General features: G+C 41.6%; 4 protein-coding genes across 7 annotated transcripts in view; 3 read left to right on the forward strand and 1 right to left on the reverse strand.

Moving 5' to 3' along the window:
* Positions 1-30,977: 30,977 nt before the first annotated feature.
* Positions 30,978-85,934, forward strand: atp10a (ATPase phospholipid transporting 10A). The gene is made up of 21 exons (XM_083767739.1): positions 30,978-31,582; positions 36,258-36,462; positions 38,883-38,968; positions 43,025-43,131; positions 43,901-44,032; positions 44,249-44,379; positions 45,330-45,582; positions 49,333-49,550; positions 50,118-50,312; positions 54,171-54,738; positions 59,923-60,026; positions 60,740-60,866; positions 61,392-61,576; positions 64,251-64,620; positions 71,833-71,909; positions 75,484-75,609; positions 76,851-77,051; positions 78,792-78,872; positions 79,050-79,154; positions 83,482-83,669; positions 84,228-85,934. Exons 1-21 carry the CDS (start codon positions 31,155-31,157, stop codon positions 84,865-84,867), a joined length of 4,527 nt encoding a protein of 1,508 aa, XP_083623865.1. The 5' UTR covers positions 30,978-31,154; the 3' UTR covers positions 84,868-85,934.
* Positions 85,935-99,016: 13,082 nt separating this feature from the next.
* Positions 99,017-108,970, forward strand: ube3a (ubiquitin protein ligase E3A). Of its 3 annotated transcripts, none has more exons than XM_083767309.1 (11): positions 99,017-99,261; positions 100,501-100,545; positions 100,845-101,152; positions 101,241-102,394; positions 102,756-102,900; positions 102,998-103,203; positions 104,307-104,471; positions 106,710-106,865; positions 106,970-107,043; positions 107,174-107,317; positions 107,892-108,970. In XM_083767309.1, coding segments are annotated over exons 2-11 (2,475 nt in total). In that variant the 5' UTR covers positions 99,017-99,261; positions 100,501-100,543; the 3' UTR covers positions 108,013-108,970. The 3 variants fall into 3 exon arrangements, with proteins under 3 accessions (XP_083623435.1, XP_083623437.1, XP_083623436.1); XM_083767311.1 differs by having other exon boundaries at positions 100,891-101,152; XM_083767310.1 differs by having other exon boundaries at positions 101,041-101,152.
* A 1,120-nt stretch (positions 108,971-110,090) lies between these two features.
* cnga3a (cyclic nucleotide gated channel subunit alpha 3a) lies at positions 110,091-116,984 on the reverse strand (the record flags this gene model as incomplete). The annotated part of the gene is made up of 5 exons (XM_083766334.1): positions 116,950-116,984; positions 116,647-116,820; positions 115,168-115,269; positions 114,973-115,079; positions 110,091-111,487 (listed from the first exon to the last, which is right to left on the reverse strand). The coding sequence occupies exons 1-5, from the start codon at positions 116,955-116,957 to the stop codon at positions 110,091-110,093; spliced, it is 1,788 nt and encodes a 595-aa protein (XP_083622460.1). The 5' UTR covers positions 116,958-116,984.
* Positions 116,985-129,845: 12,861 nt separating this feature from the next.
* tmem131 (transmembrane protein 131) overlaps positions 129,846-135,463 on the forward strand; it is a 33,237-nt gene continuing 27,619 nt past the window's right edge. For both annotated transcript variants that reach the window (XM_083766318.1, XM_083766317.1), the window contains exons 1-3: positions 129,846-130,165; positions 133,853-133,914; positions 134,212-134,252. In XM_083766318.1, the coding sequence (XP_083622444.1) occupies positions 129,976-130,165; positions 133,853-133,914; positions 134,212-134,252 (293 nt within the window). In that variant the 5' untranslated portion in view covers positions 129,846-129,975. The remainder of the gene's footprint in view (positions 130,166-133,852; positions 133,915-134,211; positions 134,253-135,463) is intronic.

Genomic DNA, 135,463 nt, shown 5'->3' on the forward strand with positions numbered 1-135,463 from the left:
AAGAGCGCCCCTCACTTCTCAGCAGATCTACAAGCTCATAGCGCGCCACCGAGTGGCACGCTACAAGCTTGTAGGTCTGCTATCTGCTAACGACTGACATAGAAACATAGCTTTTTCAGAAAACTGTCAGGATGTAGAAGACATTTTTAGAATCTGATCTCAGGTCAAAATGGAAGGAGACCTGTGTCTTCATTAGCTCATCTGACCAGTGTGTTAGCTGACATGTATCCACCACTGAATCATTGATTAAAGGGTTATATAATGGCTCTAGATTCCTGTGTGGTGTAATTAACAGTGACTTTCCCTCTGGCAGAACGTGTCAATTGTTTATGCGAGATTTTTATCCAAATGACTCCCTTGAGTAACCCACGGCTGCATATGCTTCTGCAGATTGAGCAAAAACCGCTCCATTTAGGGAGAAACTGTATCAAATCAATTATTGAGTTAATTACGATGATTTATTTGGGCTGATCTGCACAGAGAACTTTAAATGCATAATACATTCAGGATGCAGTCAGCTGAATCCTTTGATAAGCAGCAGATCATGCACAGCTGAGAGAATGATTGTTGTTTATCAAGTGCTATACGGACGGATCAACAGTAATAACAAAACACAAGCATTGTGAATAAATAACCAGAAATGGGTTTAATCACAACTAGACTGCATGGGTCCAGTAACTACATGGGTACATGGTGATCTTGGACTTAATGTGGCCAGTCGTCTGTTGCCAGACATCTGATGTATCTTTTGATTGATTGATTGATTGAATACTTTATTAACAAGCGTGTTAACAGTTCATGTAGTACAGTCAAAGGTTATGCTAAAGAGATAGCACAACAAACTCTTAATTGTGAAAAACAGCTCTGTCCTTCAATTGGGTCCTACCTCTCTGACATGAATGTGCTCTTGCATAGATTCTGTTTTTACCTATATGAACAAATTTCCCCAAATAAGACAACTTTGATGGATGTTAGAATCTTCAAATATCTTGATTTAAATTTGAACTGTATAGAATGCACATGCATGGACTGATATGGTACAGGGACATCAGAACAAAGGGATATTAAAAGATGTACCATGTATTAATAGTAGTTATGTTTGATGTTTTTTATGATTTATTGTGTCCGCTGGCTTGAGTTCTTGATATACTGTATATCATAAAGAAAATGTAAAATTGAATACACATACAACACAGACATGAAAGACAGAAGCATAAACAGTTGGAGTTGAGACACGTTTACTTACTTTCTTAATGTTACTTAACATCAAGACAATAATATGCTGCAATTGAGTGCAATCAAATAGGCTCATCTAAGGTCAGATTCTCACCTAATACTTCGGTAGACTCGGATGCGTATGGGCGGGGAAATTGAGGTTCTTGCATATTTAATTGGCTGCGGTTTGCCTTCACACTGTCATTCGCAGCAATTGGAAACGCAGCAGGGGGACCTTTATCATTCATGTGTTCCATTCATAAACTAGCCTACACAGTGAAATCTATGGTGATAAAATTACATGTGTCGTGCCGTCTGGGACCCCCCCCCCCCCCTCTCTCTCTCTCTACGCACGCAGCCGCCACACACTGTTCTTTTGGGCATGGAGGCACAGCGCTGCATGAGCGCACTGATATAACTCCCCAGTCCCCACACAGTGACAGCACTCCATAGCACTCCATGTTTACGGCACGCACAGACAGACAGACAGAATATTCTGTAGGCTATAATAGGCTACACTGCAGTGTTTTTATGTGTTTTCTTAAGCAATTGATTAATGTACACGTCCTCATTTCGATCAGGGCTTCAGTCTCCTTATTCGACCACGTCTATCCACAGTAATGGGACATCTTTGCGCTGCGTAAAATATGCCTTCTCCGTCTCCAACTGTGTTCAGCTCCTCACCCGCCACATTATGTTTGCTTCATTTCCTTGATTTACTGCGGATTGCATTCACACCTGCACCGAATCGTAGTCAAGTGTGATTGGAAGCGAAGCGAAACCCCCGTTTTTGGGCGGAGTAAAATGCGGTTCTTTGCTGCGCATTAGGATTCGAATGAGCCTTCACACCTGCCAAACGAAGCGCACTTTCTGAAAATGCGCAGCAGGATTCGTTTTAATCGCAGCAAAGCTCTCTGGTGAGAATGTGACCTAAGATTGCATCAAAGGATTTACAAGCAACCCTCTTGTATCATGGTCATGGATCACCCCTATTGTGTACAGGCACATTCAAATTGAGGTTGATCACTTTTGCAAACAGTATATACTTAGAATATTTATCTTGGAATGCCTGGTACACACACACACACACACACACACACACACACACACACACTTTTTGTTGTTATCCAACTGCTAGCTAGATCCTAGAATCATCCCTGCACAAGTCCTATGAGAGATATTAATTTTAAACACATCTTATCTAAAAGGCTGGATGGTTCTGTAATTAAGCAGAGCAGTATCCACTTCATAAACTCCCGTGAGAAATGCTCACTTGGTGCAGGGCTTTCTCATTAATATGTACCAGTCACAGTGCCATTATACTGGCTTCTGTGCACAGGTGGAAGGTAACTATAAGTACATTTACCCGAGTTAAAAGTAAAACTTTTAGGTACTTCTCCTGTACTTCTAGTTACAAACGTTTCTGCTAACCAGCCTTTATCAGTGTGTGAAGTCTGGATATCTGAAACGTTTGTCCCCTGTTCAAAATGAAATAAATGTTTTGAACTGCAGTCTTGGTGTGTGTGACCTATACCGTTATTTATTTGATCACTAATACAAAACATAATACAAATTTTGTATGGGCTTACTTCAGCTCTTCGAAAATAGCCAATCTTCAAGCTCACAACACATCATGTTGTGAAGAGTTGTGAGCTTGTAGATCTGCTATTTTTTAAAGATTTATTTTGAATGGAGAAAAAAAAGTTAAATGGGACCTTCTGCATAATGAGTAGGCTACTTTTACTTTTGGTACTATAGGCCTACCTGTATATATTTTGACGACAGAACTTTTACACTTTCACTCAAGTACATTTCTGAATACAGGCCTTTCACTTATAACAGTTCAGAGTACATTGTAGTATTGTACTGCTTACTTAAAACTGTACTTCTTCCGCTGGCTTCTGTTTAGGGATGAACACTTTATAAATGATTTGCCAAGCAGGCCACCTGACCCCTCAGAAGTACCCTTCAGTTTCCTCCGGGTTCATGCCAGGCTATTAATCAAGAACCTCTCTGCTGCCATTTCCAATAAATCATTGGGTCTTCTTGGTTGCGTTCCCATGATGTGCTGTCTGTGGCTCATGTTTCAATCGGCCTGTGGCTTTGGAATAACCTGTTTGAGCAGGTAGCAAAACGAACATTTTGTTTGAAATAATTATTTTTAGCCCATTAAGACCCGATTCTATAATTGTCTTCTACATCAGTTTTCGATGTTGCTATATCAGTGGTGCTCAAACGTGGTACTCATGTCAAAGACCTCCAAATTTCTATTTATTTGCAGACCCCCATATAAAAATATAATGCTACAATTTTTTATTACAAATGTTCGGTTTAAAATAATTTAATTAATTAAAGATATTTCAAAAATAGATCTAAAAACTTGAAAAGAAAAGAAATTAGCAAAAGGCGAGATTTTGCTCATGTTCAGTTTTTCGTAATGCTGATCCTATATCCCTGGTTTTAGTTGTGTAACTTGTGTTAAACCCATTAAAACCTGAGGCCGATTCTACAAATACCTTAATCAGTAGTTTTCGTACCAAGGATCCCAAAATTATATGTATTAGCTGGCCATGGACCCCCATCTAAAAATGTTCAGGGACTCCCAGAAAAGAAGATTTGTGTTTAAAAAAAGAATATTCAAAAGCTTTCAAACACTTTCAAGATTTAGTTTAATAACAGCGGGTACAACAAGCTTGCAGCACTGCACAGTGATGCGCTGTGAGCTTGTAGATCTGCTATTTTTTAAAGGCCAAAGCTAAAATCTAAAATGACACAGATGCTATTTTAATGAGCTATGGAACAGCTTTCCCCATAACAATGTAACATCAAATCTACATTTTGCCCTGGTATAGTGCCAAATCCTGCAAGTCTTTGATGAAGATGCTGTGTCAGACCGTGGCATTTATTTTCATAGCTTGATGGATGGTTTCATTCAAATGTATTATTTGTGGACCAACGTGGTACCCATAGGCCTAGAGGAGGCTGGCCCCATTTCTCTGGTGTGTCCAACAGGCATCTGTGTCCTAATTTGATTGTCACTATTTCCCTTGGGACTGGCATCTCTAATATGGTTTCATAACTATAATGCAGAGGCTAGAATTCAATCAACCCAAGAAAATAATTGTATCTAGGTTAAAAATAATCACACTTCTCACCTGTATGGCTTACAATAAAGTATCTGACCTGATACAGTTAAATCAAATTAAATGTGTAAATGTGTTCATTTACACTATACGAGTCAGTGGACGACACCCTTTCTAATTAGAATGTGGCGACACCTGGTTTGCATATCTCCACCATGCAGGGTGGCCTACACAGGGCTGTGTAAGCTATAGGGTTAAGTTTAGAGTTTCTATATGACATATCGTTCAACTTGTTGCATTTGTAGTGCCTCATATGATAAAAGGTGAAGAGTCGTATCATGATGCAAGGAATCTAAGGAATCTTGATAGAATCCTTGATTATATGACCAATGGTTGAACACCTGTTAAAGATTTGTTTATTTTGTCATTGTATTAGGCCATTAACCTCAACCTTATAAAATATTACTTCTGTCTGTGTTTCTTGAAATTCCAAGGTTACATAATGCATATGTTACATATGCACTGGATATTTTACATTCCAGGTATGTTATTGAACTGCATGATTTCCCCTGCTGGAGAAGACCCATCCCTGTGCTTTGCACGAGGGATCATCTTTGCATCAGTGAAGCTCACCCACTGCAGCACCTGAGCTGCAGCTTGCTTGGGGAGTGGCCCTGCACAGAAGCAATGCTGTTATACAGTGGTGGAAGTAGTCAGATGTTTTACTAAAAGTAGCAATATCACAGTAAATAAGTCCTGTATTCAAAATATAAAAAGTACAAAGGTTTTGGCAAAGTACCTAAAGTGAAAGTACTGTCCTCATCATGCAGAATGTCCCATTTGACAATTTTCCGACAAGCACAATGTGTAGAGCTTGTAGTATAAAATAGGGCTTAATTGGTTAATGTATGTTTTGTAAAAACTGTCAGTTATATATATATATATATATATACCTGTGTGTGTGTGTGTGTGTGTGTGTGTGTGTGTGTGTGTGTGTGTGTGTGTGTGTGTGTGTGTGTGTGTGTGTGTGTGTGTGTGTGTGTGTGTGTGTGTGTGTGTGTGTGTGTGTGTGTGTGTGTGTGTGTGTGTGCGTGCGTGTGTGTGGTTTTTATATTTGACTCTGAGATATATAGTAGAAATACTGTATAAAGTATTTAAAATGTAAATACTCAAGTAAAGTATATTTAATTTTGTGATTGGCTGCCTTTCACAGCCCATGGCATATACCTTATGGGATTATTCAGACATAATTTACAATGCATTATATTTCCTGTGCCAACACGTTGACATCAAAACACAATAAATAAATAAATATCACACAACGTGTACATGACTCTGATCGAGAGTGTATACACACAAGTAGTCTAATTATAAGATTAGAGACTATAGGGAGTGGGGGGGAAATAAGGAGCCATAAATAAAAGATCTCTACCAACGAAATCAAAAGCTTTTTGGAAATCAATAAAACATAAAAAGGTTGATCTATTTTCCTGGATTCTATTTCTAATTATAGACAGTACATACTGTATACCTCAAAGTTGTTCTTACGTGCAGTCACCACCACTGCTCTCAAACAGGCAGAAACTGTCATATCCCTGCTAAGTAAGAGACCTTGCCCAGGGGGAAGTTGTTCAGGAAGGCAGGGGTATGGTTCATCTGCCCGAGGGGGGAGGGGGGGAGGGGGCACGCACCGATATACTCGTCTGATCTAAGCTGTGTGTGTGTGTGTGTGTCTGTGTGTGTGTGTGTGTGTGTGTGTGTGTGTGTGTGTGTGTGTGTGTGTGTGTGTGTCTGTGCGTGTGTGTGTGTGTGTGTATCTGTGTGTCTGTCTGTGTCTGTGTCTATGTCTGTGTGTGTGTGTGTGTGTGTGTGTGTGTGTGTGTGTGTGTGTGTGTGTGTGTGTGTGTGTGTGTGTGTGTGTGTGTGTGTGTGTGTGTGTGTGTGTGTGTGTGTGTGTGTGCCGCGCGCGCCCCCCTTAGATACTATCTACTATGCTATGAAAACTTCATGCCCGGGGCACCCCAGTGGCATAGAGTCATCACTGCAGCTGGCCCGGGTTTGAATCTGACCTGAGACTCTATTCTGCATCCCCCTTCTCTCTCCCACCTTTCCTGTCTTTCAGAAATAAAGCAGCAATGCAGTATTATAATAGGCCTACTATACATTATTTACTAAATGTAATATATTTAATGGACCAACTTTCTTACAGAACAGAATCTTACTCCCTTTTCCTTTCTGGTGTTGTTGTTGATGAGAAAACACTGTCAGAGCTCACCTTTTAATGCAACAATAATTAAACGAAAGCCCCCCCCCTTTTCATGAATTTTACAAAAAGATTGTTGGCATGCATCTATATTGAGAACGAGTAGTGAATAGTGAATAGCACAATTGTGTGAGCTATAGCTGTATGCACAGGCTAACATAGAACAATAATAACACCTCAATCTAAAGGGTGTTTCCGGCAGAATGTGACCATAGATTTCCTCTCAGGGTCAGTGTGTGACAAACGCGGTCCATAAATCAGAATGCAATCCATCTAGATTACTGTGACACCTAGTGGAACGCACTCAATACCACTGATAACACAGATAACCTGTCATGCTTATTTCTGTATTAAGAAAGGTCAGGAGACTCAGGATATCGTGAATCTCGAAGGCTTCACGTCTCACTGAGAGGCGTGCACTGCTAAGGGAGAGCGAGGTAATATGGTCTCCAGAATGCTCTCTATCAGATAATCAGAGAGTGAGAAAGCAGACACGTTTCACTGTCTACTTTGCAATGAATTCTGGAGTATTGATTTCCTCCTTTTGACCATATAGCTTTACTATATGGCCTTGATTTAATCTTGCCTTTATCCTTTAGGGGATGTGCCTGATAATGCTTCTACCTTTTAGGCTTTGATAAGCTGATGTCTGGATCATTCTGCAGTCAGGTTTTGCCCTCAGTTTAGAACATAGTCAAGTATTTGTACACCAGCCTTTCCGAAAATGCTGAGGAAATGTAACTCCCCAGTGAAGTGGGGCTGAGATGCATTTCTATTTCAATGGTGTTTTAGCCACTTTGTCCAAAGAATGGAATTGCTTGTATGGCATTAAATAGACTGGTGAGGTTTGCATTATGTCTCAGGGGTGTGCAGACATCAGGGCAGAAGTATGAGCCTGCAACCTGTCATGCACACACATCTGTCCTCATTATTGTATAATTATAATTGTATATTCACTGAGGGGGGCATGGGGTCACAAATCAGTAGGGTTGATCTGCCACCTGCCTATTCTTCACAGAGAAGATTGTGTGCACATCTCAATGCCTATATTTAGACCAGGTGCTGGATGTCAGGCATCAAGGCAAACATCAAGGAAGAGAAAGAACATCCGCACACTACTTTATTTAGAGGCAACAAATTCCAATTTGTTGCCTCTAAATAAAGTAAGTCTCGGAGCTCTAGAAACTAGAATGCGGATGTTCTTTAATTCTCTTCCTTGATACCTGCCTATTCGTCCATCGTTTTTAGAGCCTGACATCTGATCCAAGCAATGGATTATGTATTTCCCATTACCTCAGTCCAATGCTAAAACAATGAACCTAGGTATAGGAACAATAAGAGGAATCTAATTTGGATGTGCTCTGAGGAGGGTCGCTATCTGTGCTACTGGAGTGAGTCAATGACCCAGATCTGCCGCTTGTCTTAAACTCTATTTCCCCCTCCTTTGTTCCATCACTAACTTCTGGTTAATTACTCTTTCTTGCTAGAAATCAGTCTACGTTTCAGGTGCCCTGATTAACTTAAGCCCCAAAAGTGTCCCACACAGTTAATCAGGTTGGGTTGTCCACCCCTTTTTTCCTCTCTCTCCCGATGTCTGGCTCTTTCCCTAAAACATCTTCATGTTCCAGTTGCTGCCTGGTATTTTATTTATTTATTCTTTTTATTTTTATCCCACGATTTTGTAACCCAGTTTTTCTTTTCACCCAGTGCCAATTATCTAATGTAATCCTGGGCGCTACACTTCCTCTGCCAACCTGGGGGGGCAGCGGACTGACCTCATGCCTCCTTCTATGCATGAGTCCAAGCTGCTTCTTTTCACCTGACAGAGGGGAATTTCCCCGGCCGGACGTAGCGCGTGGAAGGGACACGTTATTCCAACCAGTTCCTTTCCCCTCCATCAGGCGCCCTGGCTGGCCAGGGGGAGGTAGTTTTAGAGACCAGGATTACGGCATGTTTTTGTGAGGGTATCTACCCTAGGGGACACGGGGAGAACATGCAAACTCCACACAGAAAGGCCCTATCGCCAACCCCCGCCTCGGGTATGGTCACTGATGACGCGGAGGAGGGAACACGCCGCCAGTGCCCACAGCGTCCCCAGCGGGAATCGAACCCAGGACCTTCTAGCTGTGAGGCGACAGCACTACCAACTGTGCCACCGTGCCCCTGGTATTTTTTCTTATGCCTCTGTGACTCATATTTTGAACTGAAAGAAGAAAAAAAGAAAGAACAAACAACTTGTTCTTTCAGTTGAAAATATAGGTTCTTTTGTACACCTACTAGTCTGTATCTGTGCCCATGTTGGAGATTCTGACTGTTCTATTTTTTACCTTATTTGTTGTGAGCTGGGCGCTTGTCTGCTGTTGCTCCATGTTTCTGCTGTATTGATTGTTCCTTCTATTGTTGGGTTATCTATGTCCTACACAGTATTACTGGCTGCTTTAACAACCCAATTCCCCGCCTCCAGTCATAAATCTAATTTTGTCACAATGTCTAGGGCACAAACATTTTCATGCGAAAATGGGACCCCCAGATTGGGACCCCCAGATTCATGAAGTATTTGACCACGGACCCTCAACTGAAAATATTTTGTGTCAGGGACCCTCATAAGAGAACATTTTGTTTTGGTTAAACAATTTTTAAGTTATTACATTCTTTCTAGATTTTTTCAAAATAGCAGATGTACAAGCTCACAATGCATCAATGCATCACATTGTGGTGCGTTGTGGGATTGTGGATCGGCTATTTTACAATTCCAATAAATAAAACGTGGCTTAAGTTAACCTGTGGTGGTCCCCGGACTAGGGAATGTTTTAGGCCCATCAGTTGGCCTACAGAATATGCAGACTAAACATGAACAAATGTAATTATGTCTAGAGAAAGCGAGAAATGAGAAAGCGAGAAATGAGAAATGGAAAAGCGAGAAATGGGAAAGCGAGAAAGCGAGAAATGAGAAAGCGAGAAATGAGAAATGAGAAAGCGAGAAATTAGAAATGAGAAAGCGAGGAATGAGAAAGCGAGAAAGCGAGAAATGAGAAATGGAAAAGCGAGAAAGCGAGAAATGAGAAAACGAGAAATGAAAAAGCGAGAAATGAGAAAGCGAGAAATGAGAAATGGAAAAGCGAGAAAGCGAGAAATGGGAAAGCGAGAAATGAGAAAGCGAGAAATGAGAAAGCGAGAAATGAGAAATGGAAAAGCGAGAAATGAGAAATGGAAAAGCGAGAAAGCGAGAGATGAGAAAGCGAGAAATGAGAAAGCGAGAAATGAGAAAGCGAGAAAGCGAGAAATGAGAAAGCGAGAAATGAGAAAGCGAGAAATGAGAAAGCGAGAAATGAGAAATGGAAACGCGAGAAAGCGAGAAATGGAAAAGCGAGAAATGAGAAAGCGAGAAATGAGAAATGGAAAAGCGAGAAAGCGAGAAATGAGAAAGCGAGAAATGAGAAAGCGAGAAATGAGAAATGGAAAAGCGAGAAAGCGAGAAATGAGAAAGCGAGAAATGAGAAAGCGAGAAAGCGAGAAATGAGAAATGGAAAAGCGAGAAATGAGAAAGCGAGAAATGAGAAAGCGAGAAATGAGAAATGGAAAAGCGAAAAATGAGAAAGCGAGAAATGAGAAAGCGAGAAATGAGAAAGCGAGAAATGAGAAAGCGAGAAAGCGAGAAAGCGAGAAATGAGAAAGCGAGAAATGAGAAAGCGAGAAATGAGAACGCGAGAAATGAGAAATGGAAAAGCGAGGAAGCGAGAAATGGAAAAGCGAGAAATGAGAAATAAGAAAGCGAGAAATGAGAAAGCGAGAAATGAGAAAGCGAGAAATGAGAAATGGAAAAGCGAGAAAGCGAGAAAGCGAGAAATGGAAAAGCGAGAAAGCGAGAAATGAGAAAGCGAGAAATGAGAAAGCGAGAAATGAGAAATGAGAAATGAGAAATGAGAAATGAGAAAGCGAGAAATGAGAAAGCGAGAAATGGAAAAGCGAGAAAGCGAGAAATGAGAAAGCGAGAAATGAGAAAGCGAGAAATGAGAAAGTGAGAAATGAGAAAGCGAGAAATGGAAAAGCGAGAAATGAGAAAGCGAGAAATGAGAAAGCGAGAAATGAGAAATGGAAAAGCGAGAAAGCGAGAAATGGAAAAGCGAGAAATGAGAAATGAGAAAGCGAGAAATGAGAAAGCGAGAAATGAGAAAGCGAGAAATGAGAAATGGAAAAGCGAGAAAGCGAGAAATGGAAAAGCGAGAAAGCGAGAAATGAGAAAGCGAGAAATGAGAAATGAGAAAGCGAGAAATGAGAAATGAGAAATGAGAAATGAGAACACGAGAAATGAGAAAGCGAGAAATGAGAAATGGAAAAGCGAGAAAGCGAGAAAGTGAGAAAGTGAGAAATGAGAAAGTGAGAAATGAGAAAGCGAGAAATGAGAAATGGAAAAGCGAGAAAGCGAGAAATGAGAAAGCGAGAAATGAGAAAGCGAGAAAGCGAGGAATGAGAAAGCGAGAAATGAGAAATGGAAAAGCGAGAAAGCGAGAAATGGAAAAGCGAGAAATGAGAAAGCCAGAAATGAGAAATGGAAAAGCTAGAAAGCGAGAAATGAGAAAGCGAGAAATGAGAAAGCGAGAAATGAGAAATGGAAAAGCGAGAAAGCGAGAAATGAGAAAGCGAGAAATGAGAAATGGAAAAGCGAGAAATGAGAAAGCGAGAAATGAGAAAGCGAGAAATGAGAAAGCGAGAAATGAGAAATGGAAAAGTGAGAAAGCGAGAAATGAGAAAGCGAGAAATGAGAAATGGAAAAGCGAGAAATGAGAAATGGAAAAGCGAGAAAGTGAGAAATGAGAAAGCGAGAAATGAGAAAGAGAGAAAGCGAGAAATGAGAAAGCGAGAAATGAGAAATGGAAAAGCGAGAAATGGAAAAGCGAGAAATGAGAAAGCGAGAAATGAGAAATGGAAAAGCGAGAAAGCGAGAAATGGAAAAGCGAGAAATGAGAAATGAGAAAGCGAGAAATGAGAAAGCGAGAAATGAGAAAGCGAGAAATGAGAAAGCGAGAAATGAGAAAGCGAGAAATGAGAAATGGAAAAGCGAGAAATGGAAAAGCGAGAAAGCGAGAAATGAGAAAGCGAGAAATGAGAAATGAGAAAGCGAGAAATGAGAAATGAGAAATGAGAAATGAGAACGCGAGAAATGAGAAAGCGAGAAATGAGAAATGGAAAAGCGAGAAAGCGAGAAAGTGAGAAAGTGAGAAATGAGAAAGTGAGAAATGAGAAAGCGAGAAATGAGAAATGGAAAAGCGAGAAAGCGAGAAATGAGAAAGCGAGGAATGAGAAAGCGAGAAATGAGAAATGGAAAAGCGAGAAAGCGAGAAATGGAAAAGCGAGAAATGAGAAAGCGAGAAATGAGAAATGGAAAAGCTAGAAAGCGAGAAATGAGAAAGCGAGAAATGAGAAAGCGAGAAATGAGAAATGGAAAAGCGAGAAAGCGAGAAATGAGAAAGCGAGAAATGAGAAATGGAAAAGCGAGAAATGAGAAAGCGAGAAATGAGAAAGCGAGAAATGAGAAATGGAAAAGCGAGAAAGCGAGAAATGAGAAAGCGAGAAATGAGAAATGGAAAAGCGAGAAATGAGAAATGGAAAAGCGAGAAAGTGAGAAATGAGAAAGCGAGAAATGAGAAAGAGAGAAAGCGAGAAATGAGAAATGGAAAAGCGAGAAAGCGAGAAATGGAAAAGCGAGAAATGAGAAAGCGAGAAATGAGAAATGGAAAAGCGAGAAATGGAAAAGCGAGAAAGCGAGAAATGAGAAAGCGAGAAATGAGAAATGAGAAAGCGAGAAATGAGAAATGAGAAATGAGAAATGAGAACGCGAGAAATGAGAAAGCGAGAAATGAGAAATGGAAAAGCGAGAAAGCGAGAAAGTGAGAAAGTGAGAAATGAGAAAGTGAGAAATGAGAAAGCGAGAAATGAGAAATGGAAAAGCGAGAAAGCGAGAAATGAGAAAGCGAGGAATGAGAAAGCGAGAAATGAGAAATGGAAAAGCGAGAAAGCGAGAAATGGAAAAGCGAGAAATGAGAAAGCGAGAAATGAGAAATGGAAAAGCTAGAAAGCGAGAAATGAGAAAGCGAGAAATGAGAAAGCGAGAAATGAGAAATGGAAAAGCGAGAAAGCGAGAAATGAGAAAGCGAGAAATGAGAAATGGAAAAGCGAGAAATGAGAAAGCGAGAAATGAGAAAGCGAGAAATGAGAAATGGAAAAGCGAGAAAGCGAGAAATGAGAAAGCGAGAAATGAGAAATGGAAAAGCGAGAAATGAGAAATGGAAAAGCGAGAAAGTGAGAAATGAGAAAGCGAGAAATGAGAAAGAGAGAAAGCGAGAAATGAGAAATGGAAAAGCGAGAAAGCGAGAAATGGAAAAGCGAGAAATGAGAAAGCGAGAAATGAGAAATGGAAAAGCGAGAAAGTGAGAAATGAGAAAGCGAGAAATGGAAAAGCGAGAAATGAGAAATGAGAAAGCGAGAAATGAGAAAGCGAGAAATGAGAAAGCGAGAAATGAGAAAGCGAGAAATGAGAAAGCGAGAAATGAGAAATGGAAAAGCGAGAAAGCGAGAAATGGAAAAGCGAGAAAGCGAGAAATGAGAAAGTGAGAAATGAGAAAGCGAGAAAGCGAGGAATGAGAAAGCGAGAAATGAGAAATGGAAAAGCGAGAAAGCGAGAAATGGAAAAGCGAGAAATGAGAAAGCGAGAAATGAGAAATGGAAAAGCTAGAAAGCGAGAAATGAGAAAGCGAGAAATGAGAAAGCGAGAAATGAGAAATGGAAAAGCGAGAAAGCGAGAAATGAGAAAGCGAGAAATGAGAAATGGAAAAGCGAGAAATGAGAAAGCGAGAAATGAGAAAGCGAGAAATGAGAAAGCGAGAAATGAGAAATGGAAAAGCGAGAAAGCGAGAAATGAGAAAGCGAGAAATGAGAAATGGAAAAGCGAGAAATGAGAAATGGAAAAGCGAGAAAGTGAGAAATGAGAAAGCGAGAAATGAGAAAGAGAGAAAGCGAGAAATGAGAAATGGAAAAGCGAGAAAGCGAGAAATGGAAAAGCGAGAAATGAGAAAGCGAGAAATGAGAAATGGAAAAGCGAGAAAGCGAGAAATGAGAAAGCGAGAAATGAGAAAGCGAGAAATGAGAAATGGAAAAGCGAGAAAGCGAGAAATGAGAAATGGAAAAGCGAGAAATGAGAAATGGAAAAGCGAGAAATGAGAAATAGAAAAGCGAGAAATGAGAAAGCGAGAAATGAGAAAGCGAGAAATGAGAAATGGAAAAGCGAGAAATGAGAAAGCGAGAAATGAGAAATGAGAAAGCGAGAAATGAGAAAGCGAGAAATGAGAAAGCGAGAAAGCGAGAAAGCGAGAAATGAGAAAGCGAGAAATGAGAAATGGAAAAGCGAGAAAGCGAGAAATGGAAAAGCGAGAAATGAGAAATGAGAAAGCGAGAAATGAGAAAGCGAGAAATGGAAAAGCGAGAAAGCGAGAAATGGAAAAGCGAGAAAGCGAGAAATGGAAAAGCGAGAAAGCGAGAAAGCGAGAAATGAGAAAGCGAGAAATGAGAAATGGAAAAGCGAGAAAGCGAGAAATGAGAAAGCGAGAAATGAGAAATGGAAATTCTCCTTTAACTTGTCTTTCACAGGTTTTCTTACAGTAATTATAAATACAAAGTCACAATCCACATATTCCCCAGCCTGTTTGAGAAATGCACACCTCTGTGTATCTGTTTCATTCCTCTACAGCTCTTTCCTCATGCACCAACCTAATAATACTTCTCAATTTGCTTTTACATGTGGGAGTATCACACCTATAGAGTTCCATCTGTGCCGTAAAGTGAGATTAACTACTGTATTATAGGCTAGGAGTCAACCATGGTACTGTATATTACAACCATCTGCCTCTACCATAAGGTACCAACATGATATGGTTGCACATTTCTGGGGTACTAAAGTTCTTGACATAATTTCTCTCATTTATGGGCCTTGTTTCCATAAAGTACACTCCATGTTTTATTGTAGTGGAGCTTTCCGGGTTAAGATTTTTAAATACTGTATGTACCCAGCGTAGTGACAAATGAACTGAATCTAAATCACTACAGTGCCACGCCTTGATTATAAAAGGATGCATGGGAAGTATATTCAAAACCGTAAAACACTGGTTCTCAATGTCGAGTGGGTGGACCACCAGGGGTCCAAATGGACCCTTACTGCATGGTTTGTAATTCAGAGTGTGCACATTTTGTACCCTCTCAGGGCCCTATAATGTGCATCTAACATTCAGGTGTTATGCCATAATTATAGGTCATAACGCCACCATCGTATGCATTATCCATCGTATGCAAGTCGCTCTGAGCGCACATATGGCTTACGACTCGCAAGCTTATTTTAAGCAATGTGGGAGTGTTCATGTTAATTAAAGGGAAACTTCACCCCTTTTGCAAACAGATCTTATTTTAAATGATGTTTGAGTCGGCCATAGATCAGTCATTTCTGAACCTTATTTTCTTTAATTAAAATTTCTCCATATTCCTTGGGAAGGCTGCACCAACATCGCACCATGGGTGAGTGCACAAACGAATCCATAATTTGGAGTCAAGACCACTGGCATTTAAGCCATAGATCGCTCATTTCTTAACACTTTTGTTTTGTAAGATTAAAAATGCTTAAATATGCAATATCAGACATGATTCTATTGTCACCCAGTCAAACGATATCAAGCGAAAATGTATGTTCAGGTTGGACGATGTTGGCAACAATTACGTACGGATAGACAGCCTAAATGCATGCATTTCCATCCCAATCTGAAAGAATTGGTGCCTTTTCAAATGCTTAGTTATTATGAATCCAATGAAATAAAATAAAGGTTTTCACAGTTTTCCCATGCTTAGAACAGAAACAAATGAAGTGTGTCTGCTCTGCTCATCTGATCATCCGTCAAAGTTAATTTAGTAGCCTATACATGTCGGCTCCGGTGCTGTACAGTAATGAACAATTTTACAGTGTAGTTTTGGGTGGGTCCCAGACAAAGCAAATGGTATCAAAGGTAAGACGTGATTTTTATTAGGCCACAGACCCCCAGTCTGTGTCCTAATAAAAATCAGGTCATTTTTAAATGAATGGTTGAGAATCACTGCCTTCAAACAAAAGCATTACTGTCATCATGCATTTGCCCGTACAACACAGTCTTGAACGTGGAAATGGAGGACTCGTCGCATCAGCATCACACACTGTCTGAACGTGTTTAACACCCGAGAGCTCTTTATAACACTGCAGTGCTTTGCCGGGGTCCTGAATGCCATCTGCAGTAACTGATTAGATGTCTGTCGCTTTGTTACGATGGTCTTGAGATGCCGTTCATCATTCCAGCAGATTGATCTGCGACTTCAACAGAATCAGCAGGTTTACTCCCGGCCCGCCGGAGAGATCCGTGGAGTCGGCAGTCATCCCTTATCTGTCTGACAAAGATAATATCCATCCCTCGGATTCATTATGAGCAGGGTGGGAATAAGGTGCCGAGCAGTCATTGAGAGGGATGCTAATTCATCCACTTTTGGCCCATGTGTTTTTTTTAACAATCCTTACATTTGGTTTAGCTGGTAAAAGTATTTTTATGTTTTTAGAATCGGCTGCACACTAAAATAACAAAGCAGCACCGGACACTGAATTACTGCCGATTACCTTTGAGAAATTGAAGGTATGTGTGCTACACGCTTGCTCCTGTCCCTGCCTGACCTGGTCTACATAGTTACAGGTCAAGGTCCAACAAGGATGTTGGTCTGAGGCTATTGATAAAACAGGGGTCTATTTATTCTAGACCTACTTTGACTACATACAGCCTCTAGCCTATTCCTTTGAAAGGACAGTGAGAAGCACACTCTCAAGATTTAGACAGCAGAGACGCAAACGTAGGCCGGGAAAGCAGAAAAGGAAGATACTGCATGGTAGATCCGGGATGGACCCTACAGTCAAAACATTGTCTGAATTTGTCTCACAATACACACGTACACACACACACACACACGTGCACAGTGCACACACACACACACACACACACACATGCAGCCACGCACGCACACAGCCACGCATGCACACACACAGCCACGCACACACACACACACACACACACACACACACACACATACACACACACACACATACACACACACACCACACACACTGATTCAGTAAAAGGAAGCAGAGACAATTGTGGAAATTAGTTTTGCAAAAAGAACAGGGCCGGAACAGGGCCTCTCTTCTTCCCCTATATCTCGACACATTTTGACATCCCAAACTAAATGAAGTGTCGACTGCATATGCACGAGTTCTATCTTTCGCCTTCAGATTTATGGATTTCCTTTTTCAGCGTTTCTTAGCACCTTCAGAGGTGCCAAACACATCTTACACAGTCTCCAGGCAACACAGGAACATTCTCGGCTTAATAGACTGATTTCCAGTCTTGGCAGTTGGATACCTCAGTTCTGAATCTCTTAATTTGTCAAAGCCAAACGTTCTGTGAATGAAAAACTGCGAATGACCTCTGAGGTAAGACGGCGGTGGTAGGTGGGTGGGAGGAAATGCCGACGTGTGAAAGCCTGTTGTGGCCTGAATTCCCCAATGCAAACATCTTCCCATTCACTGCTCAACTCAGACAAACATAATATGCTCCGGGAGTGAAGAAATCTCATAATAACACAGAGCATAGAAGAAGTTGTCAGTGATGGAGGAGGTTATGCCTGCAATCCAAACGATTAGTGCTCACACCTAAAGCCTGGGTTATAACTTATATTTAGTTGAGCACACCGAAAATATCTGATTTGCAAGCAAAGCATTGTGAACTTGTAGATCTGATATTTTCAGTGTGCGACACCGGCACACCTACATTATATGAGTGTTAAAAGACATTCTTGTGATATACTGTACCCTCTGCACCCAAACACACATCCACACAATTGTATACGAAATGTACAGTCAGACATACACACACGCACACACACACACACACACACAGAACCTTGGGGTGAATTGAGCTTTACAGATAGTTTTGACCAGTGGTTCCTAAACTTTTTAGCCCGTGACCCAAAAGAGAAATGTAATGTCTCCCCATGCAGGGCCCAAGGATCACCCCTAGATCTCCATATATGAAGCTGGCCTGTTCACAATTATGTTCTGACATCTGCATAGACTCCATATTTGGGCATTCCTGATAAAGAACTCCATAATTACGGGCATTAAAGGGCATATGCATTTCCAAGTAGGCCAGTGCCCAACTGCCACCGCTATAGTAATAATTAAAAACGGAATTTAGGAGCCAAAACATAAAGCGACCCATAAATGTTCCCAGTTTTTGGGAAACAGTGGTTTAGACATTGCTAGTGGATTGGAGATGTCTCATGAGAGTCTCATGCCCTCTTCTGGCAGTTTGCATGCTGTCTATGAAAAGAACCAAAGTGCATCTGTCTTCATGTCAACACCTCAAATGTGGCAAAATGTAGTTTGCATATAGATCTACATTTTCTGCAATGGCATTCAATCATGGGCCTATGTTTATACTACAATAACATTTTAACTCCTAGAGAGAGAAATTCAAACTTTATGCAACAATTATCCAAATAAGGTGATGCGCCATCCTGTGAGAGGGTTATCTAATAGTCCAATAAACAGGCTGTACACTTAAAATTATGGATTCACAAGATCTGGCATTTATTGATTGCCCACAATTATCCCAAATTGAATGGTCATGTGATATACATATGAACAGCAAAGACATATATGAAAGCAAATACGACCTGTTACATCACAAATTCAGATTCGATCATATCAGTCCACAGATTTGGGGGCCCCGCGAAGCGCAGGCCAGAGGGTTAGTCTGTCCTGGAGAATTCTGACGCGTCACTCTTTTCTCAGACGCTATATAGGAATCTCTCTCTCACTGAGTGACCTTGCATGCGCACAGCTCGGCTGCACACTCTTAAAAGTAATGGTAACTGCTTAAAGGGTCTACTTTCCCCCATCAAAGGCATGTAAAATAAAAATAAAACAGTTTAGCATTGTTGGTTACGGGGCGTGCTGTTTCTGTATGTACTGTAGTGAGATTACAACCAGGCACGTTTCGAAATTATGAAGCAAAATCTTTGCTACAGAAAAGTAAAGCTCATATCTGGAATGTTTGCTTGAAACACAGAGTGTGCTTTCCACATGAGACATTTTGGTTCTGTGCTCTGCAACTGCTTTGCGCACCTCTGTATTGGAGCACAGCACGGGTTACCTCACCTGTATGGTGTGCAACCTTGTCCTGTAAACCAGGGACACGTATGGCTCTGAGGCTTAGAAGCTGAAGGACATGCAGCAACAGCTGCTGCTGCATCACGTAAGTGTTGTTGATCATGGGCACTCACTGGACCCAGTGGTGTGTAGGCTTTAGAGCAAACTGTGGTGCGTGTATCCCCTATGGTGCACAAGCGCTTTCTAGGGGGTGCGTGACATGAAAAGGCTAATGGTGGTTTTATTATTTAAAATATATGAACATATTACATATTAATTTGTATTTGTATTTTTTTTTACAGATTTAGTTTGTCCAATTTCGAATAATATGACATATGTCTGTGCGTGCGTTCGTGCGTGCGTGTGCATGTTGGTCTTTCTGTGGACAGCTAAGCTTTTTGCTAAATGCATTTTTTATTTTTCAGATCCCATTCCAAGAGGCTATGACCAACGTTTGAGTGTGGTGAAGTGTTTCTAGACAATTTCTAGACAATTATTTTGTTGTTGAGTGTCGATATTATAACGGGTCTCTTTTTAAGTGAGATATATACCATTGTCTATCTAACTCCAATATTGGTACACATTAAGTCTTGTCTTGGTCATCTTGCCAGTGGTCTGGCATGTTTAGTCCACTGGCTGAAACTCTGACTATGATGCAGTAGACGCTGCTACACATCTCCAGGGCCTAATGTGGTTTGGTTTTCGAAGAAGCCACTGATTTCCATTCATTTCAGTACAGTATGAGATGGTATACTCCAACACATTAGAGAAATGATTAATTTCACAAACAAATTTAAAATGGCCATGACTCAGCTATTCCAAATAAGTTCTGTAATCTTTTAATAACTTTGAAGAAAAAGACAAGAAAGTGATAAAGTGATAAACAAGAAAAAGCCTTATTTTTATGTATGATATGGCATTGAATAGGCAATCAGATCTTGACTCTAACACTGGTAGAATGTGCTGTCAGAAGGGACAGAGCATACAGACTGTTCTCCCTGAGGGGGCTCAGCTCAGGTCCTTTGATGTCAGCAGCAGCAGGCTACCAGTCTGTTCTTTGCTGTGGAAGGTTGGTGAGCTGCACAAGCTCAACAACGGAGGCAAGCCAGTGCTGTTGTTGGTCTAGCACTCTAGCTGGACAGTCTGGTTCCCAAACTTTTTAGCCTGTGACCCAAAAGGGAGATTAGATGTTTGCCTGGCCGGGACCCAAACTGGTGAAAATAGCAGATCTACAAGAACACAACGTGTCGCTTTGCACCATGTTGTGAACTTGTAGATCAGCTATTTTCACTACTTCTTAAAACTTTGATTTCTAATTTATGGATTTTATTTGTTGTTGTTTTTTATGAAATTACTTCATGAAAGTTATTGTTTTTTAGGAAATGTTTTTTGAAAATGTTTTGAATTAATAATAATTAAGAACAAAATGTGGCAAACAAAAAATAAAGGCGACCCATAAAAATATGTCTGCGACCCATAAATGAGTGCCGACCCAGTGTTTGGGAACCAGTGGTCTGGACTCTGGAGGACGACACCCCCTTCCTTCCACCCCTGTCTATGATGAGCTGTATAGCAGATAGAGGGGGAGTAGTAGTACCTCCAGCCTGGGGCTCATTCTCCCCAGGTGAAAAACAGCAGCTGAGGCGTTCCTTTGTGCCAAGCAATAGCCATGCGAATTCACAATGGTCCCTGAGGCATTTCTTTAATCCCACCTCTTCCAAATTCATGGGTTGTTGTTTTGCAAACAAACACACACACACACACACACACACACACACACACACACACACACATGCATGTGTGTATGTTTGTTTGGGGGTGATGTTCTACCTTTATTGGTAATGGAGAGAGACAGGAAACAGTGTGAGAGAGAACAAACACTCCGGTCGGCCTGAGAATCGAACCGGGGACTCGCCACCAGGCATCAGAGCCCAGGTGGTGCACCCCAACCAATCGGTTGCCGGGCACCCCCTGAGTGTAGTTTATTGTTGTATTGTTATTGTGTTTGCGAGCGAGTAGTGTGTGTGTCTTTGTGAATGAGTGTACTTTATTGCTCTACCTATTGTATGGTTTATTGCTGTATTTATTGTTCGGTTTTGTGTGCACGTTTTTGATCCTCGCTGCCGTTACACCCTGAATTTCCCCCCTGGGGGATTAATAAAGTGTTATCGCATCCTATCCTAGACAATGCAATGTTCCACACATTCCACAACATTTCTTATTTGCCTCCCGACCATCCTGGGTTATACCAGGTCAGTGACGTTGTTGTTAGAGTGTCCTGAGACTAGGGGGTTGGGGGTTCCAATCACCAGCCAGGTTATACCAAAGAAGACTATAGAAATGGTATCCAATGCCTCCCTTTGGCACTCATCATCAAGGCCTGGATTGGAGGAGTAACGTAAGCCCTTGCAACATGCTACCATCATGTCCAGCTGCCTCACACTACAGAAATAAGTCCATATGACCTATGGACCTCATGGCTCAGGAACCATTGGTTCCCAAGGATACTTAATTATCCTGTGCTGTCACTCAGCTCTCCATTTGAACAGGGACGTATCTGTTTCATACAGTGTGACAACCATGGGAAGATCTCCTGTGTACATGTGGGATGCGGTAAGAACCTCGAGGATGCTCAAAAGTCACTAGAAAGCAAACTGAACCGAACTCGCTGTGTGATGTAACTGCCTGTTACGGCCAGCCATAATTAGGTTATTTTGTATTTGGTATTATCTGTTGTTTCCTTTGTTCTGAGGTGGAGAGTTGATGAGAAGTGGAGGAGACCTGCGTCATCATGAGACTGATTACTGGAGAGTGCTGTGGGGAACTAGTCCTCTCCATGGATTGGCCGGCTCTGATGAGCCCTATGACACCAGCAGTGGATTGGGTGGTGGCCACACCCGAACTATAAAGCTCAGTGACAAACAACTCTGTTCAGAGGACTCAGGACTCTCAGCTTCAGGGCAGCAGGGAATCAGTCCCCCTGTGACCCCTGTCCTCTCACCACAACCTGTGACCATCCTGTCCTGTCCAGTTTATTTGGGATAAGTTTTGAGTTCTGTTTTTGATTTGTGTTTGAAGTTGTGTTTTGTTAGTTTAGGTTTATTTGGGTTATTGTATATTGTTGTAAATATCCATGATTTTGGGGCTGTAAATAAATGCTCATTCTGTTTTATTGCACTTGTCTTTCTGCATTTATGTTGCTTCCCCTAACCCTAGACTAGGGGGTGTAACATGTGGGGGCTCATGTCCGGGCCAAAAGTTTAAACTTAAACTTTTGGGTCATTTTGATCATGCCAGTTGGGTTGGGTCTGGTTCTGTTTTGTTTTAGGTTGGCAGATTTGTATTGTTGGTATCGGTGATAATTTTGTGCAGATACCCACTGTTACTATTAGCTATGTGTTTCATTCAAGTGCCTTTGTTGCTGTTTGCTAATGTCTCAATCTCTGCACTGCAGGCAGAGAGAAGAATGGTGTATTCTGGTGGCCAATACCCACCCATCCCTGCAGGTGCCAACCGTGCCATTGTGCACACTCTTTCTCTATTCCTGGTAATAGGCTAGCTTGTGAAAATAAATGTGGCAACAACATTTCACCCGACCGCATTGTGGATTGTAAGATAACAGTGCAGAAAAGGCCACTATAGTAAAGGCTGGCCTGCTTGTAACTGCACAGAAGTGCAGCACTTGCCGTGACGCTGACGGTGACGGTGAAAGTGCTTTTCTGACAGCTGAACAGATCACTGGAGCCCACAGCTTTTGCAGAATGGAAATTATGCTCCTACCCAATGGTGTATTAACAGTAATAAAATATGTCATAGCACAGAACAATGTCTGCTGATTGTATTGACCTGCATGGAATCATCTTCGATCTGTGAGAATAGCAGATCTTTGGATTGCGGGGTTCCATCTTAAAATAAAGCTTGGCATTGGGGAGGCATTACTGGCCTGTATCATTCTAGGACTATAGGTCATATATATGTAGAAGGTATTGTTGATATAAATTCTTTACCATAGAATATGGATAACATTTATTGTTAACACTGCCTCTGGTGGTCAGGAAAAATAAACTACAATCTTCATTATAATGTAGAGAAAGGGCTATGTATGCAAGCAATTTAATTAGTTAGAAATTATAATATATTTACACAGGCTCTCTGGTTACTTGTTGGGAACAGCGGACCTGCTGATTACTTTATTTTATTATTACAATGTCAATGTTGGAACATGGCTAACGTCCTGATACTACTAGGGATAGGCTAACAAAAACAACATACAGATATATGTATAATAATAATAATAATAATAATGAATTTTATTTATATTGCACTTTTCATTCACAAGGAATCTCAGAGTGCTAGATGTATGTATTTCTACTGTTCATTTGTGTAAACTCAAGCAAATAGGCAGAGATGATTGAAGCATACATGATACATTGTAGTGCTACACTGGGCCCTCCCCTACTTACTGTATGACAGAATGGCGAAAACTAAATCAAACTAGGATAGAAGAGGGCAGCATCATAGCCAGCATGTCTGAAATGTTGTTTCAATCAGTGCCAAGTGTTACAGTATGTCTTCACAAAGAAGATGATGATGGTAAATTCTACCTCTGATCATGATAATGATCATGATCGTTTTTACAGGACAGATGATTCGAGGTCAAGCTAGGTCACAATCAGGGTCAATGTCTGAAATACATAACTGGTCTCATTAAATCAAGTGATCATTTGCTGTCAGTAACATCACACTAACGTCATAAAGGACAGATTCTTTCTGTGAAAAAAATAGATCAAGACTCAGACTGGATGGGCTGATCTTCATGACTAAGTCCCCTGCTTTGAAGAGTTTATTCACTTTTGGGCTGACAAGGTCAAAGGCCAAGGTCACAATCAAGGTCTCCGGAATGTAGAGACAGAACAAGGGTTTGCATCTCTAGGTGCATTTAATTTTTTTATAATACCGGTATGGAATTATTACTTATCCCTTTAACAATGTTATCTTTTTGGTACAAAGACACAATATTACAATCAAGAATGAATCATTAGTCATCGTGAGGGATAATGAGCTAACAACAAGGACCAGAGAGTGATGGGTGGTCAACAGGAGAGGAACAGAATCATCAAATGATCTGTCTGAAGGGCACTTTTTTATATCCACATTTAAGTACCACATGAACCCTAGCGTCCATATGCTGGGCATGTCATAATAGCTTTTGACAAAAACAGCAGATCTACATGCTGACAATGCATCACAATACAAAGTTTTGAGCTTGCAGATTGGCTATTTTGTTGGCTTATTGGCCCGATTTTCTAGGGATAAGGGGTAAGCCACTTGTGAAAATAGGGCCTTTGAAAATAGGGCCTTTGAAAACACAGCGCCCCCTGGAGGAGGAAAACGCACAGAGCGTGAAGTCACAGCGCCCCCTGGTGGAGAAAGAATCTCAGAGCATGAAGTCACAGCGTCCCCTGGTGGAGAAAAGATCACAGAGCATGAAGCCACAGCGTCCCCTGGTGGAGAAGAAATCTCAGAGCATGAAGTCACAGCGTCCCCTGGTGGAGAAAAAACCACAGAGCATGAAGCCACAGCGTCCCCTGGTGGAGAAGAAATCTCAGAGCATGAAGTCACAGCGTCCCCTGGTGGAGAAAAAACCACAGAGCATGAAGCCACAGCGTCCCCTGGTGGAGAAGAAATCACAGAGCATGAAGTCACAGCGTCCCCTGGTGGAGAAGATACTGAGGCCGCCGAGAGCATGAAGTCACAGCGTCCCCTGGTGGAGAAAAGATCACAGAGCATGAAGCCACAGCGTCCCCGGGTGGAGAAGAAATCTCAGAGCATGAAGTCACAGCGTCCCCTGGTGGAGAAAAAACCACAAGATACTGAGGCCGCCGAGAGGTCCCTCAATGACAGTCGATTGGAAGAAGTTACTGAGGCCGCCGAGAGGTCCCTCAATGACAGTCGATTGGAAGAATTTCGACAGTCGATTGAAAGATTGTCCTTTAATGACGATGATGAAGACGATGATGAAGACGTTGATGAAGAATTTCTAACTCCCTCACCAATACATCTCCTCTCTTTCACCCCGGGCATGGTGGACCTGATAAACATTGGAATAAAGTCGACCCCCCCTTACCAGACGATGTCACCAACTGACGGCGTCCCATATGTCAAGCCCAGCTCCAGATAGCCTAGAAAATACATTTGATAACTGATATGAACAGGGTCCATTATGCGCAGCAACAAACATGTATGGACCCCATGCTTCTAGAAAGCCTGGTGTTTCAATCACTGCACAGGTTGAGGTCACCCTCCGTCTCCCCCCCACTCACGAGGGTGCCTCCACAGCACAACTCCTCGATAAACTTCCCGGCCTGCTCGCCTCACTCCCCTCCACCATCAAGAACATCATCCTCCACTCCGGCACAAACGACCGCCAGTCAGAACAAGCAAAAATCAATTTTGAACAAATCTTCAATCTCCTCCGTCAGTCTGGAAAATCAATATACATGTCCGGCCCATTGCCCACGATCGGTCGCGGTGACGTCTCCTTCAGCAGACTGTCCGCTCTTCACTATTGGCTCCAGTTCGCCTGCTTCAAATACAGCATAAACTATATATCCAACTTCTTTCTCTTCTGCAACCGCCCCCACTTCTACGCCCGTGACGGCCTCCATCCTAGCCGCTTTGGAATCGAAATGCTGGCTCACAACCTCCGTAAATCGCTAGCTGCTCAATCATTACCTCACACAAATCAACACGCAAATTGACTAGTAGTTTCAGCTGATCACCACCCTGGGCCGTTAACAACAACAACATCCAACCCCCAAAACTCCCCCATCGCCCCCTCTAGCGACACCTACTGCCTGCCTATTAGAACACACCCCAGACAGCAGCAAATCAATTCATATTCACACGCTCATTCTATCCCTGTAAGAATTACAGTACCAGCGTCCAGCTCAATTAGTTTTGCCTCAAACCGCGGCACTGTCCTTTCCAACCTCCGCAAACTGAAACGTGTCAACTCACCTCCAGATGTCACTGCACCTCTCATTATGTGCCTGTTAAATGTTAGATCTCTCACAAATAAATTGTTCATTTGCAGAGACCTTATTATGTCTTCGAATACAGATACATTCATGATTACCGAGTCATGGCTGGGTCCAGGTGACTTACCAACTCTCAAGGAGACCTGCCCACCTGATTACTCTTATTTTAATCACCCTAGATTGGGCCATGCCGGTGGTTTGGCAATAGTGTATAGAAACCTCATTAAATGCTCCCCCGTTGATTTTGGCAGCTACTCTACCTTTGAACTGTTCTGTTTCGTTATTAATGGTAAGACTCCTATTCTATGTGCATTAATTTACAGGCCCCCAAAACGACTGGCCGGATTCCTAGAGGAATTTTCTGAGTTCCTCTCAATTATTATGGCCAAGCATGATAGAGTAATCCTGACGGGGGACTACAACACCCACGTATGCTGCCCTTCCTCCACTTTTGTAACTGATTTTATTGACCTTTATGAAACTTTTAACCTAATACAGCATGTTAATGGTCCCACCCATAAATTAGGTCACACACTTGATTTAGTGCTCACTCATGGTGTTTCCCTGGTCAACTTAGATATTGTAGAATTCCTGGTCAAGCCTCTATGCCAATGATTAGCATTTATCGCCCGCCAAAATGCAGTAAAGCAATATTTCTAACAGAAATATCAGAACTTTTATCTATCTGCTCCACTAACTATGACAGAACTCTTATCTCAGGTGATCTTAATCTTCACCTGGATGATGCTACAGATGCTATGGCTATGGGTTTCTTAGAGTTATTGCACTCCTTTGAATTTATCCAACATGTTGTTGGGCCTACACATAAACATGTGCACACTCTGGACCTGGTGATTTCTAGAGGGCTGAACATCACTGTGGAAAGGACTATTGAAAGGCCTGAGCTATCAGACCACTATCTGCTGTGTTTTAATATGACTGTCTCTGATCTAGAGAAAAACATCACTGAATATACCATAAAAAAGAGTCCTATTCTCTACCATTGAACGACTTTTAACCCCCCCCCCCCCCCAGTCCTACAAGGTCATTCCCGGCCTCTAAAGCTAAGTGTAATGAGTTTGCATGCTTTTTTGACAACAACATTTTTAACATTAGAGCTGATATTATGAATGGTGCTGCTGCTAGCGCAAACCTTCAAACAGCAGCTAATGGTCCCAGGGTAGATCTCTCCAGGGGGAGCCTATTATCGTTCTGCGCAATTGATGAAGACGAACTCCGCAAAACCATATCACAGATGACATCATCCTCCTGTTCATTGGATACAATTCCCACCACCTTTCTCAAAGAGGTCTTAGACAGTGTGATTGGAGATATCCTAAAAATTGTAAACAGCTCGCTACAATCAGGCGTCTTCCCAGACTCACTGAAGACTGCTGTAGTTAAGCCCCTTCTCAAGAAACACAATCTTGATCCCTCTGTTTTGGGTAACTATCGACCCATTTAAAATCGACCCTTTCTGGGCAAGGTTTTAGAAATATTTCATCAATTGGATGTGTTTCTACAGAACAATAATGTGCACAACAAATTCCAATCTGGCTTTAGGAAAGGTCACAGTACAGAAACAGCAATTGTAAAAGTAATGAATGATCTTAGGGTGTCTGCTGACAAGAAACATGTATCCGTTCTCTTACTTCTAGATCTAACGGCTGCATTTGACACGATTGATCATTCAATTTTAATACAGCGTCTGGAGCACTGGATAGGCCTGTCTGGTATGGCCCTGTCCTGGTTTTCCTCCTACCTATCAAATAGAAGTTACTTTGTCAATCTAGCCGAGTTTGACTCAGACAAACACGACCACGATCAGTTCTGGTATTCCACAGGGCTCGATTCTTGGCCCTCTGCTTTTCTCCTTGTACATACTGCCATTGGGCGAACTCATTGCCAATCACGGAGTCAATTTTCATTTCTATGCTGATGATACCCAACTATATCTTTCTGTGGCTCCAGATGATCCCTGTGCTTTAGACCCGCTGGTTACCTGTCTGTCTAGCATCAAATGTTGGATGAGTGCATGAGAACTTTCTCAAGCTAAATGAGGATAAGTTCTCATAATCGGTTCTAGTGAACAGAAAGAATCAATATTAAGCAGACTTGGCAACCTGACTGTAGAAAGTAACAGTACAGTAAAGAACCTGGGGGTTATTATTGATTCTGAATTGAATTTTAATTCACACATTAATCATGTTACCAAGATTGCCTTTTTTCACCTTAGAAATATTGCACGAATCAGAGCCTATGTGTCCTTGGACGATGCAAAAACGCTAATCCACGCCTTTGTTTTTTCTCGGCTTGATTACTGCAATGCACTTTTTTCAGGACTGCCTAAGAAAACAACTGACAGATTACAACTTGTCCAAAATGCAGCAGCCAGAGTTTTAACTAGAACTAAGATGAGAGAACATATTACTCCAGTTTTGGCATCACTGCACTGGCTTCCGGTTGTTTTTAGGATTGATTTTAAAATTATTTTACTTGTCTATAAAGCTTTCAATGGTCTCGCACCTTCCTACCTACATGACTGCCTGCCTAAATATGTCCCAAACCGCCCCCTAAGGTCTTCCACTGCTGGCCTGCTCGCTTTGCCTAAAAAAATGGCAACTAAAAAATACGGGGAAGCAGCTTTTTGCTTCTACGGGCCGTCGGCATGGAACAAGCTCCCACTGTACCTTCATCAGGCAGCCTCTGTAGACATTTTTAAAGCTCAGCTCAAGACCCACTTCTACAACATTGCTTTTAATTGATCTTTTATTTATTTTAATTTTTTGTTATTCATGTCCTCACTGTATTGCATTACTGCTTGTTTTTTGTCGTTGCCTTGCTTTTCTTTTATTCTCCATTGTTCTGTAAAGCACTTTGAGCTGCATTTCATGTCATGAAAGGTGCTATACAAATAAAGTTTTATTATTATTATTATTATTAGTGTAGAAGGGAAAAAATGAGGGGACCAAGCACAGACCCCTGGGGGACACTTATAAAGTATAGGGCTAGAAGGGGCATGAAACTCTTGGTTAGCTTATTTTCTTTGTTTTCCAGTTCAGGTTAAAAACGACAGCAGATTAAAAACATGGCAGACTAGTAAAGAAATGCAGCTACAGCAGCTAATGACGCAATGAGATTAATCATACTGTTTTTTTGATTGATTGAAATATTTATTAACAGTTTGTAGAATTTACAGTACATTTTAAGCACAAACTCAATACAAAGACTGTCAACTGTGAGTGGACGACCCAATTAAGCATTACACTTGTTTACAACAGGGTCCACATTGTTCAATTCATCAAATAGGTAGTAGGTGTGCCCAGAGCCATGGGTGTACCACTTGTCAATGCCTCTAATCTAGTACAATCAACATACACCTGCTTATATCTAATTATTCATCTCTTTAGCTATAGCTGTGTTGCTTACATGAAGGGTTCTCAAACTTTTAAAGGGCGCAACCCCCCAAAATAATCATATTTCAATGGGGGACCCCCCACCCTGACAAGCACTTGGAATTGTAGGCACTGCAAGCCGTTGTGGGCTTGTAGATCGGCTATTTTCACAATGTTTGCCTCTTTCTTACATAATATTTGACAATTTGGTATAAAAATGTCTTAAAAGTAATTAAATTGTAACTCTAGAAATGTACAGATATACCTATATACACTTATACTGTATGTTGGTTTGTTTACTGTTTAATGTTGCACATTAAGCTAATCATCTGGGGAGTCTGGGACCCATTGGCTTATCACTATAGTGTACATAGCATAGCCCAAAGTGCAGTAGGCTAACTTTTAACCTGAACTGGAAAACAAAACTCAAAATAAGCCCCAAGTTTCATCTTTCTTTAAGCAGTAAAACTTCAAGCCTTGAGCAGTAGAAAGGCACATCACTTCCTCTCTGACTTTCATGAGCTAGTCTATAGTATCCTGGACATGAACACAGGACTTGCAATTCTGACATTTCAGCACTTCCAGGGACAGACCGGCCACTTAGCCAACAGAGGCCCCCAAGAAGATAAATCAAAGACCTATCCCATGGTCCACAGCAATTTGCTACAGGACTGTCCAGCTGTTGGGCTAAAAAATAATGGTTGATTGTACTCTGTGTGGCATCTTGGCATAGGGAACAATTAAATGTATCCGTGATGAATTGTCAAAGTGAGCTGGGTGTGAGGCAAGAGGCTGAATGAGCCTATATTATGCCCTCAAAAAGCCAGCAACAACACAGAGTAGGCTAAAAACAATAAGGCAAAACACATAGCACAGACATTAATTCTTAATAGCTTCTGCCTCTGCAGACAAATACAGTATTTGATCACTACACACTTTTTTAAACACATTTTTGGTGCTCTGCTGGCTCCTGCACAGCAAAGTTGTTTTGTGATTAAGCTCATGTCTTTTCAAATGGCTAACATTTCATATTTCATATATATGACAGTCATATTACAGTCTTCTCCACCGGGGTTAAGTTAACACTGTTTGTTATCACCTAAATAGGCTACTAAATTGTATAATGAACTTAATATACACCATACTACAATACAGTGTAATAGTGTTGTGTGCTGTCCTGTCCTGACCAAACCAGTTAGCAGCAAATAAATGTCCATGACATTTTGGAAAGAATCAAGATACTGTACGGGAGAATACAGAAGATAAAAGGACAAAGTTCATGTTTGTATTAGATAAACAAAACAAGTAATATGTAAGTGTTGTGGTACAATGTATCTTCTTCGAAGTCAACATGTTTATATAAATACATCAGCTGTGTCATCATAAACGCTGCACTTATCATAAGGCATGATAAGGGACAGCGTGAACTCCAATGATAGTACCGCGTGGCACTTGGAGACACAAAAAACACACAGGTTGGATAGAGGAGGGGCCCCAGTGGGTCAGATTCCTCCCCCACGTTGACGAACCTCCCCATTGTGCTGAAACTGCGCAGAATCGCAGCTTTACACGAGAAAAAGTTTACACGGAAACAGAGACGGGTCAATCCACATGTTGTACAAGTCTTCGATCGAGCTGTTGAAAGTTATGCTGGCCCTTAATATTTCAGCATCTTCCCAGCAGCAGTAGGAAAAAGGCGAAACGGCAAAAGTTTTCCTCTTGGCTGAAGAAAGAGGAGACGATATGGACGAAAACGAGAAACTCGATTGAAAAGAAAGAATGATCAGATCATTCTATCCACGTTAAAACCATGATTACATAGCACTTTCTTTTTTCCTTTGTTTTGTTTTTTTGCGAAACGGGGACGAAAGCAAAAACTTTGGGAAAGCTTGAGGCATGGCGCGACAGACCGAAGAAGAAGCCGGGATGGCCAAGGATTCTAAAGTAAAAAAACAAAGAAAGAAGAGAAACAAGGAGAACAAAACGAGGATTATCCACGCAAATATACTGTATGATCATGCAAAAGGAGAGGACAACCCGAACCGACACTATGCAAACAATAAGATAAAAACGACCAAATACACATTCCTGTCTTTTCTACCAAAGAATCTCTTCGAACAGTTCCACAGATTTGCCAATGTCTATTTTGTTTTCATCGCTTTGTTGAATTTCGTTCCGGTTGTCAATGCATTTCAACCTGAACTTGCACTGGCTCCTGTAGTGTTCATCTTATCTGTCACTGCAATCAAAGATCTCTGGGAGGATTATAGAAGACACAGATCTGATAAAGAAATAAATCATATGGACTGTCTGGTCTACAGCAGGTATGCTAAACAATTTCAACACTGTTACTTTGTATAGCAACAGGTTTGCTACATTGTTACTAGTTGTGTGGCCTGTGTGAGTGATGTTCATTGTAGCATGGACACAAGAAAGATGAATGATTTTTGTTTTGTACTGTTGTTTGTCTATGCACCGCCACCCTGATAGATCTCTTCAGCCAGCTCACCACAGTCAGATTGCTTTGATCAAAACACTTTATTACAGGACTATTTAGATTCCTCCAAAAGCACTACAGTACAAGCAGATGATCAATATTGCAACAAGTCCCATGTAGCCAGCTGTTCCATGATGGTAGAAAAAGTATAAGGCCCGTTGGTTGTGGTTGGAGACAGGGATAGCGATACCAGACTCTCAGTCTAGGAGGTGATAAAGAAGTCTAGGCTACTTACAGTATTCCTCTTCACATTATTAATCCCTTTTAATATGGAAATGCGGTCAGTTAGATGGAAGCTGTAGCCTACTGTGTATTGCCTATTTTTGTGGTACATGACCAGCCTGATCAAAGGATATTCCCTAAAAAGTACTGTACTTTTCTATCAGATATGCTCTCTCTTAGCCCCTGCCCCCTGCAATACTGAGTTGACTAAAAAGGTAGGCCTACCTATTTTCTGAGCTAGGAAGAGTGTATGACCCTAATGAAAAGCAGCACTGTCAGCCACGTACAGAGCATATTTCATGGTAATCAAAAGGCTCACTGTTTCGTGACTTCACTATTAGGTCTTGGCCAAAGCTGTTCTCAAAGTTGGTCATAATTGAATTTTCTTGTGCTGTGGTCAATATTGAGCAAAAACAATCTTCTTTCGCAACTAGGCAACGCTCCACTGTTTACTACAACCTATAAACAGACTAAATTGAAAATTACATGATCCCCTTACTTTTTTCCTCCTAGTGTAAGTAAATCAAGATCTCAGCATTGACAGGAAAAGTAACCCAGTTGGATGTTGGTTCATCTGTAGATGAACCAACATTTACTTTTCCTGGGCTGTTTTTTTTCTTCCTTCTTTTTGGTTGGGAGTTATTGTTTATGATAGAAGGAATTACACTTTTTATCAAAAATGCAAATATTTATCTATTCATGAAGAATAGTCTGTGTACTTCTAACTGGTTAGTTTGTTATGACTGATTTACTGTACCTCCTTTCTACAGGGGTATAATAACTGGTCAAATGAAAATCTTGCTTGCAGGCATGGAATTATTGAGTTCCTCAGGTGCTTTATGTAAACATGTTAGTTGTCCATCGGCACATTCTGCGGCCCAAGAGCAGGTATAAGACTACAAGGTGGCAAGGCGCTCTTATGTAACTGGCTAACTAAACTGATTATCATCTTCACAATTCAACAGTTAATTAGTCAACATGCTCCTTATGGTTGTGATAAGTTATACAGTAGAGTAGCAGTTTTTATGTGCCTTTCAAGAAACATGATTAAGTTCTCTCAATTAAAGCAGCACTATGTATCCTCTTCTACCCCGTATTTGAACCTGGTTTCCTGCTTAAGTGCTGACATTTTTTAATAGAGCCGGTCTTGCTTGCTCAGGGGGTAAATCTTGTCAGATCCTGTGTCTAAGGTGAGACATGACATTTGAGTTGATCAAAATGTCCCAATAGAAGATGTGGGAGACAAAATACAGCCAGCCCAATTGTATAAGTTATATTGTATTTACATTTACATAGTGAGGCTTAGTCTTTCCGAGCTGTATTTGACAGATCATTTATAAACCACATTGTGAGAGCATATGAGTGGTGCAACAACAAAAGTTTATTCAAATTAAAAAAAAAGTTCAGCTAGGTTTGTAGTTTTTTTTTAATTCACTGTCTGAAATCATCCAGTCCATGGCAAGAGTTTAGGAATTTCTAATGCCACAAGAACAAGAATGACTGTTGTATTTCCAATTTAGAACCATTGCACTGTTCACAGTAGAGGATTTAGGCTTATAGTCAACTGAGGGCATCAGTTTTTCATAGAATAGTCAACACAGGATGAATAATGATGGCACAGACAGCAATCTTATTAATTGGTAGATTGTGGGTCTTGTTAGTCTCAATGTTGAATTAAATAGGCTGACAGGCAAAGATATCAGCTAACTAGAGACCTGCTTATCTGCATTCTTCTGGCTGCTGTATTATAATTCTTAACAAGAATCCATGTGCGTTCTTGGAAGTCACATGCTTCCAAGAACGCACATGGATTCAGGAAAACTGCATGTCAGTACTCAGTTCACATGGCTTTGTTTATGTTAGCTGTGCACATTTGTTTTAAACATACATTTGATTCTTTGCAAGGATTGTTCTTGTGTTAGTACCGGTAAGTCAGTTTTCCATGTGGTAATAGAATTAATGAGCTACTGCTGTCTTCAAATGTTCCTCCTATCCAACCTAGACCAAGACCATGCTTGTCAGGCTTAGAAATAGGTTCTGTGCTGTAGTAGCAGAAATGTACGTATACTGTACATCCTATTCAGAATGAATGTCAAATTGAAGGGAACGTGAAGGTAAAGGTACCCCTCCTTTTTTAATGAAGTGAGAGAAAGTATTCAGAATGAAAGTCAAATTGAACCAAAAGTACAGATAACAGTAACCCTTTGTTTGAACACTAGCATCCTTATTCTGGGAATGTTTATAATAAATAGAAAATTTGACCAAGGTAGCAAAGCTACAAGCTCACAACGTTTTGCATTGTGGCACGTTGTGAGCTTGCAGATCAGTTATTTCCCCCATCTGACAAATACAAAAGGTTATAGGGTTTAAGTGGCCGATGAAGCAAAAATAAGACACATTTGAGTAAGGCCTTCAGGCATTTATGTTCTCCTGAACATCAATACTGCAGGGTCTTTGATGGCAGACCGGTTAGTGTCTTTTCTGCCTGGAGATGTTCATCTTGTCATAATATTTGGCCTCGCTAACTTTGTTTACAGACCCCCGGGGCATTGAAGCTTAGTTCTATGTAATCAAAAGATTTGCTATCCGTTTTTGAATATATTGTCTTATATAGAAGTAGTGTAAGCTTTGCAATAGAACATGTTTAGCTATAGGCTTGATAATTTGTGTTGTGTGTGTGTGCGTGCCAACATCATGCCACACGCATCCCGGGCCGGGGAACGGATGTACCCCCAGCTCCCCCTGCTTTGATACTAAATAGCTAAATACTAAATAGCTCCCACAATCACATTACCTGAAATGTTTTGCTCCAATAACCAATATAATAATAATAATGCCTCTGAAAACATTACTGCTCCTGTCTGAATGTTGAACAACCGTCCCTTTAGCCTATGCTATGATAGAGAATCGTTTCTATCATTGTATTGTGAGCTCCAATTGTCATTGTAATTACAAAGTATATGAATAAAATATTCACTACTGTAATAATATATATAGTTATTATATAATGCATACATTGGATATTTCACAGACACACTGTGATTCAGACAGAATTAAAGAAACAAATGTGGTTTTCTACATTGGGATATGAGTCATTAGTGTGTGGAGGGGGTTGGTTATTAATAAATAATGGAGTGGGTTCTATAAGCCTTGCAAAGCTCATGTGACGGTTCTGAACAGTTGCCTTCGCAGCAGATCGAGCCATGCATTATTTAGAAAACCTGGAAAACTGAATTGTTGAGAAAATTAAAGTGAAACACCTAAAGGAAACGTGTGTGCTCTTGTTGTGACGCACAGTATCCTGTCAGCACCAGTGTTGTTTTCTCTGAGAAGAAAAACAACGTATTAGCAGCACTGCATAAAAATAGACACAGTCTGCCTCAGTGAGACTTTCCTCAAACCATGTCCTCCGTGTGACATGAAGACAATGTCACGTGAGCGGGATTCTTTTGTGTCTGCAGGCACGGGGGAATCCTGTCTGTTGAACCACACGGAATGGAAGGGCAGTCTGTCCTCAGGAACCACTGTCCAACTGTCGTCCCTATTTCGGTCGTGTTTATTATACTGTAGTACTGTAGACGGACATTTCCAAAATGTTTCAAAAGTTATTTTAATTGCAAAATGAATTAGCAGATCTTGTAGATCAGCTATTTTCACAAAACACTGTCTTATGACGAAGTATAAAATAGTGCTTAAGTTGGTTTTAATCAGTTATTTCTATGCATAATTTATTCATTGACTCTTGTTCTTGAGTGTTTTGCCTGTTTTCTGTATAATATGAGAGAGAATCTCCATGCATGCACATGCATGTTATCACACCCTGATCAGGTAATGGAACAGAGCTTTTTTCCACTCCCAGGCTACACTACTTTCTCTTAGAGCTTTTTCCAACAGGGAATGTTTTATATTTCTTCTTTCACCGCTGAGCAATGGCGGTGTTCTTGCTCATTGACTGAACAACTTTGCATTAGACATGCAATGCAACCCTACTGTATTTATTGCTAGTGCTAAGATGCATCGCAGGTTGAAGTCGTTGAGGGAGCCGTGTGCCACAAAGCACCACTTTAGAATTGCAGGCCGGTTCCTTTTTTACACAGCAGAGTTTGTTTTTACTGGGGTTTCTTTTGCCTTCCAAAAATAATTGGCAGAAGCTGAGCTGTGGTTTCCGTTTACGCCACATCTCAATTATGAGAACAATACAGCTGTGGCACATTTTTTGCCAACCGCAATTTAAGTTTAAGCTTGCTTTTTTTTGCCCCTGTCATTCTTCCTCTGGACAGGCTGGAACGACGCTATGTGGAGAAATACTGGAAGGAGATCCGGGTGGGAGACTTCATCAGGCTGCGCTGCAACGAGATCCTCCCAGCGGACGTCCTGCTACTGAGCACCAGCGACCCGGACCGCCTGTGCCACATCGAGACGGCTACCCTGGATGGAGAGACCAACCTGAAGCAGAGGCAGGTGGTCCGCAGCTTCTATGACCTGGTGAGACTGAGACCTGTGGCCCACCTTACGCAATTCCCATTTCCCATGTCATCTAGAATTGATCTGTGTTGTTCTAGCTCTGTGGTTTTCATTTGCAGGTGTGTATTCAAGGTTAATTTGTGATTGGGTTATGACTTAATTTTGTCTTTCAACTCTTCTCATTTACCCTGCACAGTAGCAACATCTGACATAGTCTATTGTAGAAAACAAAAACTAACTGCACGTTAAAGTCTAATTAAACTGTACAGACTTAATTCCGCTTGAGTGAGTGAGGCCAATGCTTAGTTTGCACAGTTGATTAAAGACTACGGCTTTGGCAAAACAAAAATATTAAAAAAAGAAAAGCAGTTTGAACAGCATATTGATAAATCTATGGTGTTTAATTTGAAAGCACAAGAAGGATGAATTGCTTCCTCTTTGAATTTCAGATAACTTCAGATAAATATATAAAGAATGAAATAAAAAAGGAGCAATTCAGCCTTCTTTGTGTGTGGTGCATTCTGTGTTTAATAGGATTCAGGGGTGTTTGTCTGTGTGCTGGTTTGTTCAGCTGTGTGCTCTTTGCCCAGCTAAAGTGGACAACCCAATGACTAACAAACACCCACGTGTGAATAAGCCCCTCTTATAATGACTAGGGTTCTCTCATGCTTTAGACTGTTTTTGACCATTATGCCTGAGTGCTACCTTTTTTACTTGTACCAGTGTAGGCCATTAACCTAAACATCCTATAAATGAAGGCTATAGTGTAGAAATTACTTTTTAATATTGATATTGTAACACTAGCATAACATTTTTGCCTTCACCAATCTGTTTTGTGAAATGCATACCTGCCAATATTAAGCTGTGAAAAAGAGGGAGATCTCTTGATCTATCTGCAATTGACTATAGCAGATATTGGGGATGCACTGAAAGGGAAATTCTTGGCCGAAACCGAATACAGCATATCCGAATATGATTAATATTATCTATCTTTTTTCCTACAATTGCTGTCATGGCCGTACCTTAAAGCTACCTGATTTATGGCAAAATAAATGGTTATGACAACTTACTATTATGGGTCCATAAAACATTTATTCAGCTCTTTTGAATGCATTAATTGCATACACTATTCAGTGATATATTTTCTGCCTATTCGGTCCGAAACCGAATAGGCAGAAAATGATGCCTATTTCTGCCGAATATTTACTGTGGCAGAATATTCGGCGCATCACTAGCAGATATACACACTCATAGCGTGCATTTCTGAGGGGCGCTAGCACCGCCCCCTCCTATATTCAGCTATAGTGTACATTTTTGTCCTCACACAAACATTAAATGCCATTGACAATGAATGGAGAATTTACATCATATGTAGAAGAGCAAATCGGTATTTTTGTTAAATTCCCACGATGAATGGAGAATTTATGTCATAGTGTCTGAGCAAATCGACATCTTTCATGATTTTTTACTCAAAGCATTGCTTCTGGGTGTCCCTTGAACAAAATATTTTTAGATGGGGCTCCGCAGCCAAATGCATATAATTTGGGGTCCTTGACATGAAAACGTTTGAGCACTACTGATATATGCAACATACATTTTTCAGAAACAACATCTGATATTTACATGCAAACTGTGTGTGCGTGTGCGCACGTGCGTCACAGTATGTGTGTGGAGGAGGAGTGTGGGAAGACCTAAGAAGATGGAAGCATAATGTGATGGAGCACCACAGTCTGCATCATCATGCTAGATTGCTTCATTTACTGTAAATGAGATGGGAGATAGTGCAGGGCGACCAGTTAATTAGCTACACAATAACATGCTTGTTATTACTCCAAATGTATGGTTATTAATAAAGGCAAATAGTCTTTGTTTTGTATCCAAGTAGCAGTTGACATTGCTGAAGTGCTTCAGCTTACTTCAGTTACCATAATTCAACACACATAGTCCAAACATCTATCTATCTATAAATGCGTCTCTGTGTGTACGTACATACGTACGTGTGTATGTACGTCTGTAATCCACGTAACTCGAAAACCCATCGACTTCAAATTGACACACAGGATAATGTTGGCAGGTATGGAAATGTGCAAATGGAAAGCGTCATGTAAGAATTTGGGCACTATCCCAAAACATTGGGAGAGTGACATAATGGTCGAAAATATCAAAAGTTACAGTTCTAGAGAAATTCTTATTCAGCTGTCCAATTTAGTGGCAATAATATTTTCAATGACCGAATAACCAATTCTGAAGAAGACCTTGCGTCGAAATGTTAATCTACAAATAATGCCTTGACTGGGAGCTTCTTGAAAAGTTTGTGTGCAGACTAAGACTATTATATAGAAGTATTATTCTTTATCTTTTTCCACTGTTGGTCCTACACCTGTGCTGGATGTGCCAGTTGTATCTTTCTATGAATAACCATTGTACCTTTATGTTTGCAGGATTGTGACTTTGACCCCTCCAAGTACAACAGTATAATTGAATGTGAAAAGCCCAACAATGACCTGAACCGTTTCCGAGGCTACATGTGAGTATACCTGTAATTGGTGCTGTATTGTATTGGCTTGCTTCAGCAAGAAGTGTGTTGAGTTTGATGGATGGAACTACTTCTGGGAAATGGGGGACAAGCACACTGGTAGTTATTGGTCCTAAAAGTGAAACGTCAAGCAGTCTTTGTGTCTAACTTTAGCGCTTCATGATGTGCTGTCACTCGCACAAATGCAGCAATTTGTTTACCTGTTTTTGTTAAATGGTACTGTCATGTTTTTTGTATTCTTTATTGTTTGTGTGTTTTCTGTTTTGGACGCACCACCAAATAATCGAATACATTTTGATATTAGGAAATGACACGCAAAGCTGCAGGGATTTGGAGTAGAATGCCTGTATGAGACACCGATGATTTATCCTCTATTTTACCACAAACATGCCATTATGAGCACATTAGCATAATGTCCTTGCCAACACCTTCTCCGTATGCATAACTGATCATCTCCACAAGCTACCCTAGTAGATGCAAACATGAATAATTGAGAAGTGAATCTTGGTAATTGAATGACTTAATTTGCCTTGTCCTCCTTCTCACCCACCACCAACACAAATATAATGTACGGCAGAAACTCGAGGCGGCTTTGCCTGTCTTTGTTCTCAATGACATTCAGGTGTGAGTCATCTAAAGGCCTGTATACACATCAGCTTAGTTTTTCCTTTAAGACTGTAGTATTACTGGATGAATGAGAGAGTCTGACACACACGCTGTAACAAAGTAGTTTACATTTCATGTACGCTAGCATTATTCAAATGACCTGCCTGCCATAATTATCTTGCTAAGACTTATTCAGCAGCCCGGTAGCGGAGCCTCCCAGCATCTCGGGTTTCCCCCCTGACTTAACAATAGACATTACATGCTGGAGCTGCAGGAAATGGTTGTCTCTCAAGAAGATATACCTACCTATGTGATTGTTTTCTGGTTAAGGCAGTCAAATCCTCAGTGTTAATTTAAGTTGGCCTGGAAACCAGAGCTGAAAAAGAAATAGCCCTACAGTGATATTAGTCGCCAGACTATTTATTTTGCCAGGATAGGTGTAAGTGATACATTTCTTTCTGTTTACATTTCAACTTATTTTGTTACAAGGTTAAAAGCTTTTTTCTTTTTATTGTTGTAGAGTGTTTGTTCAGTAACACTCCCTGTCTCCCTGTCTCTCCGGCTTTTTAGTAAACAAAAAATAAATCTTAAAATAAAGATTAATACATTTTAATCGGGAGAGATCAGGTTACATTTTATTGTATTCCAATGTTGTCTACTCATCTTTCTTTGTTTAATCACTTCCAATTGTATCTAAATTAATTTATGTTTGCTAGAGAGATGGGGAGATCCGTTAGGGATCATTCTATGCAGCAATGATCACAAAATATAGAGCTAGTTAACAATTCTAACAAAATATTCTAACAAAAGACCCATTTTTTACTTTTTCATATGATGGTGTCGCGAGGCGAAAATAGCCGTTCTGCAAGCTCACAAACTTGTTGCATTACGACACATTGTGAGCTTGTAGATCAGCTGTTTCGGCAATCTTTCCAAACTAGCTACACCGGGGTGAACGTTCTTGGCTCTTTGAGTTAAATGAACTCTGAGGATCTGGCTGTGTAGGAGGTGTTGAAAGAGGTGGTGAGTCGGAGCTGAGTGTGTGTACATCCGCTGGCTGGAGGAACAGAGGTCAGCTTCTCGGCCTAATGAGAAAATGACAGAGGGTCGGTTCAGTTTGCACTGTCTGGCTGCTCAGAGCACAACCAACCGTTCGCGGCTGTGTTATCTCTAAACAGCGGGCCGGTCATGACCGGAAATTGGGTCACGCTCACACTACCACAGGGTCGCGGACCGAGAGCAACTTGGGACGAGGCGAACGTTGTGTTACGGTGATTTCATAAAGGAGATCAAACTCCTCTCCTGAGTTGAACTGAGGCAACAACCGCTGGTTGACCTGAACGATGATGTGAGATGATTCTCAATCAAGTACTACACAAGCCAAACATGCTTACTGTCCGGTTGTCCCTCTGCCGTGGGGAGGCCATCGGGTGAGCTCTTACTAGAGACCAAACAATGACAGATTTCTGGGTCCAATTCTTGTTAGTGCTGACTTCCAATCATAGGTTATTTTTTATAGAACCTTTTGATAGATAAAAAATACACGTTGTGAGCTGGTAGATAGTCTACTTTTGCTGTAATTTGTCTATGTTTGCGTATAATAACTGTTCATCTTTCATTAATTACATACATATGCTGATACCAAGGTCATTGAAAAAGTCAAATAATGTCTAGTATATCGTCCAGAGCGATATTTAGTTCAGGATCTACTCTTAACTGCCGAACAGACATTAATGGAAGTGCTTTGAGCTCAACAGAATGGGAGAGAGGGTGGGGGCGGGGGTACTGTCAGCTGATACCGTAGGCCCACATGATTCTGACATTTATTCTGGGCGCTGATAGAGACCAGATGCAGCCAGCATTCTGTTGCCAAGTTACAGTGGAGTGCCGGGGATGGGGGGGGGGTCGAGGTAAGGGGGACGACGCTCGTCTCAACCATGTTTTATTACATTACGGGGGCAATGGCACCAAGTCTAATCTCACTCACTGCCACAATGTGTGCATGTGCGCCTCAGAGAGTGTCTCAGACTGATCAATTCAGTGACTGACCGAGGGTGCTGCGTTGACAAGGGCCGAGCCATGAACCGTGGCAAACCGCTTAAAGAAAATGGGAGGGGGGCAAGTCTCAGGGACATGGTTATTAATCTATGATGGGTGTGACTTATCAGTCTGCCTGCTGCCAAGAGGCCAAAGGCGGAAGGCTTCCTGTTAGTAAACATGCTGACACTGTGACACGTTGGAGAAAGAGAGGTGCTTCAATAGAGCTTCAGATGATTGAGCATCACTCCCCGGGCTAAACGCTCGCCGACTATTTAAGTTAACACACTTGTAATCCTCGATTGTAGTAAGGGGATTAAGGCTCATGTTAAAAGCTTAGCGCTCTCCCACTTATAGGCACATAACCCCCCCCCCCCCCCCCCCCCCCCTCACATTTTATACTACATCAATATACGTCTGGCTTTCTTTCGTTTTTCTGTGTACAAGAGGGGTTTGAACTTCTCCAGTGGGCCACCCAGGAGGGCCGCTTTTGAATTCAAGCCTTCCATGGGGTTGGTCTCGATGATCCTGATAAGCTGAAAATGTTAGATTTTTTTTAAAGCAAGATCTGAGGGTCAGCGATAAAGCCGCGCATCGCCTGATTGACTCGGTGCCCCCGCGGTGCTCGCCAATAGAGTTGCTGGTGGGGTCAGTGTTTGTATATCAGAGGGATTTTGTGCTGAGATAAGGCGTCTCTCTCTGAGGCGAGGACTGAGAGGTGCTTTAGAGCGTGATCAATGGAGCCGCTCAGCAGAATGGACTGAAGTCGTCTTGGGGAGCTGTATTTTTCCTCGTACACACTGGGTCAGCGGGTATAGTTGATTGTGCATTTATGTTTTACATACTGTACCTTCTTGACATTTTACCGGGGTATATGATATATCACGCCATTTGTGTGAAAGAAAAAGAGAAGAAGAAACCTCCCAACAATAACATAAAAGCTGAGCTGCTGGTGATAGAAGTCATTGTAGCATCATGTACAGTATGACATTGTCTAGCCTACAATGGTGTGTGTCTAATATGCGATTAGCGTCTTGCTGGCTTTAAATGCCTAAATTCTGCACAACATTTTTGCTGCTCCACCACACAATGCAAACACAAATACATTTTGAACTGTTGTCTTTTATAATGAATTGACCCATGACCTTTTTCTAACATACCACATCACATGAACTACAAGCCATTCCACAAGCTTGTAGGTTTGGAAATTTTGGCAATTATTTTTTGTTTATGTTACAGTGACATAATTTATGGGTTTTATAAATGCCAATGAAAATATAAACAAGAGATTGTGATTAAAATAACTATCCTATCCTTTTGAACATGGGCTCTTTTTTCCATAAAGTTTTCCACCTGAGAGCGATGATAATATATTTACATCTTGGAAACTCTTGACTTTGTCAGAATCCTCCGGAGTGGCAGAAGAGACGGCCTGTACAAAGACAGTCTGCTGCTGAGGGGCTGCACCATCCGCAACACAGAGGAGGCGGTGGGGATCGTCATCTATGCAGGTGGGCCTCTAGACGAGCAAACTGGACCTCAACTGGCTCCGTACTTGGACCGCTTTTTTTTCGGTCTACACCAAATCTCTTTGCCAAAAAGATCTACAAGCCCACAATGCACGTTGTGATCTTTTAGATTGGGTACGTCAGGTATTTTATGCCTGCAACACCGTTGATGAAATATAAATCGACCTTAAAGACGGTCATACAGTAGGCTACATGATAATTAAGTGCTGGAAATTCAAATAATGTGGAAAATATATTGGCTATAATCTGGCATTCTCCAAAATAATACATTTATAGACATTTAGAAAATTTATATTTGGACAGCTAAATCTACCCCATTAGAATACATTTAATTTGATACTAGAGTAGAGTGGCTTCCAAACCATTGCAAGTTTTGGTTTAAAGTAAATGTACAATATCTGACCAACACTGAGCACCTCAGGCACTCTCTTCTACTTTAATATTATAACATGTAGGCTAGTCAATATGCCTTTTCAGCAGTTTTTATGGTGAATCTTTCTCATTTAAGTAATTTCCACATATTATTGTATTTTCTTTATTTATTTTTAAATCATTGTCTAGATATGGTTCCTGTGGTCCCCTATCTATTGCCCTCCCATATGTGGTTAAAAAGAAAATTGCCACAAAAACAAAAAAGGTTTTCCATATTTCTGTTTCACATTTCTGCATTGGACCCAGTGTTTGTGTCATTCCTGTATTGGACCTTGTGTTTGTGTCATTATAGCCATTAGTAACGGCCATCCTCTTGCAGGTCATGAGACCAAGGCCATGCTGAACAACAACGGGCCACGCTACAAGCGCAGCAAGCTGGAGCGTCAGATGAACATACATGTGTTCTGGTGTGTCATCATCCTGCTGGTCATGTGCCTGTTTACCGCCATTGGTGTGTATAAGTGTGCTCTCGGGTCGTCATGCAAAACAAGAGGCGTTTTGCAGAAAATTACACCCTTAACCCCTCCCGCTTTGGCCTCATTATCTTGGACATGACTGAGAAAGACAAAGAACCAGTTGATGATTGGAAGTCAGCACTACCAAGCTGCTATTATTTATATCTTGTTGTTTTCAAGCATGCACTGACCTTGTGCTTGTGCTCTTCCAGGTCATGGGCTGTGGATGTTCCAGTACGGCGATAAGAGGCCTGTGTTTGACGTTCTCAGTCCTGAAGGGACAGACTTATCGCCTGCCCTGACAGCCATGTATCTGTTTCTCACCATGATCATCGTCTTTCAGGTAGCCACCAGAGAACTTCCCATTACAGAAACAACTTTGCAGGGACTTTTAAATACGAGATATGCCTTGTCCCTCTTTGTAGAAACAACTTAGCAGGGACTTTTAAATACGAGATATGCCTTGTCCCTCTTTGTAGATGTGTCTATATGCAAAGTTAGTAGTGTATGTGCAATGTTGTAATCTAATCAAACAATGCCCAGTGTGAAGATGCATTTATTGCATTATATGAGAGGAATTGATTCATACCTTCTCCCGGGAATAGTCCGCTTGCCAGAATTTGGACCCGGACATTTATACCCAGTTTCCACATCCTGGGGACCCATACTCAACATTTCTAACATAAAACCTTAGGGTACTCAAAATGACCGGGTCCACAATGGGGCTCTGTGGGCTGGCAAGCGGACTAGTATACAAAGAGGCAAGTAAGCAAATCTATTGTATGACATGGAGATGTCCATTACGGGTGCAACAATAATCAAATAATTTATTTAATTGATTACAAAAATATATTGCTTCTAATAAAAATCTATTTAGGTGTGGAAATGTAAAAAATAATACAGTATAGCAATAATAGCATCCCTATTTTGCAAGATTGTAGATCGGTTGTTTTAGCTATTTGTTTTTGAGGGGTGCTAGCCCCTCACCAACACTGTGCCTCAATTGTACCCACTTTAGCAGTGGGTTAAGAGCTGTCTAATTTCCCTGTGGAGTTGTGTGAGAAAGCGAACATCATAAGGGGCATAAAAGACTTTGAATTGAAAAAGTTTTTTCAGGAAATAAATGCACATTGTAATAAAAAATGATACGGCATGGACTGAAGGTTAAAGAGACAATCAGGCCCTGATTCTTTCTTGCAGCAGAGAGCAATACATCGTCTCCTCCGCTGCAGTCAGTGTTTGCTCCGACTTGTAAATGACCCCTGGTAACAAATGCCCTGTCTGCTCTCCTAGGTACTGATTCCCATCTCACTCTTCGTGTCGATTGAGATCGTCAAGATCTGCCAGGTGTACTTCATCCATCAGGACATGGAGCTGTACGACGAGGAGACAGACTCTCACCTGCAGTGCAGGGCTCTGAACATCACTGAGGACCTGGGACAGATGCAATACATCTTCTCTGACAAGACAGGCACCCTGACGGAGAATAAAATGGTGTTCAGGCGCTGCACTGTGGCCGGCGTGGAGTACTCCCATGATGCCAATGGTGAGGGCAGCCAAGGCTCACACTCTGCACTAAATATTATAATATTTTTATAATGACTTGTATGTTCGCCAATCAGACATATGGTAAGGCGGTTCTATTCCAGAATGTTGGTGGGATTCATAATCACGCGTCCCTGACTGACTAACTGATTTTCTAATTCAGTCATCTAATCAGAATCGGTCCCACCAACTGAGCTAGTCACAATCACAGGGCATTCGTCCCTCCTGGCTATGGGATTTAGTCTGTCCTAACAATAAACTAACCTGTAACAGACCAATCATCCATGCTGTGGAATGTAATCTATCCTCGGTTGACCTAACAACCAACTAGCCAGTCGTTGTTTCAGCTTGTGCTGAATGTATTTCTCATTAGCAAATAAAGCTAAATCCAAGGTGTTATTGAGCTAATGCTATTTTATTATAAGTAGTAAGTAACCTTGAAACCAACGGTTCCCAAGCCATGGGGCCCACAGGCCTGTCTCCCCTTTCTGTAGTGTGAGGCAACATGATATACAAGTACACCCCCTGGACATGACTATTATGTCTGAGCTCGTGTAATATACATAACACCTCTTGACTTTGTTCAGGAGCTGCTTGTTGTCATGTTGTTGTGTTCCCGTAACATTTCTGACTTCTGATTGGGGGGGTAGCCTAGCGCACCGCACCAAAGTCGTTTCACCGCTTTTTGCTTTGTAGTGTCTCTTTCTACCGCACACATCCATGGCTGGAAAGAGGCATGCTTTCTGTTTCTCCTGTCAGAAATATGTCGCTGCCAATGGGAGGGATGTTGTTTTTACCAAGCTATGTTTTAACTACTGGAAAGCAGCACTCAAGCGTAACAGAAGCATGCATCCCATAGATCCAGCCACAGTCACTCATACCGGCTGCAGCCACCTAGTCTGAGCATAAATCCAGAGACGCAACCAGCGTAGCAAGAACCAATATTCTGTCAAGAGCATCGATGATGTAGTTTCAGTAAACTGAAATCTTAAAACAAGATGACACGGATGATGACACTGTTGAGATAAATAGATATATATATATAGAGATATAATATACTGTATGTATATTATACATATAGTATATATGACTGATATATTGTACAGTATATGTCTGCTTGGATCCAGCTAACAAAGTGAATTGTGATAAAAGTATGCTCTGTTGGCATATACAGTATACTGTGTATATATACTCTAATAAAGTAGGATAGAACCAACCCTGCTAGCAAAAGTTAGCAAAGCATGTCTCCCCTCATTGGCTAGTATAAATCATGCGATGTCTATGTTATCAATCATGCTCCCTGTACACATGACTGCAAATGACTCCAACACCGTCATTAAGTATGCAGACGACAGGAAAGTGATGGGCTGAATCGCCAACAACGAGTCTGACTACAGAGACGAGATCAACACACTGGCACTCTGGTGCCAGGAGAACAACCTCGCCCTCAACGGCGACAAGACCAAGGAGCTTATCGTGGACTTCCGGAGGCCGCAGAGAGCTTCGATGGCGCTGCAGTGGAAAGGCTCAGCGAGTTCAAGACTTCAAGTTCCAGCGACTGTACTGGCTCCGACGCTTGAAGAAGTTTGGAGTAGGACAGCGCATCCTCAGGCTCTACTACAACGGCTCAGTTGAAGGTGTTTTATCAGGATGCGTGACGGCCTGGTATGGAAACCGCACTAACCGAGAAAAGCCTACAGTGAGTAGTGCGATCGGCAGAGCGCATAATGGGACTGGGAGGCAAGCTTCCAGAGCTCCAGGAACTGTACTGTATGAGCACCACCCAAGACACAAACTGTTCAACCCCCTACAACGACTGCGGCCGGGCAAGGGGCTCAGCTTTCATCCGGCTGCTGTCAGACAGACTGCTGAACATGGCATGTGTCTGCCATTGGACTGCCGAACAAGACACAAGCCTTGTTTCGGCACAGTCGCCCGCCTGATGACAGGCGATGATGTTGTCAGGCTGGTCTCAGACCTTTGTTCTTCCTTGAACCTACCTGTGCATTGTACCAGGGACAAGTGGCTTGGATTTAGCTCTTCCACGAACCCACCTGTGGATTATACCACTTTTTCTTTGCTCTACCTCATGGACGTACCCGTGGATTATACCAGTGTCATTCTTTTTATGTAGACTCTGCAGTCCAGACAGACTAGACTGTTATTTTAGCACCGTAACCCAATTTGTGCCCAAGACGTCTCCAGACGTCCTGGAATTAATTAACATCCTTAATATAAGTATATAGTGCACAGTATACACCTGCTGCTATGCTCACGTACCTTTATACCGTATCTAGGTTTATGTGTAAATATGTAGATAATTGTTTTAACCTTTTTTACACCTCTTTTCTTGATCTCCTTTCACCCTTGCTGTTCACTCGATCGCCTAGCAACCGAGAAGCATTCATATGTTGCATATGAGTGTGATCTATCATAAACCACTATAAATACCATTTGATGCAACTTGATTAACTTTGTTTTCAAATATGAAGCTTTGTATGGTCCCATTAATATTGACCTTGCAGCAATATTTAAAAAATATGCATCATTAGTCATGTTAGGATGTTTTTCACTCTGATGGCGGTTATTTGCAGACTACATTATTTTCCCTCTATTCCTGTTGCATTCTCCCAACAGCTCTGAAGACATCCTGAATGTTGACCGCAATATCCCCACATTTCCCGATGTTCCAGCAGAAGGCCCTGCAGTCCCCCTAGTTTTTCTTAAGGCCTATTCATAGTAGGTTTGGGTGATGAGGTGACCACCGCTATCACCCAAAACTACAACATGATGTCACTGAGCCGCGGTGAAGAGAAAACCACCGCTCTCCCCAGCCTCTATTTTTACTCGCCACTGAAACGGTGGTCACCGAAACTCGCTCCAGGCAATGTGATTGGTCTAGAAGTTGTTATGTTGTGCTGGCTATAGTATACTTTATAATAGTTGCAATGAGAGCTCAGCTTGCAAAACCACCAGGGCAAAGCAGGCCAGTTGTGTGTGTGTGTGTGTGTGTGTGTGTGTGTGTGTGTGTGTGTGTGGGAACGGGGAGGCGGGGTTTGCAGGCTCACAGTATAGCCAGCACAACGTGAACGACGAACGTATTTTTCCTACACTGCCTCCCGTAGCTTCCCACGCCTCCCCGTTCTTCTGTCCCCCCACATACACACACACACACACACTCATCACGGCCAGGAGGACACATGACAGCACTGCCCGGCTTTGCTTGTGGTGGTTTTGCGAGCTGAGCTGAGCTGAGCGCAAATATGCAGTAGAGAGAAATCTGAGGGAAAACAGAAAACAATGGATGAATTTGAGGAAGTGTTGGCCATGGAGGGTAGGAGATATGAGCATGGTGATGGAATATGAGCGGTGCCATCAAAACTACCGTTCTGGTGAAGAGGTGGCCACTGAATAGGTGTTCACCTCTTCACCTAAATCTGGACTGTATGAATAGGGCTTCAGTCCTCCCTTCATTTTCTGTGGAAAAACGATCCCATGGGAACTACGCACAAAAACAAATTTTAGTTGTTTTTTTTACTTTTTCAATCTGTGGTGTGACTGATGCTTTATTCCTGTGCATAATTTCCGTAACGATGCCCCACCGGCCACCACACAGTGGACATCAATTTAGATTGAAGTATTTTTCCACCGGTATGTCAGAGACAGAGTATGTTCTAATTAGGTCATGGGGGAAAAAAAGTTCAGGCCCTGCCAGTAGTTCATGATGTGTTGTGTGTCTCTCATCCTCCAGCTAGAAGACTGGCAATGTACCAAGAGTTGGACTCTGAAGAGGAGGAGTGTATGTCCCATGGCGGAACCCTTCCCAGACGGGACAGCCTCACCAGCCACCAGAGTGCCAAGGTTGTGCTGCGCTCACAGAGCACCAAGTCTCATCGCAGGACGGGCAGCAGGGCAGAGGCTAAAAGAGCCAGTATCCTGTCCAAGCACACAGCCTTCAGCAGCCCCATGGTCAGTCCCAGTGACACACACACGTGCACGCATGCACGCACACACGCACACAAAAAAAAGTTAATGCAAAATAAAAATGAACTATGCAAAAATAACTAAAACTAACTCTAAATAAATTGAATTGGAGTCTTTGTTTCCCATCGATAACATCTAATGCCATGTATTCTTTTATCCTACCTTTTTCAGCTTCTATGAATCAAGGCTTTTCTCATAATATCTGAAAAACTAAGACACCAACTAACTGAATATACTAAATGAAAACTAGAAATCTAAAATTACTTATGCACATTAATGAGTTTTTCTGGGTGCCGCTGGCTTAACGGTTAAAGCTTAACCACATATAGGCTGTATAGGTTCGATTCCCAAGCCCGAAGAACTTTGCTGCGTGTCACTCCCAATCTCTCTCTCCCTATTCCCAGTCTATCTCAAATAACTATCCAAATAAAGGGAGAACAAATATATTTCAAAAAAACTAAACTATAATAACTCTCACCCACACACAAACACTGCATTCCTAGCGGCCGGTTTCCACATATTGACAAAACGCCCTCCGTTTTTGTCATCCAGGAGAAAGACATCACCCCTGACCCTCAGCTCTTAGACAAAGTCAACGAATGTGCGAGCCAGATGGACTTCATGCGTTTCCACAGCCAGCCCATGTCCCAGCTGCCCTCTGACCTCTCGGACATCATGGATTTCTTCATCGCCCTCACCATCTGCAACACCGTGGTGGTGTCTTCCCCCAACCAGCCGAGACAGAAGGTAAAACCTTCACCTCACACATTGTTTTATGGAGCACACCACCTCCTTGATATTGTGCCTCGTTAAGACCCTATATACTTTCTCCATGAGACGAATAGCGACAATAGCTGATCTAGAAGATCACAACACACCACAATGTGACATATTTGAAAATATTTTATGTATTTTATTTTTATTGCCCAAAATGGGGATACAAGGATTAATGTGGCTAACGTCCTACTTTTGTTTTTGGTTCCAAAAGAACACGACGTGTTATTACAAAATAAATGCTTAATGTTGTGTTAACTGTGTGTAAATAGCCACAAAAGGCTAGCCTGCCATTCACATCATTGTCCACTGTTAGCAATTATAGTCTTTATATGTACATGTGTACATGCATGCATGTGTGCATGCGAGAAAAGTAAACCAAATGTGAGTGATTGTCTCAGTTACTGTCCACAGATAAGCAGACCAGTGTTTTGTAGATGTTTCCACTGGTTGTAAATAGTTTTAAATCTGATCATAGTTGGTGAAGAGCCCACTTGTCCCAAGGTAGTAAACAATGTAGTAAGTCACAAGTTAGCAATGAATAGAGGCAGTCAAAGAATTAATGCGGCCAGAAAGTTGTAATTTCTGACTAGGGACCATTCATGGATTTCCTACAGAGTTTCTCAAAGGCAAACAACTCTTCCGAGTGCACTATAGGGCCGGGACTTTAACACGTTATTTACAATTAATTAATGACAGAAAAAAAAACTGCTTCCATGTCAATGAGTGTGTGTGTGTGCGCGCGTGCATGCGTGTTCGCTTCCGTGTGTGCGTGCGTGTGTGCATGTGTATTTTAAGGAGCCTGGGATTAAGGAAGGATAAAATGATGCCTCATACATCATCATGCTATAGATTGTGTCATTGCCCCTAAATTGGATGGGAGATACTATAAGCTTTAGAAGATCTCAATAAAGGCTATCGCAGAATAATAATAGATATGTACTGTTACTGATTGAGGTTTGTTTATTGTTACATCTTGTGTACAGTACAGGTACATAAGAGTAAAAGTCTTTTTGATCTTGTTCCTCAAATAGTGGTCTTTCTTTTGTATTAAAACGGGCAGCAAAAAGTCTACTACTTGAAGTGTACTACTTCAAGTTCCAAGTTTATTATTGTTGGAGAAGGAATAGTCGCACGGACGGCAGTGTGTTTTCCTTTTTGTAATAAGAGATGAGAATAAGAAGCATCATAAGCACTGCTTGAAGTGGCAAATGCACCTTTTCCCACTGATCCTTCTTGCCTCATGGAGCAGTTTTCCAGCCATATAACATACAGTAGGCCTATATACTATATAGCCAAGTATATAATGGCAGGGTGTGTGCGTGCATGGTTATGGAAGGCAGTGGTGTGAGTGACAGCATGTGAATTGTGTGTTGAAGGGGTCAGTCCCCCTTTCTTTTTTTTTTTGCTTGAACACCTGCCCCCCACAATGTCTCTGCATGGCCCTGGTTGTAATACTACTGTATAAAATGGGGAGATAAATGGGAAATTAACATGATTCAGGAGCAGAGCAGGTTACAAAAAGGGTTGAAAATAAAGGGACTCCAACAAAAGACGAGAGATATATATATATATATATATATATAGCGCTAGTAGGCATATAATAGTCATAGGAGAACACGTGACTAAATAGTGATAAATATTGTGGCAAATGAATGAGTATTGAAACGGTTTCAATCTTCAGAATCAATATATAATATATGCATAGATATATCTTGACTGAATAGCAATACAAAGAAGGTTTCTTCCCAGTTTATGAAAACACACACACACACACACACACACACAAAGAAAAACAACAACCTCCAACTAGAAAATTCGCAATTAAAAAATTTTGCAGAGTGTGGTTGCCGCAGTGGCTTACATATGCCCCTCCCACTAATATTGCCAGCCAATTACAATTTCAAGTCACACCTTAGATCATGTGTAAGTAATTCGGAGGGGATTTAACCCCCAAAATTCATGTTATTGCGACAAATGATTACATTTCTCGCATTTGCGGCACCCCCTATAGATGAAAATGGAATTGCTTTTAGAACTTGGTTGATTGAACCACCCCGGACATGTGATTCAAATTTGGGATGGATTGGACATTTCCATTCGTGATTTATGGCATTCTTTGTGATATAGGCCTCCTCCTACGAACGATACGCACTATAAAAATTCCGCCATTAGAGTTTTCATCGGAAAGGTCCAGAGATCACGTGTACAGATTTTTGTGAGATTTGGACAAAATATGTAGGAGGAAAAGCAAAAAGTGTGTTTTGGACAAAATTCAAAATGGCGGAAAATCTATCATGGCGGAAATGGCGGTGGCCTATATTGGGAAATGCGTCAATCAAAAGGTATTTTTATTTTACGACCTACGGTTCAAGAGTTATAAGCCAAAACGTAAAGTTATAGCCCCACCATGAGGCCGACCGATAAAATTATAAAATTATAGGTTAAATAATTTAAGTATGAATTTATCCTCCAAGTTTTGTAACTATAGTGCTCACAGTCGCCGAGGAAAAAATACTTGAATGTGAATTTTCGCATTTTCACATTCATGTCAATGGGGAAATTTAATTCACTAATAAATTCATATCAATTAAACTATACAACATTTCTCTTAGCAAAACACAAGCACACGATTCCATTCCATAGGCTATGGTGTGCTTCAGTCAAAGGGGGCTCAATTGTGTACCCTTGTTTTGTTTTTGTTTTGTTTAAACCCTGGGTGTGGTTCTCCGGTTTTAGGAGGTGACATCCTCTCCCGGCAGGGCTCACCAGCTCACCACCCTGCTTTTCATCCCAAACCCCTGGCTGTGCACAACACTTTAAAAAACAAAACAAGACTAAAAGCCTAAAAGACCCACTAGTGGCCCCTAGAGGCTAGTGCTGCCCCCTTAATCGGACCAACCAAAATGGTTTGAACCAACTGGCTGACAAAGCCATTCCATAGAGCCCTGCAATCTACACTAGCGTGGCTATAAAAAAGGGTTGTTTATATGTGAAGGTTATCTGATAATGTTGGAGGGAAACGTAAATCAAAAAAAGAAAAAAAAAAAGGCATACAGCATGATTTTATTTATTTATTTGTTCTCCTTTTGCTGCCTATTGTTTGCATTTTGTGTTGTTATGTGTGTGTGTCCTCTGTGCCATTGTAATTGCTCACTTTTTTATTGCGATGCCCTTGTGGCTAAGCCGGCACCTGAATGATTTATATGTGAGAACCGTGGCTCTGGGCACCAGGAGACGACTAAGTGAGTCAGACTCTGCTGCTGTGCTGTACCACCCTGGAATAAAGGATTGGCTATGGGATGGCAGCCACTGTTTCTGCATCTAGCCAACACCACTGTATTTAACTCTGAGAGGGTACAAATGGACCCGTGAGCGTACGTTTGGTTACATTTGTACCATCTCAGAGTTACAAATGGATACATCATTTAACATTAAGGATTTCACTGTGTAGTGCATTCACAAGATTCGTTTAAAATAATTAGGCCTAAATACTTTTTTACCGTGGCCCTATTTTAGATGATTTGTACCTGAAATGAAGGGTAATGGACCTGAAAAGGGTGATTATTTTTAGACAGATATAAAAATATGAGCATGTATTCGGGTATTGTTTTCAGTGCACGATTGCCCCTGTTTTAAGCTTTTACACCCATCCTTGATTTCAGGTCCAAAGCATAAAAAAATAGGGCCCAGGTTTAAGAAAACCGAAATTCTCCTTTAACATTTACGGTTGTCCATTACAACAGTGTGCACGACTGTGGCTGAGGTATAAATGCGAGTACTCTGACTTACTCTTACTCTCCCCATTCCCTCCCGGCATTCCACCTGCAGGTCCGCACGCGGTACGAGCTGAAGTCTCCCGTGAAGACCATCGAGGACTTCATCAAGCGATTCACGCCCAGCCGGCTGACCTCGGGTTCCAACAGCAGCAGCTCCTCCAGCCTCGTCACCAGCCGGTCGTCCACTCGCGGCTGCTCCAGCGCGCTGTCTTCTCCGTCGGCCGAGAGCACGCTCACCAAGCTGGCGGAGGAGCGGCCCGCCGGGGGACTGGAGCACGCCTTCAGCCCCGTCCCACCGGCGTACGACGGCAAGGCGTGGGGGGCTGCGCCGGGGGAGGAGGGCGAGCTGCGCTACGAGGCGGAGTCCCCCGACGAGGCGGCGCTGGTCTACGCGGCCCGGGCCTACAAGTGCTCCCTGGTGGGGCGACTGCCCGACCAGGTCACCGTGGACCTCCCCCACCTGGGCAAGCTGACCTTCGAGCTGCTGCACACGCTGGGGTTCGACGCCACCAGGAAGCGCATGTCGGTGGTGGTCCGCCACCCGCTGACGGACCAGATCACCGTGTACACCAAGGGAGCCGACTCTGCCATCATGGATCTCATCAGACCGCCTGCCACCGGTGAGCAACTTAAACCACTTAAGAACAGAATGATCAAAGTTTGAGTGTTTTTTTAAAGCAAGGTTGAAGTTAATAATAATAATTATTATTATCAATCCTCTTTATCTGTTGCTTCTCTGCTCTGTGAGCAAGAAACCAAAAGTAGTGACTCCATTCACTCTCATTGCAAGGCCAAAAAGTTCTCTAAATCACACTTCTAGCTACTTCCAGTCTTAATACATATTTTGTGGGAATTGAAATGGCTGTATTCATGTTATATTATCCTTGACGGAAGTCCTCTTGTGATATAAAAATCGATACATCATCCAATATCAGTGTAACGCAAGCACTGCCTGCCGCCAGTAAGAGAAATAGGTGGAAGGAAATTCCATACCAGGTCTCGTTTTTTATACTGTATGCAGTATATAGGCAGAATCCACTTTGTGCACAACACTGCACATGCAACGAGAGGGAAGGGAATTGCTTTCCCCGTTTCCTCGCTCGCAGTGTACAGAAGCAAGCAACCGATAAAGATGATCGACAATACTTGGACTTATATCATGCCCGAGTATAGCTATTAGAACCCAAGGTTCCCAATCCCAAGGTCCATTTTCTATTTCGTACATAATAAAATAAAAAGGAGGTAGGCAGGGAGAATTGCAGTGACCAGAGAAGGGATCGGATGAAATGCCAGTGGTTGAGATGGATGTGAATGCAGTTCAGAAGTACCATGGCTCTGTGCTCATGCAGTGCACATACTAACCGGCTGAGCTCCCGTCGGGGCACTGCCATGTTCTGTGGCGTTGACGTGGTCTTTTATTATTGCTGTCATAACTCGGCGGTAAAGGTGTCAGTGGCGTGCTATTTAAGGAAAGGTGATGACACCGCAGGGTGTGTCAACACCGTCTTATGATGCGGTTTTGAAGCCTGTGTGTGTGTGCGTTTCCAAGTCTGTTTCCCTCTCGGCACGTCGACCCATCTGCTGTCTGCAGACTTAATTCTCCACTGAGGATTGATCTTGGCTGGGAACCAGCGTGGCTACAAATCACACTGGATGTAATCTTCGCATGGCACGGCGGCCTACACCTTAACAAATGGAAGAGTTTTTTCGGTGGCACTGGCCATCCGCCAGTGATTAAGTGTGTGTGTGTGTGTGTGTGTGTGTGTGTGTGTGTGTGTGTGTGTGTGTGTGTGTGTGTGTGTGTGTGTGTGTGTGTGTGTGTGTGTGTGTGTGTGTGTGTGTGTGTGTGTGTGTGTGTGTGTGTGTGTGTGTGTGTGTGTGTGTGTGTGTGTGTGTGTGTGTGTGTGTGTGTGTGTGTGTGACCTTGGTTTTAAATATTCCAGCCTCTTTGGTCGGAGGGCAGCTTGCCCGGGCAATAAAGCCTGATTCATACTTCGTAGTACGACGGTGTCGCCTGCTGAAAATGTGTCGCAGGTGGAGCATAAATGAGCCATAACTCTGGCCATTGGGCAGCACACTGCATAGCAAGAGAAAGGTTCTTTCTCTCTTCTACGCGCCTGAAGTGCCCACCTCTCCCACTCACCTTTTCCGATGATGTAAAAAACTAGAAATTAAATTGACAAGAACTACCCGTTTTACAAGAGGTCTTATTTTTAGAGCGTCCCCCCCCCCCCCCCCCCCCCCAACAAAGGACGTAAGTCCATATTGCTCTCTCTAAAATAAAAAGACCTCCCTCTTCCAATGTTGCTGTTGTTGCCTTATTCGTTATTCTTGGAGTTGTTGTTACGGTGTACTAATGGCAGAGGTGTAGCGGGTCGTTAAGATTCGAGGCACGCAAAGGGCCATAGAGGCACTTTTCGCTAATGCTCTGTACACAGTCACCAAACGCCTGTCCAGGAGTGCTTAGCAAGGACTGTCCTGGAGGGGGGGAGGGGGCATTGAAGGATTGCCACAACAACAAGAAAAGCACACTGATGGAAATAGTGTTGGAAAAAGTGTTCTTCTTCTTCTTCTCCTTCTTCTCCTTCTTCTCCTTCTTCTCCTTCTTCTCCTTCTTCTTCTTCTTCTTCTTCTTCTTCTTCTTCTTCTTCTTCTTCTTCTTCTTCTTCTTCTTCTTCTTCTTCTTCTTCTTCTTCTTCTTCTTCTTCTTCTTCTTCTTCTTCTTCTTCTTCTTCTTCTTCTTCTTCTTCTTCTTCTTCTTCTTCTTCTTCTTCTTCTATTTATTAACAACAGAGTTGTTCATAAATGGCTCTGGTAGCCACATGTTAAAACATCTGGGCCCTTTACTGCACAACCAGAAGGACATGAGACCCGAATATAACTTCAGCCAGTCTCGTTGTTCGGAGCCTGTTCCGTGCCTGCCTGATTCACACAGTTCTTAAAACAACAAATGGCTTTGTGGTTGCAACAGCCTTTCATGTGTGGATAGGAGACTTGTTTCTCTGTCCTGGTTAGTGAGTTTGATGGAATAGGTGCCTCCGTTTTGGTCATTATAAACTGGGAGTTAATCTTTAGCAAGGCAGGCGTGGCAGAAATATGACTTCAGTTAAATGCTATCCTCCTGCCTTGAATGAGCGCTTGTTAACAGCTATACATCACTGGAGAAAAGGCAATCCGTACTTTGCTTTAGTTCTTCTTAGTGTGTTTTACAGTTTAAGCAGTCCTTTTCTTTTGAGGAATCGTATTAGTTATTGCATTGGTTGCTTTGTGTTTGGTTCCCTTTGTATTTTCGGTATCGGGATAGTGCTGAATGCTCGTCATGTTAAATATCGTAGCTGCACCTGGGTGCATGCCGTGTGCCATATTTTTAAGACGTTCTCTGACTCACTTGAAATTCACGGCATGGTGCTCTGTAGAATAGGGAGGTGGAATTGATGATGGCTCCTTTGGAACCGTTCTCACCCCCATATCCCCCAACCACCCCCCCCCCCCCCCCCCAAGCCCCACCCGGTGCTCTGCCATGTGCCTCGCCCTGTGTCTGCTCGCGTGGCCGGCTGGCTGGGTGTGTCCTTCCACAGACAACTCTACACTTTGTGTTGCCATTGGGTGAGAGCAGGCCAGTTAGAGTGCAGTGCAAGCGGGAGCCTCTTCATAACACAGCACCTCCACAATGGCTCGATTGAGTGCAGAGCTATAGCAAGGAAGTATAGCCCCTCCATGTCACTCTAATAACAGCACACATGAAGGTGCTGCAGGCGAACAGACGGACACGAGGCGTCCGGGGGATTGGGTGTGTCTTTGAAGTGCGTCTGTGTATTATGTCAGTGTGTTTATGTTCCCATGTGGGTGACTGAAGCTATTTGTCATGATTGAACTCTAGGTCTGCTCTGCTCCACTCAGCCACCAGGCACACATATTGAGCTATCTTTTGTTTTTTAAAGGAAAATGTTCATGCTGCCACAGAATTCACAGTTGTTTAAATGATTTGAGATGGTTACATTTAGATTTGTTAAGAATGGTAACATGATGAACAGCGGGACAGTGGAGTTGCCGGATACCTGTCTCAGACATGGCGGGTGGGGTTGACATGGGGTTCGAGTGATCGTCCCCTAAAAGAAAAGGTCCTGGATTTGAACCCGCTGAAATCTGCTGTTTAATATTGGCCTAATGTCTCAAATGTAAAATTATATGTTCATTTCTCAGCTTTCTGTTTTCAGATTTATCTATTTATATGGTAGGTGCGGTATGTGAATTATGTTTCAACATTCCTTTTTTAAAGGGAGTAAAATAACAAACACAGAGCAACTCTGTTCCACCAGCATCTGTTACTGTTGGGCCTACCGGTCCTGGCAGCTATTTGTCAAAACGGAGAGCTCACGATGTCCACGGACGTACTTTTTATGAGCCGAGAGGGTAAAGGCTTTCCGACACAAGCTACTGAACATCATCTATTATTCAGGGAAAAATTATCAGTGCTGATGTGAAAAGGTTGAGAGATAATTTATAATGATGAATAACAAAGTAGGGCAAGTGTTCCCTTGTTATGAATGCATACATTTATAAAAAATAATCCCTGGACAAAATTGACCAAATTGTTCTTTTTGGGGCTGATTTGTAAGTACTAAGTGCACAGGGGGGTGTTGTAGTTTTATGATGGACGCGCTGAGCTGGTCGGTTATTAACACATCCCTCCCGTTACTCTAGGCGGGATCGTGAGGCCAGTGCCAGTCAAATGCGCGAAATACCAAAATAGAAGAAGAGATCCTGGCCAACCAAGGACTATTAAAAGAGGACAGGAAGCGAAGACCGTACGGTGGACTCCATATTGCTCCCTGGAAGGAAAGAAACATGCGCAATGGGCTACATATATGCAGCCAACACTTCCGCGTTCAGCTTCCTTGGTCTCAATTGAGCATGTTTCTTTCCTTCCATGTAAGAACAGGGAATTATAACCTCCCAAACACCAGATTTTGTCTCATTTTGAGCAGAAAAAGGAGTAATATGTCGGACATGCACATGTCTAACATGACTGTGAATAAAGCAAAAAATAAATAAAATATATATATATATTATTTATTGTATTTATCTTATTATTACTGGATTAAATTAAATTAAATAAACTGATTTTCAAGTTCTGGCAGAGTAGAGGCCTGTGGCTTAGATTAGGAGTTTTTGTTTAACTTGGTGCAGCTGCATCAGAAGACTGATCATATGAAGCCTGTCTCCCTGTTAATTCTACCCGGCTGTAACGGTGTGGGTACCATACGAGTCCCACGGCGCAGCTTAATCCTTTTTACTCCTTCGTAGTTCGTACCACAGCATGGCTCACCGAAAATAGCTAATCTACAAACTAGATTGACTATTTTTGGTAACAAGAATGAGTCTTTTGTGGACCCTGAGTGTTTCCTTTCACCCAGACACTTCAAAAGTAGCCAAAAACAAACAACATTCTATATTCGGTTACGTCAAAACAGTACTTGAATTGTGTGTCTGCAAGGTGACTTTATTTCTTAATCTGCTCATCCTGACAGCAAATTGAAAATAAACCAAGAAATCGTTGAAGCGTTCCTTCTTTTTGCTCGATTTGGTCCAGACACAGCAGCAAAGGGGAGCAAACGTGAAAAGGGTGGAGGCAGCAGCATGTGGCTTAGTTTAGGTGTGAAAGACAGATGGCCATCATAAGCCTCTTGGAATCTTCTGGTACGAAATCTGGTGAATCATTGTTTGTCTGTTCCCTGAAAAGATGGAGAATTTAGTCTTGGTCCTTTATGTGTGGGTTTCTTTCTCTCTTATGTCTTATCAAGATAACTCCAAAGGGAAACGGCAACGGAAGGTCCTCTACAAGACCCAGAACTACCTGAACCTGTATGCCGCTGATGGTCTGCGCACGCTGTGCATTGCCAAAAAGGTAACACAGAATGGTACCAACCCTCAAAGACAATTTGACAAATTCCCTATTCACAGCAAAAAAAAGAAAATCTGTGTTAATTTGAACTCTAAATTAGTCTAAATCTACACACTTGGGATGTTTAGAATCTACTAGCTTGTTTTATTTTGGATGCAAAAGTACAAGCAGGATGGTGATGACTTTGTGTCTCTGCAGTGGTTAGTTGTGAAAACACCCTAGGTGTTTTCACAAAGCCTGCCTTCGGATGATGATATGGAGCACGCCTTCCAAAGTGACATTCTTTGTGACTCAGCCACAATCTGTGCCACTATCCCAGGCTGCTAATTTATGCTCTCAACACAACAGCCAGGCTCATTATAGCCCTGCTTTTTTGCCTCCCCTAGTGTAAAAGCTCATCGCCATGCCGATGTGATAAAACGTCATCTCAAGGCCTCACATACTCTTATAGATTGGTGCGTTATTATGAGTCCCCTACCACCACGGAGAAGTTTGAAAAGTTTCTCCACTGGGGTTTTCCCAGGGTTTAATGTGTGTGTGTGTGTGTGTGTGTGTGTGTGTGTGTGTGTGTGTGTGTGTGTGTGTGTGTGTGTGTGTGTGTGTGTGTGTGTGTGTGTGTGTGTGTGTGTGTGTGCGTGTGCGTGTGCGTGTGCGTGTGCGTGTGCGTGTGCGTGTGCGTGTGCGTGTGCGTGTGCGTGTGCGTGTGCGTGTGCAAGGTTCTGAGTAAGGAGGAATATGCATGCTGGCTGCAGCACCATCTGCAGGCTGAAACAGCCATCCAGGGGAGAGAAGAGCTGCTCTTTGAATCGGCCCAACGACTGGAGACGAACCTTCAACTTTTGGGTACGTCTGTTTGACCTCTGATGGCAGCATTCTCAGTCCACCAGGGATGTGATGGCAGGGAGGGTTCCACCAATATCAATCAAATCAATCAGTCAGATGCAACTATAATAAGTGGAAATAAAAGCTGGTCAAACAAATATGAACATGAATAAACAATATGAGTTTATTAAGACAGAAGGAGTCTTTTTCTGGGATTAAAGCCAAAATGATATCCTCGAACATTTTAAATTCTATATAACAATATTTCGACCATCATACGACACCAAAACTCTATTGAAATTAAAACAAATGGACTTCCTTTAAGTTTTCTAAGAAGTATTTCTGCATCCATCTATCACAATGTAGTCACTAGTCATATTGACAGTCCCATATCCCACCTTTTAATGTGGACAATACTGTCAAAGACGAAAACCGTTCTCATTTTGACTTCCATAGATTATGAAATTTGATAATGTTGTCGGACGATACAAGAAACGAGTCTGCGAGCTTCGGACGTCATGTCATGGTGTGCGTGCTTGTGTGCAGGAGCTACGGGCATCGAGGACCGACTGCAGGACGGCGTCCCCGAGACCATCGCCGCACTGCGGAAGGCCGGCCTGCAGATCTGGGTACTGACGGGTGACAAGCAGGAGACCGCCGTCAACATCGCCTACGCCTGCAAGCTGCTGGACCCAGAGGAAGAAATGATAACCCTCAACGCAGACTCTCAGGTGTGAGCTTCATTATTATTACACCTGTTCACACAGTATTGCACTATACCTTTCCCTGGATTTCTTCACGGAACAGCCAAACGGAGTATTCTGTGTTTTAGTTTTTTCCAAGATGTGACTGTAGCTACATTTCCATAATTTCTCTAGCAACATTTGGCACCCCAAGTTTATCGAGAACTACTTGTTAAGTTGTTGGTGAGTTTCTATTCCAGTTTTTGTTGAGCTAATGGCAATTTCGTCTGGTTGTTGTCTGTCTGGTTCTGTGTTGTCGGTTCTTCTAGCAGACGCTGTGTGGGTTGGACAGTTTTTTGTCCAAATCCTAAACTCTGAACTTAGGCTGGGCAATATACCAAATTCTACAATATGATGAATGATAAGAACTCGTCTCAGAGTGAAGACATTGAACATATTACTGCTTATCAACAGTGAAAGGGAAAAATAATTTAGCAAAATCATCGTTCTTTATCTCTGTTAACTCTGTTATGTATTCAGAAGTGTGAGCCATATTGAATATTGACATATCCTCTGCAACTAACGATTATTTTCTTGACGATTATTCTATAGATTCCTTTTTACCAGCTGCTTGCAAAGCAGGCTGGTCAAAGAATAGTCTGGAAATGTACACGACAAGTTCGCCACCTAGTTTGTCGTCTGACAACTCCGTTCACTTCATGGGGCCAGTCCAATGGCAGCTCCAATGGCGGCTCACATGCTTAACATAGCTCTTGTCCCAGTTCCGGCTGCATGAACAGCGCTCGAGCGCGTAGTTTCTTGCCCCCTTGATGTCGTAAGCCAGCATCAGAGGCCAGCATTAACCAGGGTTGCCAAGTCCGCTTATTTCCAGCCACAGTTTCCCCACAGTTGCTTGCCTGGTTTTTGGAGGTTGGTTAGCTTATTTCTGTCACGACAGTTGGCAACAACCTTTACATCCCAATGATCCCATCGTTGGCGCGGCATGAAGAGTAACAAACTCACACCGTCTGCACGACATGAAGATTCACTTCACAGCAACAACACAGTCATGTGGAAATTGAAGTAGCTTAATTAAAACACTGTTCGACTTTGTTGAGTAGTCTCAAGAATTGGGGTCCAAAAATACACAAACTGTCTCTGTGATATTATTGCCGAGGTGTCTCTAGTCTGTATCGTTTACGATAGTCAGTCCTTCATATTTTATACTAGCCCTGAAACATGACTGTGAAGTACGAGCGTCATGTGAACCATGGCTAATGCGTGGTCACACAAATGCGTGTTGTTCGTACATTATCATACATGGCCCAGTTAACCTGTCCTGTTTGCGCTATGTGCATACTACATCTTTGAAACTTCATTACCGAGCCACTTAGTGAGCTTGTTAGGTCTGCTATAGAACATCTAACCACGACCGCAAGCTTGTGACAAAGAAACGACTGACTAATTCTCGTGCCAGTTGCTGTGTGCTCCAGTTGCCGTGAGCACAAGCCGTTTTCGGGGAGTTCAAGTGGTTTTCGGTGCGCAACAGAGACAACTCACTTGATGTGAGCGCTGAGCGGCCGGGCCCGGGGCGCAGATCCCCGCCAGGTCAGGTTGTATACCCAGGCCTGTGGAATTCATAAGCAGTCATAGTAGCCAATTTGGAATCTGCTCAAACTGACTGATACTGATACAGAACATATATTGCTGTCAGGTGGAAACCTATGACCAAAACCATTCCTTTACGAAATATTTATAAAAATAATTCCCAGTAGTTAAAATAGCCTATCTACAAGCTCACAATGCATCATATGTCAACACGTTGGGAGCTTCTACATCAGCTATTTGTCTCCACCAGGCCGAAGGCATGGGGAGAGAGTATGTTTTGCACACACACTTCGTCCGTGTGAGTGTGCGTGTGTCCGTCCGTTCGTCTGTTACAAGCTAATCTCCGAATTTTGCACACACACTCCCTGGATGCCAACGATGAACCTCTGCCCCAAATGTTCCAGAACCGCCTGTTATAGCGCCACCAGGAGGCCGACTTTTGAAAAACACATTTTGTTTTATTGCTCCTCCAGATTCTGTCCAAAATGGTAAATCGGTACACAGTATCTCTATAGTCATGTGTTCAAGACGGATCTGTCTGATATTTCAGATTCCATCCTAATTGGCTAACATTGGCTTTCAAAGTTTGCAGGATTGGCCCGTTTTGAACAAAAAGCCTCAAATCATGAACGCAGCGTGCAATTTACGTGAAATCTTTCACAGACTTTCCTACTAGGCTGAGGAATATATCCCACCCTTTTCACATTGGCCTGTTAGAGCGCCACCAACAGGTGGAATTTTGCAAAACACTTTTTTGGAACAAAATGCCTCAAATCATCCAATTGCCATCCAAGGCGTAAGAAGAAATGTTACTCTTTTCATATTGGCCTAATATAGCGCCACCAGGAGGCCACAACCTGCCCTGGTGGAGACCTGTGCCCGGAGGGGCACTTTTTCTAGTTTTTTAATAGATCAAGGAATCGGCATGAATAATTTGTAATATATTTCTAACTAAATTGATTTATATGATTAACCAATTAACCACTCAATACGAGACGTATTGTGAGCTCGTAGATCTGATATTTTCAAATCAATTATTGTATTAAAATAGTTATTTTAACCGATCAGTGTGTAACCAATAATGTCCTCTGACGGTGCTCTCTCTCTGAACCAGGAGGCGTGTGCATTGCTGCTGGAGGAAAGCTTACACTACATCCAGGCCAAGTACGTCGGGGCCTGCAGCAGCTCCATGGACCAGGCCACCAAGGCCTTCCCTGGGGACATACCGGCGTTCGCCATCTATCCCCCCTCGTCTTCCCCCTCCTCCTCCTCCCCCCACGCCACTCCTTTCCTGGTGCACCGGCTGGGCCTTGTGATCGACGGGCGGACTCTGGCCTACGCCCTGGACAAGAGCCTGGAGGACAAGTTCCTGGCTGTGGCCCGGAGCTGTCGCTCGGTGCTCTGCTGTCGCTCCACGCCGCTGCAGAAGAGCATGGTTGTCCAACTGGTGCGGAACAAGCTGAAGGTCATGACCCTTGCCATAGGTAAGTTATTCACCTATTCTTAACAGTTGGCAGGGACTCTTTTTTTCCCCCACAAATGTCCAATGCGACCATATTACTATAACTACATAATAATAACAACTAGAAAGTGCAATCCTGGTGAAAAAGATGCTTTCAGTTAGATAGGGCGTGTAATTGTCGTCCAGTCAGAGGAGAGAAAAAAAACGAATGACAATTGTCTGTTTGCCTATCTGCAACCACACTAATAATACTAAACATACTGTAAGTGTAAATGAAAGTGTCCGTGAATATTTGGATGGGATAAGCTTTTGCTATTGTTGAACCGCTGACAGACAGTACTGGTGCTAAAGGATCACATAAGGTTACATTGCTAGAATTTCTCGAGGCCAACGCAGTTTGAACTATTAAGTGATTCCAGGAAAACAGATGATGGGACCGAACAGGTGGTTTGCATCAGGAAAGCTCCAAACATTTAACCTTAGAATCTTCCTCCCATAAATCACTGTGCCTTGCAAGAATGTTGCTATTGCCCTGAAACATTATGGCTGTGCAATTTTAGGTGGTCAATGCTTAGAACATTGCTTCTTGTAAGCACCATGAATAATCCAAACCATAAGTAATGTAATGCCTTATGTCTCCAACTACAATGAAAGCAGTGGCTGTTAGGATTTGTATCAGTCCCCTATTTTATGAGTAGATATCTGGCAAAATTGGTTCCCCCTGTGTCCTTCACCCGTGGTCCTCTGGGACTTCTGCAGCTTTCAGAACTTACAGTACTACTGGCTTTCTAACAAGAAGTTAATTGCCTTGATGTGGTGTCATCTGGGAGGCCCGTGTTCACATCTTTGGTGTTACAGTTGCAATTACCTCCCTTTTGGGAAAGGACATTATGGATTACTGCTTTAAATTAGATAAAACCTCATAATCACAATACAGAATGTATTAGCCTACTTAAGGGCTAAAAATATGATTAGAGGGCTTTAAGTGAAGGAATATGGACTAGTTTGATTGTCTATATCCTGGACTACTTAACTATTTCTCAAGGTTAGGTCTGTCACGCCAAGCTTTTCAGCTGCGAGCTCTTATTTTGAAGAGCCCAAAAGCTGATCCGGTGAACCGGAAGTAATAATCGTTTATTTCCGGGGCGAGCGCTAGTTATTATTCTTTCGTCAGAAACGCTAATATAGTAACCGCGAAGTGGATTAATGGATTAATAATAACCTAATAAGTCTTCCAATGTCGATCTTGGCGAGCTGCACAATCTATATGCCAATCACGAGATGTCTCATGTTTAGCTATTAAAGGGACACTTCACCCTTTTTGCAAAAAGATATATGTTAATGACGATTAGAAGCTTTAGAACACTTTCCTGGGGGTCTTTATGTGTGTAATATGTGGTTTTAGATATTTTAGATTGTAGCAGTGAGCCTGTTGTCTCTGATGTCATGGACACTGGGCTCACCTTCCTTCCTGGACTACATGTTGTCTCAGTAAGACAGCTCTCCCCCTATCCACAAGGAGGAGCAGTGCACCAAATAATTATGGGAATTGTAGTCCAGGAAGGTAGTGAGACCAGTGTCCATGACATCAGAGACAACAGGCTCACTGCTACAATCTAAAATATCTAAAACCACATATTACACACATAAATACCCCCAGGAAAGTGATCTAAAGCTTCTAAACGTCATTAACATATATTTTTTTGCAAAAAGGGTGAAGTGTCCCTTTAAGAGGCCCATAAGTCGGGGTGCCTGTTGGCCTTGCAGTCTGCTGCATGTCACTCCTCGTCTCTCCCTCGTCTTTCCTGTCTGCCTTCACTTGAAAAACTATCGATTAAAAAGAGGCTCATAAGTCGTCTTATCTACAAATGCGAATCGGGTCATGCAATGCCTTTTATTTATACCCATGCTGACATCATTATTTTCTTTTTTTTAACACTATTGTTATTCAAGTGAAAATACATTAGCTAAATGAGAAGCTATGTAGCGTTATAGAAGACGTGAGCATATTGTCACAAGACGCGAGGAACTTGTGAACTTGTGAATTTCACAGGTTGACACGCACAGCATGTCATCGTCAACTTCTTGTTTTCCTGCAGGGCATAATTTAAATGTGTCTGGGCAGATGTCAGCTACATGGGAGCGAAAGTGACGCAGCTGGTTACATATGTGACTAAATTTGACTGAGGGACTTCCCTTGGATTTCTTTTTAATGTTTGTTTTTTCATGTCATATGAAAGCAGGGAATCATAGCTTCAAATTGACATTGGTTGTTCAGTTTGATACACCAGTTTTGGAGATATGGCTTATAGAGTAATGTCTTGCAGAGAAACAGCGAGGTGAGAAAACAGGCTTGAAAGGTTCACTTCTGTGGTCTGGTCTCTAACATTACACCTAGCTACATGTTTGGGCATTTATTTCATATTTACATGACAATTTCAGCTCTGACACTTATTCCAGACATGCTCTAGTATGTGAAGAGTCTGCCTGTGCTATTAATGAAGTGGTTGCACCACTAATCATTAGTGTACACGCAAGTAGAGGGAAGAGCCCTCTGGATGCAGCTCTGGGACCCGCTGTTCACCATACAGGTGACGGGCGAGCAAGGTGGCACTCGACATGCCGACGGTCTGATGCCAGGATAGTATTCAGAGCCAACTCACGATAGGTGGTGAACCATGGAAATGGCACTGTTTCTGGAACCTCTTGTGACTCCATATACCGTATGGTGTTTAAAAGGCAAAGTTGGTGAAAAGGAGCCTGTTCGTTGCCAAGCTTCTCTTGGCAACGTGTCTGATTTCAAAGAAAAAGTGGAACCTCTCTCACTCACAGACACACGTGTGCAACAGCCACAGCCTGTCTGTACACAAACTCAATCTATGAATGTTTTGCACAATACTTATCTGTGTTTAACACAATTAACTAGTAGACTAGTAGTATATCTATAAATATGACTTTGCAATTACGTTTTATATTGAATCCTTAATCGCCCGAGACAAAATTACAGAATGAAAAAAGTGTAAATGCGTACGTTTCCATATTATACTTTTTTTTTTTTTAATACTGCCACATACTGTACTGACTTTGTACCAGGCTGTCCACACAGTACTTTCTTTGTAGACCTTATAGCTGTGAATATTCTTTGCAGAGTCTATTTGTTGGTCTGTCTGTGTGTACTGTGCATACATGTTTAAACCAGAGACCCAAGTCATGTATAGTATACATGGGTCCTAAATGGAAGTTGGGTTACTTTAATCAAGTAACACAGAGGATTTTACTTTGTACATGTGAATAACATGGTGAATAATAGCGCTTCTGAGTGATTACGCCTGCCGCACGCACGTGTGCGTGTTTGGGGAGGGTGGGTGCGGAGGTTCTGAGCACCCTTATAGGTGCATTTGGTTCCTTTAGAACTGTATTTTACTGTGTGGGTGGGCGTGCTAGCTCTCTCCTGTGTCTCCACTAAGCCACTCCAAGTTAATGCTAACACAGCAATGACAGGAAAAGCGCTTGGCAGACAAAAAACAACAACACAGGACTGTCCCCTAGTGCAACGCTAACAAACACACAGCAAACACAGGAAAGACAGCCATAAGTCACCTCGATGACACCTCTATTATGCCTCCGTGTCATTAAGCCAAAGTGAACAGCAGCGAAGGTTGTTCTGAATTATGAATCGCTACTCTGATGGTGGTGGGCTAGCAATGCACAATATGCCGGCCAGGAGATGACTCAGATGAGTGCCTATGTATGCACACTTTGTATAAAATAAAACTATTATTATTATTTAAAAAAAATTGCAAAGAAATTAAATGGGTAAAAACGCACAAAAATAGAACAGTGCGAACAAAAGGAGCAAATGAAAACAGTCTGTGGTCCCAGGCTGGACCACCAGAGGAAACTATTTCCCAGTCCACTCCTGCATTGCCGCCCGGTGTCATATCGTTCCCCGTAGCGTGGCTGATCCCATGGGCCCAAAATCCACCCACTGTTGTTCCGACAGCAGACGGACACACCGCTAGAAGGCCAGGTCCAACACCTCTCTTCCCAGTAGCTGATCATTGGAAGGGGAGGGGCCACCAGGCAGCACCGGCTGTCGGTATACTCCATCGGTGACAGTGCCTTTAGCTTGCGATGGTGTTGATGCACACAGTCCACAGAAAATGCATCTTAAATTGGCACCCACTACATTAACGGTGGTAGTTACAACGGAGCAGTTTAATGTCATGCCCAGGACACACACACACACACACACACACACACACACACACACATGTCTCCCAGATCCCTGATCACCACCTGTTGCAGTAAAGAGTAAACCTTCTCCAGCTCAAAATGGAATGAAAACCAACCCCAAAACGCCACAGCATCACAGGAGAGACGAGCAAAATGGTAGATACCCCGGAATAATATGTTCAAAACAAACTGAAAATAACTTGAAGCCTTTAGCCTTAAGCCTAATGTACTAAAGTACATATTAGACTGCGTTTCTGCAAGCGACACCTTTGCGCATTGGAATATAAATTAAAGCTGCAGTCTGTGTCATGTCTTCCTACTCGGGATTTGAACTTTGGTCGAGGGAAACCAAATGTCTTCCAATTACTTCCAAGGCAGAATTCCCTCTTGGCCGGGAGAGAGAGAACGCATTATGAGCTTCAGGCACAGTCAGTAGACGACCTACCCAGACACCAGATTCTAAGCCGGCTCCAATTTTGTCGCAGCCTTTACCCGCAGCGCCGCCCGCAATTCAGCCGCTGCCCAAAATTTTCGAATATAGGAGCTTTCTCTGTCCCTTAATGGTATTTTCGTCCCGCGTCACCCACTATATTTTTTGCAGAGACCAGTATTTGCGCCTAGAGGTGCCCCTAAATTGCTATTTTGGTCACATACATTTGGGAAGTCGTTAGTGGAGTTTAAAAGCACCCGTAAGCCATGCCAAATTAGTTCGGTAGAGCGGCGTACGTCACGCCGCGCGCGCCTCAATGGAGATGTCTGCAGGCACAGAGTAGGCTGCCTCATCTCTCCTTTTCTCCTATCTCTTTGTAATTTTCCTATAATCAGCAGAAGTCGAGTACCTGCCACTTCCTTGTGTCCATTGTGTTTATATTATTGTATAGTCAAATAAGCTATTTGTGCGCAATTCCATTTCCATTTGCTCTTTCAGTTCATGATCACCCCGGCAGCAAATGGAGTTTATTGACTGAACTTTCCTTTTCGCTTCATACCGTTCCGTAGAGATGGCCTACACGCACAATCTATATACCAAATGAAAGCCCTAATTTCGTAGTTTAATGAGCAAGATTTGAGCGAGCTGTGACTCAATGAAAAGACGAGTCGAGGGGGGGGGTTTGCAGCAGAGACTTCAGGGCAGCAATGAAGCAATATAGCACTAACGGGCAACGGGTAAGGGATCTATTAAAGTGATCTCTTAAAGCCAAGACTGGTGATTGGTTAAATTTGGTTTAATTATTGCAACGCCCAAACCACACCTATGCATAATATAACGGGTAACGGAGGTGTTTAAGGGATTCATAATACCAACTTTAGTGGGGGAACACCCTTTCCCCACTCCTAAAACCCCAAATAGTGGCTTTAGAAAGATGAGACAAAAATGGAGCCCTAAATGTCTCAAGGAAAGAGCAGGGAGACCACCTCCAACCACTGCAGATATACAAGTATTATTGTATTAACATATTCTACTATACAGATTGGTTAAAATAAATTTTTAACCATAACTTCTTTAAAATAAGTTATGTATTGAAGCTTTAAGCTTCAGAAAATCTTCCTAGACTCTTTCTTCTCTTCTGGCAGACTTTCAGGTGACATTGCTACTTTAATGTTGCTCATATTTTCCAGTTTACTGTAAATGGGATGTTGTGTTTACATGCCGCAGCTTATGGACTGAGAAATTGAGTATCCTGAGTATCACTGGCGGTGGTAAATATGGTCGTTGAGCACCAGCTGTACCCTGGGAGCCTGTTTGCCATCTCAGCATGATGGATGCCACTAACCGAAACAAAATCTTTCCACAACACATGCGCATCCTTCAAGATCCTTGAGTTTACCACTCCCCAATATAGGTGAACATATTGCACACAGCATTGGTATCGTGGTGGTTCAGCCACATGGTGCCGGTGTCCTGGGTTTAGAATCCGTCTGAGGACCATGTTGTACCCCTCTCTTTCTTCCGTCTCTAGTGTAGGGCCTGCCCGCAAATGTTGTAATATAATACAAAAAATATAATTTAAATTGTATCTAATGACCTCATTAGTATAATTTCATGATAAATGTGGACATCAGTCTGGGAATAGGCTATTTGACCATTGCTAACATCCCATTGATGATACACTATATTTCTACACTGTAGTTTTCCCCTGTGCTCAATATTTATTGGTCATTTATATATTTTTCTGTGGTTACTGATTCCTGAGTAATATGCTGATAATATAATATAGTAATATGCTTAGGTTTTCGTACATTGTGAGGTTTTGCAGTTGCTATGATATGATATCATGTTTATTTTTTGTGATGGAGAGATTTGCATGGGTAGCAGGGGTAGTCTCAACCTTTTTTCATTTCATGGTCCGCCAGTTTGATATGCTTAGGCCACGGACCCCGTGGCCTAAACAACAGCCTTAATACTATTTGGTTGTATCTCTGGGACCCTGATCTACACTGTAAATGCACAAGTGTTAACTCTGAATGTGTACAAATTGATCCAAATGGACCCGTACAGGGCATTAAGGGTCCATTTGGTTCCAAACTATGAATCATTTAGCTGGGGACCCCTTCAAGGACCCCTGGCGGTCCCTGGACCCCACGTTGTCAACCACTGGTGTGCAGGAACAAGCAGAGCGTAGAACCGATACAGAAGCAAAAGAAACATTTACATTTAAAATGTTTGACTTTTAGCATCCAGATGTTCAGGGACATAAAAGGGGGGGAGAAGGGGTAGTGTGCTTAGCCTTACTTGCTAATTAAATGTCACAGATTCTAAATATTGGTTGAGAATGACTCTAGAGATCATACCCCAACTGCAATAAATAACAACCTAACAATAACTTGTGTTGTCAGAAAACCAGTAGGTGATACTGTAGGTGTGGTTTATTGTTCCGTGTGGCATATGGTTTGCAATTCGCTGTGCAAGCAGTTTCCCCCGCTTGAGGACATTCTCTCTCTCTCTCTCTCTGTGTCTCCCTTCCCCCTTCGTCCCCTCTCCGCGCATTAATCTCAGGTGACGGGGCTAATGATGTCAGCATGATCCAGGTGGCTGACGTGGGCGTGGGGATCTCGGGACAGGAGGGGATGCAGGTAAGGAGAAACCCAGCAGTTGTGGAGAAAGTATAGATACTCCTAGTCAATTATTACTTGACGACAAAGTAAAAGTTAGGCTCTGTCAAATGTGTTTTTAAAGTACTGGAGCACTTGCGTATACTTAGAATTCGTATGTGTTCAAAATGTAGTGGTCAAAATATTTGAATTGTGGTGGAGTGAATGTCACAAGTTTCCAAAAATGCAAATAAAAGTACACAGTACTTTCCTCTTCTACACCGGATTTGAACCCGGTTTAGCCATTGAGCTAATAGAGTCTGCCTGCTTGCTATTGGGGATAAATTGAATCTTGACCATCAGGTCCTGTGTCTAGGTGAGACATGAAACTTTGAAATGATCTAAATGTCTCAATAACAGAGAAGGGAAACATAATACAATACAGTCACCCCAGTTGTATAAGTTATATTGTATTAACATACTCTACCGTACAGATTGGACAAAATTAAAATGTATTTGTTTAAAAAAACGACCAGTACCCAGGTAAATGTACTTCATTACTGCCCAGTGTCCACCACTGAAATCCATGCGGTCCTGGAATGAAAATGAGACAATGCACAGTGCAGTTTCATAAAACGGTTGTAAATGAAATTGTGTAGGACAGCGCTTGCCCACTGGTTTCACACCCAGGCCTGAATTTTACCTGAATCTATTACCTATTAACTAATACCTAATAACCTGGCATCCTTGTTTTTGGCATGGTATTCTAGGTAAAAAGTCTCAAAATATTCTATGCCTATTGCTTCATTTATACACGGTTCTGACTACCGTAGGTTAGAAACTAATCTAATTACAGTACATGTATGTCTGTGTATAATTATGTCAAAGTTGTAAAGTGGCCGGTGCCAGTGTCCTTGAAATTGAATGCATACAGAGAATGCATGTACAGTTAAAAGGAAGCGCCCGCTGCATCTTCTTGAAAAAAGTGGATTCAGCCGTTCTCTTTAATTCATTCCCCCCAGCTGTGTGTTTTCCATCCCTAATGGAACCTGCCTCTATAGGCGTTAACACACAACTCCAAATTGGATCGCCTTTTATGTCCGCGTATCAAGGAGGGTCAGGGCTCCCTCGTTGTGCCCATGTCCTGCTGAGAGCGCTGCACTCCAGCGCCGCTCCGCCCAGCTCTGTAAGGCCACTTCCAATGCCACTGCTGAGGTATCCGCTTCTGCGGCGGGGAAGGGCAGCGCTGTTGACCCTTCCTCCACTGAACATTTCGCTAACACAATGTTCCAGGAAGGGTGATCGTGCATAGCAATGATGGAGCCGTCCAATTAACTTCCTAGGCAGGGCTTTCCAGGGCGAGCCGCTGCGTGGCACATCTGTTTAAAGCTCAATATCCCTTCCTTAACTGGGTCGCTAGATTAATCATTGTTAATAAAATTTGGTCTTAATGAGCCGGCAGTCACTCCCTCCTCGGGAGTCCGGGGTGTGCTGAGATGCACTTTTTCTTTTTCTTCCCACCACCCCCCTGCACTCAAACCCCCAGCAAATGTCGCATTATGATTAACAGGCCCCACTTTCTATTAGGAGCCCCATCCCCATGTAGTCGTTTAAGCTCCGTTATTAGAGCGCAGCAGAAACTAAATTGCTCTACAATGAGGCATCTGCTGTTATCTTTCTTGTCGACAGTTAAGGTTGACAGTTTGAGCCGTTTTATCAAAGGTTACAGGGATCATTTTGAAATGCAGGTTATTAAACGAGTAGACTTCTGGGAGACTTTTGTTTTGTATCCTGATTGATGGAGACTGACAACCACAAACACGCTGCCATTGCAACGATGAATCCCCAAAAGCCGGACAGCTCCATTTATGGGAGATTATTCTCGTGAAAAGATTTATTAAATAGAGGTGTACAAATGCAGCAGGATTAGCTATTTTGAACGGTTATACCGTAATAAATACAAGTGGATGAGTGTGTGAGAGCGAGAGAGAAATGGGGAAAGAGAAAAGATTTATTATTGTAATAATGATAATATTCGTTGAGCATATCAAAAGCAGCCAGAGTCTGAGGTTAGATACCGAGGGCAGTGACAAATGCTGGCCAATAATGTGTTTATCACATACTACCCACAGCCTTATTTATTCACAAAGACGAGGAGAAAATGGCATTTGATCTCTACTTTGCAGCCCTCATGAAGACCGTATAGGTCGAAACATGTCGGTTGAATAAATTTTTCCTCCTTTTTAACATTAAGTGTGTGTGGAGGGTGGAGGTGGATTCCCTGTGTGTGTGTGTGTGTGTGGAGGGTGGAGGTGGATTCCCTGTGTGTGTACGTGGAGGGTGGAGGTGGATTCCCTGTGTGTGTACGTGGAGGGTGGAGGTGGATTCCCTGTGTGTGGAGGGTGGGGGTGGATTCCCTGTGTGTGTGTGTGTGTGTGTGTGTGTGTGTGTGTGTGTGTGTGTGTGTGTGTGTGTGTGTGTGTGTGTGTGTGTGTGTGTGTGTGTGTGTGTGTGTGTGTGTGTGTGTGTGTGTGTGTGTGTGTGTGTGTGTGTGTGTGTGTGTGTGTGTGTGTGTGTGTGTGTGTGTGTGTGTGTGTGTGTGTGTGTGTGTGTGTGTGGAGGGTGGAGGTGGATTCCCTGTGTGTGTGTGGAGGGTGGAGGTGGATTCCCTGTGTGTGTGTGTACGTGGAGGGTGGAGGTGGATTCACTGTGTGTGTGTGGAGGGTGAAGGTTGAGGCTGGGATTCCCTGTGTGTGTGTGTGTGTGTGGAGGGTGGAAGTGGATTCCCTGTGTGTGTGGAGGGTGAAGGTTGAGGCTGGGATTCCCTGTGTGTGTGTGTGTGTGTGTGTGTGTGTGTGTGTGGAGGGTGGAGGTGGATTCCCTGTGTGTGTGTGTGTGTGTGTGTGTGTGTGTGTGTGTGTGTGTGTGTGTGTGTGTGTGGAGGGTGGAGGTGGATTCCCTGTGTGTGTGTGGAGGGTGGAGGTGGATTTCCTGTGTGTGGTGGTGGAGGGTGTGTGTGTGTGTGTGTGGAGAGCGTGGAGGTGGATTTCCTGTGTGTGTGTGTGTGTGTGTGTGTGTGGAGGGTGGAGGTTGGCTGAAATCACGGACAACCGGCCTTGCCGTTATTATACTGTCATTCTGTGAACAGTCGATTGTCACAGTTTTCTTCTCTTGTTACAGAATAAACTCGGCAGTGAATTAACCTCGTTAACCGGGGTCCCTCGGGGGTCTATACTTGGTCCCCTCATTGTTTCCCCTCTACACCAAATCTCTTCACCAAAAATACCTGATCTACAAGCACACAGCGCGTTGCGAGCCAGCCATAGCAATCGTGTGTGTAGTGGTGAACTCTTCAGTGGTGGTACTTGGCAATGATCAGTGCCTGGCTTTACACTAGCTTTGTATTATCCCTACAGCAGATACGGCAGCTGACCAATCGGTACACACTTTTATCCTTCCCAAATCATATGGGAAAAAACCCACAATGCATAAAATCTGAATTACAATAAGTTAAGGCAGAAAAGCAACAAACAATTGTGGTCAAAAGACAGAAAAACTAGGAAATGGAATGAAGAACATGGTATGAGAATAATTGCTTCCTTCTATTCCTCTGCAGGCAGTGATGGCGAGTGACTTTGCTCTCCCTCGCTTCCAGTACCTTCAAAAGCTCCTGTTGGTCCATGGCCACTGGTGCTACTCCAGACTGGCCAACATGATCCTCTATTTCTTCTACAAGAATGCTGTAAGCTCCCTTTTAGCCATATCAAGTCTCTGAAGTGGATGATCTAAATATTTTTTATAGAAAGGATTTTCTTAAGAGATTCCATGTTTTTATGGGAACAGTATGGGACACAGGTCCTAACTCAGATGGGAACTAATGTTGTGAGTTGTTGGCTGTAGCTCTATATGACAGTGTTTCTCAAATTGTGGTCCAGGGGGTTCCCAGCAGTAGTAGTAGTAGTAGTAACTTTTACAATCTGTTACTTTTATACTTACAGTATCTACAGAATCACAACGTGTTGCGTCGCAGAATCTTTTTTTAGCATACAACTTCTCTATTGGGGGTACGGGCCCAGATAGGGGTCCACAGCTACATATAAATGTTGGGGTGCTTGACCTCAAAGCGTTTGAGAACCACTGCTATATGCATACCGAGTGAATCAAGTTATATCATGTGTTCAGCCCATGTTGACTGAACATTTCGTACAAGACCAGAATGTCTGAGCTTTGTTTGACTTTGAACCTGCATGCATGTTATACAATACTCCCTGTGTCGCCCCAGTGGCATGAAATAATCTCACAAATCTAAACATTTACGTTGTCATGAGAATACTCTGCATACTTCCATAGATAATACAGGAGCCAGTGCTCCTCGCCAGTGTTGGACGCAGCATCACTGGCGGCTAGTAGCCTACTAGGGATAGGGTCCTAGCCACTAGTGATGATGCGAGTCGATTAAAAAAAAAAGAATATTTTAGCTGTGCAAAGTTCATAATTCTTAGGATTTCACTGTGAACATGGCTAACATCATGACAGGCTAACCATAAAACAACAAATGATGTTCAGATTTGTGTCTGCTAATAGTTACAGTACATTATGTTTAATAATGGAGCAAGTTACGTCCCAGCTTTAAACATTTACAGTATTACTCCAGCACAACCTTGAGTTGACCTCGTTTTAAGCTCAATGAGTGTAATGTGACGTTTCGTTACCGTCAGGCAGATGCCTTGTATCTCCATATTTTGATGTTTTTTCGTAAATCAACACCCTACTACACCATATATGTCGTACAAGAGTGTCACACAAACGTTGAGAAAATACACCATTTGGTGTATTTGCCATCTTAAAATATGGAGTGGAAGTCTCAAGCTACTGGACGAGAGCATGGGAGTGAATATGTACCGTATTAGTGTTTTGTTTTATCTTGTCATGCCGTTCTGTGTATCCATTCCCTGATTTGTTTTGGCCTTTTGTTTCCCACAGATGTTTGTGGCCCTCATCTTCTGGTATCAGTTCTACTGTGGATTCTCAGGTTCAGCCATGGTAGATCAGTGGTATCTTATCTTCTTCAACCTGATGTTCTCTGCCTTCCCACAACTCATCACCGGCACTCTGGACAAGGACGTGACTGCCGAGACCCTCCAGCAACTACCTCACCTCTACATGAACGGCCAGAACTCAGAGGTCTGTCCAGCCCTACTCAGCGTTGTTAGATAAAAGCAATAAGCAAAAGAGGCCTTGGTGTGCCTGGAATTTGACCACTGCTATAGTGTAGTGTAGTGGTGCAAGGCGCGAAGCAGAGGGCCTACGACCCTCATAGGCTCATGTGGCTTATTGATTATTGGTTTTCTAAAATGGTTACAAATATGACAACATGAAATTCATACAAATACAAATCAGGAGTGTCATTCAGGGTCTCAGGGGATGGCAATAGTTCACATTTAACCTCAAATTCAGTTTTATTATGCATATTTTCTCCTAAATCTGAACATTGCAAATTAATCTGATTTCAGATCAACACTGGGTGTAATTGATTCCATGTCCGTCAATCTACATGTGATATGTTATAGATAAGTGTTTTCTAGTCTGATACCGTATGCGTTTTCTAGTCATGCATCCAATACATTACTTTCAACTTGGCATCCCTATTTGGAATGTCAATATAGGAAAACATTTTCAAATTATAGAAAAACTCAGTTATTCCATAATTAAGTATTTATTTTTTTATCTCGAAGGGATTTTGGTGGATTTTAGTTTCTGTTTTGAAGTTGAAATGACCAGCTTTAAAACATTTAAAATATACACCATTAGCCCTGCCTACAGTAGCATAGCATGCTTGGATTTATCCTTTAACTTTTACTATAGATGGCTGCAGTATGGCTGCTTACATACTTTGTATAATATATTGACCGCTTTAAGACTGCCATCCCTAGTGTTTGGGGCATGTCATTTGCACATTTGTTCAAAAAATTACAATTGTTTAATTTATCTACCATCATCTCCACCTCACACATATTTTAAGCACATAATGGGATACAAAAGTCCCACTCACTTTCACTAATAGCATGAGCCCAACAATGGGTTCTGAATGTACTCTGAACGCCTCGTTTCACAGCACCGTTGTAAACCTGTTGTCCTGCCATGTTTGTCAGCCCCCCCCCCCCCCCCCCCCCCCTGTAATTGTTAGTGTTCAACTGTACAGAAGTGTGTGTGGGTGTTGTGCCTGGTATATCCTACAGTGAGTGTATGAAACAGCACTGAAAGAAAAGCCCTAGGAAATGGAATCATTTCAGAACAGGCACAGTGCTTAAATCCAGTTATCACAGATTCATGTCACTGCACTGTCCATAAGAACTGTGTGCCTCAAAGACAGTTATTATTATTGATCACAGTTCATCATCAATAAATCAATCAATAACCTCATCGTTAAAGGGTTGTCTATGTATGAATAGATTTCACAGTTTTTTGTATATCGTCGTTGTCAGGCAAAAAACATATTTCAACGTTTTATGTTTTTCCGTAAATACCCTAATGTCATACAAGAGTGACACGCAAAAGTAGGTGACGATCTACAAGCTCTTCTCTTCTTTTTTTTCTGTACATACAAAATCTCCACCTGACGGCAACGATATTCTGTATCTCTCAGTTAGCCACATAGCTGTGGACGTGTTTGTCTCATAGTGTGTTGTATCTTTGCAGGAATACAAGCCATGTATATGTTCTGGATGAACATGATTGATGCATTGTCTGTCTCATAGTGTGTTGTATCTTTGTAGGAATACAAGCCATATAATATATATATATATGCATATATATATATATATATATATATATATATATATGCATGTTCATCCAGAACATATTATGTTCTGGATGAACATGCATGATTGATGCATTGTCTTATAGTGTGTTGTATCTTTGCAGGAATACAAGCCATATATGTTCTGGATGAACATGATTGATGCATTTTACCAAAGCCTCGTCTGCTTCTTCATTCCTTACTTTGTGAGTTCAATTTGCCTCTTTCAAGTCCATTTGAACTTTGCAGATTATGGTGAAATTATGTCTTGTGTTGCCTTTACTTGAGCCATTCGGATTGATTCTGCATTCTTTCTCCATCACTGTCTCCCTCCAAATTTCATCTTTGTCCCCGGCTGTGTCCCTGTCTTCTCGTTCTTCCAGGCCTATGCTGACTCTGATGTGGATCTGTTTACATGGGGAACTCCCATCACCACACTAGCCTTATTCACCATCCTGGTTCACTTGGGCATTGAGACCAAAACCTGGGTAAGATGCACTCGTTCACATTAGGACATGATATGGAGTGGAGTTATTGCGACCGCATGTCGCATTTACTATGAAATCGTAAATTTTTGTCCGTCAGTCAGTGTATCACTCAAAATCCCCATACGATTTATTTATGATGTATTTTCTCTATTTGTACACTATGTGTAAACTCTTAACCCTTGGCCTACAATTCACGGAAAAAACGGAATTAATCGAAAAATCTAAACCTCCCGTTAACGGAAAAAACGGAATGACAATCAATATCAGTTATCGCGGGGTCAAAAGAGCAAAAATGAATATTTTTTCGCTAATATCACTAATGTTGGATGTAATTTACCAAAAAACGGCCGAAATCCGCGTGATCGTGCGCTATCGTGCACGCGCGCCGTCTCTATGTGCGTCGCTGTAAAAAATTTGATATTTTGCGATCTTTTGGGGTTGATTTGAGGTTAATTTGACTTAGTTATGAAAAATATAGCATTAGCTTAGCAATCCGGACCAGCCAAGCTATTGACTAGGGTCAAAATAATACAGGATGTTGTTGATAGTTGAACCGGAAGTGACTTAGGAAGATCCGTCTATTTTAGCCAAAATCAGCATGATGATGCTTTCCCGCCATCTGGTGGCGAATCGAGAGAATACATAACCAATGAATTAATTTTTTTAAAACATCTTTTCAAGCCACCAGATCTTTCTTGTATGTTAAAACGATGAATTAAAAATATGCCAATTTGTTACCCAAACAAAAAAATTGGTCCTGGCAGTATTTCCATTATCCAGCCATTCAGTTGCTATTTTGGACACTCCAAAATAATTTGGCGACCCCCCGGGAGGGCAGCGGTCCGCAGGTTGAGAACCCATGCTCTATACCTAATAAGAATGGAAACAATCATATAATTGTACTCACTTTGTATTTGTATTCACTTGTATTCACTAGCCTGAATCCAATGCTTAATTTATACACCCAAAATAGACGATTTACAAGCTCTCTTGCGCTTTTCTGTGCACGACACCAGCGACGGCAACACAGCATAAATCAAGCTTTACATTTACATCTATATTCTTGTCTCATGCCCTCTCCAATCAGCATGTTGGCTATGCAAGTGTAGCCGTGCGGAGGCTGACAGGGCTGTACTTCTGCATTAGCTCTGGCTGATTACATTGAGCCAGAAGGCTGTGCAGAATCAGGGCCTATATATCACCCTGACAGTTAAGTCTGCCTCTGTCCAGTACCTTCTGCAAACTGTCGACACCACAGAGCAACTCCGCCGTTTGACACAAGCACAGTAGTGACCAAAAATAGCTGTCTTAGTCTTTTTTTTTCTTCACTCTTCTTTGTTTTTTTTTAACGTCCCACGTTCCCACAGAATTTTTATTCGCCTGTATCTGTGTGTGTCTTTTCGCATATCTTACAAAGCTGTCCAGGTCATGAGCCGTTTTAAATTTATGGCACCGCATTGGATTAGGGTCGGTTCCATTATGCTGCGGCTGTAAATGTTTTGCCTGTCAAGTTCTGTACATGAAAAATGTCCTTTTCGCTGACTGCCTTTCCTGGACACGATGGCCTCTTGTGGCAGAGACGGGCCCCATATTCACGGTGAACGGCATCGACTAAAAGTAAACATAGCCAAATGCCCGACTGGCAGGTACTTAATCGCCCCGGGCGCTCTGGAAAATAATGCGTGCGCTGGTAAATGGCTGTGAAAGTCAGTTAAGGGGATTTAAGGTGAGAACGGACCACACTCTCTCTCATCCTTGCACTGTGGGCTGTGTGCCTGTAATTAATTATGTGTCCCATCTTCAAATGTGTACTCTTGTACTTCTACACAGTAAAAATCTCAGTGTTAGTTTAACTCTGAGAGTGACCAAATGTAACCAAATGGACCAACTCTGAGTTACAAATTGATTAATTAGCACTGAGGATTTTACTTTGTAGTACTGTACATCTGTGAGGACCAGTGGTCAAGTACATTTACTTGAATACTTGGATATATTTATTTTTGTTGAGTATCTGTACTTAACTTGAGTAATTGTATATTTCAATAATACTTTCACTCTACATTTCAAAGATATAATTGTTACTTTTGACACTACATTTTTAGGTAGGGAAAACATATAAGAATAAATAAGAATTAATCACAAAACCCATTTAGACCCATTTAGAGGCTAATTCTAAAAACGCAAAGTTTTCTGAAAAAACTTCAATTTTGTATTAAAATAAATAAAACTCTACTGGAAACCCAAAACTATGACTTTTCAGGATTCAAATTAGAAAATACCAAATGCAGCCGATCAACAAGCTCAAAACAGGTCACTAAGTGACACGTTTCGAGCTTGTGGATCTGCAACTTTTTAGCTTTTTTGTGCCACTGTAGTATGAGCCTGAAGGGCTGTGAATTTACGAAAAAACTAAGTAAATGGAGATAAGAGGTGTCTGCCCGAGAACAACTACAATGTTAAATAAAATCATGTAGGCCTATCTATTCTATATCTATTGCAAAAACAAAATGTTAGACAGACGCTTTCCCGAATTGAAAGGTATAGCAACGTATAGACCTTCCAGCACTAAATGGGGAAAAGGGAGTTGTTCACCCCAAAATACATACTTTCTATCAATTACACACCCCATAAAGCCTTGAATTCATGGAGATTTTTTGGGTCTCTTTTCTAAGCCAATAATTTTACTGTAAAGGCATGGTAACGACATTGTAGCTTTGACATAAAATAACGGGGTCATAACCCAGTATTGGATTACCTACTGTACCTCAAGCAAGTTTCAAGTCTATGCATGTTGATTTTGGCTTCCTCGGAAATCTAATGAACGACGGTATGCTCTCAATGGGCTAAACATAACACTCTTATTTATTTAACCAGGATAGTCAAATTATTTTGCTAATAACATGGACGGCAGGATAATTAAAACAGAAGACAGAAATTAAGACAGAAAACACACAAAGACAAATTAAAATGAATCCCATTTCAAACAAGATGTTTGAAGAACAGACCAATTAAAAACATTGACATATTCATGAATATCAATAATTAGTTTTGATATGTGGATATTGGATATGGCCTTTAAGAAATTGAGGAATTAGGTTTAAAGATTATATATTATTTTAAGGATAGTTTTTTTTTTTTATAGTTTTACCATTATTAGTGAGTCTTGTGTTTAAAGATATGGATGTTTGGTCCAATGAATCAGCAGCTAACAAAAACAAAAAGCCACCAGCACAACATTCAACATAAGAATGTCAGATCACTATCAGGGTCAGAGCTAATGCCCATGCATCAATATCACTAATAGCAAGGGTGGAAATGACAACTGTTGTTACTGTAATTGTATATCCTTTTACAAAAATCTGTTCTACTTTAACCACTTAAACCCAATATACTTCCCCCAGGGGTCTATACTTTGTCTTGTCCTTTATTCTCTTTACACCAAATTTCTTCATGGTAAATTGTCGGTCTACAAGCTCACATAGCATTGCAACACCCCAGTTTTGAGAGAACTTGAGACACTAGAGACAGTTAATGCGGCAAAGTAATTTTAAATATTTTGTGGAGGAAAGAATGTAAAGGGAGATCAATATGCAGACTCAGAAATGTTTGTGGTGCTGGGAGTAAATCCCTACGCAAGATCGTTTACACAAAATAAAAAATGTGCATACTCCTACACCCACATTTCTGTTATTTATCAAGGTTTCTGTCCTTCATGTCCTGATTTAATGCTTTGGCCGAAACATTGACAAATAAAACAGAAAAGTGTCTGGGAGTATGCAGTATTTCTTTATTTACTTTTTTTCTTCTTGCAGCGTAGTGTACAGTTATATAGTTCTGTTCAAGTCAGGAGGGTAGCCCAAGCCAATTTACATTTGCTTTGAACCTCTTTTCCGTTGTCAGGCAATCTTTGAGAAAGCTTTCTTATAGAAAAGATACACATTAGAGAGCATCAGTGAGGGATTGGTTTGTACTAGGTTGGATTCATATTACTATACTAACTAAAAGCTGTATTGAAATATTACGCACAGTATGTAACTTTGTGAAAAAAATTAAAAAGGAAGTAAGCTAATCAAAATTAAAAAAAGATCGTAATGAAGATTTCCTCGTCGCGATGAAGTCTGAACAGCCAACTGATTTCCAAATGGACAAATTAAATTTGTTTATGTCACCAGGAACGGATTTGACTGATCAGGATTTCTTTGAAAGGGCTGCGATTGACCTCCCACCCAAGCTCGACTAGGAAGTTACAATACAGCAGGGAGATCCAAAGCAGCTGCTCTACCTCGTGAGCCACTGTTCTCAATACCCTCTGTCTTTCCCCCTGCAGACCTGGATGAACTGGTTGTCTATCTGCTTTAGCATAGCCCTGTTCTTCACGGTGGCTCTGTGTTACAACGCCTCCTGTCCCACCTGCTACTCCCCCTCCAACCCCTACTGGACCATGCAGAGGCTGCTGCAGGACCCCATCTTCTACCTGCTCTGTATCATCACGCCAGCCGTGGCCCTGCTGCCCAGGTGAACGTCAAAGGGTGCTTGTTGTGTGTGGATGAGGCCTGAGTTATACTTTTATAACTCACTTATCAGTGGTTTTAATAACGTTTTATTTTCAAGGACCACGGAACTCTGTAACTCGGAGAAGGTACAAATGGAACCAAGTTGGACCCCGTTTGGTTCCATTTATATGCTATCAGAGTTACAGACATAAGGGTTCATTTGGTTCCTAACTTTGAGAAGCACTGACGTATAACCTTTCAGTGTGTGACAACAGCGCCCAACCAAATGTAAATCTGGCATAAGGTGCGCAATATCCCCCGCAGCGAAGGTTGTGTTGTTTAATCTAGTGCGTTATCTGTTAATGGCTATTTACAGTAGACCATCAAGAGGTTGTGCAGATGCATGAATACACAAACACAAGCATCCTCATCTCGGAACAGTTCAAGCCTTTTTTTTTCTTTTTTTTTCTTTTTTTTACTGCCAAGTTTTGTCTGTTATAGATACCAGATGCCTTTCATGTTCCTCCCCGGGCTCCTCTATGAAGCACGGCTTCATGTCTGCTCCTTCTTTATCTTGCAGATATTTCTACAGGGCGTGCCAAGGCACACTGTTCCCTAGCCCCGTCCAGGTCGGTAGGCAGCTGGATAAACTCCCTGGCGAAATTCGCAGGAATATCCTCAGCCTGAGCAGTGTCAAGGTCGGGTCGCCGCTCGGCCCGAAGCCTCCTTTCCTGTCCTTCTCCAGGCCTTTCCCTAAAGACTGTAGTCAGAAAGAATCCAAAGTTGCACCAACCAGCTGCTCCCCCGGCAGCTGGTCACCGCTCTTAAGGGCCAGCGACGTCGGGGAGGCCCATTCCAAGGGACAGAGGAACCCACCGGGGTTCGCAGACAGTAAGAAGGGCCTCTCGGATCCCTTCACGTTAGCCGCTACAGAAGCGGACACTCTTCCTTTTACCAAAGAGGCTCCTCGGCCGCAGGCGCCTCCGGCCGAGGACCCTGACAGGACTCTAGACCTCTCGGATCTGAGCCTGTCCAATTGGATCACCTCGACTCCACTGCCCGCACAGAAAGACAGTGTTCAGCTGACGCTGCCCCCTACCGGGGGGGCCCAGTGGGTCACCTACAAGAGGAACGTGGAGGCCGATGGCGCTGTTTTGCCCAGGTCAGAGGGACGTGTGCCAAACTGTTCCGAAGAACAATCGCGCCAAACCACCTTATGATGTATTATAAACATGTTACTCTGCCTCCAATTTGCACGATAGTTTTTATAAATTTTTATTATATATTTTTTCTTTTCTTATTTTTTTGCTTTGAGAGAATTGTTTTATAAAAAATACAAAATAGGTACTTATGTTTTAGCTAAAGTTAAAAAATATATATATTTCTGAGAGATCGGAGATGGAAGAACTGGATTATCTCTTCTTTAAAAAAAACACTAAAATAAACTCTGGAAGACCTTTTATTTGGAAAAAATGTATCTCAGTACTTGAGCAATGTTTGTTTTTATTTGTGCAGATCGCAGACATTCCATTAACCGGGTTATTTGGGCAGTTGAGTGTATACATTCTCTCTAATATGATAAGGTACTGTCCACATTCTTTCAGCTACTATGCCTGTAAATCCACTCTGACTTGTGTCAAACGCCCTATTTGGCCTTGAACAGGTACAGTATGAGTGGGCCTGAGGAGCGTTTTATTGGTTTTCTCATATACCTCCAGAATCGTCCTTCTCTCTGAACGTCAGGATTGCCATGCAAACACGTTCTACAGTGCCTACTTGTACAGTTACAGTACCTACTTGAATCTATGGCTTGATTTGTATTTGATTGCACGCCGGTGTCTCGCAACCAAAACAATGTCCAGTCTACGTAGTGGTGCACCGCGTTGTGAACTCACAGATCGGCTATTTTTGTTTGGCACTGGTGCGCAACAAAGTATAACGGGGCCTTATCTCGACATGGATTATCACAACATTTCAGATCATTATTTCTCAGTCTCATTGCTGGATTTTAAATTCAAATATACTTTTGATAAGTTTATTAAAGCTGTTCTGTATTTCAGTACATTTCAGTGGCTACATAAGCTATGGACTAGCTATACATATCGTCGTATCATGAGTACAGTAAACTAAAGGAAGTTACATTTCACAGCAATTAACTAAGGTCTTAAGGTGTAATATCATGAGAAATCGGCATCAAACGCCTAAAGACATTGATTGTGTGTGTGTGTGTGTGTGTGTGTGTGTGTGTGTGTGTGTGTGTGTGTGTGTGTGTGTGTGTGTGTGTGTGTGTGTGTGTGTGTGTGTGTGTGTGTGTGTGTGTGTGTGTGTGTGTGTGTGTGTGTGTGTGTGTGTGAGAGAGAGAGAGAGAGACTGTGTGTGTGCGCGCATGCTAATTAAGCCGTTCATGTCATGCTGATAATGATTAACCATGTGAACCACAAAACTAATTCAACAAACCAAAAAACTTTGCCTCCATGCTGTCAGACAAAACTGACTCGGTTCACTCTCCAATTCCAGTATGTTGTAAGTCAGTCAATTGTTTACTATTGTCCATTGCTGTTAAGCTGTAATGCAGAGCTCATTGGTTGATGTCAATATCAAGCTCTTGTCAAAAATGCTCAAACGCTTTAAGATGCATGTTTTGCACTATGAAGCATTGATTCAGAGCTGCCAGTGAGTGTTGAAGTTGCTGTTGACATGTTTCGTAGGGAGATATTTTGTGCTCATTGATGCAGTATTTAAACCAATTTAAAAAGTGCATCACAAGTAGGGCTGGGCAATTGTGACAAAATATTACACAATATATTTTTTACCAAATACCTCCATGCTCCATCGATATTGTGATTGCTAATATTGTATTGTGACAATAATATAGATTGTTTCTTGGTGGGCAAAAAACGCCCATCTACAGGCTCACACCATGTCACGTGAGCTTGTTAAAGGTGTTCTGGGGGTTAAAATTCATAGGGCTAGTTGTCCGGTTAGTGAGCTTGTAAAAAAGTATAAAATAAGGTTTAAGTGATTAAAACCATGAAAAAAAACAACACACATGCCATATTACAATATTATGATATCCAAGATCCCAGACGATATTTAATGTAATATCACGTTATTGATATATTGCCCCGTCCTAATCGTGGGTACTTTTGCAGACCTCACCGTAATCAAACGCTACATGGAGAATTGGCATCACATGCTACCCTTTTTTCTATTTTCCAAAGAATTTACAGCAGCACCTTGAATATGTTTTTTGTAAAGTATACCTTTTACCAAAGATCATTTATATATTATATATATATAGTTGTATTTCAGTTTTCTTTTATACAAATATTTTCTAAGCAACAGCAAAGTGCCTTAACACTGGATAAGATACTACAAATGGAAGAGTTTGCCTTCGAGAGAGATATTGTTCATTTAAATGATAATAGGGCGTCATTGCTCACCAAGGAGCAACTTTTGTGTTTGTAGAAGATATTTATGAGACATTATGTATGGTTAAGCCTGATAATGCCTTGGCAACAACGTGTTCTGCCTTAAAATGATGTTGAGCGTGTTTTTATGCGTCAATGCCTTTCTTTCTTGCACAATACCGTCACCAACGCATAAATCAGGCTTGACTTTTCTTTTCAGTCAATTTCCGGTCCATCTTCTTGCTTTTATCTATTCAGATCATACTGTGTGGTCCATTCTCTGTCGTTGTGTTTTGCCTGTGCCTTGCCTTGCCTTAGCTTGGCATCCAGTTTGCCAGAAGAAATGGGTTCATCCTTCTAATGCATTCCATTTTAGCCACTTTACATGAAGAGACATTCCTCAATTAAACATCTCTGGGCTTTCTCAGTTACAACATAGGCCTCCAGTAGAGTACCGCTTGTTCTGTTTTTTAACGATTGTGTCTGTCTTACTTCACAATGGTTCACTTTTCAAGCTGCTTGCCGCCTTTGGATGATGCGTTGTCAGTCTCATTTAAGGCTCTTGTACATATGTCTTGAATAAATTCCAGCTTAACAGCACAAAAGAGGATTTCATTGTGTGTTCAATTCAAATATATACTTTTGATATGTTTATAGCTGTTCTGTAGCTATTTAAACAGGAAAGACAACAACCGTAACAAAAACAAAATCATTTGATAAATGAATTGTTTTTACATCATGGATTTGTATAGCTCATCAATGAGCTTACAGTGTGCTCTGATGGCTCAACCAGACGGTGCATGATCATAACTTCCGGGAGTTGAATCAGGATTACATGTCACTGTCATGCCCTACTGTATATAATACTCTGTTATCTCTGTACACAGGTATGTGGTGAGTTTAGGCTTGACTCTGGCAAAAGGACGCCCCTGCCATTCATAGTCCCACGAGAAGTCTCTCTGCCATTCAACATGAAGGTGACTCATGACTAATTTGGAATTACGCAAGCTCAGGTCTGTAGCTGGCCACCTTGGGGAGTGTGTATAGTGTCAAGGCCGAAACATCCCAAGAACCAAGGGTACACTACCGATGATGCGTCCTAAATTACAACCCTAATAGTCCGGCAGACGACAGGCTTCTTTTGTTTAAAGTGGGAAATTTGGTATAGGGCCTATAGTCTTTTTTTATTGGCCTAAAATATTGTCTATATATACATACATTCGTGAATCCACTTGATGACCGTCTGTCGGTATTGAGCAATTTATTTTATAGGGGTTTATATGTGATTCTACCATTAACATCCTATATAAGGCAAGATTTTCTAATCGTTGCTTCCAGTCATCCCAGTTCTCCATACATCTGTCCAGTTCGTTGGTGCTTTGCACTCCTGTGGTCTTCCTCCGACCCGCCACTACTATGTAACTTAGCCTACTAACTGTGAAACTTCATTGTATGGTTTGAAAACAGGAGTTTTGTTTTGTTAAGTTCAAGTTTGACTGCTTTGTTATTGTCTTTTATTTTGCTCCAAGAGCCATTGTAGATATCTCTGCAGTCTGCTGTCCGGAGGAAACCTCATAACTCCAAAATGTTCATTTTTCAGGAAATTAAAAATATACATTTTTAAGGAAATGAATAAAACCTTATATTTTTTTAACGATGCAATACTGCCTCATCAAAGTTGGTGTTGTGACATTAGATATTGTCAATTACTTGCATGAGAAGGAGAGAGGTGGTGGAGTTAGCCGTTTTGTTTTATTGCATTCTTGCATTCTGTGAATGATCTATCCAGACGGGCCTGTCTCGAAGTCAGTTGATTGAACAGGAAATTTCAGATCCCCAGGCTCACTTAAGAGGGAACAGCTGGGAGCATGCCCTCTGGATATAAATGTTTCTACCCAGCTGAGGTCAGGGCAGGGTATCATCTGCCCCTGTGGAGCCCTGAGCACTGAGAGGAAGTCCATAATTAACAATTCTACAGCCAGGACTGGACACATCACTCATATAATTTATGTAAGGTATAGTTATTGCCAATGTGTTCAGTCGTTAACATTGATAAATGTCAACTGGTCATATAATTGATCGGGGTGTAGAATTTTCCTCTGCATTTTGGAATTAGTGTGCACAAAATATGTACTGTAGTAAATATATATTATAATTTATATGTGTACTATATCTGTCTGACTGTCTCCCAATCCCAAGGCACATCTGGACGTGTGCCAGTGTGCCTCTGCCCACCGTTTGTTGACTGCTATAGAGTTTAAGGCAATACTTTCCATGCCTCTGCAAACAGAGGTGTTTCTCAGTATTAATGACTTTATGTAGGCCTATAAGGGATTAGACTGTTGTGATAGGAGTGGCCAGAGGCGTTTGTCCCTACTAGATGTGTGTCTGAGACGGCATAGCGTGATTAAACTGATGGATCTGAAATAAACATTGACGAATGCAGACTTGTTTCCCAGCTAATGTAAATTTACTTTCTCAACTGTTCACATTTGGCCTCTAAATGTCACTTTAGCTAATTACTGTACATTTTTCCATGCTGCCACCGCTTAGTTTCAAAATGTTAATGAACACAAAGTTTCTGCTGTTTGGTTGGAAATTTTGTAGAGCTTGATGCCTTTTTTGAATCCATGAAGATAGAATATTTGATGCTCCATGCATGGTTCAAGGTTGTCTGCACTGCCACCAAGCTTCACTCTCCATCTCTGCTGTGCTGTGGTGTGGATATGTACTTTATGCTGGTGGGTGTTTTACAAACACATGCACATTACCCCTTTAAGTATCAGTGTGTTGAATTCTGTTTGAAATACTCCTTAAATAATCCTTAAAATAACTTCTCCTAAAGTTTAACTGCTAGACAAGATATGCGCCTACCTCACTGTAAAGTTCGATCTGTGTACAGTAGCCTATGTGTAGTGAAGGCTTCGAGGTTCCACAACATATTTGAATATTGAACCAGGAATTGCAGTGTCTTGAGTGTACAGGGTTTGATGAGGGCCCAGGTAGCTTTCGGGCCTGTTGAGAACTTCGGGCCTGTCCACCACTAAAACTTTGGGGCAGGCCCGTCTAGAGTTTAAATGGACAGGTATCAGTCAAAAGGGAGACAAAGAGCAAGGATGGATAAGAAAGGATCAACATATGGTTGTCAGAACAGGTCAGCTCCATATATGGAGATCTAAGGGTTTGAGATTTGCGGTCAGATGTAGAGTTGCTGGCCAATATTGATGACATCAGGGATCTCCATATATGGATTTATATGGGACCTCCATCCCTGATGATGTAACGTGATGTCACGAGTCATGCCTGGGGTGACCATAGAGCTATAAAGGATAGAGACCGAACCGCAGCGTTAGCCCCTACCCCCCCACAATTCATTTCAGTGGAAGTTGCTCAGTGGCGTTTTGAAGCACCCGGAAGACTGCCGGAAGTATAATTATAACTCAAAGGCTCGAGCGAGCGGAGGTTTAGCCCCGAACCTCAATTTTGAGGTCCGGGCTTACGCACGTGAAGTCATGAACGTCCGTCCACCTCCATGAAAGTGCTGCAATTCCACATTTCGCCAGTAGGTAGTGGCATCTTCAACGTTGGGTAGCCTTACTGGGGGCTTGGGGTGACTAACTAACTACAGTAACTGACTGACGGGAAATGTACATTTTCATAGTAAATGCGACTTGCGGTCGCAATTAAATACCTACATCTTCATAGTAAATGCGACCTGCGGTCTCAATTAAATATATGTCACTAACTGTTAGGGCTGCTCCTTATAGCATTGATATCAGAAAGACTGATGTATCTACAAATAAGTGTGACCAAAAAAATCAAAGTCAATGTCTGGATAAATTAATTAGCATAAAATAACCTTGAACAGAGCCAAAGTAGAAGGTGGGGTGGCTTGCATACATGACACAGCCAGCTCTTAAAGTGAATAGCTGTCACTTGCAGAGTAGTCTCTTGAGACAGACTGTTACACACACACACACACACACACACACACACACAATCACACAATCACAAATGTTTCGCCTTTCCCTTTGCAGTCGTGTAAGATTTATCCTGGAAATCAAATTAGCTTAACCTATCTAGCTTGCTGCTTAGAAATACAAAAATTTAGTTTAAATGTTTGTGGGCGTACATTTCATGCGGTAGCACTACTCTCTACTCTGAATATCGTGGAAGACATGAGAGACTATTGGCAAAGCAAATCTGTGTTATACAAGAAACATACTGTAAAAAAGAGATGCAAGGTCATACGTATACGACTATACGTAGGCTATGCAAGGTCATGAATCGTGCCTATAAGGGCCGATTCATACTCCTATTTTAGAGCCGAATAAAAGTCGGTTCGGCTCTATAGAGCCTACAATGTGACGTCATTTGAGTTTCGGGGGGGCGGGTACCGTCCTAAATTCGACTCTTCGGTGCTACTGAAAATTTCTGACGAGCCGAAATCATTTCGGCACTACAGCGGTAAAATAGGCGTATGAATTGGCCCTAAGGGCCGATTCATACTCCTATTTTACCGCTGTTTTGGCGCTGTAGTGCCGAAATGATTTCGGCTCGTCAGAAATTTTCAGTAGCACCGAAGAGCCGACTTTAGGACGGTACCCGCCCCCCCGAATCTCAAATGACGTCAAATTGTAGGCTCTACAGCGCCGAACCGACTTTTATTCGGCTCTAAAATAGGAGTATGAATCGGCCCTAACACTAGCACATTTGATATGGCAGAAAAGACTCTTCTCCTTCTTGTTCCCAACCATGCAGAGTCCATTTTGAACTCTCTCACAGCCAGACCTTTCTCCTGGCTTCCATGAGTTCATTATCGTTGTCCATTTCTGCTTTCCTGGGAAAATTGGTCCTGGGTCTCCAAAACCAAGTGCCCAATTCTCATACACTGCGCACAAACGTAGTGGATGTGAGCAGCCGGCCCTTCTAAGCCAGATTTATACTTTGTCGTGCAATGGTGTTGCGCACCTAAGATAGCCGATCTACAAGCTCTCACTGCATCGACAACGCCTTGGGAGCTTGTAAAATCAGCTATTTTCGGCAGGTCGACGCCGTCATGCGACGCTGCATAAACCAAGCATTAGAAGATGGATGATCTTTGGCCTGTTGTTGCAGCAGTTTGTCTTTGCCTGGTGTGCTTAGCATCTGTGGTCCCTTGCCAGGAGGAGAAGTTATTAATGCTTCTTTTCAGGCATGATGAGGGGAAAGGGACACGGATAGAGACGCTGCTCTGCTGATGCTGCCTTTACGCAGCCACTGGCATGGGGCGGCCAAATTACTGACCGTCGCTGCACTTTTTACAAACCAGTGGCAGTTCCTCATCTTTCAAGAGATAATGATGACTCCTCTGCCCTCACAGTGCTGCTCCCTTCATCTCTTTCAAAGCCCAAGATTGATCAGCTGCATTTCCTTTTTTCCTTTTACTTTTGTGCCGTTATTTTTTCAGCCCGATTGGCCGTGCAAAAAAAATGTAACTGTTTTTTATTATCATTATTCCAATTTTTTTTGTTTTTAAGTATTATAATAACTGAATACATAACTCGAATGGTGCGACTGCTCAGACTGCTGTGACCGCAGCAGTGGCTTCGCACCACTGAGGGCATTTGCTGCAGCTAACACCTCGCTCTGGCCACATTGCAGGGTTCAAGCGGCCTGGTGCTGATGGCAACCGTCTGCCTTGCAATGTTGAGATGCAATGTATCAGTAATATTTCTTCACAATTGGGTTGTCTTTTTTTGTTTGTTTCTCTTCTAGCAAACGACAGCTTTTGTGGGTCCAATGTGCGCTCTCCTCGGTGAGCGCACGCAAAAGAGCTGAAATGAGCTAAATTAATTTCTTGTCATAAACCTGTCAAATCTCTTGATGTAAGACATGAGTAATATGATTGAAAGGCTTCCTTCCCGGGGATGAATGGCGCACACTCCTTTTCAATCTGCACCCATTGATCTGATTGCTTTTGTGAAGACCTGCAGCCTCCAGACACAGATGAGACTGATCGTGGCATAGTTAATGGAAGTAATTTGCATGTTGTCATATAAGGGACTCATTGGCCTCAGTGGCTCGGTCATTAATATTGTCCTGACCTGCTTTCATGGCCCATCCTTTTATAACAGGCTGAAATCAGGACATTTTCAATTTCCTAAGCTGCCTCATAAATAGTGAGCCTCAATGCTGCTGGCTGACAGGCTAGGTTATAGGAATAGTTTATGTGTTTTTAACTCCTTGCTGCCTCTCAGCCGACTTTCAACCTAGCTGGTTTCCTTATTTTTAGATTATCTGGGTATATTCCTTATTTAAAAAAATATATATATATATATTTATTCACTTTTTGCCTTTATTGATAGATCAAAGTAGATTGACAGGAAATGGGGAGGAAGACACGCAGCAAAGGTCATCGGGATCGGGACTAAAACCTGCAACACTCTGTCAGCCCAGCCCAGCCCAGACCGCTATTCCGGCCCAGGCTTGTATTTTCTTTTTAATATTGACGAACAAGAAAATTGCCAATCTGCATGTAAAATCTAAAAAGTTGTCACGATGTGACTATATATTTGCACAACACTGCACCCGTGCGAGTGCTGAAATTGCTACAGTTAAGCGAGCTATAACAGAAAGCCTGTTTGGTAAGAGGATAATATGCTATTGCATTGTGACCTTCATGCACCTCTTGTTAACCAGTAGCTGTTCTTTTCACCGATCACAAATCTAAATGTCTCAATAGAAGAGCAGGGAGACCAATACGCTACAGTTGTGTTAGTTATAATGTATTAACATACTCTACCGTATAGAGATTGGTCAAAATAACGTTTTATTCCCTAAAAGAAAGTTTGTGAATTTCAGCATGGTGCATGTGCATGGTACCAATTTGAACTTTAGGAGTGAACCTCCTCCTCGTGGGACTTGAAGCATCTTGCGGGCCAAGGCCATCTGTCACCCAGTTGGTAGATGCACCATGTGACTGTGTTCACTTGTATCCGCTCGTATCCTGCGGAAGCTAAATGTGGCTAAACTGTATGGCTCAGAGTCATGTCTTTCCATCGCTGTGAGGCAGGAATCCAGTTGCAGCCAACTTTGAAACGTTTTAGTTTAACATGTTTTGCCCTCTTGTTGTTCAGACGAGGTGCGTACTCGGAGAACTGCTGAGGTGTTGTGAAATGAGCTGAGCTAATGAGATGGGCCTCCGAGACAGACACATCTGAGAGCACATGATAATTAGACTGATCACAGATACTAGCCAACACACTTATGGTACACTGTGAGTCTGTGACATCCTGAGTGTTCATTGCGAACGCAGTGAGCCACTTACTATGACAGCAGGGGCTGAGTGTCTGTGTGTGTGTCACGCTGTGTGTGTGTGTCACGCTGTTACACCACCGGCCCGCCACCAGAGGGCGCAGCTGTGGCACGCACGCACGCACGCACACACACACACACACACACACACACAGGGCGCAGCTGTAGCACACACACACACAACCACACACACACGAGCTGCGTTCGCTTCACGCGTTTGCGCGTCTTACTTGTTTAACACAGAGAGCATTATTTTTTAAGGGTGTGTGGGTGTGTGTGTGTGTGTGTGTGTGTGTGGGTGATATTCTGTTAAAATAAGTGTTAAATAGCTACCGGTATATATTTTGATAGCAATAATTGCTTGGGAGTGGGCGTTAACCCTGTCTCCCCAGCTCTTTTGTAAAAATGGTTTTCTGTTTTGAATAACGATCTCGTCCAATCAGGAGAGAGAACTCCTTGAGGATACAGGATAAACAAGTGAATTGGAAGTGGGTTTCTCTCCTGAGTTGACTGGATAGAATTTGTATCCTGAACTGTAAAGGTATTTTCTGTTTACTAAAGAGCGGAGAGATAGAGAGACTGAACAAATTTAGCAGGGGTTTTCAACAGGGGGTCCGGAACCCCTACCCTCAGAGTTACTACGGGGGGCCTCCACATTTGCGGGTGATATGACCCGTCCTCTATACTATATAGCAATTATCAGAAACAAAAATGTTTCAACAAAAAACACAGTGCACATTGCACAAATGTAACCAAATGGTAAGAGTCCATTTGGTTACATTTGTATAATCTCCGAGTTACAAGTGGAGATATGAACACTGAGATCTTTACTATGTAATTTGCTGGAAGTACACTCATCTTAATCACAGAAGATTTCAATCCCCTTTTAATTGCCACAGTGACCCCCTGTCCACTCCCATGAGGATGGCACGCCTCCAGGAATCACTTATAACATCGATGAAGTGCATGTGTACAGCCCTGTATTCTGTGTCCTACCACCAACCTTCAGTAGCCCTCACAGAGCTGGATGCCTGTTCTATAGATCCTTGCCGTTGCATTCCCATATTTTATGTAGAGTAATGATAGTGCATCTGAGGTTAATGGAGATGTTCCAGGAAGGACACACAGCGTGACCATGTACATTTCATGTAAAGTCAGTCCACGTCAGACAATAGTGTGGCCATCTAATGTCACAGGGTAATATGTTAGTTAAAATGATGGGCGCATATACAGACAGTATTAGCATACTTACCGCTAATGTTCAAAGGACATGGGCTTATAACATGGGGTCCATTTACCTGAGTCGCAGGCTGAAAATTCCTACTTTCTGTCCATTTGAATAATTCAAACATTACACTGCCTGCGCAAAGAGGTTTACAGGGAGCAGCCTTTGTGCTGAAAAAAATGAAATGATGAGACTTGTTCCTGTGAATGTAATCTAAAGCCGAGTGTGACTAGATACTGGCGATGGGATGGAACTGCATGCTTTATTTATCCATGCATGGTATTTTGTGATAATTTTGCCCCAGTTAATACACATAACTGCAACAAAACGTGCTGAGCTGTTATATTCATGGCTCTGGTACCAATGCATGGAAGTATTAAAACATCTGCATTGTAACATGGGTGTCACTTATTCATGAATGAAACAGCAGAATATAGTTGACAAAGGTTGGATAGACACCATATTGCACTTGGTGTTGATTAAGCAAATAACAGAGAGAGAGAGAGAGAGATTGAGAGATTCACAAATTCCAGTGGCCTCTGTGTCCCAAATTATTTTTAAATATTCCTTAAATAATCTAGCTATTTTGGGGGGCATCTCAAGTTTGTACTTGGTGTTATACTCCACCCACTGAGAACTCTCCCATTGCACTGACCACACACATACACGCACACACACACACACACACACACACACACACACACACACACACACACACACACACACACACACACACACACACACAGTATACATGATCTGTCAAATCTGGAGTCCAGTTTGTGTCAGATGGTTATAGTTGACAGTATTTACAGTATACTGTAGACAGAACTGCATGCACGTTTTCAATTCACCTAAAATTAGGTGATATACAATGATTTCTACCTTTTGAATGGAGATAGTTACAGGCAAATTTTGTTAAGTGGTCAAACAAATAGGATGGGACCGTAAATGATATGGGGAACATTATCCACATCCAGGGAGAAACAGAAGTCATACCTGATAATTAATTTTAGCTCTGTGTGATTGCAGAGACTCCCAGTGTTCACATGGATAACTGCATGCAGTCTAAAAATGAGTCGTGTTCAGAGCAGTCAGTGATTCAGTTAAGTATAGATGAAACGGCTTCACATGTCAATTCATCATGCACAGAATCATGCGTGTGAAACTGATCTCATAATAAATTCCTAATTGGTAACTAAATAAGTATCTAGAACCTATGAATTGAGTACAATGGACGGTATGGACCCCAATGGAAACAAGTCATAGGTTTTCTTGGGTTTAAAATCCTGAGTCTAGCAGACCTTGAATTGAACTGTACATAAGTGTTCAATCAATCAAACCTGTCCAAAATGTTATTCCAAAAATGTTGTTACATTAATCATTATTATTATTATTTTAGTTTGAAAATGTAGGAACATTAATGTGGTTAACAGACACACAACCACACATTGAATTCATCGTAACCCCTGGCCCTGGCATAACAAGCAGTGTAGATTAAGTGGATGTGCCTCCTTAGTGTGACAGATTGGACCGGTCGCTACAGAAACAAAATGTCACACTAGAGGTAAGACTCTATCTCCATCTTGCACGCTTATAGAATTACAAACACTCTCCAGCGCCATGGGAGAAATGCACATGGATTAGATAATGCATAATTTACAAGGCCCTATTGTGAGAGTTGCCATGGTTTTGACTTCCTGTTACAGTGTTGATTTATGGTTTATGAATCTGATTTAAAGGTTATGAATCTGACTGGGCTGTCTGTTTGGCCCGCAGCAATTGCAGACAAAAATTGTATTAGCATCTGAAATAATACAGTGCAACCTCATAAGCTTCTTCAAATATTCTGCTTGCTGTTCTGCAGAGGGCTTTTTACACAGCAGGGGTGCAGCAGTTAATCAAACTAATGGATTTCATTGATTATAAAATCAGAAATATCGATAATTTAATCAAATAATCAATTCATAATCTATCCCTATTTTTTGAGGGCCGCTAGCCCCTCCAACTTGGCTCTGGCTTTGTGTGTAACTATTTTGCATGACACCATTGTGTGACAAAGTATGAAACTATATCAATGAATACAATCGATTGATTGATAAATGAAGAAAAAGAAATGCGCTCCTCGATTTTTCGATTACTCAAAACCCCATGATAGATAGAATAATTTAGGCCTACACTATACAGTATATTTACAATATAATCGATATAGTTGCAGCCTATTTCAGAGACTGAAACAAAACCCAAGTATAAGCAATTCCACATAGACAGCCTACTTGTGAATGCAACTATAACTTAGGGCTCTCACTCATGAATCTCATGAACACCATAGCAAAGAGATTGTGTTGATTTAAAGACTAGTTTTAAGGTATTTGTATGTTTATTTCAGGAAAGTGGGCAATAGAGGGGATCAAATGCTTATTCAGGAAACTGTGCTGCCTGTATGTTACATGTACTAACTAGCAGAGGCACTAGGACTTTAGAAATAAATGAAACCAGTGACCCTCTATAGTCTATATAGTCATCTACACTTAATTGTTTTGTAAATGCGTTTTATTGGTGTAGATAAACAGGAAATGTATAAAGTAGGCCTGCACTGTATAAGTTAGTTCCAACTTGCAATTGATTGATCATTAAAATAAACATGCTCTGAAAATGCATATCTATTTTCAGTATATTAGGTCGCTTTTTTATTCTGTTTATATAACCCATTAATTGGTGTAGAAATATGATTCAAATCAAATCATAATGTAATCTTAAAGCTTAGAGTGAGACTCATTTATTTATATTTATTTTGTGTTGATAACTGCATGACTAACTAACCTTTCACTGCAGTGTGTCTAGTTTTGTAAATTAAAGCTAAGCTGCATATTGTAGCTATCTGGGATCTCCTTAGAGCAGTGGTTCCCAAACATTTTCATGTCAAGGACCCCCAAAATGATACCCATTAACCCCCATTTGAAAATATATACCCCCATAAGATGAGTTTTGTGGCTATAGCAGTGATTCTCAGCCATTTTCATTTCAAGGGCCCCCGGTTTGACCTGAATTAGGCTACGGTCCCCCATTTAATGGAATTTCTATCTCTGGGACCCCAATGTATATTGTAAAATCAAAGTTAATTTAACCTTGGAACCAACTCTTTGAGTTACAGTCAGACCCTCAAGGGTCCATTTGGTTCCAAACTATAATTTAGCTGGGTCCCTGGAACTCCCTCTCAATGACCCCTAGGGGTCCCGGACCCCACTTTGGGAACCACTGCCTTAGAGACGATATCGTTTCGTTGACAACCAACTAGCCAATCACAGCGTGACTGTCTCTACTGGGCAATGGGATCTAACACCTAGCCAATCACGGCGTGACAGTTATCTCTGGGCTATGGGATCCAGGTTCTTCCTTGAACTTGTGATTTTTTTTACAACCTCGCGCGGCATGCTGGGATAGATGTCTGTCTGTGTTGTTGACAAAATGGTAGAGGAAATTATTTGACTCACTAAACAAATCTATCCGATCACTCAGTATTATATTCATATTCGTCAGTTGAGTGTAGAAACATACATTTTAACTCCGGCCTAGAACATAATTCAAACGACTGTATCCATAACAGTAACAGCTGTAAGAAGAAGTGATTTCTCTTTTTTTGCACAGTCACATAAGGACAACAACAGCCCCAGTTGAAATCACAGGTCAGTATAAACTGTTTGAATATACATTAAGTTCAAATGTCCATTCAGTTTTCTATATATTGTGTTATTGTTTTGGCGTGTTGGAAGTTGGAATCTAAAGATTACCCAAAACCGATTCGTTTTCTGGTACCTCACGTTGGTCCCGGCGGGGGGGTCAGCTGTCAATCTCGCTGCAACACCATGTTGTTCTCTCCACCATGAATTGATTGTAATATTTAAATATGCATGTTGCTCTATTGATTTATGGTAACAAGAAGTAAACATATGACTGTCATCAAACATTTAAAAAAACATATTCCATGTTCTATTGATTAATTGTAACAATTTATTTGTATCAAGTTTTGATTGACAAACTAATACAAAAAAATCATTGTTATTATAATAATGATTAGGCCTATTATGTTGTAAGATTAGTGATTAAAAACATACAGTACTTTGGATTTTGACCTTTATTGATAAGTAATACAAACAATGCAGTACTAAACAATACAATATAAATACCTAGCAACTATTACAAAATGAAAATAAAACACCAGGTCTGACTATGTATTTCAATCAATCCATTTAGATAAGTTTAGACCCAGTCTAGACCTCTCCCCCTGTCATCCATATGCTACAGTTGCTGTGTGCATGAGTGTACATTGTCCATAGTGATCTACAGTATGTATAGTATAGTGTGCACTATGCAGACATGTGAATGTGGGCAGAAAGATGATATGTATTTTTGAATGAATGAATGAATGATTTTATTTCCGTGTCTGGCTGCCTTTCGCAGCCCATCCCTTACAGGGTTTTTCAGACACAATTCACAATACATTATATTTCCTGTGCCAACCAACACGCTGACACCAAAATATTAAACAAAAATAAATATCACACAATGTAAACATAACTCTGTTCGAGAGTACATTCAAGTAGTCCATTTTGTCAAGATTGAGACTAAGTGGAGGGCAAGAGAGAGAAAATGTATGTTGTATGTATTTTTAATAATAATATGATTTATGAAAGGAAATCGAAAAAAGAAAGATGTGACAAAAAACAGACCGTGTGATGATGGGATTTAAACCTTGACATTTCTAAGTAGCCTGCATGATACGGAGAATGAAGCACCCTGTATGCCACCAAAGTGAAATTAACATTTATATTTTTCTATAATGTATGAATTTGCATCATCATATATAAAGTCGGATATGCCATTTAGATTCATTATATGTAAGTGATATTTTACTTTGCTTTCAGAGGACTGAAGTGGCCTACGACACGGAAATCTGAACCAAGCCGAATGTAAGTCATACCATTTTGGACTTGTGCACAAGCATGCAACCAGTTACTCCTTGTCTTCACCATTGCACCCCCTGAGGCACATGTTCTGTCTAGGAACATTCATTCACACTTTTCCTAGAGTGAAGGCTTAGTACAGAACATCCTACTATACAATTGCATTTGGTTTATTAGTGTATTTTGTAATGTAACAACATGCCTTTGGTGTGCTCTCATGTTTGCATTGCAAAATATATGATTTTGTGCTTTTGTCTTAGTAATCAGAGAATCCTGTTCTTAAAATCCTTGCGGATTCCTTGCAGGAAGAGAGCGGCTGCAAAGCATCTAATCGAGCGCTACTTTCGGCAGTTAACAGACGGCTGTGGAAATGGCGAGTGCACGAATGAGTTTTGCGCATCATGCAGCAGTTTTCAACCCGTGGATAACAATTCAGCAGCTGTCAGAGCGCTTGAGCTTTATAAGATTAACGCAAAACTCTGTGATCCCAACTCTTCCAAGAATGAATATGATGACGTAGAGTCACTTGACAGCAGTGCCAACGGAGTCCCCCCTGACTTAAGCAGTGAGATGAATGACAAGAATCTCTTTCCCAACCGAGAGGACTTTTCAGGTAAACAAGGATTTAATTCTAAATGGTTTGGACACAAATATGTAAACAATGTCTTTGGTTCATCATTTTTAATTCCCTCCTTTTGCAGATGTTCATTATCTCACAGAGAACAACTTAAGCCTCATCCTGAGTTTCTGTGAAGGGGAAGGAAACCACTCCACTCTCGTACGTGTTATAGGCAGGGTCTTCTCCAACGCCGATGCCCTGACAAAGAGCTTTAGGAAGGCTGAGCACCCCCCTACAGAAGACCTTGAGGAGGAGAGCGCTGGCGCCTCCTCTGCCGCGGACAAGGACAGTGCTGCTCGAAGGCTCGGCCCTGATGAAGTGTCGGTAGACATCGAGGCGGTGAGGAGGATGTACGACAAGCTTCTGGCCAACGATCAGCTAGAGGCAGCTCTGGTTAATGCGCTGGTTTACCTCTCCCGAAACCTGGAGCTGGACCTGGACTACCTCGACGCGTACGAGGCAAACCCCCACTACATCAACATCTTTGTCATCATGATGGAGAACGGCAACCTCCACAGCCCCGAGTACCTGGAGATGGCCATGCCGCTCTTCTGCAAGGCCATGTGCAAACTGCCGGTGGCGGCGCTCGCCAAGCTGTCCCGCTTGTGGTCTGACTACGGCGTGGAGCGGCTCCGTCATATGATGGAGATCTTCCAGCAGCTCATCACATTCACAGTCGTCAGCAACGACTACGACAGTGACAATCTGGTCAACGATGACGAGACTGTGGTGGCCGCCACAAAATGCTTGAAGCTGTTCTATTATGCCAGCATCCTAGGAGGAGAGCTGGACATCGAGCACAACGAAGAGGAAGACGAGGACCTGGAGAACGATGAGCTGACGCTGCAGGAGCTTCTGGGGGAGGAGCGAATCTACAGGAGGGGCCCCCTGGTCGACTACCTGGAGAAAGAGCTGGGCGTCCGGAGCATCGACAGCAGGAGTCCCCTCATTCCCTTCGAGGACTTTGTCAACGAGCCACTCAACGAGGTGGTGGAGATGGATAAGGACTTCACCTTCTTCAAGGTGGACTCCGAGGCCAAGTTCTCCTTCCAGAGCTGCCCCTTCATCCTCAATGCCATCACCAAGAATCAGGGTTTGTACTACGACAACAGGATCAGGATGTACAGCGAGCGCCGCATCACAGCACTCTACAGCATGGTTCAGGGCCAGCAGCCCAACCCCTACCTGAAGCTCAAAGTGCGCAGGGATCACATAATTGACGATGCCCTCGTCAGAGTAAGTTACGGTAATAGAAATGCATGTATTTTGTAGTAGGATATAATTGCTCAATCCCATATTTCTCCCTCAATGATTACTTATTTTCTTTTTAAACAATACTCTATTGGAAAATATATAAATTCACTTTCACAGTCACATTCAGTCGGCTAGTCTAGTTGACACACACACACACACACACACACACACACACACACACACACACTACCCCATTCCTAAAGTGAAAATGACATATACAGTATCCGTATCCGTACAATAATAAAAAGGAAAAGCATCTTCAGTGACTTCTCAAGGCTAATTCAAACTATGTTGAACATGGTCGTTTGATGACGTATAAACAATCCTTTACTTTGTGTTTCAGTTGGAGATGATCTCCATGGAGAACCCCTCTGACTTGAAGAAACAGCTGTTTGTTGAATTTGAGGGAGAGCAAGGCGTCGACGAGGGAGGTGTTTCAAAGGAGTTCTTCCAGTTGGTTTTACAGGAAATCTTTAATCCTGACATTGGTACGTACTGTAGTTCTGTCGATTCAGCTGCTTAATGTTGACTCCTCTCTGTGTCATTGTATTGTTTTTGTTTTCATGCATTCCATTTCCTCAACAGGAATGTTCACTTATGACGATGCCACAAAGCTTTTTTGGTTTAATTCAACCTCGCTGGAAATTGAAGCCCAGTACACCCTCATTGGCATAGTCCTGGGACTTGCCATTTACAATAACTGCATCCTGGACGTACATTTCCCTATGGTTGTCTACCGGAAGCTCATGGGCAAGAAAGGAACCTTCGTGGATCTGGCAGATTCTCATCCAGTATAGTAACATAATGATTCACAGTGAACTTCAAATTGTCATTCCTATGTTTCTGAATGCATAATATGCATTCTAAATATAACAACTAAGCAAGTAAGCATGTAACGATACACTCAACTCACGATATGATACGTATCACGATATGAGGTTCACGATACGATTTTTCACAATTTCTTCAACACAATTTTTTTTAATGATTTATCCTCCTCCCCAAGCTTTTTTCACAATTTTTATTTTACTACATTGCAAAAGTAGCATTACTTTTCATGTAAAATTACGTAACAACTGTAAACATGCTTTCATGTTTAAATGTTAACATGACAACATAACAACAAAAAAGGTTTTCTTTGAATGCATCTTAGGATAGATGTAGACCTATTTAACAGTGCAGAAACATAATTGCCTTCCTTGATGTATTAATGAGCATCAATAACGACCATCACCTGGGAACAGTCACAGACACATACAGCTCCCCTCTGCAGGCCTCTACTACTGAAAGTGACTGCATGGTGACTGTCTGTCTAATGTCTCTCCAAAAGCACGTGAATATGATGGAATATGATTACAGCTCACATTTCATATCACACACTGGCCCCCCTAAAAAAAAGAAAATCTATTTATATTTTTAATAAAACGATACATATCGTCGGGATATAATATCGATATACGATATATTGTTACATGCCCAATAACAACTATTAAAGGTTTGCGTTATCTAGTCAAGGCAGCAAAATCACATTTATTACAAATATTCAAATGTGGCAGAGAGTAGTGTACAATGATTTATATCTGTCACTACTGTATATCACCAATAACCAGATTAACCGGATTTGCTCCTGCATACGAAGGTTACAAAGTTGGTGATAGACAATCAAGGAAGTTAATAGTTTGTGTAGTTTTTGTCACCATGTTTCATCATTTTGTAGGATCTACTTAAAGACTTAAGCCTTATTTCAGAAATGGAAAACATACTGTATCCTCTCACATTTGATGACTAGTGATCACAGTAACATTTGACCAAATCTGTCACCTTTAGAAGTTTGTTTAATGAAAGTAGTTTTAGCTGCTAGGGGATGTTCATGATGCTTTGTTTCCTATTGCAGGTTCTCTACCAGAGTCTGAAGGGGTTGCTGGAGTATAATGGCAACGTTCAGGAGGACATGATGCTCACCTTCCAAATATCACAGACAGACCTGTTTGGAAATCCAGTCACATATGACTTGAAAGAAGAGGGAGATGAGCTGCCAGTTACTAAGGAGAATAGACAGGTGAAGGCATTTCTGAACTCACAACTAACATTGTTATTTTTCCAGTAGGACAACACTCAAGTGGGTATGGGTAGATGACCTGACATAAGCCATGGGCCATATTTAGAAACAGTGTTGCATACCTTTACCCAAGGTTTCATGTTCACCAACACTACATATTAGATGCTGGTCTGTAATTTACTGATGCAATGCATTTTGTGTGTTTCAATAGATCTCTGTAGGATTTCAGCTGTAGGATGGATTCTGCTCTACAGCAGTTCAAAACAGGGGTCCTTGAAGGGGGCATCCCCGGCGACATGATTGATAGTTTTATCATATTATTACATGTGTTTTTATCAGAGTTGCATTGTTAGGTTATCTATATACCTACATTACATAGACTGGAAAGGACTTCTGATCAAATGAAAGAACAAACGAATTATGTCTAACAATAAAAATGTTCTTGGATTGGGTCCTAGGGATAAGTCATATCAAATAGGGGTCCTTGATATTAAAGAGGTTGAGAATCACTTCTATAGAATACTGGGGTAGTGCATTCAAGGAAAGGAAACACTGAGATAAGCGTAATAGGCTGAAATGTTTTTTCCCTCTCGCCACCATTCCTCGTGTTATCTAGTCACTTCAGTACAGTGTCACAAATTCTCCAGTAGCTGGGGAGAGGCACGTTGCACAAATGACCCTATATAACCTTAGACACAGGGGTGATAGGACTATGTAGTGCACTTGTTTATGTGGCCGGACATTTAATCAGCAATACATTCTGCACTGAAATGCTACTAGTGATGTTGATGGGTCACAAGTTCAACCTTCCAAAACCTCACCAATGCAATGGCTGTATGAGAGAATATTTGACAGTATGTTATAATTTTATGCCATCTTGCCTATCGCTTATGGTTTCATTGTAGGGATTCAACACAGCAAGACATGGCTTTACAATTGCTATGGGGGCCATGGAACAAAAGCCTCAGAAACGTTTTCAACTAGTCCACTTTGCACTTGCATATAAACCACACATTTGGTTTAATGGTTTAGAGACAGTCGCACTGAGGAAAAGACAGGAAGCAGAGCTGGAGGTAGCAGAGAGAGACTACAATGTTGAGGTTCTCTCTGGGAGTAACAAGGATGGATAGGATCAGGAACAAGTACATCAGACTGAGAGCACACAGTGCATGTCAGATGTTTTGGAGATAAAGCCAAAGAGGACAGACTGTTATGGTTTGGACACGTACAGAAGAGGGATAAGTATATTGGTAGAAGAATGTTGAGGTTGGAACTGCCAGGCAGGAGGCCTAGAGGATGACCAAAGAGAAGAGTGAAAGCAGAAACTAGCTGTCTATTTCTTCTAGCTAAAATCCATTATAATAATAATGAGTTTTTAAAAGACTGGAAGTGGACTCTGAAGTGGCCTGTCTAAATTCCAGTGGTAGTCAGTTCCACAGAAATAGATCCCTAGCAGCGAAAGCCCTGTCACCTTCTGTCACAAGCCTTGTCTTGGAGGTGTCAAGTAAAAGTTTGTCTGCTGTTCTAAGATTACGGGTGGGTTTGCGAGGAGTCAGGAGGTCAAAAATATAAACAGGTGCCAAAATCAATTCTGAACACCACTGGTAGCCAGTGCCGTGAGGCAAGAACAGGTGTAATGTGGTCATATCTCCTGTTTAGTGTAGGAACTCTAGCTGTTGTGTTTTGAATGAGTTGAAGGCGATTGATTTACTTTTTGGGGAGTCTAGAAAAAAAGAGAATTACAGAAGTCCAAGTGATTTGTGACACATGCATGGTTAAGGTTTTGTGCATTGCTGAATGAAATAAATGATTAGATGTTTTTGCAATATTCCTAATTTGGCAGATGGCTGTTTTTGTGAGATTAGAAAAGTATTTTGAGTCAACGTTGTCCTTTGTCCCTGAACTCGTCCTGCTGTGACCCACTGCTCTGTATGTCTAAAGCAAAGCCTTGAGGGGGATTCTAGGAGGTTCCCACCAAGCTAAATTAGTGTATAGCATCAGAAACGTGCGTAACTACTTTAACCACAATTTTGAAAAAAATATATTTTTTATATTTAAAAGTGTGTGTGTGTAATATTATATTATATTTTTTTGTAACCCCACAAATCTTGTATGGGGGTACCTGATATATTTTCAGATGGGGGTCCTCGGACATGAACATGGTTCAGGGTCATACTTGACATGAAAATGTTTGAGAACCACTCGTTTAAAGTGGTGTTTTTCTTTGTGTCATTCTAGGAGTTTGTGGACCTGTATGCAGAATACGTACTGAACAAGAGCGTGGAGAGGCAATTCAGGGCCTTCAAAAAGGGTTTCCTTATGGTCACAAATGAGTCCCCGCTGAAGTACTTGTTTAGACCTGAGGAAGTTGAGCTGCTTATCTGCGGAAGCAGGGTAAGAAAACACTTAGGGATGAATGTATTGTGTCATGTTTTTCTGCAGCTGCTATTAGTTTCACTGTGTAATCGAAAATGTATTTTATTTTTTTCCCCCTCCAGAATCTGGACTTTCACGCACTTCAAAAAACAACGGAGTATGACGGCGGTTATAACAAAGACTGTCAAGTTATCAAGTAAATTAGTTTAATCTTCCTTTGTGTCTTTACTCATGCAAAGGGCACCAATCCATCTAAATATTTGTATTATCACAGTACTGCAGAATACTGACATTGATTCTCATTGTTCTTTATTGTCTGCACGCAGGGATTTCTGGGAAACTATTCATTCTTTTGGAGAGGAGCAGCAGAGATTGTTCCTTCAGTTTACCACTGGCACAGACAGAGCACCCGTGGGTGGCCTGGGCAAGTTAAAAATGATCATCGCCAAGAATGGCTCAGACACAGACAGGTATGATAACATAAACGGCATGTAAGAGCAACGTTTACAAATAACAAAAAATCAATTAGTTTAATAATCGGTTAATCTGGTGATTATTTTCTCTATGCATTGATTAATCTGTGATTTATCTTTTTTGCCCCATTGTAACTATTGCTTTTTGGATGCGCTTGTAGATATCATCTCATATCTCTCAATATTTTGTAATAATTATGGCTGTTCTAGACCAGGACATATTTAACATTTAGGTTATGAAGTACAACATTATGTCATTTGGTTATAAACTTAACTTTATGTTTTCTTATAACATGGAACAGAGATGAGCATTCACATATTAGTGAAGTTGTAAATAGCTCCGACGCTATTAGACATTTTTACATAATACCAACACACTAAGCTGATTTTCTGTTGATTGGTTAAGCGCTGCACAGCTGTGTGGCTGAAAATACCCTCAATGATAAAAGAAAGTGATTCAGGTGCCATTTCAATTGTTGCTGTCTCATTATTGTCTGTGTGCCAGTGCCACTGTGTCAGATCAAGTCATGTCTCATGTTTTTACTAATTTAATTTACCTTCTTTCTTCCAGGTTGCCAACGTCTCACACCTGCTTCAATGCACTGCTGCTCCCAGAATACTCTACTAAAGAAAAGTTGAGGGAAAGACTTCTCAAAGCTATGACTTACTCCAAAGGATTTGGGATGCTGTGAAGGCAGTTTTGTTCAGAATTGTGCTCTGATTGTGGTTTTTACAACCTCAACTAAAAGAAAAGGGAATTTTACTGTATTATTTACAACAATGCTGCAATTATCATGTGCCTGAAACCCTCTCACCTCACCTGGAATGTAATTCATCCCCAATAGTTTTTCCAAAGAGGTTGACACTGCAAGTCATATAGCTGTTTTTGTTGTTTCTTTTAAAGTTTGTTGTGGCTTTTTGCGCAGATAGAAGTGAGGTTATTAATCTGATTTGTGAATTAAAAACTGTGAAAGTGCACTTACACATAAATGCTTAGTAAATGCCAAAACTTTTTAAAATGAAGTTTAGCGTTTTTGCTGTTTTACCAGTTGCCATTGGTGCTAAATGTTCTAATGACTACTCTTTATAGTCTGGTGCATTTTGGCTACAGCAGTTGTCAATTCTTGGTTCATTGAGCTCATGGGGTGGAATCCGGCATAATACTGCCGAGCAAAGTACCCCCATTGCCTACCTTTTTATTAAAACCATTTGTATTTCAGGGTGAAAACACACCTAGCCAATGCCACCCATTTGAAGTAAGTCGTCAAAGTAGTTTTGTATTTTTCTCCTTACTTAGCATTTTACTTGAATGATTTTGGATTTGTGCTGTTATTTAGTAAACTGTACTAGTGTGATTCTTTTGTAGTGAGGTGGGTTTTGAAATGTGCTTTATGACCGCTTCATGTGCCACTGAAAAGGGTATATTTATTTCTTTTTTTATGTTTGAAGTGAAATTGCTGACGCTCGCCACCTGAAAGTGCAATCCCTTCACAAATGTGCAATACCTACATCATTTAAAGAATGGCAAGTGTTCTTTATTATTTTATTTGGTCAAATATTATCTCAGGTGAAAAAAAATGAATGTGCTAAAAGATGGTTAAACTCGTGTCGATGAACTTATGAAATATGAATAAAAAATAATTTACTACACTTTGATGTATGGTAAATAACCATGTCTTGATTGAAACTTTTGTTTCGGTCATACAGAAAAAAGGTTTTGCTCTCCAAATGCATTTTTCTAATTTCCTACTCTAAAATTAGCCTGCTCATCACTAACATCAGTCTTTAACGATTTAATTGGCTTTTTCGCATTAGCATTCTACATTTAGAAACAAATTATCCACGTGCCCTGCATGTGAGTGCCTGTTGTTTTGTCATTTGTTGTGATGCGCTAATGTTTATAATTATGCAATACAGGATATTTCTCTTCATCTACCAAATGACTAAATAAGAACATCAGAAGTTGTATATTTTAATATATTTTTCCTTTTTTAGTTATAATAACATTTCTAAGTCACCATTTCAGAATGCAAAGTGATACTGTGTACTGGTAAGGATGGAACACTGGAGTTTTGATAAACATGGTGCATACAATGAGAATCGATACCAGATTTCATTTGAATAAATGTATGAAATCCATTGCTTTCTACTGTGAGTGCACTGTAGTTCATGATTAACGTCTATAGACAAAGACAGACAGACATGTTCAGGAGAAAAACAGCTCATTCATTATTAGTCAAGACAGATTAGGCATACAAATAAATACATCCCCCATAACACTAATAAGCCATTTTAATAAAAGGTCTCCCATCATATACAATTTATTTTCCTATACCGTATTTCTTACATGTGACTGATGAAATGATATGCACCAAGTCAAGAATATAAATGCACATTGGATATCAATCACAGCTTGAATTTACACTGCACATATTTTGACACATTTTAACAAGGTACAGTACAAAAGACAATGCCAGTGCTGATAACAAATAACAATATGTAAATAAATACATACAATTAAATACAATTAAAAAGTGTCATTCTAACATTCTAAGTAGCATATCAAATGAAAAATAAGCTCTTTTTAGTCCCTGGGTAAATCTATGGATTTTGACCACAAAGTAAAAACAAAGAGGCCTGAAATGTGAAGGTTTTTTTCTCTTACTGTAGTTGCAAGACCCAATTGCAAAAAAATGAAAAGCACACTAAGCATATTTATTCTGTAGAATTAATGGGCTTCTCTGTAAATCAGTTTTCTTCATTTAACAAATTACTGAACTTTTTTGTCCTGGTCAGCAACCACCTCAGTCAGGTCCTCAGGCCGCATAGACTTCACCTTGTCCTCCATTTCACTCACCCTCTTTTTCATCTTTACCTGGGTCGCTGTGAACTCAGCCATCATTCTGGCAAATTTGTCCTGCATGTTCCCCAGGTTGCCCTCCAGTTTGATGATCTTCTCCTCAATGTCTTTGGGATCAGCGCCGGCATTGGCAATCGCCTCGTCGATGAGATTGTCTTTCATCAGGATGGCTTTCCCCTTCTCCTCCAGTGCCTTCTTAGCATCCGGATACTCAGTCATTGCTTCAACCAAGTCATCTTTGGACAGCGCAAAGAGATCTGAGTAGCCCACACTCCTGATGTTGGCTGTCCTCCGATTTCCGGCCTTACTTCCCTTGATGCCCAATATGCTGATCTCTCCGAAGTATGCGCCGTCGCTGAGCACCACAAACTGTGTGACACCGTCGTCGGCCACTACCGCCAGCTTCCCCTCCTTGATGATGTACATCTCACGGCCGATGTCGCCTTTCTTACAGATGTAGTCTCCGGGACTGAACACTTGCGGCTGCAGCTTGAGCACCAGCTCGATCAACAGACCAGCTTCGCAGTCCTGGAAAATGCGCACTTTCTTCAGTGTGTCCAAATGGACGTTGATGGCAATCTCAGCCTTGAGCTTGTCGGGCAGGTTCTTCAGCACCTCTTTCTCGTCGCATGTCTTCTTCTCCGTCCACAGGTAGTCAAACCACTTGATGACTCGTGCCTCCAGGTCTTTGGTGACCTTGCGGAACTGCATGTACTGCTTTATGGAGTCGATCTTGGCCTGGAAATCGGCACGAGATTTGTTCATGTTGGAGATCATGGCACCTACATTACCGACGATACTAGCGAAAATCAGCACGCCCGTGAGGAAGTCAGCAATGACAAAAACAAATTCAATGTCCTTGACTGGAGGAGGCGTCTCTCCGATTGTAGTCAGAGTGAGGGTGGACCAGTACAGGGAGTAGATGTACATCCTGGCCAGGCGGCCATGCTCCGGGTGACTGATGTTCGGATATACCCACGTGTCCGATCCGAACCCAATGGTTTTGGAGAGAGCAAAGAACATACAGGCGTTCCAGTGGATGATAATGAGAATGTAAAGTACGAGGTTGCTGATACGGAACATATTTGGGAAGCTGGTTCTGGTTTCTGTGCGGTCGAAGAACTCAAACAGCCTATTTATCTTGGCCAGACGGTTTATTCTGAACTCGGGGTTGTTGTAGCCAAACTTCAGAAACAGTAGATCCGTAGGTACCATTGAAAGCATGTCCCACTTGAACTGAGGCGTTGTTCGGTATTTATCTCTCAACTTCTTGGTGTCTTTCACAATCAGGCCTTGTTCCAGGTAACCTGTTGGAATGTAAATAGAATCAAGTCTATAATTCAGTGGTTCTCTTTTTCTTTCTTTTTTTAATATATATTTTTATCCCACGATTTTGTAACCCATTGTTCACCCCTGTGTCAATCATCTAATGTGATCCTGGGCTCTACACACCCTCCACCAACCTAGTCCCCATAGATGGGGGACAAGGGGAGAGCAACGGACTTGAACTCATGCTTCCTTCATGAGTGTCCAAGTTGCTCCTTTACACCTGACAGGGGGGAGTTTCCCTGGTTGGACGTAGCGCGTGGAAGGAACACGTTATTCCAACCAGTTCCTTTCCCCTCCATCAGGCGCCCCGGCTGGCCAGGGGGAGGCAGTTTAGTGACCAGGATTACTGCATGTTTTTTGTGAGGGTACCTACCCTAGAGAACATGCAAACTCCACACAGAAAGGCCCTTTCCAATCCCGCCTTCGGGTATGGGCACTGATGACGCGGAGGAGGAAACACGCCGCCAGCGCCCACAGCGTCCCGAGCGGGAATCGAACCCAGGACCTTCTAGCTGTGAGGCGACAGCTAGAAGTCATTACGTCACCACCATCGAAAACCATTGGTTTTATACACATATACATAGTTATGTATAACTAGCTCTCAATGATTACGTAATAAAGATGTGGATTAAAGGACCCAATGCCAGTGTGTAATTGGTTTTCGATGGTGACGTAATGACGATATGTTTTAGTGTTGGGAGGATTAAAGGTAATGCTCCTATGTATACAGTACATGTATCTAATCTGGCACCACTGCCGTATCAGGCACAATTAGTCATTACGTCATTTGCTGGGACGGTGCATACGCATCAAAATTGGCGGGACGGCTGGGACGGTGCATACGAGTCCCGGGCGAACTAGTACATGCGCGCTCTGCTTGCGCAAGTAACTAGAAAATGTGTCCCTCGGGGGACAAGTCTCCACCAGGATAGGATTGTTTTTGGAAAAATGTCAAGTGGGAATATGCTTGCACAGTTTCACCGCAGTCGGACGCTGTTTTAATGATTTGCAGCATTTTGGAAGACAATCTTAGCCAATCAGAATGGAATATGAGAAATCAAACAGATCTGTCTTGATATGACCATGGAGATCATGTGTACCGATTTACGTGAAATTTGGATAAAATCTGAAGGAGTAATAATATGTTTTACATAAATTGGCCTCCTGGTGGAGCAGATGTGAAAATTTCAGGTTAAAGGTTTTTCCTTGGCCTCTAGGGAGTGTGCATACAAAGTTTTACACACATCAGTGCAGTTATAGACGAATCCAGGAACGGGTCTCATGGTCGCAGCTTACGTATTTCCTGTAGGCGGACTCGACGTAGCTGCAGGGTTTAAACCCTCACCAGGCGCATCTCTTCCACTACAGTGAACGGCAGTGTGAGTGAGTGATGTTAGTCTGCCTCAAACCTTACTCGTTGTGGCAGTTCAGCCTGCCACTGAGACTGAAAGTTTTAATTATTATTTATTGTGTATGTTGCAGAGAATTATATTATTTTGGGATGTAAATGTAAATGTAAATGAGATGATTGATAATTGGTTGACTCCATTGTAGGGAGCAACTATCAGCTGTGGAGTGTGGGGAACATACCAACAGTATGAGGGTTTGTTTAGAGTACTCTGATTTATCATTGTGTATATTATGTGGATAATGTGTGGAATATTATGTAACACTTTAAATGTGTGTATATGAAATGTGGTGTCTCTGGACATTGAGTAACTGGGGAAATGGTGGAATCAATTTAAGGTTGGTATGGTCCGTGGGAGGGGCTTAGCATATATAAGTAGGAAGACTTCCCACTGCCAGTCAGTCAAAGCAGGACTGCAGAGGTGTGAGGACCGAGGGCCAACCTGCCAGTTGCTGTGTAAATACCTTCGTTCAGTTTTGATGGTGTGAAAAGGTGAATAAAGAACAGACTTCTCTGCATCCAAGGTCTCTGTCTGACAGTTTTCGCCAACTTTTGGCTGTTCTTCCTACATGTGCCTTTTTTTCGGCAAACACTACCCACAATATAGGGCAAAGTGTGACATTGTTTTACCTGCTTTTTTACTAACACTAACATTACAAAGATGCCCAGAACATCGAGATGAACCTGTGTAGTTTATGGCTGCTCCAACTGTAGTGGCAACATTTAAAATAAATAAAAACGGAATGTCAAAATATCCACCACGGTGGCTGAGACCAAAACCATTGAGTAATGGTTGAGACAAAGCAGTGAAAGGTCCTGAAAGATACATAATGTCAGTCTTACCCAATACCCAATCTTTCTGTTTTATGAACACAAGGCTGCTGTATTTTATACCTCATACTAAGCATTTAAAGTATGAGGTATAAAGTACAGCAGCCTTGTGTTAATAAAACAGAAAGATTGGGTATTGGGTAAGACTGCGTTATGTATCTTTCACTGCTTCGTCTCAACCATTACTCAATAGAGCACCGAAGTCCTGACGTAACTCGCTCATCCCGACGATTCCCCTGGTTCGCGGAAGTAATTTCTCTATGGAGAATAACATGGGGTGATCTTAATATCGTCTACTATAAGCGTTGTGGTCCAAAAATAAACAAGCTGTCTCAGCGTTATTGTCAGGGAGGTGTCTCTGTATCGTTTGCAACAGTCAGTCACTCATGATACAGTCTGCTTCTAGGGAAAATCTAACTAATTCAGCAGCAGTAACATTAGCGTTTTCTCTCAGTCAGTTGATTCTTCATATCCATATGAGTGAAGCGGCCGGGGTGACATGTTTATTTTTCAAACACAGTTGTTATATGAGGCGATCTCAAATCGCCTCAATGGGGATTTCAATGCAACTAAACAAATACATGAACCTGGGGACTGACGCCCTCTACTGAAAGTGACGTCAGACTTCGGTGCTCTATGGCTCTGGTCTCAGCCACCGCGCGGTGGATATTGTGACATTCCGTTTTTTGTTTTTTTTCCTGGATTCGTCTATAGGTAAAAACCCGAATGGGCCAGTTATAGCATCACCATGAGGTTGTGGTGAAAATTTTCAAGTGGCTTCCTCTGTCTAGTGGGAATGTGCAAATTGTGCACGCGAGATTTCCCTCAAATTGCACTCTGCGTTCATGATTTGAGGCATTTTGCTCAAAACGGACCAATCCTGCAAACTTTGGAACGCCATCTTAGCCAATGGGGATGGAATATGCGGGGAAGCGGACAGGTCTGTGTTGATGACATGACTATAGATTTCCGTGATGTATGGATAAAATGTGTAGGAGTAATATAACAGGCTCTTTTGGAGAAATTGGGGCATAGGTTTGTTGTCCAGGGAGTGTGTGCATAGTTTGGCATGTACCGGGCCAACGGTCCCAGAGATTAGCTGTATGGAGACGGACGGACACACGCACACACACGGACAGAGTACAAAACATACTCTATACCTTCGGCCTGGTGGAGACAATGATATACATACACCTGCTTCAGGGGGAAATTCTGGATCCTGACCTGTTCGTGATCTGACGAATGTGTCGGCGTAGTAGATAAGATCTGCAGTATAGTCCAGAAATAGCCATAGTTTGGTGTAATTGGCCTGGAGATCATTAAAGCAGGCCCTATGAAATCAAGAAAGGAGAAGCATTAGATTGTTTTGTGCTAACCGTACAGAGCAATGAATAAAGGTCTGTATGAAACAGCGAATACCTTGTCACAATCATCATTAAGTTATAAAACACTGGTGCAGCAATGACAGTGAGCCATCTGTAGTAGAGATCACTTGATGTATCCATGATCCAAACATCTTTCCTAAAAGAACAGCATGGTTAGGGAAAATTCATCTCTAGGTTTTATTTGCAAAAGTGCAACATTACTGTAGACAATCCTATGTCTAAACCTCATTTATACATCATTGTGTGGCGTTGCTGCTCGCCGAAAATGTGATGCAATGCCTTGGGTTTGTCGCTTGAAAATCATTTATGTTCCATGAGTGACGTATAAATTAAGCTTAATTTTCCCATGTGTATTATGTACTGGAACCACCAAAACCATTCGCAGTGACATACTTACGGTGGCTCCACTTTCTTTTTATCATCTTTTTTATCATCCTTCTTGTCATCTTTTTTCTCGTCCTTTTTCTCATCCTTCTTCTCATCCTTCTTCTCATCCTTCTTCTCGTCCTCCTTCTTGTCCCCATCTTTCTTCTCGTCTTTTTTCTCCTCATCCTTTTTCTCATCTTTTTTAACATCCTCTTTCTTGTCGTCTTTTTTGCTACAGATCACACAGAGCCGTTATGTGGTTGGGACGGGTGGAGGAGGAGGTCTACTGAGGAGCTACTATTTGACTATCCTATCCACAGCACTGTAAAACCGGGATGCTGTTTACTGTTTAGGTAGGGTTCCTCAGGAGGAAGATGTGGTGCACATTTAGTCCAGCAGATGGCAACGTTACACAGCTGTGCTTGTAGTGAGCCTATGCTATCTTTATTTTGCTATTGCCACTTAGAGTAGTTGCCACATTTATTTACTCAACAAGAAATGTAACAGCCATAATTGTTTATTAAAAGGCCAAATTAAATTCAAATCCGTCTGCAACATTAATGCTGATGGCTAAATCCATACAACCACAGTCAAGCATTTACTTGTGTAGACGGGAAGTTACCGGTAATGCATGACAAGACACTGGGCACATCAAACTATACAATTCTAAGCAAAAACAACTAGGCCAGTTGCTGCATTAATACTACATTACCATATATATATTTGCACGTTGGCTACTAAAGGCTATTATGCTATAATTTCTCTTTCTAATATGCTACAGTCATCTATTTTCAGATCCACTATACACACTTACTTATCTGTGTTGTTGCAGTTATTCATGTTGTACATGGCGCGTGGCCACTTACAAAGATGACTACAAAAAAGAAGACATTGTGTAATGCTTACACCTTACATCATACATTTGTAGCCTTAAAAGAAAACATCCCACGTACTCGGCTATGTGCTGTACCGTTTGCCCTTGACTGAAATTCACTCTTAGCTCCACTCAGCACAACTATTATTTTACTTGTTGGTGAGTCACCAGAGGTTATGACATTAGTTTGGAACATCTTGATGTCATTGGAAAGCAAAATGATTCGGGTGACCAACTAACCACTAATAAGGACCACCTTTGTACACTACTTACTTTCTCTCACGGAGGGTCTCATTCTGACCCATAGACTGGATGTTGCTCTCTCGACTCGAGACATCTTTGAGGTCAGGTCCTCTAAAGCGTTCCAGGAAGGAATCGGGCCTCTCCACCTCGCGGTGCACTCTGTGAGATGCCCAGTTCCGCAGCATGAACAGGAAGTGAGAGAGCCTAGAGGATCAGCAGTAGGAAAGGCAGTACACAGTAACACCTGTCTAGGGCCTAGGCAGTAGGCAGCCATACATACGGGACAAACTGTAGTTACATGTGCTACAAAGTACAAACACTTGTAGACAGTACCTGGCCATGGCTCCGGCACCTGCAAATGAGTCTCTGTGGGAATCAGGCAGTCTGCTGGCAGTGGTGGCTAAAGACATAGCTCCCTCTCCTTGCATATCAGAGCCAGCTTCTTCACAGAGAGATTGAGCCCTGGAAGATAGCGGGTGGGAAATGAATGGCATGTTAATGAGGGGTGCATATTTATTTATTCATGCATGACAATCTTCATTCATTTGATTTAAACCTGACTATATGGACAGATGGTTTGCGCTTTATTATGGGTGTCCGCTTTCTCCAGAATCAGACAAATATTAGACAAATATTAAACTTCTAATGTCATTGGCCAGTTGATGGCTTATTCTATTCCAAATATTTTACAGTACATGTTTTGCATGTTCTTTAACTTATTTTTGTCCATTTAAAACATAATATACTGTACAGTACTTATCTAATTATATTACCTGACAAAGTTAGTGGTAAAGATAAAACCATGCCCAAATCAATGCAATGTATAACATCACCAGCTACCCACCCCCCATCCCAATCTCAGGTGCCATCATTCTGATGTACTGTATGTTAATATGTTGAATTATAATGTATGTTAGTAAGTATGTTGAGAGAAATGGTATTTATTTTGGATTTGATACAAAATCCTGAACTTCGATGTCTTTAGTCACTGTGAACAAAACCATAACATTTGGAACAGTAAATACAAGTCTTCTGTGTTATGGCCAAACCTGCTCTCCCCATTTTCAATGACGACCACATCATCATCTGGTGTGCAGAACATGGATCGCCTCTGTCGCGATGACAGGACTTGCTTTGTGTGGATTTTCGCCATGTTCTCTTGTCTAGCTGGCTCTGCTGGCCTGGAAGTTGGACATCAAGACAAAATGTATTAGTATTACTAACTATCTATCACTATCAGTTGGATTTGTTTGTGAGAGAATACGTTTTACTAATGTGTGTTGACTAAATAGCTCTAATTACTTCTTAAAAGCTCAGCACGTCCTTGATTTTACATTCTTGTCCCCCAGTGATAAAGGGAAGCCCTGAGACGTGGGATACAGCATGTGCTGAGCATGTGTTTACTGAAACCAATTTTCACTCAGTGTAGAAACTAAAAATACATCCTGATTAGCCTATGTCTTAACTCCAAACAGGATCAGTGCACTGTGAAAGATCACCTCGGTTTAAAGGCCATACTCTCTTGTATGAAGTATAAGTCTATTAGGCCCACTGTAAGTAAGTAAGTAAATTTTATTTGTAAAGCACCTTTCAAGACAAAGTCACAAGGTGCTGAACAGAACACAGAACAAGCAATCAACAAGTCAAAACCAAACAGGAAAACATAGCACAAAGTAAAAAGACAATAAAGAATTTAACGAAGAAAAAACAAGGCAAAAACTCAAAACATAGCTCACTTAAAGACCAAATTATACTGAGGACAGAATTACTCCTTAGGGTTTAGTTCAACAGTTTACAATTTGAGAAAACAAGACTGGAAATACCAGGAATTCCATTGAACAAATCGTCCACTTCTTCATTGTGATAAAACACAGTTGCATTTATTATGATGTAACTCTTTTGAGAGTTTTGAGGTTTAGGCTTGGGAAAGAGTCATATATATTAAGCTATCTTATTTATATTTTAGAACCAATTTGTCTTTTAGTATGCTGGGCTGGTGGATGTACACAGAGCTTGATTGTGAAACGCTTTTTCAGAGAGTGACTTGGCCTATAGGCCTACAGTAGAGCTAGTAGAGGTGCGACTCAATAAAATATGCTATCAAAATGCCTTTGTTTAACCTCTTACCGGTAAACCTATATACTTCCTTGACTGGGCTCCCCCAGGGAGTCCTTGGCCCCCTCCTTTTTTCCCTCTACATCAAATCTCTTCTAGAAAATAGCCTATCCAATGTTATGAGATTGTAGATCTTCTATTTTTGAGGAATGTTATAGGCCTATACTATTTCACAGAATATGAGATTGTAGATCTGCTATTTTTGAGGAATGTTATAGGCCTACTATTTCACAGAATATATGACATGCCCAGAATCGGGACGCTAGGATTCATGTTGTTAATGTCTGCATGGTGCCAGTTAATAAAAGTGGATCACTGATCTCTGCATATTATGCCATGTGCGTTGTAGCACATGTACACATGTAGATTAGTGCTAATTCCCGGGGAGTTAACCTACCCCCACTAAGTTAAATAACGCTGTCTGAAAAAGGTTGGACACAAGGTGTTTGCAGTGTGACTAAATGTAAACTTCAGTGTGTTAATTGAGACACATATAAATGTGTGTTTTATTTAATCACATTTAGTGATTTGTGTGTGTGTGTTCTGAGAGATTTGTTTATCTTATTGGAATCATAATGTAATAACGTATTAACAAGTGTGACCGACAAGTAGGGATGGGCAATTATCATTATGACATGAGACTATTGCCTGGAATTCTGGATATCATATTAAATATCATGATATCATATGGCATGTTAATTTCCCTGGTGTTAAAGTCTGCATTACTGTAAAGTGCAGGTGTAGTTTTCTGACCAGCTGTTTACCTTGACATGTACTACTACTGTGCTACATGTGCTACTGATGATTATTCATCAGAAATCTCACAGTGTGCATATTTTTGTGAAAGCACAAATCACCAACAAGCGTCTGTACGGGGCATTACCAAGTGTAACAGAGAAGATAGCAGTAAGGAGGATGAGACTAGCTGGCCACTGCCTGCACCGACATCAAGAACTCCCGGCCAAAAGAGATTATTGTAGCCTGGTATGGTTCCACTTCAATTTATCTGTTACAAATTCACATTCACAGTAAGATCCCTTTTCCATCGGTTGGGAACCGGTTCAGTTCAGAACCATGCAGTTTTTAGTCCATGAGCCAGTCCTCCAAAATTGGAACATTAATTATGAATTGAATGTGCAAAACCATACCATATGAAATTGTCAATATAAGTCAATTAATATATGATAACACTTCCACAGTAGTAGCTTTTTCATAATTTCTATTTTTTGCATATTTTCCTATGCCCAATTTGCATATTTAAATGTAGGGTTAGGGTTAGAAAATGTGTAATGCAATAAATGACTGTCTTCGTGTAAGTAATCAACTGGGGAAGTTTCACCCTATTCATCTATCACGTATAGGTCTACTGTAGATGAAAATTACAAAATGTGAATATGAAAAAGCTATAGGGGCCTACTATATAATTAGGGAAGGGTTATCATGTATTAATTTACTTATATTGATCCTATATATATTGATCCTATATATATTATAATTCATAATTAATGTTCCAATTTTGGAGGTCTGGCTCATGGACTAAAAACTGGTTCTGAACTGAACCGGTTCCCAACCGGTGGAAAAGGGGTAGAAATGTAATGCTTGTTCTGTAGCCTACTGCTGAATAGGCTATAGCCTATAGGCTAAATGCACATTTTGTGAACTGAAAGAGGGATTCCCCCCTATTTCATTTATATTCTAAGCCTTCCTCAAAATAGGCTTACCTATAATAGCCTATAGGCCTACTGATAATTGACATTAACAGGCCTGGAATCAACACTTGTCCTACCTCGTAATATGCGCTTTAATTTATGTCTGGTCCAATATCTTTCTCAGAAGACATCACTGCTGTCAGAATAGCCTAAACAACACAATTTGACAGAAACACGTTCAGTCGCCGTGCACCATAATGGTTTCAGAAGGACCCATTTGCAATTAGCCTTTCTAGACCATTATGTTCAAATTGCAAAAATATTCATGGGATTTGGTACGTTGTAGGGTATAGGCTATTCTACAGTAGCCCGTTTCTGTTGTTCTGTGACATGCTTGCTTGCAACCCAACATTAACAGACTGTTTTAGCCTAAAATGTGACTAGCTGTGAAGCTGCAATTAAATAGACCTAGCCATACTATAGGCCTACCTTAAAATGTGCGTTTCAAACTACAGCAAAGTTTCTCAGCAGCCACACTCTGCTCAGAGTCAGATGATCGAGATGCCTCACCTTGACGAAGCCTCCTCACGCAGAATGTTGCGAGCCGACCGAACGCATTATTCCTCTCATGCTGATGGTGTATAATCCCATTTTTTTGTATCGAACAGTAAACCTTTATCCTATTAAATATTTCCAATTTTGTTTCGAGATAAAGAGTCATCAAATTAGTATTGCCAATGCCACCTGAGCGCTATACTTTCCAAGATCACGTCACCAGCTGTCAGTCAGCACAGCAGACCTGAGCGCGCGGCCAATGGGTGGAGCCCAGTCGAGCCCAGCTCTGAGTTACTCATCTCTGAGTATCCTCATGTTCTCAGCTGTAGTGTATAGGCCTAGTGATGCCATTAACGAACCCAGTCTCCACTCTCCAGGGACAAACGTTTTTGGCTGACGCTCTATAGGAACCACTGACGTATATTAGCAGCTATAGACTATAGCTGCTAATATACGTCAGTGGTTCCCAAACTTTTTTGAAGAGATATGTCAGGGACCCCCAAAGAGAGAGAGTCTACGGACCCCTATTTAATGACGTTTCTATCTCTGGGACCCCCAATTTATATTGTAAAATCAATGTTAATTTAGAGTGTACAAATGGAACCAAATGGTTCCATTTGTACACTCTCAGAGTTACAGACCCATAGGGATCCATTTGGTTCCAAACTATCAGGGTGGGGACCCCCTGGAATTCCCTCAAGGACCCCTGGGGCTCCCCGGACCCCACTTTGGGAACCACTGATATACGTGATAACACTTACTATCAGAAAATATATTACATGCACATTTTAAAAGCCTGACACAGGTGCATTTCATCATGGATATGGAGAGCATCAATTAATCCTTAACATCAAATTCATAAAACAATAATAACTAGAAATGCACTCTGTCGAGCTGCCAACTTGCGCTTTGCACACAAGTTGGCCATGAATGGCCTACAGCAGAGCTCGCAACTTATCTCTGACTCTTGAACAGTAACTTGCATTCTGTTTGCCGCCCCGGCTCTCCACTGTCAACTACTATATAAGCAGACCCCAATGAAGTTATTGAAACATCTGACATATATAGTTAATGACAATTGTCTAAATAGCAAAATAAATTCAATTCAAATAGGCCTAATAGCAAAAATAGCTGATCCACAAGCTCAAAGCATGTTGCACTGCGGCGCGTTTTGAGCTTGTAGAACGGCTATTTTAAATAAGACCGTAATATGCAATGTGGCCCTCTGGAGTGAGTGTGGAAATATAGTGGCTCTCTCCATCATCAAAGTTGACCACCCCTGTCTACATTTCACAAACCAACAACCATGATCATTTTGTACATTACAATAATTGTTATAGCTCACCAGGGCAAGGGTGTCTGAACATACAATGACCTTGTCATCACTGATGCTGATTTGTCTTGGTTGCAACTGTTTTAAATGTGTGTTAAAACCTGTCTGAATTCTATTCAGCCAATTGAGCTAAGCTTGCATCCTAACTTGATGAGCAAGCAATCTGTGAGATTAGGTCGGAATGAGAAAGCACCATTACGTTGGTGCTAGTCTGCTAGATCACAACATTTCACCCAGTGTCTCCACGCACACTGAGGCCACCATGATCATCCCGAGGCATAAGGTTAAAAGAGAAATCCCTTGACAATCTGCAGCGCCGCTAATCCCAGCTTAGACTTGAGTACCACTTTGAGCCACCTATAATGTCCCTTCAGACATGGTCACTGGAGGCAATATTTCATTTTGAAAGAGTTTTCCTTCGTGCCCAGCTAATTTCATATAACTTCATGAACTGCCTACATTCATGATAATGCTAATGCAGAGCGGTTTTTTTAAAGGTTTTTTTAAATACCGGTAGTAAAAACTGGCAAATTAGTTTAGGGATAAGGGATAAGGGGGTGGCACAAGAATAGCCCCAAATCTCTTTGACGGAAATAGCTGATGCAAAAGAAGATTGTCATTGGGAGCCATAAATAAGAATAGGACTGGAATAGACGTAAAGATTGTCGCTAGGGAGTGGGTTTACGTTTAAGCATGGAAAGTGCAACCCTTTTCTCCTATAGGGGTTGCTATGACACTGGAGGGTTCTCAAACCATTCCATGTCACGGACCCCCTTGCCATTGACCCCCATCTGATAATAGTTTGTGACATGGACCTTATTTTAATCCAATTGTTCAATTTAGTTTTCAAGTATTTGATAAGCTCACAGGGCAAGCTTCTAGATCTGGTATTTTCAAAAGAAAATACCAGATCTAGAAGTTGTGAGCTGTGAGCTTGTAACCTCGTGTCACTAGACTTTCCATCTATTCTATAGTGAGCTTGTAGGGTCTGGATGTCCTCTCTTACCCCACTTATTGGAGGTAAGAGAAAACAATGGCCTGCAAGCAACACTCTGGCACCTTACTAGGTCCTACTATGATTGCTTTTTGTACTGCATTGTATTGATGCAAACAGGTTAATTTCGTTGTGTGTTCAATGACAAAATAATATCCATCCATCCATCCATCCATCCATCCACTCTGGGACAGGCTCCATAATTACTACTGATTTGAGTATACTTCCTACAAATTGTCATATTCCCAATACAAATGCCCTTCTATTTAGCTATAGCATTGTGCAATGTCCTATTTAGTTCCTAAATATCTCATTGTTATCCAGCTGCTGTTGTAGGTTAAAATTGAATGTTGCCATGGCAAAACAAATTAGTGAGCCACTGTGCAATCAGAATCACAACCCCTCTTTCCCAAACCTCATTAAGTCTATGGTATCCAGGTGCATTTTGAAAGCCTCTTTACATGGCAGCCAGAAGGCACATTATTGCAATATAATGCACCTGTTTCATAGACACTTAAGTCTCCGCTTTGTCACAGCTTCACTCTATTTGTGAGTCAATCAATTCCTGTATCCCAGTAGGCTACAGTGATGAACTACCACCTCAAGTTACAGCAGGTATAGGTAGAAAACAATAAGGCACCTTTAAGATAGGCGCTATACAAAAGAGGTTCCCCTATTATTATAAACCAGTTTTAATGCTATTTAGCATCATTTTGTGGATGGTGTGCCTATATGGTGACCATGGATTACGGGGAACCAGTGTATCCGGAGAGTGAGCAGGAGAAATGACTACCAAGGGTGAAGAGAGCAGTGGAGAGTGGAAGAAAATATATATTGTGCACAGAAATGGAGAGACGAGAAATGAACAAAACAATGGGACGAATTCAACAAACCAAGAGAACAAAATGTAACGTGTGCACACAAATGAAACTAAATCAAGATAACTTAAAAATAAGCAGCTGAAAAAATACATGAATAATTCATGCCATACACATGTGCACATGGAATGCAGCCAATTTCATATCAAGTGGCTTCTGGCAGAGGCGGCAGAGCCGTGAGTCCACTTGACTTGATGAGGTTGGTTGTGCTCATCAGAGGCACGGTAGGATTTCTTCTACCCTGTCATTTGGTGACATGGTTTAGTGTGAGAACGCGTCTGCTGTCTTATACTCACAGACAGGGTTTCTATGACAACCTCAAGGGCAAATCATAATGTCTGTCTAGTATGGTACAAGAACTCTCAACAGCCCTAACATGAACAAAGTTAGTTTAACCACAGCACAGATTAAAGGATAAGATAAGCCTTTATTGATCCCCAGAATAAAATTGGGGCATCAACAGCTATAGTAAGAATGAAACACAAGAGATGTAGGGGAGGATGGGGGAAGATGAACCGTCGGGTAAGTTGAACCACCCCCTGTATCTTTAAAACTACACACATGAGTTGTCATGTGACCTCAAAATCAGGACACACCCACCATTTCAACCTGACTGTGAAGATGAGAGACACGTGGACAAAGTGGAAAGTACATTTATACACAAAAAAGTGTTTTTTGCTGGTCAAAGTAAAAAAATAAACTTTTCTGGAATAATCATTTTTATATTAAAGCAAAAGCACCCAGGTCTAAACTTATATATCATGCATGTTGGTGATATACCAATGTATAAAACCCATGTGAATCATTTAGCTAAACATTAGCCTGGAGCATTGAGCTAGCCATGTTTTGTCAAAAAGTGGCCATGGGGCAAGTTGAACCAATTCCTTGGGGTAAATTGAGCCAATTTTCTTAATGTGAATCACCATTCATATTTTTGTATTAAGTATTAGCTACTCAAATTATACTGAATGACCTTTAATTTGGATGTTTGCAAATGTTTGCAAATTTGCTATATTGTATTAACAATATTGCAAATATTATAAGGTTCTGAATAACAAACTTTATTTAATTGTCTTTATATTGTTTAAATAATAAATAAACAGATAAATAAGACTATTTGCAAAAGGGAAAACTGTTATTAAATGAATTTCAATACGTGAATACATTATTTGTTCAAGTTTAAGCTCTTTACATTAAAATATCATGTGGTTAAATTTTGGATCAACTTACCCCTTACCTGGGGCAAATTGAGCCACTTTTTTTTTCTTTTTGAAAAGGTCATATTTTCATGGCCCTTTGTCATAGCTGCTTACTCATCATTTCAATTGATAGAGGACATCCTGAAATATGTGTAGATCATTAGATTTGACTGCCATCTCATTTTGCCTTGCTTCCAGGACAACTTAAGTAAAAAGTGGTTCATCTTCCCCCATCCTCCCCTACAGGTAAGAACTGAAGAGACATGAAACATAAGAGTTGCAGGCTGATAGGGCCCTAGATATCTGCACTGGGCCTCTGGATGAGTGCAGAGGAGCCGGTCGCAGGTGCAAGACTGAGAGGAGATCAAAGTAGCCACTAGCCACACACACACACACACACACACACACACAGTGCATCCCCGGCCGATAGGTGTGAAGTGTGAACGGTTTGGGGGACCATTTAAAACAAAGGCGGCTTGCATGCTGTGGTTTGCTAAACTAAACAGAAATGTGCATGCACAAGGGCTGCCAAAGTCTTTTCTTGTTTTTCTTGTTTTTTCGAGGTTAGACTGGGCCAGCTCTAAACTGACTGGGCTACGGCCCGCGTGGCCCAATGGACCCTACACCGGTGCACGCTAGAGAGACTCTGGACTCGGAGACTCTAAACTTGGAGACTCTGGACTCGGACTCTGGACTAGCCTGGAAAGATGCCAGCTTAGGTGGTTCGGCCATCTGGTCAGAATGCCACTCGAGCTTCTCCCTAGGGAGGTCCTCGATGCACTTCCCACTGGGAGGAGACCCCGGGACAGACCAATGAGCAGTTGGATGGATTACATCGAGAGAGTACTCAGCACAGAGCTCGGTAGCATCTGTCTTTGGCTCTCCGACAACAAATTGTCACTGCACCTTGGGAAAACTGAGTCTATTTTGTTTGGTTCAAGTCATAACCTCAACAAGTCCCCGGGCTTCTCAGTTAGAGTGGGTGACAGTGTGGTCACAAATAGGGAAGAGGTCACTTACTTGGGTTTTATACTAGATAACAAACTCACGGGTGAAAAAATGGCAATGAAAGTGATCTCAAAGGTCAACCAGAGAACTCGTTTCTTGGGCAGGATATCCCCTTATGTCAACAGCAGTGCTATGAGGACCTTGGCCGGTGCCCTCATCCAGTGTCACTTTGACTATGCGTGTACTTCATGGTACAGAGGTATCTCCAAGCTTTTGAAAACAAGGCTGCAGACCTCCCAAAACAAGCTTGTGAGGTTACTGCTAAAATTGAACCCCAGGTCTCATCTTACCTCTGCCCACTTTAGTAGCCTGGGATGGCTAAGGGTGGAGGAGAGAGTATCTCAGCTCTCATTGTGTCTGGTCTTCAAGATCCTAGGTGCCTCTGTTCTGCCTCGGTACCTGCTGGGCTACCTGCCCAGAGTGAGGGATGCTCACAGGTACTCAACCAGAGGAAGTCCTTATGATCTAGTTCCCCCCAGTTTCAGGACACTCATGGGTAAAAATGCTTTTTTCTACGCAGCCACTACTCTGTGGAATGCACTCCCTCCAGCCCTGAAATCCCTAAATTCTATTGCAATATTTAGGGAAGACCTGAAATCATGGCTCCATCTACACACTCACTGGTCATAGTTAGCTTCCGACCCTGGATAGCCCTTCTCCCATGCTCAGGACTTTTCTCTCAGGGTACCTCTTGTCCTATGTATATAGCTCCCAGCCTTATATATAAGGATTATTTATTATTTGTTCCATGGTTGTTTTTGTCTGTACAGTATGTATAGTTTCATGTTTCAAAGTGGACCACAATGGAAACAAGCGAAGGCTTTTTTGTGTCTAAGTCCATTTGGCGTTTTTTTAAAATGATGTCAATTTCTGTAATTTTCTTAAACTGCCAATAAAGTATTCTATCTATCTATCTATCTACATCGACTCACTGGCCTTGGAATGCCTTTGGATCCCCCAGGAGGAAGTTACTAATGTTGCTCTGGAGAGTGAAGAGGGAGCTGGTGGAGTTACAGACTACAGATAAGCGGTTGAAGATGGTGTGTGTGTGTGTGTGTGTGTGTGTGTGTGTGTGTGTGTGTGTGTGTGTGTGTGTGTGTGTGTGTGTGTGTGTGTGTGTGTGTGTGTGTGTGTGTGTGTGTGTGTGTGTGTGTGTGTGTGTGTGTGTGTGTGTGTGTGTGTGTGTGTGTGTGTGTGTGTGTGCACACAATGGATATGTGGATGTGTGTAAGACAGAGATAAGGAGAGTTGCATATTGGAGAAAGAACCTGATTTATAAACATTAGGCCACAAATGTACAATATAGGCTAGACAACATTAAACATCTTCTGTGAAGTAAACAAAATCAGACATACATCCTAAATTTCAGTTGGCCTATACTGTATAGCTTTTATTATGACATATCTGCCCTCTGCAGGAGGTGAAGTGAATTGCAGCATTCACACTTACAGTAATACCTTTTCACAGGACACAGAACCGATTACTGATGCCTTAGTGTCATATCTTCTGGAGAGGAAATTACTTTTTCTTAGAAGCAGCGTTACTGAATAACAACCAGATATTTAAAAACATTAATAATAATATCATTACTCTGCTCATCTGCATATTATGCAAAGAGATGAAAATCCAAGGCACTTGCAACCACCCATACAGACAGTGCTACTATCCTGTTGGAATTTAAACATTGATGACATGTTTGATTATAGATAATTATTATGTAGCTCCTTCTTGTGTAAAAGAAGTAGCAGGACTATTGGAAACAAAATTACAAAGAAACTATTAAACTGACTGGGAGTCACAGACAAACATGTTTGATTGAAGGCAGAAATACAGTCAGACAGGCTGTCAGACATAAAGACAAACAGATTGACAACATGAAGTCAAGTATATTTGTATACATCAATTTACTTTATTTCAATGCAGTCAAGCATTGCAAGGAGCATTAGGCCCTTATATCTTAACAGAAGCACAGTGGATTATTTCTGTCACATTTTTCTATAGGTATGTTTGTTTGCACATCCAAGGAATTTGTCTCAGTGCATTACACTGACGCAACAGCATAAACATTTTTCAAAATAGAAAATCACACTTGTGTGAAGTGAGGGCTGCTCTTATCATATACACCATCATAAATCAGCCAATCAAATTACCACATTCCGTGCTCAAACACAACTACAAAGCTGTATAGGAGGTAGCCCCTCAAAAAGAATGCTGAAATGGCTATAAACTACAATGCAATAGGCCTATACTGTAGACAGGCTGTATTTGTTGTAAGGATGGGAATCTGTTTTATGTATTGTAATTGCAGAATGTATCCCTTAATGCCATTACATTCTATTCATTCTGAGATTTAGACACTAACCATCTATGCTCATTATGCCCAATGTAGAAGTAAGGCTATTATCTGGTCAGCTCAATCACATATTGTCCTAACAGACAGAACAAATAATATCCACATTACTAATCTGGGAAATTAGTGGCCTATCTGTTGTTATGAGTCAATGATGAAGCTGTACATAATTTGGTGTAGGCCTAATATGAAATCTCGTGAAGCATTACATAAAGGGGCCCATAGTAATTACCAAGTAATTACCTCACATTTAGACTGTGTGTACTGTACTAAAAAGCACAACCTATACTTATACTGTTTATATGTTATGAGATTTACTCAAATGAATGGAACATTATGTAATCTCGTCCAAATTTATGTGGCATATCATCAGTATGTGCTTCAAAGTGGGATCTGGGTATTCCCAGGTGTCCATGGGGGTGTTTCCAGGGGATGTTAAATCATTGATAGTTAGGAACCAAATGGACCCTTAAGGTCCCCACACACCGAGCGTGTTCTTCGGATTTCTAGCGGCGTTTCTACATTGGTTTAAATGGAACCAAATGGACTCGTAACTCGTAATTAGGGTTTTTTGATTGATTGATTGAAATATTTATTAACAGTTTGTAGAATTTACAGTACATTTTAAGCACAAACTCAATACAAAGACTGTCAACTGTGAGTGGACGACCCAATTAAGCATTACACTTGTTTACAACAGGGTCCACATTGTTCAATTCATCAAATTTCTGTGGCCTAATCAAACCAGAAGCACTGCTGTAGGCCTGTAGCTATCACAGTGGTTCTCAAAGTGGGGTCTGTGTGTAGCTCTGGTCCATAGCTCTAATGCGTTGCAGCGCATGGGCTATGGGCCAGATAGGTCCAGTCCAGGGATCCTCTGGGTTACTTGAGGGCTTCCAATGGAAGGTGATCTGAGAGTGTACAAAAATGGAACCAGAATGTGTACACAGTTATGGGTTCCGGGTCCTTGAAATTAAGAAGTTTGAGAACCACTGTGTGTAGTGTGCTCTGTGTACAGTCTGTACATGTCCTGCCCCTCCGCATCAGCAGATGGCAGTATATCTATGGTATTATACGCACTATCATGCGCCAACAACAAAACTGTAACCGAAGAAGACGGAGCGAAAAAAAGCAGAAGGTAGCCAGCCCTGAGCCAGCCAGCAGCCAGGCCAAACGTCCTCCTCCTCTGCTAGCTCACTTCCACTGTGTGTGTGTGTGTGTGTGTGTCTCCCACTAGGTTATGATTGACAGAGTCAGCAGAGGTGTTTTATTATTGGCATGCTGTACGCGATAGACCCGCTGCTCCAATATTACTGTGATCTACCCAGGAGCTTCAGCATGGCGGGTCGAGCCCACAAGAGCAGCCCCCAACAGCCGTCAACAACAAGGACAAAAACATCCTCTTACATGGGGATCCTGAGGATAGTATTTATTGCTTTCATCCACGCGTCGCAGGCGAACAAACAAGGTGGGTTCTGGCGCTGGTTAACCCCACAGGAGACAGGGTAACGTCAAGGTAGTAGGTTAATGTTATGGAGCCTGCAGTGTTTATTTACACTCTCACTTTATCATCCACTGCTAGCCTTTGGTGCTATATAGCTAATACCTTGCTAACCCTCTCCAGTCCACTTCTATTGGTAGCTTAACGGCAACTTATTTATGTGCTGGGCTGGCCGCTGGAATGAACTGTCTCCTGTGAATGGTGCAGAACCGCATATGAAATTGGAATATATCGGAGTTGCTAACGGATCCTGAAGGTTGTCATGTAAAGCAGCATTTGGCTGCGCAGGCTAACGTTAGCTGGTGTTTTAGAGTATGTATCTGAGAGGTGAGGCTGCTAGTTAGCCACAGCAGACCACAGCCAACCAGCAGTAACACTATCTGATGTGTTGGAAGGGAGCTGACAGGTGTGGTTTATAGATTAACTTTATTGTATTTCCTGCAGGGCTGGCACATTGCTGTTCACTGACTGTTGGATTAATGTAAATGTGGCTGATTGAAATCTAAGGATCTAATCCACAATAAATGATATCATCATCAGTGCTACTTTCCATTGACCATTTGTTTTGTACTTTTGGATTTTACGATACATGACATGTTAACATTTGGTTACAGTACACTACGTTTTTTATAGTGTAGCTAAATGTATTGACATGGGGTTGAGCCACCCTCTCACATCATCCCTTTTAACAGATCAGATACAATATGACAACAATGTTGTGTCAGATGTGTCACTTTAACACGTAGCTCTCGAGTTGTCAGTCTTGTCACCAGATTGTTGTTGGTGTTGGTATTGTTAATCCTGAGAGACCTTTATGGGGTGTTTGGGTTTCAACAGCAGCTGTGCCAGATCTGAGATCTTGCCTTTAGTGACCCCGGCAGGCTTATTTTGTAAAGTCACTGAAACTAAATTAAAGGGACACTTGGGTAACGCAGACCTGTCACAACAAGGCAGCGTGGTGGTGGATCTACTTTCTGGCCAACTGCAAGTGCAAACATCTTCATTAAACGTTCTTGTAGCCCTCCCTGTACTCTCATAGACGCCTATTAGTCAGCTCTTAGCCACAATTTGCAACTCTAGATTTTTTTACAATGGGTTGAATCTAGAGTTGCAACAAGCTCCATCCACTTCCTATTCATCATTTTTGGTTTGCGATCTGCTTGTCTTAAACGACGTTAAACTCCCCAACATTGCAGCTGCAGTCCAAGCTTGAATTATCCTCTTTCAATCTGCCAAGCTTGTTTTTCATAAAAATCCACCGTAGAGATGTTATGAGCTACTTTCTGTCAAGACATCCTCTGCAAATGATTATTTTTTTAAGTGTTGCAGTTTGGAAGCACTCGTTTCTGTTAACGGGTCGCGCTGCTGCCTCCTGCATTATGTGCAAATTCGAAACAGGTTGAACGCAGGGCTGTTCAGTGACTTACGACGAGTGCTTCCAAACTCCAGCACTTAGAAAAATAATCACTTGCAGAGGATGTCTTGACAGAAAGTAGCTCATAACATCTCTACGGTGGATTTTTATGAAAAACAAGCTCGGCAGATTGAAAGAGGATAATTCAAGCTTGGACTACAGCTGCAATGTTGGTGAGTTTAACGTCGTTTAAGACAAGCAGATCGCAAACCAAAAATGATGAATAGGAAGTGGATGGAGCTTGTTGCAACTAGAGTTGCAAATTGCGGCTAGTCAGCTCTATATTAGCCTACACACCTGTCACAAACCGCTCAGTCAGAAGTAATGACTGGACAAAACTATCACCAGAGCCCTTCAGTCTTCATCACTGCTTAGCCCAGGTCAGGCAGGGTGACCTAGGTGAAACATACTATGATGGTACAGTATTATACCTACTGCACACTTGCACAGTATCAGAATGAAACTGAAAGGTCAAAGGGGAAATTGAGTTGAACTCAGCTTGCTACTGTGTTGGTTTTGAATCCACTATAGTCTAGTCTCTTTCCACACAAGTATCCTCGTCTTGTTAAAAACGTTTTTTTGTCCCCCTCCATGATTCTTTAACTCACATTACTTTCTTATTCCCTTCCTTCTAAGCATAGGTCAGTTCATTACACGCCTAGGGACACGCAGGTACATTTAGACATGGAGTTTTGTCCCTGAAAGCACCCGTAGGCTTGGCACTGGGAAAATGTAGCATTGTGTGCCACAGATTAATTATGCATGTTATCACAGTTGGTGAAATCGATTGAAATAATAATTAATAAGCCATTAAGTATTCCCATTGAGGACATACTAAGTAATCAATTACTCTACCACACTTTAAGATAAAAAAACATCCCTGGCCTATATATGTCTCTTGAAATACTCTTCAAATCGAATCGAAATGATTTTGTAATAGTTTGTTTACCATACTGCTAGACTAATTGGGAGGAACCCTGAGGCGCTAATGCGTTTGAGTCTTAATGCTTCTGCTGGTCCGCGATTTCACTTTCACAGTAATATTATTTCGGTAATTATTTCATGTTGACTTCAAGTTCAAGGCTTAATTTCAGTAATAGTTGTTTGTAGATCTAGAGAAAGAGACTGAGCCTTTTTTCTTCCCTTCTGAGCTACTCTGAACATTCATGGCATGTGTCTGCTCACAAAGTTGCAACATACTATCATATTCTACTGCGTCTCCACACGTTCTACTATGAAATATGAATCTCCCACTTCAATGGAAAGGAGGGCAGGCATTAACCACTTCTTACGCCATATTAATAAGAATAAGAATATCAGATCTACAAGCTCAAAATAGGGACGCAAGGTTGTAAGTGATTACGTAAATAATAGTCTGTAATGCTCTTCTCCGCAGCTTGAGCAGATCATTCTTTTTGAGTACAAATTGTTCAAAAATGTGTCGCCGTCAACTTGTGAAAATCAGCGTGGTTAGATAACAGTGTGTGCAATACATGCCTGCAGCTGTTGAGAGGGTTCGTGCAGGTCTGAAGACGTATGGAAATGACATACAGAGATTTGTGCAACATGTTTTGGAACACCAGGAAAGTAGTGCTGGTTGATGTGAACAAAATAATAATTTTTGACCAAATACCTCAATATCGATATTGTGAATTTGTGATGATAATGTCATTTTCTTGTCTTATTCTACAAGCTCACAAAACATCACGATAGGATACATACATATGTCTTTATTGTCTTATCACATTATTATGATATCGAAAACCCTAGGCCTAGACGATACTGTGTGTGTATCTCATATGATGATATCAATATAATGTAAATATATTGCCCAGCCCTACAGGAAAGTATGGGGAAATTATGTTCAGTCCCTCCCTGTATGCATAATCGTACATGATGATGACAGATTGCATCGCACTCTGACTTACTGACACAATGTTGTGAGAGAGGATTTGCTATGGAAATGAGTCTTGTGTACAGTATCTCATTCAGTGACATGCAAACATTCTGCTCTCCTTGTATTCACTTTAGCTTTATCTACTTGTATTGTTTATGTTTGCCTTCATGGTGATCACAAAAGCAGTCTCCCTTTAGCAAAACGTGGGGTTTTCTCTTCAGTAGTCCTAGCTTTATTTCTTCCCTCTACCTAAAAATCACTTCAATGTATGAGCAGCATAATAATAATGACAAGATGAATATTGCTTCTATATCAATTTGTATTTCCTTGCTTATTTTCACAGCATTTATTCAGTCAGACACCATTCTAGAAGTTCTACATTTTGGTGAAGGAAGCCTCTTACAGGTGAGAAACAAGTTTTACATTAGTGTTTTCCTCCTTTTCATTCTCAAAATGCTCAATTCTCAAATTCTAAAGCAAACATGAATAGGTAAAGTCATTAATTTATAAGCAGGCACACACTGAATTCTTTTCAATTTTCCTACCTAAATTTACCTTTGTATATATTAGAACATGGCTAATTGAACTCTCCTATACACACCTGGGCAACGTTTGTATATGTAGTGATTTTGGATGTGAGAAATGATTGTCAGATATTTATAGCTTGTTTGTTACAGTTTGTCCCTACATTTCTGTTTACAGGCAGAGTCTGACATTGATTTCAGTTTATATCATCAAAAAAGGTAAGTGTTTATTTTGCCTCCAGAGTTAAACATGACACTATTTGTGAAACGTTTGTGTTAATGCCATTATGAAATGAGATGTGATCATGAGACATTCAGACGCTAGCAACAAGAACGACAAACAAAGATTAGATGGGAGTGACGCCTATTTGGTTACATGCAAGTGTACATGCAGGTTTAGCCTGGCAGTTTTTTACATAAGCCAAGTTGCATGAATCAAAACGGGCATGAAGGCAGGCGTCCATTCCACTTGTCATATCGATGTGATTATAAAGATTGGAGTTTAATTGGATTACATAACTGTATGTCTGGCCTTGGCCTTGAAATGGTTGTCTTGCGGCTGTATGTATCATCCCTTTACATTACTTGGGTTTGTATTGCTGACTGAGAGAGTACAGTAGGCCGTCCTAGTAGCTGTGGGTTTTTCTCCTCTTTTATTTCCCTCTTTGCTTGCTTCAAAAAGATGTGAAGCGTGAAGTTGAGGCCTTGTCTACCCTTCTGACATTGACAAGCGTCCCTGGGTTAGTCATACCTTACTCAGGACGAAGATCGATTAGATCATGTTAAACTCAAGTCTCGAAACAGATACATCTTCCATCTTGAACATTATTGGACAACTTGATCTATGTGATACTCTCCCCGCCTCCATCCATCACAAAGTAGAGAAACATTATTTCCTCACAGTTGAATACTAGTACTTACACTTCAGACGCCCTCTAACTGAAATTAATAAATATCAGTTTTATTTTGGGGAAAAAAAGATTAACTATGTAAAGTCCTATAAATATCTGGGTTTCTTTGTTGATGAGCATATGAGCTTTGTTCATGGTTCCACAGTCCTCTCTGAGTCTGCAGGCAGAGCCTTAGGAGGAGTAATGAATCATTCATTAATTCATTCAGTACTAGCAATAGTTGCAGGCAGGTGTCGCACACAGACAATACTAGATGTTCTGAAAGCTCGCAACGTGTTGTGAGCTTGTAGATTGGCTATTTTTCAGTGCGCGACACCCACATTCAACTAAGTATAATTCAGGCTATTTTACAGTGATTCCTTCATAAGGCCACCTACTGTATAGCTGTGAAGGGAGGAGCATTTTACAGCACCCTTGATGCCTCCCACTCATATTTTCTTAACCAATAAAACCTTGAAACAGCCCAAGTGTCTTCCTGTGATTGGCTGAACTGAGCTGTTGCTTTCTTTTCTTTTGCAT

Source organism: Protomyctophum parallelum, assembly GCF_964188405.1.
Source record: "Protomyctophum parallelum genome assembly, chromosome: 6".
In the NCBI taxonomy this organism is placed as follows: Eukaryota; Metazoa; Chordata; class Actinopteri; order Myctophiformes; family Myctophidae; genus Protomyctophum; species Protomyctophum parallelum.

What these genes read in the sequence shown, in the direction of transcription:
- atp10a (XM_083767739.1), top strand. Translation starts at nt 31,155, where the DNA reads ATGGCGCGACAGACCGAAGAAGAAGCCGGGATGGCCAAGGATTCTAAA. An exon ending in CCAACCAGCCGAGACAGAAG is followed by an intron (nt 50,313 to 54,170) that starts GTAAAACCTTCA and finishes TTCCACCTGCAG; the next exon opens with GTCCGCACGCGGTACGAGCT. An exon ending in CATCAGACCGCCTGCCACCG is followed by an intron (nt 54,739 to 59,922) that starts GTGAGCAACTTA and finishes TGTCTTATCAAG; the next exon opens with ATAACTCCAAAGGGAAACGG.
- ube3a (XM_083767309.1), top strand. An exon ending in CAACCGAGAGGACTTTTCAG is followed by an intron (nt 101,153 to 101,240) that starts GTAAACAAGGAT and finishes CTCCTTTTGCAG; the next exon opens with ATGTTCATTATCTCACAGAG. An exon ending in AAAGACTGTCAAGTTATCAA is followed by an intron (nt 107,044 to 107,173) that starts GTAAATTAGTTT and finishes GTCTGCACGCAG; the next exon opens with GGATTTCTGGGAAACTATTC.